This window comes from Sturnus vulgaris, chromosome Z (assembly GCF_052056855.1).
Source record: "Sturnus vulgaris isolate bStuVul1 chromosome Z, bStuVul1.hap1, whole genome shotgun sequence".
Lineage (NCBI taxonomy): Eukaryota > Metazoa > Chordata > Aves > Passeriformes > Sturnidae > Sturnus > Sturnus vulgaris.
In genome coordinates, this window is record NC_142283.1 from 44,987,025 (window position 1) to 45,131,203 (window position 144,179).

Genomic DNA, 144,179 nt, shown 5'->3' on the forward strand with positions numbered 1-144,179 from the left:
ATTCTCGAGTATGAAAACTTGAAAAAATGTAATACACAATCTTAGAACATCTATTGTATTTTTCAAGAAAAGTGATAAAAATGCTTGTGAAGAATAGTAAAATTTCTGCATGTTGCTTGGAAAATAATTCCCGCAAGACTTTTAAAGTTTTTGACTTCTTTTTGCCTTCATCTTGGAAAGAAAATAGAAATTATAGAAATATTTATGAACTGAAAATCTGAAGAAAAGAAAATATGAGGATTTGATCTGCCAGAATATTCAAATTTGTCTCTATTTTTCTGGTTATCCATCCATATGTTATGTGTGCTGTCTTTACCATGGTTTCTATTGAATGATCATTTTCACTTGAAAGTAAGGATATTTCTGAGGAAATTTGTGGTCAATTTTCTATGAAAAATCTTCAGAGTCAAAATGAAAATGCTACAGTGAGGAGGAAAAACCTCTATTTTAATGCAAATTCAATTTTATCCATCAGAGATTTGCAATGGACATTACCTTAATTGTACAATAAAGGCCACTATATCTCACTTGCACCTGCTTGCAAGAAATTATTTTGTGTGAGCACACATTATAAAAGTTATTCAGAGGTTAGTAAAATTCATATAGTTTTAAGCATATCCTGTACCTTCCTTTCAGGGAAGATTCATTAGAAAAACTGAGGCTCACAACTTCCTTGAATACCTGTTTCCAAAACATTACAAACTACAATTTTCTGTAACTAGCTGCTAATTCTATAAACAGGAGTCTATTTTAAATCATCCATGTCAAATGCTGATTTCCTATAGTCTGTAGAAAACAGAGCTAAGGATTTATCTTGAAGTTACTCTTCAGAGAAAAAAAAATCAGACAACTATGAGTACTAATGTTTTTTGTATAACCCTAAATACATATTCTGTTATCTTAAGCTTGTCCTTATGTCTATTGAAATTGTATTAGAGGGGAAGAATGTGGTTTGGAAAAGTTATTTCATTTGTTGCTTTGCAAAAATCAGGAGAGCTAGAGAAATATTAGTAATTAACTTTTTCTGCAGTATATTCATGTATTTAGTGGCTCATAAACTTCTAGACAAGCTGAACTGCAACGGAAACTCCTGGATCTGTTGTAATCTTCCTTTTGTATGTGGAGGGAAAATAAATCAAGTTACTTTCAGTAGGAAGAATTGCTTGCACATTTTTCTGCAAATTTCAATCACTCTGTATGAGGTGGTATTGTGATCCAGTTCATCATCTGGTCTAAACTTTAAATGACTGCAATGTCTTTTTTGATTCCTGAGTGAAAGGAATTATGTGTAAATCAGCCCTCTAAGGAATCCATAGCTATTGTAAAAGTTTTTTGTCCCATTATTCCAATGCAATAACTTCCCTGCTGTTACTTTAGACATTGTAAATAATTTTAGTTCTTTTACAGTAATTGGAAACTTATGCAATTTTCTGGCTTAATATTGCATATGTAAATATAGGCTAATTGAAATTTCCAACTAATAAATGTTCCTAATATAATATTCATAAACCCAGGATATTTCATACAAATATTTGGCTGCATATGAGACATCTGAATTAAATTTTGCTTTGAATTAAAAAAAAAAAATCATTTTATTGAATTAGGCTTAAAATGTCATACTAGACATCAGAAAAGTGAATGAATTCACACAGAAAGACTAAGACAACTATAATATCAGAGGATGCATAATTGTATTGCTATTCCTTAGTCTTATTGACAATTTGTACCATAAAAATTTATGTCTGGATAAGAAATTGCAATGATTGGTGGTGGCAAAACAGAATCATATTTTTCATGTCAATGTTTCTAATTTTGTTTCTGTTTCATGGTTATCTCTTGCGTTCAAAGTTATGTTTTCAGCTTGCTCATATATTGTTGCTCACAGCTTCTAAAAGGCAGCAGGTATGGCATGAGACCAGTAAATTTGCTAATCAAAATAAGAATTATTTAAAAATAGGAACATAACCTCATGAAACTGTAAGTCCGCTGCACTCTTTTGTATACTGCATGCTTAGGAAGAAACCCTGTTTCACGACAACTATCAGGCAGCTCTATCAATAAGCAGAAAAAGCCACTAACACTCTAAACACAAATGAGCCCTATTGCTTAAAACAGCCTTACCACCACTGCCCACAGGCAGTTGGTAACTGCAGGTGTCTTGTCCACACTAACACCCCCAGGTAACAGAGCTCAGACAGTTTCTGCAAAAGAACTAGCTGAAATAATAATTTCAGCTGGGTGAATAAGACATTAACCAGACAGCTGAAATGTTTGAATGGGGTGGAAGAACAAAAACGAGTATAAAGTGGAGTCATATTTGTGTCAATAGTCTTAACTCTAAAGCAAAATGACAACTGTGTCATAGCTTTATGCATGTTTCCCTGTTGTTTCTCATGTCAAATATGTTGAAAGGTGATACAGATCCTAGTATTAATGTAATTATGAAAAATATCTAAAGGGACCTGCCAAGGATCTTGAAAACTCACCTGTGAACCAAGAGCATATGGTTTTATAAAAACTCTCTATATTCTCTGAATGGGTTACAGTATTTGATTAGTAGGTACTTTTAGTGAGCCAGCCTTTGACATCTCACAATATGGTGCAACATGGCCGTCTGTGACTTTGCAGTGGCACAATACCTCTGATCATATACTCACCGGTGTTTCTTCCCCATAGCCACATCAAAAAAAGTGGTGAAGAATTATTTGTATTTTCTCTGAAACACTTTCTATGACTGAATTGTCTCAATTTGATCTGTGCTGGCTCTCAGACCACAGAAAAAAATTAGACTTACATCTGTACAGACATAAGGGTTGTGTCTGTGTACACAGACCTTTTTCACATCCTTCTTCCCAAATAGCCTTTTTTTTCCCCTTAATGCCCATGGCTTTGAGATGTCAACTATCTGCCAAAAGCTGATGACTTGCCCAAGCAGACTTTGGCTAGCAAATTAATCAGCATGTGTTTCTACTATGTATGCTATTGGCTTAATTAGGTTTAATTAACAAGTGCTTATGTCTGTTGTAGGGGACAATGGCTATCTAGTGAAGGTTTATTTATTGGCAACATATGGCATTTTGGTGAATGATTGTTAGAACAACTATAATGAAGCATTTAAAACAACTTGTTCAGTTCAGACTTGGAACACTAAAAAGATTTTTCAGATGTGTGCATAGTTCTTATTTCTTTGAAAATGAGCCTGGTGCTTCTTTCAGCTTGTTGTGACCTAAAGAGATGAGAAGTGGGAAGATACTGTCATAATATTGCATTATTTCAGCAAAATCTTGCATGTAATACAACAGAGTAAAAAAACCTGAAAGCATAATAGTATTATTGAAAAATAACAACATTTTAAAAACTTGCTAAAATTCCTCCTTTGTATCCTAGTGCAGTTATGTATGCCCTAGAGTTTACTATGATAACCAAAGAAAGAGGATCTGAATTTCAAAAGACACAGAAATTTAGCATTAACTTTAGGTAACTTGTAAAGCAGGATACAATTAGAAATACACACTCATGGACTCTATACAAGTACAGACACTAACAATAGTTAAAAAGATTTGCCACAAAAATTTATCTAAGAGAAAAAAAGCAAATCCGACATAATAAAAGATGCTGGGCTAAGCAAACATGGACTTTGTAATATAATGCTTTTTAATAGGATTGGCCAGGAAAAGCACAAATTCAGAACAATAGTTTGCCATTAAAGTTAATCTTCTGATCCAGGGTCGATGCTGACAGTATTTCTGTCTGGATTTTAGCTAGGAGCTCATTGGCAGTTTAACCGCCTCTGAATAAAAATCCTTATTCTTTCATGGAATTATCTTGAATTTTGCTGGAAACAAAGCTCTTTCCTTTTATTACTTCTTTGAATTCTTGTTTTCAGGCCTGTACTTGCAAACCAACAATGGAAAAAAGAGCCACACCAGTCCTGGCACCCCTTTGGCATAAAGTGGCATGCAAACTGAATTTACAAGCTTCTGAGAGGTTGCCGTATAAATGGAAATTTCCAGAACAAAATTTTCATTCTGAATTAGTGTTCTCAGCATCAATCCCATCTCTAATATTACTGAGGAGACTCTACACCATTCTCTTCCTTACCCTTCAGATAAACAATGATAGATCTTTTATTGTCAGGCAGCTTTCATAGCTCATTTTTCCCTGGAGGAGTCAGGACCAGGAAGTTATTCTGCACAACTTCATGTCATTGCCAGGGATGGGGGAAAGGGAATCTCTTCCAGAGAGAAAGGTCTCTCTGATTGAGTAAACATGTCAAAGGGAGCACAGGAGGACCCCACTTCCAAGCAATCACTTGAGAATCGTTCACCTATCCTGTAGATTTCATTATGGATTGTGTTGTTGTTACTGCTCTCTTTCTTATCTCATTGCTGTTTCCAGTAAATTGGTCCTATATCAACCCATGATCTTTATCTTTTGTGTCATCAGCTCTCTTCAGTATGCCACAGGGAGAAGGGGAAAAGGAGAGAGGGGAGAGAGTGAAGGGGAGAGAGACTGAGTGGGGGAGAGATGTAGGAACACCATTTGTAAACTCCTACAGAGACAAATAATGTATATCAATTGTGAAGGACTGCAAGGCAGAGGGCTGTTGTAATAGAACAAATACTCAGCCAATTTAAAGTTGAAATGTGGGAAAAGACAGATCAGAAGTCCTGTGTGATCACTTCTGTGGAAGTGTTTTATCAGTATATAATTTATAAAGAAATGTCACAAAACCTCTAAATTATTGGTATTTAACCAAGACTGGCAGAACCAGATGGCATTTCAGCTTTTTGCTCTAAGAAAATATTATAAAATACTGAGAGTGTGTAAAAGCTCACTAAATTAAGTTTTATAATGCTCGCAATATGCTTCCAAGAGGAAAAAGGAGGAACTATTTTTGACTAATTGAAATGCTATTACTTAAATGCAGCTCATAGGACAAAGTTGATTTAAAACTACCCACAGTCCTTCAGTACCTGAATGATTCACATGAAGTTTGCATATTCGGGGCAAATGCAGCCTTAGTACAACCCCATATAAATTAGTGATATTATATCTCTTACACTGAATTTTATTTCAGTATATACTTCCTTGTTTCAACAAGTAGTCCAATTGCTTGGTTCATACTGCAGTCATGAAAAATATAAACAAGCACATTAAGAAAATTGAACAATTTTTTTTTAGTAGAGTATTTTCAACATTACCTTTGTTATTGGGCCTCCACATGTACTGTTCGTGAAATCCTGGAAGATCTGAGGCACCAGTTTCTATTCAGAAAGTGTGGACATTAGACAGGATTCCTCATCAAAGTTTTATGAGTAGGCTTATAAGAAAATGCCTTCTCAAAATAAAAGTTCACTAATAATATGGTGCACTGGTGCAGCTCACCAGCTCTGATACAACAGTTCATTTGTTAGCCAAGGCCTATGTGAACAAGAAGAGTCTTGTGAAATATATTCTTATTTGTGGAAGGGTAAGATGCACCTTCTGAAAAATGCTGCTGTGGTTATGAAATAGTATTTCATCAGAAGATGCAGAAATACTTATAGAGGTTGGAATGTAGCTAGGATCTTTTTTAATCCACCCCAAGAATGGCAAGGTAGAATGAAATATATATAAGAATTATACTTGAAAGCAACATTATAGTAACATTAGAGTGGAAATTCTGTTTGCCCAAAAAAGTAAAGAAGTGCCAAGTCAAACTTCTCACTGAAAGCATGGTGGTGTCCCTCATTACTTCTGAAATACATGACTGTTTTAATTATTTATGATTTTCTAATATACACACTGAGTGAAGTCTCATAACCTAATGATTGACAAGGAAAAAAAGGTGTTCATTCCTGCCCTATAACCTGTGAACATTGTGTCACACAGACCTTTTGCATATGCTGAAGCAAAGAAGGAAAAAATAAAGTATCCTCACAAATTCTCTATGAGAATAGATTTTAAACTCTGATGACTGGTGCACAACTGAAACAGTGCTATGCTGGAAAAACAGGGAATGAAATTCTATTCTTACTCCCTCCCCTCTATTCCTCCAATGCACTTAAGAGACTCTGGCTTTCCCAGCTGTCTCAGGAAAAGGCTAATGTCCTTAGCTGTGGATTTAGGTAGTCCTTGCAAGAAATATAGCCCCTCAACCCAAAACCTAAGCAGTGGACTGAGGTACAAATTAAGACATCAAACTGTCCTGAAATGTCCCTATGTCCAGGCTAAGGCAGCTGTGTTTTCTCTCTAGGGTTCTCCATAGGCCTTACACTTCGCTTGTGTTGTACCAGTAACTGGAATGCACAACACAAAACTGCATATTCACCAAGTATATGCTATAAGCCCAAGGGCTGTCAAAAGTCCCAAACCCCCACACAAACTGTGGCCTCAGCTCAGGGCCTGGCCATACCCGTACACAATTCAACAAGACATCACACTGCAGCATGAGAACGGCTTTAATTTCAGCTGAAATGGTGGAAAGTGTAACTGAAAAATATTGGAACAATTTTTAAATTCAGAAGACCCTTTAAATCATCCTCCTTCCTACATTCTTCAAAATCCCTGTAACTGTGGTCTTCATCTTAGCACCAAGCCTTACATTGCAGAGCCAAAATTAGCCTTGTCATAGTGAAAAATAACCATCTGGCAGTCCTGGTACAGTGTAACAGTGTTCTGCTCAGAAAGAAACAGTACATTTTAACTATGGACAGCTAGTCTCATATCTAATACCGTTATTCTGTTTTAAAGTAACTTTAATTGTTGCTACTTCCCCTAGGAGGATCAATGACATTTTTCCATGAGAAAGTGGGTGATGACAAAATTGAAGGGGTGTGTGCAATGACATTTAAATTTTGTCCCTCTATTCAAAAGTCTCCTTGCCTACAGAAAATTATAAAAACTATCTATATTTTTTCTAGTATCTGCCAGAAATTCATTCCCAGGTGTCAGCTTTCTGATTCAAAGCAATATTTCCATTTGCCACTCCTCTTCTGAACATGTCATACAGTAAGAAATGCACTACTGCTGACATGACCCTGATAGGCTGACATACAAACAGAAATGAAAATTATGATGTTCAGTCTCCCGTTCATTTCCAGAATGCCCTTATACTGACACTACTCAGACTGGGTGTTTGCTATGGAAAGGAAACAATGGGATTTGCTCTATATGTCTTCCATGGGAGTACCTTCACATTTTCTCTAACATAAAGTGACTTTCAAATGTAGTTTTAAACATGGATGACAATGAGGAAACTACTTTCCTTCTATGCAGTGAGACAAATAAAAATTACACAAGAGAAATCTCCTTAACATTCTTAAACTACTTGTAGGCCAAACAAGGCAAAAACATATGTGTGCAGATAAAAAGTAACTATAGAAAGAGTAATTTATTATATTATCCATCGGATAATATACTATCCATCAGATTTTTGACTGCATAGGCCTTTAATTTCCAACACAACATCTGTTGCAATAAAAGCTGGTGTTAAAAAGCAATGACCTTTAGCCAGGCAGAGCTTTAGGCTCCATTCAGTAGCTGACCAGCTAATGTAAAATCATCAAAAGACAAAGTCAGAATAGACATAAGAATAACTCAGAATTTCTTTTCCTCTCTTAGTTCTTTCCCATTTTAAAATAATTGCACTCCTCTATAAAGTTTAATAAAGATACCCTCCTAATTACCTTATAACAACACACTTTTCCCCCTCTTTTGCCACTGGATTTCATCATAATGGTTGATCTGGATGTCAACAGTCTTGTCAATTCTAGTAGAGCTTACCCAACATTTCTTCATTATGTGCATTGCTGAATTGTCCATGACTGCAGGATATGGAATTTTGGCATGAATTTGGTTTGTGCAGTTTATGGAAAGACACTTAGGGCAAGCCTACCTCCCTATTTTCTTCCCCCACATTGCATCTTTCACACTGATCAGATTTTATTTATTTGTTAAAAGAGACAAAATATTCCAGGAAGAATGAATGTAAAGTCTATTTTCAGACTGCGCGTCTCTGTGAGTCATGGTTTTTCTTTGTGCTGTTATGTTTACCATAAAGAGGTCTCAAGCCTCTCCTCTCCTCTCCTCTCCTCTCCTCTCCTCTCCTCTCCTCTCCTCTCCTCTCCTCTCCTCTCCTCTCCTCTCCTCTCCTCTCCTCTCCTCTCCTCTCCTCTCCTCTCCTCTCCTCTCCTCTCCTCTCCTCTCCTCTCCTCTCCTCTCCTCTCCTCTCCTCTCCTCTCCTCTCCTCTCCTCTCCTCTCCTCTCCTCTCCTCTCCTCTCCTCTCCTCTCCTCTCCTCTCCTCTCCTCTCCTCTCCTCTCCTCTCCTCTCCTCTCCTCTCCTCTCCTCTCCTCTCCTCTCGGATGGATCTTACAACAAATATAAACAGATATTATTACTAATAAAAAGCTTTGAGCAGCAAGGAAGTTAATTCTTTTTTTATGAAGGCATGGTTTTTTAAAAACAGTGTTTACTCACAGAAGCAGATTATTGGAAATGAAAGACAGGTAATTGTTTCTCTCAGTGGTAAACATGAATTACTACTTTGTTTCCAAAGGAGTTTCACACACCCTCTAAAAGCTGAATGGCACATAAGGTGAAATGCAAGATTGAAAAGATAGAAAAGCTCTTTGTTGATTTTAAGCTTAGTTGAGAAGACAAAGAGACAACAGAGCCATGGGTTGACATCAGACATGCATGATGCAGGAACACTAGTCATGTAAACAAGGCATTCTGAAAGAATTAATAGGATAAATTATACCCTAGCTATCCCCATCTGAAAATCTGAAAGAAAATATTCTATTTAAACATCAAATCACACATCCCACAAACAAAGGATAAAAGTTGACAATCTAGATAATAAACCATATTCTTGTAGGTACACTACTGGTTAAAAAGGAATGCAATCCATGCTCCAGGGTTTGCAGTAGCAATGGTCTGCCTCTGCCTACTTCTGGACATTTCTATTTTAATTAAGATATAATCATTTTCCTTGCACTAACAAACAGTTTGGGCCAGAAATTTCAGGTACAAAACCTCCAAATAACCAATTTTTCCTAGTCATAAGACTTATTCTCCAGACCCTTAACCAGCTCCATTGCCCTTCCCTGGACATGCCCCAGTTCTTCCGTGTCTCTTGTCCTGAGGGGGCCAGAAGGGGACACAGGATTCAAGGTGTGCCTCCCCAGTGCCGTGTCCAGGGGGATGAGCCCTCACCTAGTCCTGATGGCCACGCTGTGTTGGGTGCAAGCTGGGAACCTCATATCATGGGCCTCAGGCCATGGATCTATTCCAGCCTAGAGCTTTCCTTCCTGCAGCAGATCAACACTGCCGTCTGACTTGGAGTCATCTGCAAACTGAATGAGAGGCCACTTTGTCACCTTGGTCAGTAGCTGCAATCTGAGAGGTCTACCACAAGAAACCAAGACTGTTTTTCTGCTAGCCATGGGCCTGAGTCTGTACTGCTCCTAAGTATTCTCCAGCACTCTGAGAAATTTATAAATTACTTTTTATTTTGGTACTGGACCTGACATTTTCCTGTTGTATTTCTGCTTTTTGAGGCCTGCCTACACTGTCTCCAGTTTCTCTTTAGGACTTAGCTGTCCTCTCTGCACAAACCCTTCTAAGTCTTCTTAAGAGGTGTTTCCACCTAGCAGGCAAGGCCTACATGCACCTGCCTCACCTTACCTATTCAGCCACCAGCTACCTATGGATTTTGGGGATGTTTTTTATTTTTCATAGCCTTCTTTCTTGACAGCCACTGCTTTGAAATTTTCACAGAGCTCTCTCCCACAGGGGACTGGGAAGTGTGCACTTTGCTCATACCAATGGCCTCGGCCTTGCAGCCTGTGCAGATCCTCGGCAGAGCCTGCTGGCAGATCAACACTCTCCTCTGCAAACTTACTGAAGGTGCCCTTGATCCCCTTGTTCAGGTCGTCAGTAAAGATATTAAACAGAACCGGTTTCAACACCGAGCCCTGGGGAGCCCCACTAGTGACGGGCTGTCAGCTGGACCTGACTCCACTCACCAGCACCCTGGGCCCAGTGTGCGGGCCACCCAGCCAGATTTTATCCAGCAAAGAGTGCACTCATCCAAAACATGGGCTGCCTCCTCTCCAGGAGAATACTGCAGGTCACAGAATCCTTTGAAGGCTTTACTGAAGTCCAGGTAGACTATCTCTACAGCTTTTCCCGCATTTACTAGGCAGGAATATAGCATGCTACAAAAGAAGCATGTTGTGCTTCCTCAGAAATGCCCTACTTTTCTCTTTTGTTGCTTTTTAATGCTTCCTTCCACTCATAATAATAAAAACAAACAAAAAAAAAAAAAAAAGAGAAGAGAAACCTTGAAACCTTCTTTTTCCAGTTTAAAGCAAGTGGATCTTTCAACTAGAAATCTTGAACAATAGCAAAAAAAATCTTAAAGAATGTATGGGAGACACAGAAGTAACCTGTGTTGTCAATCAAAATATTTATTTCCGGAAGACTTAGCCCATGAAATGCTGTAGATTTTCAACAGTTAATGTCCTTCTTGGGCTACTGCAAATCAGACATTGCAGCGTTTCTGTGCTACTATGTCATTCCTGTGTATTTCTTCACATCAATGTCCATCAATGGTTCTCACATGCAATGATAACTCAAGTGAATATAAAAATATCGGAGAAGTTTATCAGACCACTTTAATATAAAAAAAAAAATCCTATAGGAAAAGAGATTTTTTTTAAATAATTTTCCAATTGTAAGTGCTTTCAACTTGATAATGTGCATATCTGCTGGTAGGTATCATGAAAACAGGTCATAAAGAAACAATGACATTACAAAGATGCAGAACTTCAATGTCTCATCAATTTGGATGCACTTGCATTTCTTTAACAAGCCATTGTGTGGGGTTTTGGTGGGGTTTTTATTTGTTTTTTGTTTGATTGGTTGGGATTTTGTTCAGTTGTTTGTAGTTCTTTTGATTTTGTTTTTTTTTTTACTAAAGACACTGAAAGTAGTTGATTTCTGAAAAACAAGGAAGTAAATTTAAGGTAGCAGCAATAATACAGCAGAAAACACAATTAGGATTGTTCAATACTGGAAGCTATGACCATTTGTTGACCAGTCTACTAATTCCAGTCAAGACTACTATATAAAGTGTCAGTACTAAGGAAATATCATATGTGCTTGACAGAGGGAGATTTTTTTGCCCAAAAAGAATCAGACTTTCTTAGGGACAGACTAGGTCCTTGCTTTTCCTCAGTATTTCATTTTCCTCAGTATTTCATTTCATTTCCTCACATTTCAGATGCTAAAAGCTAGATGAATAAGAACACCTGGTAAAGGTTCAAAAGAGTGTCGTGGTAGATAGAGTATTGTCAAAGTGAAAGATAATTTAGTCTGACTTCTACCACATAACAGCAACTCAAAGGAACTTGGTTTTGTTCTGATTTAAGAAAGGCTTATTAATTCTCACTAAGATACATCATAGGTCTAAGAAACCTGAGTCAAGATTTATAAAATGGCTAATATGAAAAAAAAAATTCCAGAAGTTACTGTTGTAAATAATGTAAGACCTGAACTACAGCATAAAGAGAATCACATTAAATGAGTTTTATTATTTCAAGCATATATATATAAATATGTAGAAATGCCTGTGACTTGCTGTTTATGAGAAAGCTCAAGATATATTTGATTTAAAATGTAGATTGATTTTTTCATACTTTCCTTAGTTTTTATTACTTAAATATAGACAAAAAAGAGCTTTTTAATATACAGAAATCAAACCATGCACTCTGCATAGAAATGTTGGCTTATGTTCCCCAAACTGCTATGACTTCTAGCAAAAGATTGTTTTAAGATTGTTTTTGGCTAAAGATTAGGAGAAATTCCACCAGAAAGAAGACGTAGCTTATGACCACACATTATCAGTATAGCATGTGGTGGCTAGCATGATATCTGTTTGCCTGCAGATGTGGCTCCTCCCCTTTGGAGTTACTTCAGTTCTATTAGATTTTGATGTTTAAGAGCACAAAGCTGTGATTTGTGTTGCTTGGTGGTCTTTCTTCTCATATTGGCTTAGTTGCTAAATCTCTGGGTACACCAGATGCTTCTTACTATTTTGCCAGTTGTGCCTCCTTTCTTTATGAAAAGTCATGAAAGTCATGAATTTCTGACTAAAATCTTAATATTTGACAAAAACAAATTACCAAAAGGTATCTTTGTGGTTACATCTGACTACACACCCCAAATTTTTCAAGAAGCAGATGGAATTGGGGCAGTACAGAGGAACATGCACAGAACTGTTCTATGTCAAAAGCACTATTATGCAGACACCAGGTGGAAGTATTTGATAATAGCATTCCCCTTGACACAAGGAGAAAGAAACCACTGGCAGTCCTTTAAGAGAAATGTCAACACTCTTTTCTGAAAAAGCAAGCTTCTCTTCTTGGTGTACCTCTTGGCTATCCCTATATTTTGTAGAAAGCTAAGATGGTGCTCCCAAAGGCTGCTGTTGGTCCTTGCTGATGTTGGCACTTTATCTTTTCATGCTAGTGCCATTTTAGCAGTTTGCATTGATCAATAGAGTATGGTTGCTATTCCTGTACTTCAGCAGTTGTAAATGCCAAATGAAAAATTCAACGGCATGGAAAATTAAAGGTTTTGACAGTTGCTTTTTTCCAGTGGAGGTTTGAGTGTGGTCTTTGAAAATTATATTAATATATCATTAGCATGCAATTATATTTCTTCAGTCCTTCAAGGTTGTTTTGTGGTTATTACAGCAAGTTCCTCATTGCAATGGATTGAACTACTTCACCCTTACTCCAGAAGAGAAGTCAGTATAAAGCAAAACTACAAGCAATCACAGAATACTTTTTCCTTGTAGAAGCACTTCAAGGACCAGTTTGAGCCAAAATACCCAGGACATGGTTGATAATATCTAAATGAGATAGCATGGACACTGGAAGTGACCTAATTGTGTCCACTAATGGCAAAGTGGGTTTGTGCCCCTTTACTGTTTTTTGGCATGCTACCAGTTCCATCTTAAATCCTTTCCACAGCTGGTATGAGCATAGACCTATATATTTTGAAGAAGAATCTTAAATAGGGTTCGTGGAGAACAGTTTGGTCACATGAGTCTTTGCTTTTGCTCCTTAAAAGCACATCTTTGATGACATGAAAAAAAAAATATAAATACGTTCCTACAAAGATCACACCATAATCAGGTAATTGATGCTAAAACCTAGGCACTTTCCAAAATACTCCAAAGCAATTATTTAAAAAGTACTTTAAAAGAAATACTCAGGGCTTTTTAGCCAACATTTTTATTGTATTCTAGTTGAAAGGGATACAGCCCCAAAAATAAATTCTATGAAGTTTCTTTTAGGGGAAAAGAAAAATCAAAAGGGATATACCCCAACCTTGTTATTGTGACTGTTTCCCCCTAATAACCTTCAACATCTATGGAAGCCTGATACTTAATTTACAAACTACAGACTTCTTATTTTCCTTCTGCTAAAAGACTTTCTCTCAAAAGAAGAGAACTTTTAGCAGGGAGCTGTAGCTGGATCTTTAAGTTCTTACTGAACTGGAAAGAATCACTAGACACATAACCAGCCTTATCCTCACTGACAGAACCCATCCATTCCTTAAGATACCCATGGATAAAAGATTGGGTTTACAAATAGCAGAGAAATGACTGGGTCCAACCTACTTGCAACAAAATAATAACTCCATTGGACTAAACCCTTTTTCTTAAAATATCTCTGATACACGAATATTCAGCAGATTTATGTAGAAGATTAGTTTTAAGTGGTAACAAAAAACCAGACACTTCCATCTAGACTGACTAAAACAAAATTTTGAATTAGAATATTTTTAATATAATGAAAAAAGTGATTTGACTAATTTATTCTTTGGTTCACAGAAACATTTGACTTCCTTTTAAATAAATGGGATAGACATCAAGCCAGACTTTTTTGTTTCCCCAGTCTGGAATTACAAGACTGGATGAAACACGACTTCATATTTGTGGCTGTTTTTACCCTGAAACCTGGGAGTGTTACTTGGTATGTTAAAAAAGAAGCCAACCAGTGATTATTTTGTGGGACCAAACCAATACCACTATACACGTGAAGTGGTGTAGGAGTATCTGAATTTATTGACTCCAGAGTTCTTTCATAAAACCTTAGGACCATATCACAGTGGAAGATTTTGGATTCCCCTAGTGAACCACTTGCACTTTCATTTTGTTGTGCATCAGCTGAAGAGCAAGACGTTAACTTCTGAGTATGTCCTGACATGATCTTCTGCAGTCTTGAAAACACATCTTTTCCCCCACCTCACCAATAAGTAGGCAGCAGAGGTAATTCAAATGGGAGAAGAGAAAATGATGTAGGGAAAAGAGTATCATACATTCTAAAAACAGTAATGGAGAGTTTTAAATTGAAATAGAAAATACAGACAAATTACCATCCTATATGATCTCCAACACTATACAAAAATCCTAGTCTGGCATATACAAAATCTTCACTATACAAAAATCTTAGTCTGGTACTGAGTACAGCTTTGCTCTTGGTGACCAGACCCAATGTGAACCACACATAAGATATCTACGTGGTCTCACAGTTTGCCCTTTGTGCCTAGACAAAGGTACAGTCTATTCTCATGCTCTCCTTCAACCAGGATGAATATAAGTTCACAGCTTGTTTGCTTCCAATCTATAAATGTAAAACATCACGTCAGCCTACTCTCTAGTAAACTAAAGGACCAAGTATATATATCAATTAGAAAATCCTTTTCAACTAAACACGACCAAATTTTTTTTTAAAATTTCTTACATTCTACATAAATTGATCACAAATCCCAGTGGCTTCGCATTTCCATACTTATGAAGCATCTTTTGATTTGTGATGCATTTGTTTGTGTGAATGCATGTGAGTGTGCAGATACAGAGGAAAAGTGGAATAACAGTCTCATATTTAAAAACATGAGTGTTAAAACTCACCTGGCTGAATCATATAGCCCCAGGAATGGACAAAGAGTGACTTGTAAGAAAAAATCCACAAAATGTCTAAAGCACAACTTTGAATCAGTTAATATGGTGTCACTTTTACAATTGAGTTTCACTTAATAAAATCAAATTGTTTAATAAAATGAAGCAATATATGTTGCGTTATTTTTGCATAAAACCTTGGGAAAAAAAAGAAAGAGGAACTCAATCTGCAAGAAGAATGTTCCACCATTTCCTTACCATATACTAAAAAGCAGAGGTATTTTTGACTCTTAATTGCAAAATTATCTCCAGGACCTTTTTTCCTCCTAAGAAATCAACGGATACTTATTATTTAATTTAAATTATTCTCCATGTATTGATTTTGTGGTAAAATCTACATTAATATGTCTGTTTCACAGATATACACATTTTCAAACAGATGATCCAAATGAAGGTGATATTCCTTCCAGCAGGCTGTTTGCATTTATCAACGTCATGCCAATACTTTCAGTGTGTTTTAACACTATTTTTCAGGTGCCAGTTGCAGTTTGCCATTCATACTAAAGAACAGAAGATATAAAATGCTGAAAACAGAAGACAACAGCATTTCCTAGTATCTGATGTTCTTAAAAGGAACATCTTTAACCAAACTGTTAACATGCATTTTGAATAATCATTTGGAATGGGAAAAGGAAAAAAAGTGAGGTTACTCTGGCTTGGCTTCAATAGGTCATGGCATAAAGTGAAAGTTTAACACCACTGGATCAGGTTTTCTTCCCAACTTTTCAGGTTCACTGAATGCCCTGCCTGGGAATTAAACAGATCAGTAGTTCTTATCTCATGCTCTTGTATTTGTACATGTCTATGTTTACATGGATGCAATTATATATATGCATAAACAGCTTTCTGATTTACTGAAGAGTAAATATTTTTTCCAAAACAATCAAGAAACAAAATTATATCCTATATCATACAATATTTTATGTCTTATCCAAAATTTTGCCATACTTAATGCCTTAAATAGTACCTGTGAGTTGACCTTTTTTCTCATGCAAAAGAAAGTTGGGAATAGCATTTATACATTTTTCTATTTTTTTGTATGTTCAGGGTATTTATAAAATATACTTTCCCAGAAAATTTGGGAAAGCATTAATATTCACTTTTTTAAAATTTACATTTGAATGATGCATCTTATTCCTAAGTAGGCAACTAATAGTCACATACTAGATAGAAGATAGAGTTCAATCAGAAGCTTAAGGCAGTACAATCTGCCTTCTATAGAGGAAAAATCTTCCTGCATTGGGCCAGATGCTAGTAGCCCAGTTTTCTGTAATAATTTCCCACTCAGTAGGAAAATATCTACCTAGGCCCAAGACATCATGTAATGGTTTCTCAAACGTTTTCAATGACAAAAAAAATAATAATCCAACAAAGCAAATATCTAAAGCAGTGTTTAAAGATAAATTAAACTCCATTTTCGACTCTCTCATGCTTTTCAAATACTTACTATGCCAATAAATGTTTTCCTTATTTTCACTGGAGATTTACTGTAGATGTCTTCCAATGATATATAAAAGTTCAGGGCCCTATCAATATAATCAGTTGATTGATTTGAAGATTTCTATTTTTAAAGTGCTGCTACATTCCCATTAGAAAACTCTGTGGAATACAAAATCCAAACAAATGAACGAGAAACTGAACAAAATCAAACAAAAAAACCCAACCCCCACCCCCCCAAACCCTCCCAAAAACAACCAACCAATACCAACCAACCAACCAACCAAAACAAAACCAACCAAACAAACACAAAAAACAAAACAAAAAAACAACAACAAAACCAAAACAACAACAACAACAAAACCAAAACAACAAAAAACCTCACCTAACAACAACAACAAAAAACCAACAAAAAAATACAACAAAAAAACCCCACCCCAAAACAAACCCCCAGACAAAAAACCTCACCCAAACAAAAGCAAGTGGCAGGATACCTTGAGAAAGAACTGGATTTTTTTGTGAACTCAAGAGCTACTTATAAATATCTTCTAGCACTGTATTTCAGATAAACCATATTCTAGCATTTCTTTGTGCAAGAAAGTAAACCAGTCCCAGATGTTCTTCACAGTCAAAAGAAGAAGATATTAATGCAGACCAGCAAAATTATGAAAGACCTTAAAATAAGAAAGAGTGGACAAAGAGGGGAAAATATTCCCTACAGTAAAATTCTACACCCAGCAATATTTCTGTAATTGCCTAGGTTCCTTGGAAAGAAAGTTGTCCTTGACAATTAGGTTAACATAGGTGATTCTGGATGGTTGCTTTTCTCTCTGAGAGAAAGGCAAATTCTCAGTGTATCTTAGGGCATCCAGTATATTTTACTGAAAATAAAACAAGTCAGATACCTAGGATGAAATCCTACCTCATCTGAAATAAATGGGACCTGTTGAATGCATAGAACCCTGTAATTAGCCCTATACTTCATTCATCGAAAGTCTTTCATGCTTTATGACTCAGGAGATGGGGACACACATCAGCGTGACTTATGCTACTAAACGAGGTAGGATAATATGTGGAGCAGAGAAAGGCAATGAGGTTTATGACTGTGCTGCAGCTGGCAGCCCACATTCAAGGGAAACCATTAGAAGACAACCATCCTGGTGCAATACTCCATAAATGACCTGCTGCACTCCTAGGGCCTTCTGTGAAGTGTCCGACAGCTTGGGATAGAAGTAAATTGGAATAAAAGTAAACATGTTGCTCTGTCCTATTGTTTTCAAAGACAGGGGCAAAATATGCCAGGCTTTGTTGAGCAATTTGCTTGTGGGGAGTTTCACTCAATTGAAAATTCAGAAGTTGTCTTGTGGTTTGGCTGGCTAGTTCAGAGAGAAACAACCAATACTCAAAACTTATTTAAAGACATGTGGGACCTTGTCTGCACCATCTGACCAGATCAGCAGGAGCTCTATGTGAACCACTTTAAGAAAAATCCTTTAGAACACAGTCTCTTCGCTTCCCATAATATCTCAGAGTAAGAGAGACTTAAAGTTCAACAATCTGTGATTTTTACTCCCTACGTTTATTTGCTTTCTTTTTCCTCCCAGTGAAAATGATAGTTTAAGAAAAGAAAATGTATAACCCTCTAATTCAACTAGGTGTGTTTTCAAAATAAAAAATCTACTTACTTAAATGGGGACTTGAGACAGGAATTCAGGTGACTTTATACATTCAGACACATCAGAATTTATAAGAAACACAGGTGAAATCAAGCTCCTAATAAAATAATGCAAATAAAACCAAAATGGACAAAGCTTTACCACATTAATTAAATGAATTAAATACCTCTGCTCTTTTAGAGGAGCTGCATTGAACTAACTGCTCTTCACTGCAGGTAGTACATTTCTCTTGAAAATTAAATGCCATATTCTGAACCGATCTGCAAGACTGTAGAATTTGCCACGCAAAATGCATGAAGGACATACCCTAAATGTTACATCTTCCTTTTGTTAGAGAAGTGTTTCTCATCTTTGTTGAGCTCAAGAAAAATCTAGAGGAAAGAAAATATTGAGGAGAGGAGAGGAGAGGAGAGGAGAGGAGAGGAGAGGAGAGGAGAGGAGAGGAGAGGAGAGGAGAGGAGAGGAGAGGAGAGGAGAGGAGAGGAGAGGAGAGGAGAGGAGAGGAGAGGAGAGGAGAGGAGAGGAGAGGAGAGGAGAGGAGAGGAGAGGAGAGGAGAGGAGAGGAGAGGAGAGGAGAGGAGAGGAGAGGAGAGGAGAGGAGAGATTTCACTTGCAGATGTGAAAAGAATTGATAAAAGTCCTGTTGTATTGTCCCACCACCTTCAGAAGACTAATAATATATCTCCTCTATTAAAGTGAAACACCTTGTTCAAAACCAAAATATGGGCAATATAAGAATACTTACTTCAGTGTATAATAATGCCTTGTGCTGCATGTGCACCTCTATTCCTGTATGCCTTGTGCTGCTTACTCTCTGCTTTTTGGGGTTTACAGGGTGAGAGTTGCAAACTATTTCATTGCAAAATTAATGAAGATATAATGGTTTTACTTATGAGATTCAGTCTGTTCCCAAAGTACAATCTACTGTCAGTTTTAGGGCATAGACATTCTCTTGAGTTATGCTCTAGGGTCATGTTGCATTGAGATTTTCTTCTGCATGGATGCTACTTAACTCGGACAGCTGAGTACCTGGGCATGCATAAGCACATTAACAGACAGTAAAACTACAGCAGAAAACATGAGAGGCTGGGTAGAAAATGTCTTACTACCAACTGTTGAATTATAATAGTAAATTATGAATATGTGCAATACTTTTCCATGCTTTTGAATTCAGGCAGATAGATGGAAAATCCTTCTTGTGCAAAAGACACACACAAACCCAACCAAACAACAAAAAAAAACCCAACAGAAACCAGAAACAGTGAGACACAATCCCTCCCTGCCCCCACCATCCCTTCCACACTCAAGCAATGTTCAACATCCCACCTATACTGTACTTACTAGGTCTCTTGTTTTCAAAAGATATCCTTCCAGTGACTTTGGCTGCTCTCCTCTCAACAAGCAATATCAACTCTTCATCATGCTTTCTTATTCCTAAATATTCAGATATTTGGACTGTTAACCATGATTATTCTACTGCCTGTGTAATCATGATGTGATTTTCCACAATAGAAGGTATATCAGTATTTTAGATGCAGTAATATGCAAGTGGAATTGAACGGAATGGATCTATTTTTCCTTGCCTTTATACCAACTTTTTACTGGATGATGCCAATGGTTATAAGCATGTCAATGTACCAGAATAGATGGATAGTTGCAAGACATGCCTTTTTGATTAGATGCTTCACGTGGATATTCACTGGAGCACTGAGAAGATGATACATGCTAGTGACAAATTTATGTGTGTGTCAAATGGTACAAAATTATTATTTTGTATTTTGGAAAATGGATATCCTCTATTAATAATCATAGTTTTCATTACATGTTAGACCCTCAAGATACAAACTGAGACTCCTGCATTGAATATAGAGGAAGGGCAGTGTAAGTAGGAAAACAGAGAGGTAGACAGTGCTGGATGATGCAGACAGTTAATTTTTTTTTTTTTTTTAATAGTGTGAGCGATCTTGCCTGAAGTTCAATGGTGTTTTACTAAGGAAATTTCGACATTTGTTAAGAACTGCATCACAGTGGTGCTAAAATGTTCCCTCCCGATTTAATTCCTCTCCACAGTTCTCCTCCCTATCACTACCATCACTATCCTTGTGCAGCAACTTCTTTCACATAATTTCTCCACTTCTCATTGGGTCCTAAGGGACATAGTTGTTAATTCTGTTCTCTCAAGAATATGGGAGCCCAGAGCTTTTAGGGCATGGGGGAAGTTGGAAACAGACTTAATGCCTTTTTGCCACCAGTACTAGAAGAGCATCTCCACAGATTTGCAGCCACAGCACACCAGCGCATTACAGCATCTGCATTATGAAGAGACAGCAGGACAGGACAATCTGCTCTCATCTAGGCCCTGCCAGACTGAAATCTGAGGTCTGGACTAGAAAGTTGGTACAAGGGCAGCTCATACAGTGTTTATAACCTCAGCAGGCAAGAACCGCTTCTGAAGGACTGGGAGGCAGAGGTATTACAGGAAACAGCTGCCAAACTCTAACCAACTTTCAGCTGAATCTGCTTCCTATTGGCTGACAGAAAGCCATGGTTCCACACACAATATTTCTGTACCATATCTGTACTTTAATGATTCCTAAAGGCTGATGCTTTCATATGTGGAGAATAGATACTAGGGTAAAGGATAGAGCTTCATGTACCTTAGCAGCAGCAAGTTAGTTGCTGTTCCTAATCCTGAAATGCCAGTGCACTTGGAGCCATCTCTCCCTCTCAGACAAACACTTTCTTTGTACAATGATACTTCCACCAGCCATTACAACAAATGTTTTGAAAGTATCATTTCCACAAGACCACTTGCCTCAATGTTACTTCCCCTATGGCTTTAAGTCTAAGGTGATCTAAGTTTGGTGATCTGTAGACTCTTTCTAATGTTATTGACAACTTAGGGGGCAAAAAACTCCAATTCTGTCAAAAGACACTATATATGGAACCAAAATACGTTGGAAAAGTTTTAGTATTTTGCCAGACAGGGAAAACTAGTATACCACAACTAGTCCACTGAAGTGCAATGATTAACTGTACCCTTGTGGCAACCTTCTGTTTTAGGTAGCTCCCGAAAAGGGGGATAAAACTTCTAGACTTGCATGGCGTCATTGGCAAAAATACATGTGTTTTGCATATGTATGTGACACACAACCTACTATTCTGTATGCATGGGCCTGATCTGGTGAAATCTAACACAAAGACATCTTTTTTCAAGCAAGTATTGTCATGGACTTCAAAGGGACTATTTCCAGGAGTAAAATTTTGTCACGTGTGTGATGACAGGATCAGGGAGCTGGTATGATCATGCGCTCTCATTTACTGTACAAAATACACACACACTACTCCTTTAGTTGTCACCTCCTGCAATGGAGGCCTCATTCTGCTGTGGGCTGAAGTGTGATACTCTGGCAAGTGGTCTTTATTAGAAAGGTCATTGACACTGTCAAGCATCCTTTGAAAGGTGACATTGCACCTAGAAGGTTATCAGGCCAGAGCCATGAAGTCTACAACAATTTCTCTGTCAATATTGTAAACAGGTAATACATCTGACCTCTTTTTGGACTTAACAAAACACAGATGAATAAAGTTCTTCTGTGCCTCTTTTTCACCCTTCTGTCATTCATGTATACACTTTCCCCAAGCTTTGTTTTGAAGTACCCTGCAGAAATACTGAAGTTGAGAAAGAGCTACTTTAATTATAAGCACCACAGTAATGAATTCAAGTACACTCATTTATCATAAAGGGCTTCCCCATCTGTCTCTAAAGTATGCTCAAAAATGCTGTGTATTTAATAACATGAATGCTGAGAATTTAACACATTTTAGTTTTAAGCACTCCATTTTGGCTAGATTTTTGTAAGATTGTACAACTGAATTTTGACTAAAGGAGCAGATTGGGGGCAGAGGGGGGAGAGTGTATGGGGACTCTGTGTGTGTGTGCGTCTGTGTGTGCCTGTACGTGTGTGTGTGGTCTCTTCCTAATTTATTTGCACTTCAACCCACTGGGATCAAGCTGCAATCCCTGTAGGCAAAAGGAGATTAGGGAAAGCGACTGACTGTTTTTTCCCAGACACAGAAGGGAAAGCGACTTCTCAAGTACCGCAAGTTTTTCTGGCCACTGTACAAATTGTTCCTTAGTATGGAGAGTTTCCAAAAGACCTAATTAGCAACTCGCTACAAACATTTCTTTGCATTAGCTAATGATCCGGCTACACTTGTAAGCAAACAGTACCAACATATCTAATCAATGCAGAAAACCAACAGAATGCCTATTAAACATCTGGATGTAATTTTCTAGTTAGACTTAGAACAAAATGAAAACATATGCAGGTTTCTTTGATCTATGCCTCAACAAAGAAATTGTCGATAAAAAAACACACTGGCCAGTCAATGTGTCATTTTCATAAAGCCTGGTCATTTCTTTTCAAATGTTCCCGGTTTAATTTTTTTGGTTTCCTGCAATCTCTAATTTTACCATATTGTGTGAAGCCAAAAGGGATTCTTTGGATCTGATTCCATTTGAGGTTTTACTGCTGCACAATCTGCTACTGACTTGTTTTTTTTTTTTTTAATTCAGCTTGGGGATTTTTTTAAGGGTGAAGGAATAGGGGAAGTGAATACAGTAATGATAGTAAAATGACCTAGTGCAACTTTTTGAACATTCTTGCCTACAAGGAAAGCTACTAATTAAAAAGAAATCAAATTACTAAGAGGGTATGCAATGGCTATTAGCCAAAAGACAGCAAATAATTAGGAATGTAATTGCTTTACCCTGCTCATATCATTTGCACTTCACAAATAAATGAATATTTTAAAAGTGATATTGTTTTGCATGCCCCTATAACAATTATTATTCTTTCAACTGTATAGACAGTCACTACTATACCACATGTACTGTATGATTCAAGGTTTTTTTTTCTATTTCACCTGCACCACACTGGCATTCAAATAAATAAACCAAACAGAACAAACCCCCCATGCCCGTAAAGACACGCATGTTTCTCTCACATCTGAAAATCCAGTGATCTAAAACTTTAAACGCATAAACTCTATTGAATTCTAGAATTGTTTCCTCTATTAACTTGCTCTCACTATACAGAGAGTAGAAGAGTGGGACAAATCACACTGAATTGTTTACTGCCCACCTGCAGCTAACACCTAGTGATCAACATTACCAACATCATTGTTTTATGTGCCAGTTTGCACAAAGTTAAAAAGTATTGCTCGTAAATAGTATTGTGAACAATGAAGGAAAAAATAATAAACAGTGCATTAGACAGAACAACATACAATACATAGCTTCGCTAAAGAATGGATGCTACATCTAAAACCCTTTCAGTATTTTTAACCTATATTTTGGACCCAAGAGTGCTTTTTGTTCACTCAAAGCTCCAACTGCTTCAGCGTGAATTTTCAATACATAGCCAGTTTAGGATTATGAGGTAGGAAGATGACACTAAAATTTTTACAGTAAAAAACAACTGATTTCAAACAACAGAGTAAAATGAATGACTGGACAGAACAGTTGAGGGAGTTAATACTGAAGGAAATATTTTTATTTTTGAAACAAGAGATAGATATTTAAAAATAAGTCTTGTAAATCCAGTTGGAGAACTGTGTAGAGTATATACAGAATTGTGGCAGAATGATCTGGTATAAAATGCTACCTACTTGAATATGACTTGCTTAGCCATATTTTGCTGTCTTTCTATGGTGTAAATAGTGAACATTGCCATGGAATGAGAATGTTCAGTCCCCTGGAATTAATCCATTTTTATACTCATCCATCACAAAGAATTTTTTTTAATGTTTTAATAAGCCAATGATGATGCATTATAAATTAGTTATACATCAGATAATGTTGGTTATAATTCCTGCTATGTAATGTCAGTAGCGCTCATTTGAAAAAACACCCAGCGCATTTGATTCTGCTTCTGCTTGTACAGCTTTTCTATCTCAAATATAATGGATAAGATTCAAAATGCCCTTAAGTGTATGATTCCAGAATCAAAGTAGGTTAAAAGCACTTGCTAATAAGAACCAGGAAAACAGAGCTTTTCTCTTTCTGTTAAAACACGCCTTGGACGTTTTAATGTTGACAAATACAGGTAACAAGACATTTCAACTTTCATGTAGGTGAGCAATTAAGAAAAAAACAAACCCCTTTTGTTTATGTTCCAAAATACAGTGTTGTTTTAATGTCATATCTGTCAATATCTCATTAACAACTTGTGCCAGCAGGTTAAGCAAAGTACAGAGAAAGTTAGGTAAGTGTTACATTATTATAGACTCCATAGCTACTAGGTACACACACAAAGTATATAATCATAGTTTGAATTTTTATGGCACCTTTCATCTGAAGATCTAAGTACTTTAATAAGCATTAAGTAATTAAGCTTCCCATTGCTATGAACAGAGCAGTGAGTTGGCCTGTCCAAGACAAGAGAAGACCTGGGAACAGAATGCTGGATTTTTAGCTTTGCTTATGCAGGTGGAACACCAGACAAGTTTACACTCCCATCCTGGGAACCACAATCTATCAAAGCTCGCTATCAAGGGTATTTTGCCTGATCTCTTACAAACCATTAAAAGCCCACATATTTATTTATGTGCTCCCCAGATTGTATGCACATATGCACCATATACAGTGCAGATATAAATGCAGAGATACACATGTACACAGACATGCACAGAGACATAGATGTATCAGTGCTCGCTGACAATACTCTGCAGTCCTGGAATGAGGTCCAGACTTTTCATTTCTTTTCAGAAGACTGAGAAAGTCTCACACACTTTTGTGTTGAAAGTTTTTAAGTAAAACTGGGAATACTAAATACTCTGGGAATAATAGTGGGAAATTATCACTCTGAACAAACAAAGCTTTACCTTGATATTGCAAAACATTACATTTCCTATCAAATTTAAACATACTGCTCTTTCTTTAGGATACACGATGAAGCACAATACAATACAAGGAAGTAATCTGTATCTACTAAAAGGGTTAGTGGGGAATTATAAGAAAATGCAGATTATAACATTACCATTACCATGTTTAAAAGATGGTATTCAACATTCTAAGACCCCTTTTTAGGTAGCACACAAGTATACACCAACAGCAAAAGTGTGTCTTAAGGCACTGTTATAAGCCCAAAGGTATTTCACACTTCACTGTGGAATTCTGCTATGAATAAGGTGCTTGCTAATAGAGGACACGTTTTGAAGTTTACTTCCCACTGCAAGCTATGTCACCATTTGTCATCTCCTCAGCAAGCACACACAGTTTGCGGTATTTGTTTGACCCTCATCTATCTCAAGTGGGCCTATAAACCAAAGTTATTGACAGCTTTCCTCTATCAAGCCCCTCTTAAAGAGAAGCCACTTTTCCCCAAAGGACAACTTCCGTGTGATCAGAGGGTCATTCCAACCAACACAGCAGTTGGCGTGCCCTGAGCCACGCTAGCACGCGGGAGGGCTTATCCATCCTCTCGGCGTTTTCCGTGGCGCACTGTCAGCAGGTGCGACGGCCCCGCCGCTGTCGCCGGGCCAACGAAGAAGGGCCGTGCCCCGACCCGCCCGCCGCACTGTCAGCGCGCCTCGCCGTGCGGTGCGGGGCAGGCGGTGCGGGGCAGGCGGTGCGGAGCGCTGTGAGGGCAGTGCGGGGCGCTGTGAGGGCAGTGCGGGGCGCGGTGGGGGCAGTGCCGGGCGCGGTGCGGGCAATGCCGGGCGCGGTGCGTGGCCGCTGCCGCGCAGCCCGAACTCGCCTCACGCCCGCGGCTTCGGCGGAGGCAGAGGGGGTGCGCGCGCAGGCGCCGCGAGCCCGCCGCCGCGGCCCCGCCCCCCGCGCGCGAGCCCCACGTTACTTTGATGGACAGCTCGGCCTCCCCGCTCTCCTTCCCGCCGACCTTCCCCGCCCCCCCGCGGCGCCGCGCGCCCCGCGCCCTCCCATTGGCTAGCTCCGAGCGCTCCCGCCGCTCCTCCACAAAAACGCTTCCCAGCGAAAGGCGAGAGGCGGCGCGACTCCGGCTCTCGCCATTGGCCCGCGGGGCCGCGGCGCGTCACGGGCCCACGTTGGCGGCGGGGCCGGCGATTGGGCGTCCGCCCCCCCGCGCGGCGGCGTGGGCGGGGCCGCGCGGCTGGTTAGCCGGCGGAGTGTGAAACCGCGTGCTAATGTAAGCGGCGCGGGCGAGCTCGGCGTGTCCAGCTCGGCCACGGCCGCGCTCAGGTCCCGCCGAACGCCGCCCGCCAGGCCGCCGCCTCAGCTTCCCCTTGCCCTTGGCTGGCGCGGAGGGGACGGGGCAAAGGAAGCCGGTGGTGTTCCCATCCGCTCGGGTTCGGATTTTTCAGCTGGGGAGAACTTTATCCTGGGTCGACGAGGAGCGGCGGGCCATCGCGGAGGAGAGCGAGGATGAGGATGCTGCTGCTGTCGCCGCGATGTGTCGCGTTCGGGGGGTTCTGGTGAGAGGCGCAGCTCCCAGATACGCGCCCGCCTGTAGGAGGCTGTAGCGGTGCCGTTGCACGAAGGAGCTTCCCGTCTGATTTAAACCTCAAACGAACGCTTTTATTTCTATTTTTTTTCTTTAAATTTTCCCCAATAGGGTTTGTCGCTTGGACGCTAAGGCCAGCGAGCATCTTGAGGGGTTTGCTTTCCTTTTGTCCTAGGGACTTCTCTGCAACTAACCGAAGAGTCTGTTCTGCGTGTGTGGTACCCTTTCCTCTGCCCTCCAGCGTTTCGTGCATGTGCTATTGGAGCTGCTCCGATCGGGGACGGCTGTGCAAGAGCCCCCGCCCGCCTCCTTCCTCCTCCTCCTGCCTTGCTCTCTTGTTCATCGCTCTGTGTATTGCCGCTGGTTTGGCCCCTGCGCCGACGCCTGGGAGCAACGCGTCCCTCCCTGGAGACTTTTTTTCGCCCCCTCGGCTTCCGACGGTACCGCCGCGGACACTGCGACCCTCTCCCGCAGGGTGGATTTCTCCCTTTTGACAAGGGGCAGAAGTGGAGAGAGGAGGAATCGCCTCCGTTCGGGGTTTCCGGCCTTACAATCGCATCGACCACTTGCGAGTCAGTGAAAGGGATTATTCGCTCCCGCTGAGGGGCGGCTGTTGCCTCCCCCGTGCCCCGTCGGGTCCTGTCCCACCGCGCCCGGGCGTTGCGGGCGCCGCCCGCCGGTCGAAGCGCCGCCGAAGGAGCGCGGAGTGTGGTGACCGTCCCAAGCGCGGCCCGTCCGTCTTTCCCGGCCACCTTCGGCCCTCCTTGGAACGACAGCAACAAAGGACGCCGCGGCTGGGGGATGTCCCCGCGGCGGGGGCACTGAGCCGCGCCTCGCCCCGCTGCTGCCCGCGGCGGCGGAGGGAAGGCGGCCGCGGGTGTCGCCGCTCCTGTCCCCTTGGCGCACCGGGTGTGAAGCCGGGGCAGGGCGGGGAGTCTCGCCGCGAGAACCGCGCTGCGAGGGAGACCCGCCGCGGCCGGAGCCATGTTCCCCCAGAGCCGGCACCCCGTAAGTACGGCTTGGGCCACCGCTCCGCGGGTCCGGGGCGCGGGGCGAGGGCCGGGCGGTCCGGAGCGCACGTCTGGCTCCCTTGTTCGGCTGGACCTGGGGGAAGGAAGAGGAACGCGTCCTCACAAGTTCGTTCCCTCCCGGGTGGAGCGGCTCATCCTGCCTGCCGCTGCGGCCCCCTCTACTTTTTTGTTGCGTGGGCAACTTATTTGCCTTGGGAAGGACGGCGGGGGGTCGCTGCCGGGCCAGGCAGCATCCGCCGAACACAGCTCCCGGAATGGGGCTGGCTGTGCCTCCGCGGCGGGGGTCGGTGGGGAGGAGCCGGCACGCCCCGCTTTCGTGCAGACGGCGGCGGCAGGAGCGGGTGGGTCGGAGCCGGAGCGCGGTTAACCTCGGCCCCACCGCAGATGAGGGACGGGAAGGTGGGTAACAAGTGCGCAGCGCCCTAGGGCGGGGGCGGACCGGGCTGGGCGCTCTCTCCATCCCTCCCCTCTGGCCCGGCCGCGATGGGCAGCGCCGCCTCCTCTTCCCCACGGGGCGGCCGCGCAGTGTCTGAACGTGCATCTCTCTCCCGTGCCGCCACCGCGCCAGACCCCGCACCAGGCTGCGGGCCAGCCTTTCAAATTCACCATCCCGGAGTCGCTGGACCGCATCAAAGAAGAGTTCCAGTTCCTGCAGGCGCAGTACCACAGGTGAGCGCCGGCGGGCCACCCCGGGACCAGGGACTAGGGCCCGGTTCCCGGCCGGGCTCGGGGGGCTGCACCGAACGGGCGCGTCCAGGCGGTGGCGTGCGGCGTCGCGGCAGAGCCCCGCCGACGGACCCCGACGGGCCGGCGAGCGGAGCGCGGGCAGCCCCGGTCCGCCGCGGGCGGGGCCTTCGGGCGGACGGAGCGCGTACGGGGGAGACTGCCCTGCCCTGCGCGGGCCTGTGCTCCCCGGGCAGCTGCGAAAGCTGGACTGTCGGAACTGGAGCCTTCGGCCCCTCTGTGCGTTTGAAAAAATATAGTGTGTCTTGGGAACCCCTATGTGGAGGGGTCATTTCAGTATATCAAGTGAAGACCTGTGCCAGATCTGTGGCACAGCGCGTAAAGGAGGCTGCTTCTCATGTTTGCTCATTTCTCTGTGGTGTAAATGCAAAAATTAATAAAATGCCAGCGTCCTGTGATAAAGAGCCAGGGAGGACGGTTAAAACACACAAATACTTAGAGTATTAACACAAACTTTACCGTGGAAGTTGTGGAATGCGCTCCTTGTTGCAGCTGTGCCCTTCAAAAGTTCTTTGTGGGTGTGTGTTGCTGCTGGTGTTGCTGCTGAATTCCTTTCAGAGATTTAGGATACAGGTTCTTTCTGACTCTGGGCATCCGGTGTTAAGGAACATTAATCTTCATTGATTTTGTACTTATGTGCACGTGGAATATTTAGAGAGAGGTAAAAGCTTTACAGGTTTCCCAGTCAGAAATCGCTTGATTTTAGTTATGCTTCCTCTTCCTTTACCTATGATACTGTAGTCTTATCAAAAATCATTAACTAGCTTAAGCCATTTATTGCTTAAGAGATATAATGTAAACTCTAAACATCTGGTTTTGTAGTTGTAAGTGAAAAATACTGCTTGCACACTAACTGTTCTATAGGGTGCTCACAAGTATCATTAAAAAAAAATCAATTTGATAGAAAACAAAGGGAACCTTGCGGCTCTCAGTAAAAGTACTTAGAATTATATCACTGCTTGTGATGAGACGTGCAAGTGCCAGGTGCAAGTTATTTTTGTTTACGAAAAGAAAAATGGAAAAGAAACTTGCTGGTAAATGGTAGTCAGAATTACCAGTTTTCAAGCACTGGGCAAGGTAACATTTGCTAGAGTGTATTTAAGGTAGGAATTATACTCAAGTTGTAATTGTAAATGTGAGCGATGTTACTTGGCAGTCATTTACTAAACGCTGTAAAATAGTAAGAAATATCTCTATTTTATCTTTTTTACTCCTGAGACGTACATCAGGGAAATTCAGACCCTATTCTAACTTGTAAGTTGCAGCACTTAATAGCAGCTCTTTGTCAAAGTATGAAGAGTGGGTATGTTTAGGTTCTGTAGATAGTTCAGGCCTCATAGAGCACCCATGAAATGTTAAGCTGCTTCTTTTGGCCTTTTTATTTCAAATATGAATTAAGTCTCCTGTATTGCGAGTTAATTTGAGTTTTTTTAATTAGCAGCTTCTGTCAAAATACAAATAGGGAGGATAGATATAAAAAAAATGACGTGTTACATTAAAACATGATCTATTTTATAGCCTTAAATTGGAATGTGAGAAACTGGCAAGCGAAAAGACGGAAATGCAGAGGCATTATGTGATGGTAAGTATATTTATTTTTTATCTTTTATTTCAATAGATATCTCCTATTAATACAATGTAAGTCAGCATAAGAAAATAATGTATGCTCATTTATTTGCAGTACTATGAAATGTCGTATGGATTAAACATTGAAATGCACAAACAGGTAAGACATTTTGTTTTCTAAGCCACAAAATCTGCAGTCTGTCTGGTGCATTTAAATGTAACTGTGGTGTTTATGCTTAGATGACTGTATTGTGTCTGAATCAATAGCATGATTTGTAGTCTGATTAGTAGACCTTTGCCTACCTCCTGTCAGATGAGGTGTAGATTGGGTTAAGCAGCAATGCCTATTTTGGTATTGGTCCTGAAAGACTTTGACATAAATAGGAAAGGTCTTGTATCTGTGGTTTTAAAAATGCAGTTCAGTATTTTACAAGTTTGGGGGGTTTTGGGTTGTGGGTTTTTTTTGTTCTTTTGTTTTGTTTCTGGTAGAGACTTTGAGATGTGGAGCTGATCCTATGTCTGTGTAGCATATGTAGTCATAGTTACTCAAATCCTTGCCTTATAAAGGTATGAAGAGATTAGTGACTTGGAAAGCTCTAGTTATGACTATGAGTTTGCAAGTTCCCATAAAATTCACACTTATGGCCACTATAATGGTGAATAAAAAGCGTATTGAACTGGAACAAGACACTAAGGACCTCATAGGAGAAGAAAAGCTAAATGATTGCACAGCCCAGAGGACCCTCAATTGAGTAGTCATTGTCTGCCAAATAAAGCATTAATGGCAGGGTGTAAGTATTCTGTAGATATGCTGACATTCACTTTTTCATCAAGATCCTAGTACAATAAGTCTTTCAGAAATCGATGGCCTCTTAAAAAAATTATCATTAGATGAAGTTGCACAGTTGGACACATTTCAAAGTGCAACAATACAATTCTTTCTTGATGTGTATGTGCTATTTCATCTAAAACTCTTGTTTCATTAAATTAAAGAGCATGACTGACCGGCTAGGGCACAGCGAAGAAATTGATTAGTTCAGGCCTCAGATCTTCAGTATATTCAAAGACATTCATTACGCAAGTGAATTACTGAGTTGAATTTTGCTTTTGTAACTCTGAACTCTTTGAATTTTTTTGTTTGTTTGTTTTGTTTTCCCCTAAAAATATCATATTTTGTAAGGTGGCATTGTAATTCCATGATAGTTTCCTATCTGCAAATCTGCGTAGATATTCTTTAGGGTGTTGGAGGTATGCTTGTTTCAATTCAAAATCTCATTAAAAGGAGTTGTATTATGACAACTGTTTTTTTTCTTTTTTTAATAATGTACCAAATAACCAGATGGAACAGCAAGCTTAGTGTTTGACTTAGTTCTGTACTGTAGCTTAACTATTTTTCTTGTGGCTAGTGTTCTAGAAGAATGTCAGCTTTTCTGTGAGGTGGCTTTTCACAGCTTTGTGATTTCGAGACTGCATTTTTTTCTCTTCAGCAACTTCTTAGCATACTGTAATCTGTGAGGAAACCATTATATGTATAGGGAGCTCATTTGCTGCGAAATGGATGTTATTTTTAGGAGGTCTTTGAAGAGAATGTGTGATTTCAGTTAGTGTACTAGGAATTAACTTTAGGTAAAATCAATTAAACCCACAGGATTAAAGTGGGTGAGAACTAAGGTTTCCACTTTGACCTTAACATATGTATAAAGGCTTAATGTTCTGTATGTATGGCAATTAGAATTATGTAGGCAGTGATACTTCGGAAGCTTTTAGGATTTATGACAGACCATTATATCTATGTTAGTTGTAGTTGGGAAGAGTAGCACACACTTGCTCAGTGTGTGCTGTTAAGAAAAGAATAGGCTTTTGAAGGTATAAATACATTTCTCTGGATGTGATCTCAGCTACTATGCTGTTACACGTTAAGTAATTCTAATTTCTGGTAAAAGTAGCACCTTCATGTTAAAGGCTATTGATTTAGATGCCTGCAGTGAGAATGCCAAATGGTGTTGCAGTTCAGTATGTAGGTGGCCTTAGATTACAGGAAGCAAAAAAAAAAGGCTTAACAATGACATTCTTCTGAATTTCTACTGCTAACGATAAGTTCTGAGGAGGCTTTTGACAGATAGTAATCATAATTCTTATTAACTGGTGACGTCTACCCCCAAGGGTGTAGCCAGGCTCAAATTGATGCTTTTTGCTGGCTGATCACCAGCATGGCCTAAGTGCTCATTATGTTGTAGAAAGGGCCTTTGGAGCTCTCATTACGTTTGACAGGAATTCTCTCTAGGGGAAAACTGGGCATTAGCTAGACTCCTGACAGGCTGAAATTATTCCTGCTTTATGGCTTATAACCAAATGCTAGCAAGGCATCATCAGGGGACATGAAAAATTGTCATTTCTGACAACATCTTTGTTACTGGAAAATGCAGTGATGAGGAAACTTGAACAAGCTTTAACATTTTTAAGGTCTTCCTCCTGTTTGGATGCTTGTACTTAATCTGTGTGAAACTCTTCAGACTGCTAGGGCTGCTTTTTGAAAAACAAAATTACACTGCAGCAGAGCTTATTTATGGAGTGTGGTGTGTACATCACTGTTAAGGTACAGTCACTTAGATAAAATGAAGTACTTGCAGTTAGCCTGCATGTAAATGAGTTTGCGTTCTTGTACCTGATGGACTTGTGTCAGCAGTTCTGTCTTAATTTAATTTAGTAATCTGTTACAATTTAACTAAAATAAAGTTAGTCAATACTTGAATGTTGTTATAAACAGACTTAACTGAAGTGAACTTTGCATACACAAACAGCTGTACTGGCAGAGTTTTTCACTTGAATATGTTGCATTTAAGTGCACAAATGGCCATAGAAAGGCTTCCCTCACAAATCTAGCCCTGGCCTTTTGCAGTGTTTAACAGCATGATGTGTGCTTAAATCAAGGTGCTGCTGCGTTTCAACCTGCAGGCTGAATAGTGGTCAGGAAATAATCTTTTTGACAGATTTGTGTCTGGTTTAGATTTGGTTTTGTTTCCTTCTTTTTCTGCATAGGTTTTTCAACTTCTTTAATTTAGAAATTCCAAAGATTTTTTTTTCTTAAGAGCACGTTTTATGTAGACACTTATACCGTATTCTTAGAAATTATTATAGGGTGAATAGTTACGGACCAAATTTTGCATTCCTGAAACAGAAACAACCACCTAAGGATTTGTTTAGGAAGATGTGTGTTGATTTAGATGTTGTTTTCATATGTGTCAAGACAGAATGAATAAGAACATTGTGTGGTCTTCAGTTTCTCTTCTGTTTCTCTTCTGTGTTATACTGTCCAAGTGAGATTTTCCCCAACGTGACATCTGTGTCTGGCAAAGCAGATGAATCAACTGCTAGTGCCAAGATGAAGAGTTGGTTGGGTGTTAAAAATCCTGCTGTACTTAGATTTGCTACCCTTGGCTCCTAGGGCACTGCATCTTTATTTTTGCCAGCTCTGCTTGTCATCTTCTGTCATAAGTCAGAAGATAAGGTTTCCTGTGCGTTTAATGTCTAGATTGGTTAGGTGCAAGATTATCTTTTGTTCATTGGCAGGCAGCCACAGGAAAAAAAAATTCATCAGTGCTGAACGATGTGCTAGACTTATAAACTACTACAGTGTCTGGGTTTCTGCTATCCCAACAGTTATGGTAAGGTTTCCTTCTCTTTGGGTGGGTCTTTTTGATCTCTGACCTGCCTGGAGGCAGACCTGTCATTCAGTAGCTTGCCTGTTGTAGAAAAGTATACTAACTCCAAAGCTGCATTGTGTTAACCAGTTGTACAGGAGTTACATGTCTGCTTTATCCTGGACTGTTCTGTGGAATCATTTCTAATGCTTCATGGCAAAGGACAAAGTCGTCTAATGATATCTCATTAGAACATCAGTCTTCAGGAGAGGGTTAAACAGGAGGGAATTAAGGAGCTTAGTTAGCTCTCTGCAGCTCTCGAGTAGGATGGCTTTGCTGCTGAAAGGGATTTAAAGATAAATTAATTTTCTTCTTTTTTCCTACATTTTAATTATTGGAATGAAAAAGTCCTTAAGGTTTTGGTGGTATGCAATGAATGTTTCAAGAGCATTTTACAGTTGGCACAACCGCAAAAGACATGCAAAAACCATTTTTATTTAAAAGAGAAAATGGTAGGATTGATTGTTGACAGTATTTTTCTCTGAAAAAACTGTACTTATTCTACAAATATTTGGTTTCTAAATGAGTACAGTTATGTCAGCAGCCTAGCCATTTCAACCACAAATAGAGTTGCCAGTTTAAAAGAGGAGAAAAGACTAATTACCTCAACTTTCATGACTTTTGAACCATGTTTCAAGCTCGAGGCCAGCATTATTGTGAAGGAGCTATCTGACAGATTCGGGGCACGGTGAAGTACATCTCCATGTGGCTTTCACATAACCGTGTTGTCAGATACCATCTATTATGTCAGTGCCATACAGAACTTAATTCAAAAGTGTGTCACCATGTAAACACTGTACATATGTTAAATAGTGCCTGATCACCTCTCATTTTAGGCTTTAAGTCTGCCAGATTTCAGGTTCCTCGCAGAGCCGGAGTGAGTAACACTATTCCTACCAGCTACATTGTTACATTTCCCTTGCATTGCTGGAGCTTGCATTGCAAGGTCTGTTGATGTACTTTGCCTATCTGTTCAGTTGGAGGGAAGGAAAAAGAAGTCCTGGTAACTTTCGGGTTAGAGGCAAGAGTGGAGATGCTTCGTGAATGTGCAATATCCTTTTGTCACAACAGATTCTGTGGGGAAAGCTTAATGGTTTTCCTCCTTCTGCTGGTTGTTATATCAAATCAAGCTGAGCATTTGAATAGCCTTTTGTCCCTCTCTACTTAAGTGTTTGCAGCAAAGTGCTAAAATTGCAGTGTCTCCTGTGCAGAATGGAAAATTATGATCCTTTAGACTAGATAGATCACCGTTGGCATACAGTAAAAACCTTTAAAACTAATTTTGGATCAACTGGCGTTATCAGAAGACTGCAAGTACCTACTTTAAAAATAATAACAGCTTTGAATGGAACTAATGAAATTTCTTTTCCACTTGGGGTAAGATTAAGAGATCTACTGGTAATTATGTAGAACACTACTATTGTCACTTTCTGCATCACACTTCTGAGTTGGATTCAAGAGTGGAGGTATTTGAACAATAGTTGCTTACATAGTTCCTCTCAGGGGAGAAGAACAAAGGCAGGGAGAATTCATAATTTTGTCAACATTTAATTGTCAAAACATTTAGTTTAACATATTAGTTCTTACCATTACGTGGAGGCTATGGCTTTTAAAGTTCTTGCAAGATGGTCCCATAGTCAAGCTGAATTTGCAACCTGTGCTCTTGTAAGTATCAAATTTCTACTTAAAACACTTTTCTGGAGGTAATATTGCATGACATGTCGGGGCAACACTTTCTAGTGTTTGACCTGCCCTTATTGTGAAGAATTTTATCCTTCACCAACTGGGAGTTTGCCTTTCCGCACTGGTAACCATTGTGTGCCTTTTATTCTTCTATTGTGCACCTCTGAGAAGGAGCTGACATAGTCCTCTCCATAATCACTTTTTTGTCAACAATGAACTCTCGTCTCCCATTAATCCCCTTCTTCCTGAAGCTGATCAAATCTATTTTCTCCCTGGTATGATGTGTGCTCTGATTGCCTGATCATCTTACTGGTGACACTTAGAGACTTGCTCCAGTTTAGCAGCATCTTTCTTCTTGCCCAACAAGGGGAAGTTGTTTCAGTCAGCCAGTTGGTAACAGTCATTCTCCTGTGTCCTCACATGAGGTGTAGCCTTCATCAGCACGAGTGTGGGGCTGATGCATATTCAAATTGCTCTCCAGAGCCCTCCTGCAAAACTGCTTTCTCAATAGTGTGTTTTCACCATTGCTGTGCTGTTGTGGGGAGAAAGTTGTTCCTGATTTAGGACAACCTTCCACCTTTGTTTGCTTTGAACCTGGTTTCCACTGTCTTTATTTGATGGCCAGTGCTTCTCAGGACAGAAACTGTTGGTGCTGTGTTTTCAATGGAGTTAAAAGGTTAATACCTCTTGCATCCCATCTGTGTTGACTCCTTTCCAGGATGGGCAGTCCCAGCTTAAACAGTTGTGTAGCTTTCTTTGAGCACTTTCCTTGCTTTTCGCTCAACCTTTTTTCATTTTTAACTTAGACTTTTGAAATAAAGAAAGTAGAACTGTATGCAATTCTCAGGATGCTGGTGAACCAGAGATTTGTATTATCATCTTTTTCTGTTTTCTGGATGTTTTTTGTTTGTTTTCTTACTTTTTATTTATTCTCAGAAAAATTTCCAAGTTTTACCTTTTGACTGCCATGAAATGCTGAACTGCTGGAGATTCCTTTCACATTTGAATTCATGCTCATGAATGATAGTTGTAGGCTTAGGAGCCATCATTTTACATGGCTAGTTATGTCTACTCCTAGTGTGTGTAAATTTTGTTTATGTATAATTGTTTCATTTCCCATTTACTCTTGTCAGGTCTCTTTGCAATTCTTTAGCCATTGCTTTTACTTTCTTATGGATAAAATAATGGCTTTTACTTTCTTATGGATAAAATAATGTATTTGTATTTCCTTGCAGCCTTCGTATTTACTTTCTTTCTAATTCTTTTATGGAACAAGTTCTCTTACTTGCTGCTTGCTGTCTTTTCCAGGCTGTGCTGCTGATGATATTAGTAAAATAGATTGCAGCAAAGGCCCCTGTGAAACTCCACCAGTGAACTGTTTCTGGCATAGTGCTGGAGGTGATTGAAAAGTGGATTACAGCCTGCTGAAATTGAGTTTGATCTTAACCAAACTCTAGTTAAATCAGGTTAGACTTAAAAATCAGTTATTTCCCGAGGTTGTCTCTTTTAAGAAAGAAGCTCTAGTGCTGTACAAACAAACAAAAACCTCCAACAAAACAAAAACTTAAAATATTGCTACCCTGTGAAATAATGCTATAAGCCTTTTTTGATTCCAATTTCACTTGCAAGTATTGTGATTATATTTTCAAGTTAGAGATTTTAATATAGTTTCCATAGGTTTATATGAGTCTTGACAGCCTCATGGTGGGCTGTTTGGGTTTTTTGGTTTTGAGTGTTGAGTCTTATTTCAGTTGTTAGCAAGCTTACTTATAAAATACACTTCCAGTATGGGGAAATCAGTTTAGGAAATTAATGTGTTTGGTGAGTGTTCCTGGACTTTTTTTATAATGATAATAATCTGTGTCTAATGAGAAATTGCAGAGTGCATTAGGAGAGCCTAGTCACTAATTTGAGATTGGCTAAGTTGCTCCCACCTTTTCTTTATGTTCTTCAGAACACTTGTTCTTTGTGAACAAATTAGCACTGATGATTAAATTACAGATCAAAGTTCTTTAAGGAGTGTTAGGTAAGCTTTGTGTCAGGGCTGGCTGTCTGAAAGTATTTTGTATTTCTTACATGATCTGATGAGCTAACTAGCCTTTTTGGCAGTGTGGTAAAACAGAAAACTGAGGTTAATTTGTGTTTTGGTTTAATACTTCTAAGTTTGTTTGAGTTTTTGGATTTTTTTTTTGTCCCTCTCCCTCAGCAACATGGATATTCTCGTTTTCCTGTTCGGTCTTTTTTACTTTATCTTGAAGCTTTTTGATGTTTGTGTAAATAGTTGGTCAAAGCAACTTACTTGTAAGGTGACCAGTCACTGTATTGACAAGAACAGACACAATAGAAAACTGCATTAGGAGGCAAGCCGTTGGGATTTGCAGTAAATATATTATAGAACACAAGTGCATTGCCGATACTGCTTGTTTAGCAGTTTGCAAGGGCAATGGTAGTATGGATTTTTGAATTAGAAGGGAAGGACTGATCTTTCTGTGTGCTGGAACATCTAGTTGATGGCTGAGGATAAAATTGATTTAGAGAACAAAATGCTGCCATCTCTATTTGTGCCATTTTAAAGACTTCTATGGATTAGCAAGCAAAAACAAAAGAGCTCTGGAGAATGGGAACAAGAATGGGTATGCTTGCTGAGCTGCATCTTGATAAGATATTAAGTCTATGAGAACCTGCTTTTGTTACCTGAAGAAAAAGGACATCTGAAACTGGGTGGGCTTTATGATCGGTGAAAATCTGCCTATTTATGAATTTGTTTAAGTGTTGTAAACCTCTTGAAATGCCGTGCTCTCTGCTTCAAGACATGATGAGCTCATATTCTTTAAGTATAGAAATCTGAATTGAGCTGGGGAGAAGGGATGAAAACCCTACACTTCCTTGGGAAAAATGACTAAGGGAAAGATAATTCTTTTGTCCTTTTTTCCAACAGTTTCTATTTACAACCAAGTTTTTTGGTTCGTTAAGGTAAAGCATTCATCTTTCTTGAAGGTGTAAGGATATAAGGTCATTCTGAATTGCTATTGTTGTAACTGGTTATAGGATTTCCAGCCTTTTGGACGGTAAACTAGGCTAGCTGTCTGTAGCCTCAAATGGTGACTATGAATTGTCAGTTAAACAAATGCAACATTTTCAACAAGACCTATGGAAAGCTTTTAGGTTGTTTCTTCCAACTGAAATAGGAGCTCTAGGATCATGTCACTAGCAAGGATCTAGTGCCTCCCTGTGTCCTCCTAGCAGGATCAGCTATACCAGTGTCATTTCTGATAGGATGTTTGTTCTATCTGTCAGCAAAGACTTAACAGTACTGCCAACCTTCAAGCTCTTCAGGTAGCAGATTGCTTTTATGTCCTTGCTTTTGAAGTGCTTCTTCAGTTACAATTTCAGTCTTTTCTGTTGTAGCTTCAGCTCTTTACTATGCATTTTCTTCACCCTAAAAAAGGAGAGCAAATCATTCCCCTGCCTTCCAGAACCATGCTGCATACCTTTAAAGTCGAGTGTTCATTGTCTGAATGGTGTTGCCCCACTGAGGTACAGTACTCCAGGGGAGGAAATGCCGTGCTGAGTGGCATAGAAGGTTTGCTCAGAATACGGCTTATTGCGGTGGCAGCCTTTTCTGCAACAGCCTGCTATTGACTTATGTTGAACTTCTGATCCTCTGTGACCACGAGATTCATTCCTAAGGCCCATTATTTCCTTTTCTTTTATGTTCCTGTCTAGGCATGCTATGGGGCTTTATCCCTGTACTTTTTACTTTTCAGTCCATTTTCCCATTCACTGTAAAGTGAGTTCCGAAGCTATTCTCCAGCATATTCTGTCTTTCTCAGCTTGAAACTCTTTGCAAATTGAGGATTAGGGTAAATGAAGAGATCTTTATGCTTGTTAGTGGGAAACACTAAAAAATACTGGACCTATCATGAATGCAGAACTTCTTAGTTTAAAAAAAAACCCCACCTGATTTTATCCATACATGGTTTAATAATCAAGCAGTTTTGTCCTTGTTCCCATGAAGTTTTTTTGTTGTTCCTAATAATGCTATGACTGTCAGATCTTTAGCAAAGATGTTAACATGATCTGCTTCTCTTATCTGTAATTGCTTTACCCATTTGGACTTTGCATAATTCTGATGTTTTCTGCTGAAAAATATTTGAGCTGTGCTTTTTTTTATCCATTTCATTTACATTGTTGTGGATAAGAGGCTTTTTAATGATTAAAATTGAGTAATTAAGCTTTGCTGTTTCATTTGCTGTGTTTTGTTAGGCACTATTCATTTGACTTGTGAGGTTCTGCAAGGTGTCCACTAGCTGCTCTTCACTACTGTGCATTTTGTATTTCATCAGATCTAGTCGATGTGAAGATATTTTGCTTGGAACTCTGCCTCACGTTTCTTTGCTGTTTTGATGCCTTGGAATGGCTACCTAGAATAGAGCTAGACGAGATTAAGAGAATAAAAGTGGGTATTTATTAAAGGCCTTCTATAGGTACACCTTGGGCAGTCAGAAGCCTCCCAGAGGGGCTACACCCCAGATGTACCATGGTCAGGAATTTTTCAGATAGATATAAGTTTAGTCCATTTACATATCAGGGGTTAATTGTCCAATCACAGCTTCAGGTAATGAAGCCATACACCCCCAGTTTGCTCTCCCCCACCCACCCTAACTCACTTTTTTTTATACTTTCCAGGGCCTGAAGGCAGTAGGATGTCCTTGAGTTTCAGGCCTAGAGGAATTGTTTTGTTTGACCAAAATGTGAAGATAATAACTAACACTCCATATAGAGTTTAGAGTTATACACTCAAGCAGTACAGGATTTGAAAAATATAACAGTTAAAATCCTAAGGCTTCAGTTTAAGATGTAATGTTGACCTTGCATGACTAGTAATTTATAATAAATGATTTGTAATGATTCTAATATAGTTAAGATGCATACAAAAATGCATGGATTTTCTGGCTGTCTTGATGTCTCTTGACCGTATCTTCACTTTTCTAAATTTGGTGATCAAACCTGATTATTCCAATCTGTACAGAAGCTTTATATTAGTTGTTTCTTGCTATTGGCATATATGCTCTTGTGCTGTATATGTTTATACAGCCTCACTGGATTTAGTTTCTGCTTCATGAATGCTTTCCTATTGGTGCGAAGTCGATGAAGAATCTGAGATTTAGCCTCGGCACAATTCCATCCTTCCCGTTTTTCTTCTTTCCCTTCCACCTCCATATGTACATCTATTAACTGTCATCCATGTCCTTAATATTGTTTTAAAAATAAAATGTTGTCTCTCCATAATGCTCCCTGATCTCCCATGTTGGTAGCATGTCCTGTAAAGCTGACTGTACTAGTTGGGATGTGCTTTTCTGGAGTTTTACTTGGTTTTCATTTCCTTCCATTCCCAAACATTATAAATTGCAGTGATTTCAGTCTTAATCAAATTTGTTTCTATTGGGGCAGATTCAATGCACTCTTGTCTATTAGAATGCAATGTAGATGGTCTTTTTACTATTGTTTCTATTCTGTAAGCAACAGAATATATAACAAAACAATACAATTTTCTGTCATGTTGCCAAAGTTTTGCTGAATGATTTGTGAACATTTTTCCCTACACAGTGAAAATATTCATTATATTCACCTTCTGTGCAAATCCTATGTAGGAGATAGTTCCGCTAGTTACTATCAAAAGAGTTGTCAATCCTTTTAACTTGTTATTCATTAGTGAGTCACCTGATGGCATCTGAAGCATTGATATGAATATGTGCTTAAATTGTTTTTGTGACTTGATAGATTTTTGAAACTGAGCTGTGAATATTCTAAGCATTTTAAAATGGTGAAACTGCATTTAAAGTAGTGTAGTATACGTGACTTAGTTGGTATACTTAATTTGATAGTTATTTCTGAAGTCTGACTCTAGCATAGTGATTAGTCCCCCCCCTCCCCCCATAATTCAGATCCTTGTCTTAATATTTCTCTTTTGTTAGATGGCATGCTTATTGTTCTAGTAAATAAATTCTAATCCTACTGCTGTTAGTCTTACTTGAATGTTGATAAGGACAGAATCCTGACTGGGAGCTTTGTTATTGACTTGCATGCTGTCAATGTATGTGCTAGGTTTGAGGAATTTAGTGCTCTAATTTTTTTTAAAAACTATTATTCCAGGTTCTTCTTCAGCTTTGTAAGAGCTTTGACTTTCTACTGCTATCCCAATCAAGTGACAAGTACTGAAAAGATATTTGCAGAAATTCCAATGTAGCTTATAGGAATGAGAGCAAAATAGGAAGTAGTTTTAAAATAACATCCTAAACTCAATTAAGAGCCACTGGTGCCCTTTCCTGGTAGGAGTATAGATATACTTCTTATGCTTTTTAATCTTTCTCTTTTCTTTGTCTCCTCGTTGTTACCGTGTAGTGCAGTGTTGCTCTGTTGTCCAGAGTAAATCAAGTTCTTAAACCTTAAAGATAATACTGCAAAGTGTGCTGGATAATTTTGGAGACCATGCTGCTTTTAGAGCACCATAACAACTCTTTAGAGTGTAGTCAGATGATTAGAGGGGAACTCATTGACAGCTTATGTTTCTCCCAAAAAACTCTGCTCCCATCTTGGTTCTTCTGATACTTTGGCCTGTTCTCCTACTGGATGGATGTTCTCCTGAATTCATTTAGCTTCCTGATGTAGTGGTCTACTAAGCTGGCCCTTTCCTGCTTTGTATTACAGAAACGTTTTTTGCCTGACTAGTTGTTGAGATGCTTGACAGGTCTCTAGATGTCTGCAGTATGGTTCAAAGAAATAGTGTCCCTGGAGGCAAAGGTGGCAAAGACCTCTTCTGGATTGGAGTCAGCCTTTGATTTGTTCAGCATCTCTTGGAATCTAAATAAAAGTGGGAACTCTGTGTCCTGGAAAACAGCTTGAAAGTAAAACAAAGCTGTGTGCTCACTTAGGAGATTTAAATACCTCTGTGTGTATTTAAGGTTAGCTTAGGCTTGGAAACTAAACAATGGAACTGAAATTTAGATAAACACACCTTTTGTAGTTGTGAGTGCTTAACCGAGATGGGCTGAAGTTAGATTAAAGGAGAAATGTGGTAACTGCCCTCTTTAGCCAAGTTTAAGAAGAGTCTTGACATAGTGAAGATATGTGAAAGGAGCACTTCGACATCCTGACAACAGAGTCTGTGTTGCCAGATGGCTTTGTTTCAACAGGATTTACAGCTGTAAATGGGATGGGCAGTTGTGTACAGGGCTTCATTGAGAGGTACAGCCTCTCTATTATTATAAAGCATTGAAATTAGACATCTGAAATATATCCAGTCACTTTACACTTGAATGGGATCCAAATCTGTAGTAGATATTTGGCAAGTGTAGCTGTTGTCTGTGTATCATACGTAGCTTATGTTTAAATTAATGTGACCTTTCTGCAGTTTAAACAACGTCTAAGAATTCAGATAAAAGTAGTTTAGGTACTGAATTAAAGCCCTCTAATTTCACTTTGGAAATTATGTTGCATTCTGTGGCTTTATAATTTTGAATTTTTATTCTGTTAATATTTCTGCTGCTTCTTCCTTTCCTCACTCCCACTTACGATATGGTGGTATTTTGTTTTGTTCATTGCTAAAGATTTTTCATCCCAATCTTCTGGGATTTTAATACCATCTTGTGGGTGACTGATCTCACAATTAAAATGAGTAGTACAAATATGGGGCAGAAGGAAATCTGTGTTTATTAATTATATGTCATGCTAAACTGAAGTTTATGCCCAAAACAGAGAGATTATTTCTGTTGCTGAAATGAATGCTACCCATTGCTTCTTGTCAGATTGAATATCAAGTATCTGTTGAGAATAAACCTTTCCATTCCTTCCTATTGGTGAGAGCAGTAGTGATGACAGTGTTTATAATTTAAAATCCAGTTGGAAGGTTGACTTCCGCAGTTTGTCACGGGTTGGTTAATACGGCAGTAAAGGGGAGATGGATGTGGCTACTTGTGCAAGTCTATTACTCAGGAGGCCTGTAAATTTGATTGGCTGCTGCAGTTCTTCCAGAATCATTGGATTTGAGAGCAATAGAAAGATAAGATATCCAATTACCCAAATGATTTGCAGGGTTAGCCAACGTTGTCATGGAAACGCAAGTTGGAACAAATTAAATTTTAAGCAATAAAATAATCTTAAAGCACGTCTGGGAACAAGAAAATTTGGCAGTGGCACTTACCTGAATTGAATCTTAGCTTGACACGCTGTTGTTTGACATTGATATACTATGGGGGCCTAAACTTTTAAATGGCATGTTGCCTTTATTTTTATTTTTTTTATTTTGCAGCTATTGCCAAAATGGAATGTAGTGTATTAATTTTAAATAAAAGGGCATTCATAATATATGCATATCTCTGTGCTCAACCTGGATTCAATAACTCATGAATAGCAAAGTTCACAGAATGCTAGCCTTAATCATTTGAAGCTTTTGAGTGTTTAAGTTTTGAGATTTAATTATAATGCCAACATCGCCTCATCCCCTGAATTCTTAGCAAAAAAATTTTGGAGATGCTAGAGTCTTGCTATAGCAAGTACTAACAAAGCATGCAGAAAGTTAAGCTCAGTGAAATACGTCTTTTTCTGTAATTGTTCTTTGAATGTGTGTACTTTCTGTTGTTTTTGAAGGTCTTGATCACAAAAATAATAAAAGCCTTTGTCATTTAAGTGCACTGCTTGTTTCAGTGATTCTGTTGAAAAAATTAAAACACTAAACGGATATTAAACTTCAGCACAAGACTAAAATAGACAATTTCTTACTGCATTTCACAAGTCTTTGGGTATTAGAATTTCTGGCTTGCAGCAGGGATTTAAAAAAAAATGGTGAAGCATGTCCCATAAAGAGGGCTTTTATTCACATGCCTTACAGACAGATGGAGATGAAAACTGGGCTGAGGTCAAGCCATTTGCAGCATTCTCATAGGCTTCGATTTTCTTCTCATCTCCACCACAGATAATCTCAAATGATTCAGTAATGACCAAAAGTGCAACACTGACCTTTCCTCCCCAGTGGATTACTGTGTTACATGCTGTAAATGGCAGGAAGACCATTTTGTCCTTCCAGGAGGAATTCAGTGTTGTACTTGGCTTTCTAAGTCTTGGAAGTGTAAGCAGAGGCAGAGTGCCTAAGAATTACTTTCTAAAGCTTTTGTGAATGTGTTTTAACAGTATATTCCTTTCTGTGCATTAGAGGCTGATTCTCTGATCCTTTTGCTTGAAGGGAATGAATTAGGACATGCTTCTTTGCTATTATCAGAACTCTGGTGTTTTTTTGCTTTACTTTTAATCATGTTGTTATTAAGCTGTATTCTTCTGAATTTATTGCAAATTTTATTTTCAAAACTTGATCAAAATAATAGCATAAATAAAAATAAAAATGTAATAAATAAGAATATATAAACCTGTCCTTCAGAACTGGTGATAGAGTGCTTTCAGATCTGATCTAACTTTGTGATACTGGGAGTTCAGTGCAGGACAGAATAACAAGCTTCTGACATAAAATGGACCTTTTTAGCTAAGTATTGGTTTGTAAAATAAAATCTGTACAGCTTTGACGAGTCTCAGCAATAATAATGGGACACCTGTTGCAGTGCAAGTGATTGCTAAAACTAATGTGTTGTAAGATTTAATTTTTTTCTTAAATCACCATGGATGCTATAGCTGACGTTACTACTGGGATATGTATTGGTAGATGCTGGTTGGAGCAAACTCAGAATTACTCCTCTCAAAACCTCTGAAGCTGAAAGGGGATTAACTAATTCTCCTCAGAGGAGCTCAGTGTTCTTCACTCAGAAGTTGAACTTCTGGTTCCCATAAGCTAGGGCTTCTTACATTAGAACTAAAATACACGAGTGTTTGTTATGCTGTGAAATAGAATTTGGATACTTGTATTATACTTCCTTTTAATTCCATTGCAAAAATCTGTAGTTTTCAAGAAATTGTGGTGATTTAGGTATGATACCTTAGGTGGAGGTTTGGAAAGTACAGGCTATCAAAATGCAAAATTATCTGGAATAGAATGTTGTAAAGGAAAAGTTTACTTAGATGTGAAAAAATACTTTTTTTTTAACAGTGCAGAAGGAAAACAAAATTCAATTCTACAAACAAGCTTAAGTCCATAGTAAAATGCCTTATTTAAATGAGTATTATATTTAGTAACTAGTCTGGCTGTTTCGTTCTTAGTCATTATGTTAAGAATTCACTTTAACAAGTGAGCAAGACAAACTTAAGTACAAACACTTGAGTTTGGCAATGGTTAGGTCAAAACATTTAAGTCCTTAACTAAATGGAACAGAGGCAAAAAAATTACACAAGTGAAGAGAAAAAAATCCATCAGCTCAACTTAATTTTACAAAATGCAGCTGAATTGCTTCATGTTAATTTTTAATGATACTTCAGAAAGAAGGGTAGCACTTCAGTCAGGGGTCTGACAAGCTAGTCATTTGCAAATAAATCAAAAGACAATCATTACAGCAGCAAGAACCAGTGAATAATGTAGTTTTGTTATTCTTTGATGGGCCTCGCACTCAAGTTCTCTATTAAAAATGAATGCATTCAAGAGGGCTCTGCATTAAGAACACAAACAATTAAGGGCACTTCAAATGCTTTGCTAAGAGCTGCCATAGAGCTCAGAGGACTTTCGTGAGAGGTGCAGGCTTCTGTAGCCTGCTTTACCAAGGAGCCACGAACATGGGCAATTAGTCATGTTTGTCTATGTTTGAGCAGCTTTCTGCGAAGTTTCCTTTGTTATTCATCCTTAGGGCCTCTCTATATGTCTCAAGATTAGCAGTTAGGTAATAGTTATGTTGTATTCCAAGGCCTCTAGAAACAGGAGATAAGTACCTTTATTTTAAGACTTTCAAATTCATGAGCCTCAGGTCTGGGGGCTTACTCTAAAGACTCCAGTTACCGATGTCTAGTCTTGATTAAGGAAGCTGTCCTTGACTCTTTGAGAAAGGGGTTTTGCCTTCCAGAATGGATGTATATACACTCACAGGCACGTGCGCATGCATACTCAAGGGTATTTCACCTTAAGTAGAAAATGTACATTGCCTATTGAACTGTTGCATTTACATTTAAAGTAACAAATGTCTCTTTTCTCTCAATTCTGAAGACAACCTCTTGCAACACTTGATCAGCAAAATTACATTCATTATGCACTACAATCTAACTTTCACAACTTGTTAGACAACAAAAATATTTAATGTGTTTGCAAATGAAAATATTTTTTAATTAATATTAGAGGGCAGCAAACAAGAGGTGTATGAAACTGCATAGTTGGTAAATAATTTCAAGTACTTAAAACGTGTGTGAAAACTCTTAGACAAACTGCCTTTTAAATGCAAGCAGACTTTTTTATGATTAATAGAATAGACATTCCAGTTTTCAGTGTAGATGTCTCTTAACTGCCACTTGTCATAACAGCAAGAAATCTCAAAATAAACTTACTTTATGGCATGTACATTTAAATTTATCTAGCACTGTAATTGAATTAAGGCTACTGTTCACATATGGTCATCAATGATGCCCAGCTTTGGTAAAGACAAACTAAGAGGAATACACTTTTTTTTCTGTTCTGACGCTAAATCAGGTGACACTAACTTTAAAAAAAATTGGTTTGGAAAAGATGAAGGCATAATCAACTTTCCCTTTTAAAAAATAAATTAAAGAAAACATCTAACTGACCTTTATTGGAAGGCAGTTACAACCTGATGGACGTGATAGTGCATTCTTTTATGTTACTGTTTGATGTCATGTATGCTATTTTATTATAGTGAAGCTCAGATATATGGGGCTTGGGGCAGAAAAATCCAATCATATGGACAGCTTACATGTTTTACAGACTCTACTAAAACTAGAGTTGCATTTCATTTCCTTATAGCAACAATAAAGACATTTACTTCAAAACAGGGAGACTTTTGTGTAGACCATACAGGCCAAAGAACTTTTCAGTAGATGGCAAATGGGTTTCTTATTTTATTCTTTCTCTATTCCCCTCTTATCACCTGCTATGATTCATTGTTTCTGCCTGAAAAACAAAGTTAATCCCATTGGTCTAGGGCAATTAAGTCCTTGGATCCTAAACATTTCAGCTAAACATCAGCCAAACAGATGAAACGACTACCTTGCCACTGATTCCAGAGCTGATGTGCTCTGCTTTCTGTTCTGGAGAGATATACTAGGTATATGGAAAAATGCCCATTAGAACATGTGTTTGTTTGTTTGTTTTCCTTTAACAGAGAAATACCAACAGATTTGGTAATAGTTAAGTCTGATAAGCTGGTAACTTCCAAGTATTGTCTTTGCTATTATGTATGTAGCACTAGTACTAAAGAATAAACATGGAATTACAGATATTTTATGGTTGTGGCCCAGACAGAATAGAAAAGACTACTGTGGTACTCTGTGAAATGACAGCTCTTTCAGTTGAGAATAGAGATGTTCACCTTGTTGCGTGGGGTAAAGATTTCTTGTAAAGCAACTGCCACTTCGTTGCCCTTAGTTAAGAGAAACCTTTTAATCCTAGGAAGAAACCATGTCTGAACTTCCTTGGACGCTTCTGCCAAACTTTATAGAATGGGTATGTCAAATATCAGGCTTTGGTCAGGTGGAGTGCTTCATGTCAAGAGAGATGAGGAATTTTACAGGTCTAGATGCCATCATGTATTTTCCCTGTGTCTGTCAGAGGTTGGGAAGGAGGTGTTAAATCTCGCTAATTATACTTAGATCCAAAGCCACCTGTCTCCCGAGACATGAAACTAGAGGGTGGATTTTGTATCCCAATTATTATGTAACTGATGTATAAAGACCAACATATCACAGTGTTGTCTGAAAAAGCCTCAGAATTCTGGGAAGCTTCAGGACAAGGCTTGGCAGAGAGTTAACAGTTTTAGTCTGACTTAAGTGAGTTTATCTTTGTTCAGCTTTAATACCTGTCATTTCATAGAAGGCCTAATGATTCACAGTAGTTACTGCTGTTTTCTTCTATCTTGAAACATTTAAAAAAAAACCCCAACTATCCAAGAAATATCTTTATGGGTTAATTGTAAAACAGAGAATTGTAAAACAGACAGGAGCTTTTCAGTGTCTTTTACATAAGCTGTATTCTTGTCTGATTGCTGATTTTGTTTTTGTGCAACTGTGCTACAGTGACTGAAATAGCTGTTTTTAAAGAAGGCTGAGAAAATTGTATAGGTACCTTGAGAGTTAATTATAATAGTGGTTCTGAATTATGGGCAGATGTATAGGTCTGAAAGGCTGTAAACACAGATAACACTGAGTAATGAGAGGAAAAAGATTCCTTTACCCTATGCGGAATCCTGTTTTAGGTTGACATGCCAAAATAGATACAGAAGTACACGATATGTAAAGCTGTTGAAAAGTGGAACTCAGATTTTTTTGTCCTGCTGTAATCTCTGTTGATTTCACTGAAGGATTGTTTCATTCTTTACTGGTCCCTAACCTTGTTGTCCTGCTGCTCATGGTTTCACAAATTTGCTGTTATAGATTATCACATTTTCTGATCTGATTCTCTTTCCTCGTTTGCATTATTTTAATTCTCTTTCAATATGGATTTTAGAAGTCTGTACTTTTCGTCCCCATTCTTCCTCACTTCTGTTTTAGTATTTCTTTTATACTCCCAATGGTACATTTCTGTCGTTTTACCTTCTAACAGGCAGATAAAATTGATCATGAAAGAAGCATTTTTCTTCTATGCCTGTTGCTTTAATGTTTCGCTGCTTGATAATTTGAGTAATAAGAAATCTACCTTTTAAAAGGCTTTTCCTTGGAGTTAATGGATTTTAAAAAACGCTCTGCTTATTAATGAAGTATATACAAGGACCAGATTTGTGCCTAAATGTGTATACAGATTAGGTGCTTTAGACATGGCAGATGTCCTAGAGTTGCTAACAAAATCTCTTTCCTTGTCTGGGCTTATATGTTTAGTATTTATATTTGCAGTAGTATGAAAAATAGGTAATTCTTTTCTTACTTTCCTCACTGTCTGAACTTAATATAATCCTGTATAGTAGTTAATATATGTCAAACCCCCTAAAATTCAGTTTTTAATCAAAATACTTTTCCTCTGTAGACAGAAATCGCGAAGAGATTGAATACAATTTGTGCACAAGTCATCCCATTTTTGTCTCAGGAAGTAAGTAAAACTGTTCAGCTGTTAAAGTGCAATTATGTTGTTTTTCTGTTTGCAAATTAGCTAGTTTTAAGATGTTAATTTTATCACAATACACAAGTGTAAGGAACATCTGTTATAGCTGAAGTGTGCAAACCCCCTGCTAATTTGATCTAACAAATCTGAGTTCCAACTAGTGACAATGGCTCAGCCTCATTCATTTCCTGAGGAGAGTGGGAGTCTATAAAATATTAGCAATACAAGAAAACGCTTTCATTTCTAATCATGGTGATTGCTTATTGGATATTCAGTTGTCAAGTGTAGAACTAGTGAAATAAGCATGCTTATGTTCTCTGTATAATTTCTATCAAAGGTGAGTGTTTTGTTCATATGTGAAACACTATTTAAGTTTGTAAACCTACATTTGCTCAGAATGACTGTTATTTAATATGTTGTGGGCAGTTGCTGTTACATTTTGAAACTTGTTATTTTCAAATTCTACATTTGTGCAAAGAGTATTTGTAATTCTTGATTTCAGTGGTCAGTTTTCCCTGTTTGAAATTTCATTTGATTTTGCTATGTGGGCACAGTCTATGAATGTTAAAATTGAAACTAAAGTGAAGTTGACATTGTTGTCCTGTCAGCTTAATTAAAAATGATTATTCATTTGCCAGGAAACTAATAATGAAGGGACATAGGGTAAGAGATAAGCTGGCTGCCTTCAGGTCTCTTCCTTCCTTTTGAACAAGTGAAAAATAAGGCATTCTTACCTTTTACCTGCATGAGATGTCTTGCAATGGGTGGTGTGGGCTTCTGCAGACGAACTGGTTATTCAAGTATTTGTGATTCTGGTTTGATATGGTGTGGTAATGCCTTAAAATTAATTCTTCCTTGTACCCCTTCTTCTTTCAACAGCATCAGCAACAAGTGGCCCAAGCTGTAGAACGTGCCAAACAAGTGACCATGGCTGAACTGAATGCCATCATCGGGGTACGTGGCCTTCCAGGTCTACCTCCTACAGTGTGTATAACTTGCTTTCATATCTTACTGCTTTGCTATTTTTAAAATGAATTTAATGTTTTGATGTCTGATGTGTTTTGATGCCCAGTGTTGCTGAAGTGTTTTTGCTTCACGCAGATTTTAGCAGAGATAAAGGTAATAATAGTTTACTTTGTCAGAACATAATTTTGTCCAGCAGTGCTGCATGTAACAGAACTTTTTCTGCAAGAAATATAGTTTTAGGAGAGTTGCTTGTTTATTTATGAGTATTGTATGTCAGTTGAGCTAGATACTTTTTCCTTATGCTTTTTGTGACACTTGAGTTCTTGGAGCTTATACAACTATTCATTCTTCTTTCTTTCCCTTTCTTGTGATTCTTTCATGAATTTTAAATTAGCAAGCTGCTGAATAGAAACTTCACTTGCTTTTGAAGTAGTATTAATTGTCTGACACAGTGTTCTAATAGCCTTTCACCAAGAATGTGCTTTTAAATATGCTAAAAAAAGTTAATACTACTTGCTTGTGACTGGTTGTCAATCACAAGTAATTTGCTTTGTATTAATGAACTTTTTGAACCATACATTCCTTCCACTGTATGAGTTCATTTCCCCTGCCACTAAGTCTGGAATATTTCTCATGTTTTCTGCCCTTCCGACTAAGTGAAAGAAGTAGCCGAAACAAGAACCTGTCCTTTCTGATTTTATTCATATGTGAGCGCCTTGAGCGGATTCAAATTACTCATTTATCAATTTATGTTAATTGCTTGTGAGAAGATGCCCTGCTGGTCTTTATAGTTCCCTCAGACACTTTGTAATGATAATTAGACATGCTGCTATACGGATTAACAGTGCCATAGTCCAATGACGTCTACAGACAATGGAACCAGTTAATCCATCTGTGCTTAAAATTACATCCCAACTGGAGATGGAAAAAAAAAATAGGAGTGAGGGAGGATTAAAAGAATGAGCCTCAGCTTGAAAATGCTCCTTTCATCAGTTTCTCAATTGCAGATCTGCAGTCGGTTTGCCTGTGGTAAGCTATTGGCAGTCAATTAGGTGAAATAAACTGGGAGGGTGACCTTCATTTCCTTTTAATAGCTTTTCCTCCCTGAAATGGGGAGCTTCAGTGGATTTTCAGCTTAAATTTTGTTCAAGCTGCTTTATTACACTTGACAGATTAGCTTTGCATAAACATACCCCCCCTTCAAATCTGTGCTGTTTTTCCTTCGTATCAAATTTTGACTGTTACTTAGTTGATTTGCTAATCACATCTTAGAAACCCACACAATTACATCTGTATTTGTCAGAATCTCCTCTATGCTTTGCTTGTGTAATGAATTAGTTTATGAATACCTGATTCGATCTTTGAAATACGCCACATGTACTTTCGTGGCACTCGATTAGCAAAGATTAGAGAACCGTACTTTCTTGCATTTTTTAAAATGAATTGCTTCTTAAGGATGAAAATGGAATGGAAAAGCGTTCGTTATGAACTAGTTTTAAAGAAGAGTTTATGCAGTAAAAGGAAACATAGTAAAATATATTTTAAAAGATTATTTCTCGCCTTAAAGTAGACAAACCAAATTTTGCTATCTCAAGCCTTGTCATCAGTTTCTTTTTAAAGTCTGCACAATGCAGTCTTAAAAGCCATAGGATCTACAAGTACCACATGCAATTAAGAACTTTTCAGTTTTTGAGGGAGCAGGAAGGGAAATTATTTGGAAGCAGGAATAGTAGTCTCTACCATTTTTGTTTTATAATAATCTCAGATTTACATGAAGAAATGCATTCCTGTGTCTTACGAAAGACTTCTGAATGATGCCATACCATACAAATCCAAAACTGTGAGTGAGGAAATTAACATGCTGAGCACAAAATTTGTTTGACCATGTAGATGCATACATTTACATAATGCCAAAATTAGATGTATGTCCCAGTGATCTTTTACAGTCTTATTAATCAATAGTTACCGTGTGCCGCACAATAAGTTTCATGCTCTGACATATGCTTGGTTTTGTTTGAAAGGGATGGTGTATGTCCTGGAAAATCTGAATAGCATAAAATCAGGCTGACAATTCAGTGGACCTTTGCTCCCCCTCACTGAGCACTCAGGGTGTCAAGCCCTTTCCCCAGAGGGGAGGACACATCAGAAGCCTGTCTGTTCCTACAAGCGGCAGCTGCACCGAGGGTGAGCCCGGCACAGTTTGATAGCAGCTGTCAGTATTGTTCAGGGGCCCGACTTAGTGTAAAGAACAATGGAAGGGCCATGCTGCTAAAGTGCAGTGTCTTTCAAGATAAGAAAAGATATAGTAATTTAACGGTTTAGACACCTATTATGGGCATGAAAGATCATCAAACTTCTTTTCGGGATGCAAATAGGCTGGACCAATCTGTAGCAGCAAAGATGCAATTGAGGGGCTTCTGGTGTCACTACCTAAAATACATGCATGTGATAATTCTTGAGGATAGGAGGGAAGTTTAATTTTGCTAGCTGATACTAACTTGCCTGATTTCTCTTGACTAAATAAAATTTTGCATTTTTACCAGGATTTGCTTTCCCCCCCCCCCCTCCTTTCTGTCCTTAGGGGCAGATTGTTTCCTGACACCAGATGATTCAAGAGTTTCCCAATTGGCTTCCTTCAGTTAGAGAAATTCCTGTTACTCCTGTCAATGTGTGAATTCTGGAAGGGAACAAAGGCTTTTTAATTACTGGGAATAATGTAAAAGAATTATTTTGGACTACATTTATTTTATACTTTGTATTTCTAGTTGAAAAAAGGGAAGCGTATTAGAGGACAGACTATGAGGATAGAGAATTGCAGTCTCACAGGACTGGGATTTTTCAGAGAATTTGCCTACAAAATGGAAAGTCAGGCTTTGGAGTAGGTGTATATTAAGCACATACAAAACGGAATGAATAAATTGACACATTTTTTTAAGAAAGAAATATAGTTGGACTCAGTGAGCTTTCAAGCAGTGCTAATCCTCTGTGTTGATTAAAAATTCTTTCTTCAGGAAAAAACCATGGATGATGTTTGGTTATTAACAATCATACTCCTAGCCTTACACTTCTGCGTGTTCTTGAAGGCTTTTACTTTCAGCCATTGGGTAGCAGTGGGGCTAAACGATCTCCTTTCAATTTTTTTTAAATAGCACCATTTAATATTCTATTAGAGTAGAATGAAGTAGCAATTTTGCTAGATAAATAATGAACAAAGCAGAAACACTAACTAAAAGGATAAGTGCCCCCATTAACTCCTTGGCATTGCTGCAGCTGCAGGCAGTGTCCACTTCTGTGGTTAAGGAACAATCTAGATCATGGTATGAAAGAATTAAGTAAACCATTATGGTTTAACTTGAAAGCTTGTTTTGGCTTCTTTGTGGGTGGTTTGGGGTTTTTTTTTTTGTGTTTTGTTTCATTGTTTTCTTGTAATATGTCTAGAATGTTAGGGAGTATAAGTGACAGATAAATTGGTATGTCTAGGTGTGAACAATACAAGATTAGATTTACTTTCTAATAAATAAACTAGTTTTATGAGTAGAATACGCAGATATCTAAATGAGAAGTACAAGCAGCAAGCTGGAAACTTTCTTTAGCACTGCATTTTTGATGCATGATTTCAGCATACCACTGAGAAGCCAGGTATGTCTTATTTTTCCTGTTGAGGTGGGTTGCTAATGATTTAGTGAAATATGTATCTTTTGGACTGACAGTGCTCCAGAGACAGATTGAGTTGTTGGCCTCCAAGAGGCCTCTCCACTGTTGCATGAGGTGATTGGCTAAAGGATTAGCAAGATGTGGGATTATTTTTTCTCTCTTGGCTGTGGTTGCCAGCTATCTCTGGGATTGTAGTGTGTGAAGCTTAAGAGGATGAGGTTAACCTCTTGAGGGTTTATTCTTATGAGTGTGTAGTTAATCCTTAGAAAGCCTATAAATAACTAGGCTGTATGTTTCATTATAAAATAGAAATACAGACTAGAGCAGAAATGAATGCAGAATTTAGTGCAAGGGAAGAGCTAAGCAGCTGTAGCATTACTTTACATCCTTCTCAGCCATGATCTGCATTATGTGCTGAGGGAGGGGAAATTGCCTAGTTCTTTTAAATTAAATAAAATGAGATCTAGTGAGCACAAGACACTCTCCTCCTCACTTTTAACATAAACTCCGTAACCCCAAGTCTAAATTACTGAACTCTGGCAACAGGAGCTCTATTGTGTAGCGACATACTGGGCTATTCTTCATATTTTAGAACACATAGAAACCTTAATGTTATCCTAGGATTCATGGTAGCAACTTTTAGAATACAAAGGTTCCCGACTTAGTTTACCAGTTTAAAGTAGATAACAAGGGAAGAGGGTATTTGTCAGCATGATAGTCAGTATTCTCAAAATAATGGTCAGATTTTTGCTGTTGGTGCTATTAAGCTTGGAGGAAAAATAAGGAAGTGATATTGATGTGTGCTGGTAGCTTGACCTACTCAAAAGAGAAAATCTGGGAGAAGGTGTGCAAAATATGAAAGAATGGTGTTAACCAAACTTGGTTTCCTCTTAACACCCCAGCCCACATACCCACTCTCTGTGGACTGATGGGAAATGAAGAATCTTGGTGCAGCAATCTAGAGGAAGGTAGTATCTAAACAAGACAGTTTTCTGCAGAAGAAGGTATTCCCACTCATTCTGGAGAGGGCAAAATTACATTCAGAAGTTGCACAGAATTGAATTGCAGGCCAGATCTCCCTTGTCTTGCAAGGCTTCATGTGGATGGAAAAAGCTTTACCTTGGATCTTGCCCAAAAAGAACAACAAAAGAACTTCAGGTGGATCTCACCAAGATCTACTATCTAAACTACAAGTTAAAGGTGAGACCTCTGACAGCTAGAAATATAGTTACAAATCTGTGAAACCTAAGAGCTTTCAAGGAAAGGAGTGCAAGTATGACAGTTGAACAAAAATATTAGTAAATAGTGCTAAAACCTGAAGATATGCAGCTGCAACTGTGAATGCAGAGAGAAGATGGATTCTTATAACATGTGAGCTACCAAATGTGAGTTGGAACCTCTTGCTAGATTCCTTTTTCCTGAGTGGGTGTTGGGGATATAGTGTGTACACTTGGAATGTTGTAGACCATCTATAGATGGTCTGTTTTGTATCAGAGGTGAATGGAAAGTTTGGAAAAACGTTTATGCGATAATAGTGAACAAAAGAAATTCTAATTGGAATGTGATTTCAGGAAGGGTTAGATAGAAGGATTTTATATTGAGGGGTTGATTGATTCATTTTGTGTACTTGGCTCAAAATTATTCTTTTTTTTAGACTGGTTTAGAAAGAATGGTTTTGGTGCAATATAAGGGACTGAAGCTGGATAGAAATGCTGGAATGGTGCAGTTGAAAGCAAGAATTTGCAAAATGTGGTTGGAGCAGTATGTGTGTGTTCATATATGTAATTGGCACAGAGGGCAAGTTATTTAATCCTAGAGGAAAGTATTACTTCCCCTAGAAGGTGATTCAACTCACCTCTCCTGATTCAAGTGTATAGTCAGAATAGCTTACCTTGTTTGAAGATGGTGATAAAGTGGATAATATTCATAAAAACGAAGTTATTAAGTAAAAGGAGACAAAATGAAGAGATGTACATAATTTTTCTCTCACAAATGTTTGCTTTGCTTTCATACTTACTGAGACATGTGGGGGAATTGGAGTAGATAAAGAGTCAGTAGGCTAGAGATAAAATGTGATGTAACCTTCAGTACTTGTCTGGAAAGTACCTAGAAATATGATAGGTTTGGAGGAGGAAGGATTTGGGTGGGAGAGGTGAATTAATTGGTGCAGACAAAAGAAAAATTCAGCTTGGACTGCATATGAGGAGAAATGAAATGTAAAGAAGTTAGTTGAGAAAGGACGAAGGATGGTTATGTTCATGGAGTTGTCTGATCCCAGTGTGAGTAGGAGTGGAGAAAGTTGTTGGAAGTTAGTATGTTGAATGATGCAGAGCTGCAGGTTGGCCTACTTGGCAGTAAAAGTGGTGCAAAGAATGAACCATACAGTTTTTGAGGAGGAAACACTGATAAAGGGAGGTTAACTAATTGCCACTGCTTACATAGGAGTGGTGTGGACTGCACAGGCAAAATGTGCCTCTAACTAGGTGCCAGTGTCACCAGTGGAATCACTGAGAGTAGGAAAGTGCAGAGGAAGATGCAGGTGGAAGAAGATATCGTGGGACACGAGTACTGTAAATATTAAACATGGGAAATGTGCAAGAAAACAGCAACCTACTTGCTGTGCTTTTCATGGAGGAAGAGCAAAACAGACTTGAGATAGCGACTGTTTGGGAGGACTGGACAATAAGCTTGCTTTCCTTACTCTTGCACAGTACATAGTACAGCATATTTTTGTAACTCTTCAATATGCGTGCACGTTTGTTCCAGTTGCAGAATTTGTAATCTAGTAACTGCGCTTTTTGAATTTTTCAGAGTACTTGCTGAGCTGCCAAGGTTGCTATCTTGTACAAGAGTTAATTGCCTGAAATTAGTACTCACCTGTCTGAAACAGTATGTAGTACTATTTGTAAAGGTGCTGGCTAACTGGCTCTTCAGATTGAGTACTTACAAGCAGTGGTAGTGAGGAAGTAAAAGCAAGAATTTGCAGAAGTGCTTAAATGCATGTTCAGAAGTAATTGTTGTTTGGTGTGTCGAAGTCATTACTGAACGTAGAGAAGACATAAAAGATTCTGGTCTTGGCTTGGAATACGAAATAAAGATTGGTGTAGTACTTTTCCTATGACTGTCATATTTTTCATTTTCAGGTGTCTCTGAAGTGTTTTTGTAGTTAGTACTAAGTACCTGGGACAAAAGAGTAGTGAGTATAATTTCAAATCCTCTATTTAACTTCTGTATTTTAATTTACCAAAAGACCTTGTTACTTAATTTCTGTCATGTTCAGCAAGAGTTAAACTTCAGGAGACTAAAAGAGCCTGGAAGGAAAATAAATAGTTTTTAAGATAATCATACGTCAGTAATAAAACCCTCTAGAGTAAGATCTGTAAGTCATTTCCAAATTGGTGCATGCTTGAACTAGTTGTTTTTGGCAGCTGTGCAGTAGGAGCATGCTTTTGAAGTGTTGTTGGATGGTGGTGGTATGCTAACAGTAGCTAAAAAGGCAAATACATAGATTTGAGGTTAGAAGGTGAGTAATAGCAGGAATTTATGGTTGCCGCAGAAATGAAATGTGCTGGCAGTTTCTGCAGAGCAGAAGCAGTGTGTGCTGACAGCTTCATTCTAGAGACTTCAGGCTTGCATCTGAGCCTTCAGAGAAGGCAATATGTACTTGTCTAAAATTAAAGAAAAGCTTTGTTCTTGAACTGACTTAGACTGACAGTGACAGAGGAATGTGAATGGTTTCAGAAAACCAGCCTTTGTCTTGTCTGGACCAGGAGATTTTAATGTCTTCTTCTGTGACTTTCAGACTGTGGTTCTGAATTTGTTACTTTATTTTGGAGTCTGGGAAGTCCTTTGGTGGAGACTTGATCGTTTTCCTGAGCAAGGATAATTTTTTCTGTGGCGGCTCTGACTCTACTCTTCCTGTCCTGTGGCATCTTTTTTTACAAAGGCTTGTCTGGCTCTTCCATTGTGGAGGTCCTTTTCTCCTGGTTGCCTTCAGCTTTGCTGTTTATCCCTTATTTCTTCAGAATTTAGCCTAAGAAAAGAAAAGAAAAAACAACATGATTTTATCTAAGTTAAAAACAAGAAAAATAATTAATACCAGGGCCCTTAAAAACATGGTCTTCTGATTAATTTCTATTTGGCTTTTTTGGTTGTCTTTTTTTTGCTGTGGAGTGTTTGAGACAGGAGTTGGTCTTAAGCGAGCCCTGTAATACAGGTTTTTATATGTACAAACACACTGAAGACTGATACTTTTTACGTAGAAGTATAAACAGTCGATATATGTGTAACATACACAGAACAGTATATGTATGTCATATGTAACGATATATTACTGATATATTAAGATGTAAAATATTGTGTATATATCATATAGAATGTGATGGGCTAGTACATACATGAAAGGTTATACTAGCAAAAGGACTTTAGTTTGTGGGCTGCTTGTTGTGTACTCTTGCTTCAGTGGGTCTGCCCGTGCTACAACCTACAGAGTTTTAGGTTGATTTGCATTGCCTAAAAGCACAGAGGAAGGAAGAAATCCCTTTTCTGTGGACAAAAGCCTTTGTGTGGGTGCAGCTATAGTAGAGGAGTGTTAATGTGCCTTGGGGAGAAGATGTCACCGAACTGGAAGAATTCCATCTGCTGGTGATGCCCTGCATCCTCACTGCAGGGCTCTGCCTGCATGTGGTGGGATGATCCACAGAGGCTCCTCAGTGTGGAGAGGCTGCTAGTGCAGACCTACTCTGGTGAAAATGCCAATCCTACTGGCAGTGCTATGTAATTATTCCCTCTATGACAATGGGAAATCCTGCCATTTAAGAATTATCGCTAAAAATTTGTTAAATAGTTAATTGCTGATCACTTTAGCGGAAAACAGCTGATGGGCTTATTCACTGGGTGCGGTGGCGAATCATTTGGGTGGGGTCACCCACACCTGTCATTTACTGTTTATAAAAGTGATCTGAAGTGTATTATCTCTTATCATTTTAATTCTGCTGCCTGGGCTTGCCCTTGAAGATGCCAAAAGGAAAGGCAGTGAAACTTACCTGTTTACAGTAAGACAGGAGGGCACAGCGAAGAAAGAGTTGCTGCTCAGATTTGTACTAAGGGAAGATAAGAATCCTTTCTTCCTTGGGATGTTCAGTGGTGTAATGTGGAAACTAATCAATGGTTAAGAAGTTATCCTTATATATTATTTTTTAAATGCTTTTTAAATTAAATTGGGAAGCACTGAAGACTTGTTTCTTAGTTCTGTAGGTGTAAAGCTACTGTATTAAAATTTAGGAGTGAGATCTCGTGATTCAGCAAAAGTACTGTGTGTGTAGTGGTACTGGCTATGTAATTAAGAGCAGCCCAAGCCTTTCTGGTGTTGCAAATTCTTTTCTTTTCCTTCACATCGAAAAAATTCAAAATTTCTCATAAAAGTAGGAAATATTTCAGAATGCAGGCCGAAGATTGCATGTACAGAATCGGAATCAAAGAATGGTATGGTTTGAAGACACCACAGGGGGACATCTGGTCCCACCTCCCTGCTCAAGCCAGGTCATCCCAGAGCACACGAGCACATGGCACAGGATTGTGTCCAGATGGTTCTTGAATATCTCCCTTGAGGGAGACTCCAAAACCTTTCTTGGCAACCTGTGCCAGTGCTCGGTCCCCTGCATGGTAAAGAAGTTCTTCCTTATGTCCAGGTGGAGCTTCCTGTGCATCAGTTTGTGCTCACTGCATCTTGTTCCATTGCTCAGCTCCACCAAGGAGAGCCTCCATCATCTTCTCTCCCTTCAGATACTCACACACAATGATGAGCACCCATCTGCCATCTCTTCTAGAGGCTGAACAGGCCCAGGTCTCTCAGCCTTTCCTCTTATGAGAGGTGGTCCATTTCCCTAATCACCATAATAACTTCATTAGGCTTCACTACAACTGAGTAGAGGGGAAGGAGTCCTGCTAGTAGAAGGCTTGCTTTGCTGGTACTGCTCTCACTAATGCACCCCAAAACACACACCCAAAACACCATTGGCTTTCTTGGCCACCAGGACACACTGGTGGCTCATGGGCAGCTTGCTGTCCATCAGGAACCCCAGGTCCTTCTCCATAGACCTGCTTTCTAACACATCAACCTCAGCCTGTGCTGGTGCCTGGGGTTGTTCCTTCCCAGTTCAGGACCCTGCATTTGCCCTTGTTGAATTTCAGTAGGTTCTTGTCTGCCCATCTCTCATCTTTTTGAGGCCCTTCTGAAAGGCTGCACTCTGGGGTACTGGCCACTGCTCCCAGCTTTGTGTCATCAGTGACCTGCTGAGGAGGCACCTGTCTCTTTGAGTCACTGATGAACAAGTTAAGCAATACTGGGGTTATTTTGAACCTTGGTGCAGGCTTCCAGCTAGGCTTCATGTTGTCTTGAAGTAGCTTCATGGATTACTTTGAGCATGTTGCTGGACTTTCAGTATCTTATTTTTTTATTTTAATAGTTAAAGTGATGCAAGGGCTTACTGTCCTTATCACTCTATCAGTGGAGCAGTGAAATAAAACTTTACTGTTTTATTTCAGTTACCTTAGAGCTGAAATTATTTGTGAAAAAAGGACTGTTTGGGGAATGTGTGTGGCAAACTGCCTTTATCCCAGTATAGCATCAGTTGTCTGTTTCATGAGAGGCAACTTATGCAACCCTTTCCTGCTTAAAAATGTTGTTGTGCAATTGATACTTATTAGTGTGGTTTGCATTGTCAGAACAAGCGAAAACAGGAAATGGGAAAACCTTTGAAGAGCTTTCTGTTCAGAAATCTAACAAACTTGAGTTAACTTATCTTCTTGGATATTTGCTTTTTTCTGACATAAATTCTCTTGGCAGTAAAGTTGTGGGGTTTCATTTGCTTTTTGTGGGAGTGAAAAAATCAATGTGAAGACCCAAAGACACTACCCTATACATGTCCTTTAATAAAGCATGAAAAAGAAACAAGATTTTACCCATGAGACAGTCGGGCCTTTAAATAATCATGCCACTGCCACACAAATTCTGTATGTGTGAAATATACGGCTTTGAATAGCTTTTGCCAATGTTGTCCTTTTATGGACTTAAATTTCTGTAGTACAATGACATTTCATGTGGTTTATGGATGGAGGAGACTTGCTAAAGACACTATTCTTTGTTTCTGAAGGGACATTCTCTTCTCACATTGGGAACTGTGGCTTGTTCACATAAGGATAGTTTTCAAACAACTTCTACAAACCCACATTCTTGGCTCATTAGCTAGACATGCAGTGGTGGGCACTTTAAAGTTTGTTTACTGTCGTAGAGTGTGGCTTTCTTCCTGTTAGAATAAAGGATTTAGAAGACGAGGAAACAAGGAAACTAATTTGACCAAAATAAATATTTCAAAGGAAGTAGTTAATTATAGAAGTACCTGACTCATTTTTCTAAAACTTGTTTTAACAGGGAGACAACACTAATCAGTAAGAATTGGCACATGGTCTAGTGGCAGGCCTGTCCCTAGCAGGGGGGCTACAAAGATGATTAAGGAACTGGAGCACTTCACTTATGAGGAAAGGCTTTCAGACTTGGCCTCTTCAGGCTCGAGAGGAGATGGTTGAGAGGAGTCCTCACCAATGTCTATCAGTATCTGAAGGGAGGGTGTCCAGAGGGTGGATCCAGGCTCTGCTTGGTGGAGGCGAGCAATAGGACAAAAGGCAACGAGCACAAAGCAATGCACGGGAAGTTCCATTTGAATATGAGACTGAACTTCTTTACTTTGTGGGTGACCCAGTGCTAGAACAGATTGTCCAGAAAGGTTGTAGAGCCTCCCTCACAGGAGATACTCAAGAAGCATCTGGACACAGTCCTGTGTGCTCTGGGATGACCTGACTTGAGCAGGGAGGTTGGACCAGATGTCCTCCTGTGGTCCCTCAAAGCCTCAGGCATTCTGTGATTCTGCAGTTTGCAAACTATGAAATTGGTAATGTTGGAAGTGACCACTGGAGGTCATCTGATCTACTTGCCCCTGCTCAAACAGAACCACCTAGGGCCAGTTATGCAGGACCATGTCCATACAGCTTTCGGGTCTGTTCAAGGATGGAAACTCCAAAGCTCCCTGGGTAGCTTGTTGTGCAAGGGCTCAGTCAAAAACGAGTGTGTTCGAATGTTCACAACGAACTTCCCATGATTTAGTCTGCACCCATTGCCTCTTGTCTTGTCATTGGGCCATACAGTGATGAACTATAAAGGTAAGGGACTATGGTGTGTCATATGAGGAGGGGCTGAGAGACCTGGGACTATTTAGCCTTCTCTAGACATATTGTTGGATGTTCTCTTTTGTTCATGTCTCTTGTAAGGAGAAACCCAGAACAGGACAGAATAATCCAACTGTAGTTTCAACAGTGCTAAGTAGAGAAGAAGGATACCCTCCCTCGACCTGCTGGCAATACTTTGTCTAATGCAGCCCAGGATGCCATTCACCTGCTTTTCCACAAGGGAACATTGCTGCTGGCTCATGCACAATTTGGTATGGAAGGACCTTTTCTGCAAAGCTGCTTTCTAGCTGTTTGGACCCTAACATTTATGAATTTCTGGGATTGTTCCTCCTGGTGTAGGATATTGCACTTGCCCTTGTTGGATGTCGTGAGATTCCTGTGAGTGCGTTTTTTTTTCCAGCCTGTTGAATTCTCTGTGAATGTTATCATAGCTGTCTGGTGTATCAGCCACTCTGCAGAGTTGTGTACTGTCAGCAAAAGAAAGCAAACTCAGACCTTAAGTTTTGTAAATTTCTGCAGTGGTACTGAAGATTAGGGTTGAAATAGGTCAGAAGGAAGTGTCTTTTGGGAGTTATTAACACACATTGTGTGGTGATATTATCAAGTAAAAAGAAAATGTAGAAGCATCAAGAAGGAAACATGACAGCTGCTGCCAAAGCAAAATTGGGAAATGGAGCAGTAAGCAGTATATATTTGGTATTTAATGAATAAATCTCTTTACCTATGATACAAAGGTTTGGATTGAAAGAAGCATTTAAAGATGAAACCCAACCACTCTGCCATGGGCAGAGACACCATCCACAAGACAGATTGCTCAAAATCCCATCCAGTCTGACTTTGAGCACTTCCAGGGATGGGGCATCCAGTGTCTCATCACCCACAACATAAAAAGTTTTGTCATTGAGTCCAATGTAAATTTTCCATCTTTCAGTGTAAAGCCACAGCCTCCTGCTCTGTAGCTACAGTCCTGGTAAAAAGTCTCTTCATTTTCTTAGAGACTCACTAGGTATATAAAGAGCACAGTAAGGTATCCCTGGAGCCTTCAGGCTGAACAATCCCAACCTTGTATCTTTTAATTAGGAAAGTTGTTTTAACCCTCTCGGATAATTTTTGTGGGTCTTCTCTGAACCTGCAGGTTAATGTCTTTTTTGCACTCTGGACTCCAGAGCAGGGCATGGTACTTCAGTAAGTATCTCATGATGTAGAGAGAAGAAGAGGGACAAATCACTTCCTTTGACCTGCTGGCTAAATTCTTTTAATGCAGCCCATGATGCAGTTGACTTTCTGGGCTGCAGATGAAATAATCCAATGATTTATCTTCTAATACCTGCCAATCCTTTTCAGCAGGGCCATTCCCAAGCCCTTCATCCCCGAGTCTAGGAATTGTCTCAGGTCAGGTGCCAGACATTGCATTTGGCCTTGAAACCTCATGAGATGGTCCCACTTCTCGGACTTGTCAAAGTCCATCTCTGTGTCACCCCTTCCCTTAAGTGAATCAATTGCACTGCACAGCTTGGTGTCATCTGCACACTTGCAGAGGGCACAGTCAGTCACATTACCTGTGTTATTGATGAAGATGTTGAGTAGTGTTTGCACTCCTGAGAGACACCACTCATTAGTTACTGCTCTCCACAAAGGTGTGAAGCCATTGGCTCTTTGGGTTAAGTTTCATTGACTCTTCACATGCATTCATCCATCTAGTTCCTCATCCATGTAATAACCCATCCCTCAATGCACTATTTCTTGGAGTGGCAAGAATTTTGTGAGGGGCCATATCAAAGACATGCCAGAAGTCTTAAATAGATGATATCTTTTATTCTTCCATGGATACAGTCACTTTTGTAGAAGAATGTGAATATATTCTTCCAAGCGATTGTTGTCCTGAAGTTCTTGCCTGTATCTGAAATACTGTTTGGAAAGTAGTTACAGAAATTTAAATGTAAGTATTAATTAACGGCTTAGAGTGTCTACTGAGTCTGCTTCTGCCAAATTTGACTGATGGTACTGTGGGTTTTGCATGCAGGGATTTTGGTTTTTTTAGGATGAGGGAAAAAATGGGATGTGACAGGAGCATAGTCAAGAGTTACTTCCTTTTTTGAAAGGTTGTATTTGCAATACTGCTTTTAAGAATATTTCTAAACACTGAGGGAAAAGGTTATTCCATGATCAACTCCCTGTATGTGCTCAGATAGTGGCCCTCTTGTGTTTGTTGGCCACAGATATTTGATGCACGCTATCACTTCCTTATGAAATTCAAGGAAGCAAATGAAAAACTGGAAGATGTCCCTTTGGAAAGGAAGTGAATGTGATAATGAAACTGAACACAGCAATGTGTGTTTTTGTCTCACGTCTTTCTGTCTGCTTGATTTGAACAAAATTGCATTTCTTCTATTTTACAGAAATTGCCATGAAATACCATCCTTTACATTTTAGGTCTCTAAATGACTTATGTTTTCTAGATATTTCTTCAGAACGCCTCTGTGGAGCTTGGGCATCTGTTCATCATCATCAACAGCTAACTGTTGATAGTATTACTGATGCTAGTACTGATAAGATTTTGGAAAAAAATTTCTGTGTTTATTTAGAAAAGCACAGAAGACAGCTATTGTATTTTGGGACAAAGCATAGCCTTTTTTCCACTGTTCATTTACAATCACATCTGAATTTTTAATTCGGTGCTTTTCAAGAGATACAGAAGAGTGCATCATACATCTATTTAAGAATAGAAGAATGCTCTAAGTGCTTAATGACAAGGATTAAAAATCATATATTTAAGTGAAAAAGGTTTTAAAGTAAAATCAGGTGTTTGATTTTCATCAAAAAACAGAGTTAAATCAACAGAGCTGCTTTAAGGTGAGGAGTGAGGTTGTAAGAGCTTGTTCTCTATCCTTATGAGCAAGGAGCCTAAGGGAGACCTGTCACTGTTTAATTATAGGAACTCTGTTTCACAAAGACATACTAACTCTGTCTTTGGAAGTCTTTGCCAGAGATTGAAAATGTAATTTCACATTTAAAGTCCTGATTAAAGATCTCTTCATAGCTAGACAATGTGGAGATAAAAAGCTGTACTACCTTTAAACATTGTTAGGAGGTTCTTGTTCGGTGATACTAATGCTGTTTTTTATATGCCGAGTTTTAGGTCTTTAGGGTTTGGTTATGGAGACGCTGGGAAAGAAAAATCTGAGGCAATAAAACCCACATCTAAAGAGTATAGTAATATGAGTTTATAATTCCTTTTCTCCCTTTGTGAATATGAAGAACTTCTGGGTTTGCAACAAAATGGTGGGTGAACTACTGGTATTTTTAAAATCAGTGCTGTGGCTAATTATCTTAAGTGCAGTCACTTAAGTATGCATCATTGCACTGTTCTCTACCTTCCCACTTTCCTCTGAAAGTGGACACAGCCTTTGCTCTGCAAGTAATGATAATAATTGGTACTAAGACAGACCTGTTACTCATCCTTTTTTGAACACATTTCTTATGGCAGATGTCTAGATTTTAATTAACTGCTAATGAACATGCCTAGTAGACCATGATACTGCTGCCAACCTACTCCGTTTTATATCTCGCTGCTGCTAAGCTCTTAAAAGGTTACAGAGCAGGCATTAGTGTCTTTGAAGTGATGGGAAAGTGATTATATGCATAACATAATTGTTTGTAGGATCTACTATGGCAAATGTTTAGTTACTAAATGCATCTGGTGAACATTGCTGTTATCCCTCTCCCTGGTCTTTAATTTCTTTCTTTGTGTGCAGCACATATTCCTTTTTTTCCCTCCACAAAGATAATACGATATGCTTTTTAAAATTAAGGTGTTTAAATAAAAAGAATATGAACTTCTGGATAAAATCATTGTTATGGGTGATCGCTTGTCTTTTAGCGAGAACTTGAAACCAATTATGAATAAATAACATTCGAACAATAAATCAGTATATTAAAGTCCTAAACAGCAAAGAACATCAGATAATAAACATGAAATCATGACATAACTTTGGTGGCTTAGAAGACCACGATCAGGATTTCAGTCTCAAGGCAGTTTCACATAGTGCTGTATTTACAGATCTCTGTGTGCCATGCCTGTAAGTAGCCATTTGCAAACCTGCAAAAACGTGCAGAGCAGCTTTGCCATGCACTTGCAGCTCTCACACCACACCCTGCCCATTGCTCCCTGCAATCCGTGTGCAACAGGACACAGCCCTCCCGCTCTGAGCTTCAGAACCTTTTGTAGAGCATTAATCCGTTCCTCATTTCTTAGGCTTTCGTAATGCATGGTATGTAGGCTACAAACCAGAACCAGGGAAATGATTGGTAATGTGCCCCTAATATTTCTTAAAACGTTAACCTATGCTTCCTGAAATCAAGTGGGCTAGCTTGTTTGCTAATTGAACCAAGCAGGAGAGAGATGAGTAAGGGTTATCTTCCTAGACTTACCCAATGGTAAGGACAAGAATGGAAAAAATTTAACTCCTGTTCTCTGTTTTGACTTTCCCCTGGTCACACTGCAAAAGAAGCTAGTTTGAGTTTATTGTTGCAGAAGGCAGAGGGCTTTTCTCCACGAAACCAGTTTGGAAGGAATAAATAGCTTTTTAATCTTAGGCAGTTTCTCACCAAATCTGATAATGTGGGGTGATAGTGCAGCTGGGGACAAGTAAGACCAATGCCAACAGTGCTGCACAGTCCTGCTGATTCATGTTTCCTCAGAGCTAGAGCACAGATGACTGACCTGGCTGAAGTGGTCAGTGAGGAAGGAGATGACTAAATTACCATCTCTGAGAGAGGCTGCCAAAATTCCAGGTTATATGACTTTTTTGAGGAAACATGCTGGAAACTACTAAAGTCTTGTTGAAGTCTGTATGAAGAGGGATGCTTTATTGTTCTTTAGAGACTGGATCCAAAAGAATCCCAAACCCCCCTAAACCTCTGCAGTCCTGTCAGACCTTACAGTGCTCCTTACTGATAGTTCTTCAGTTAAGTAAAGCTTCACTAGCAACAATTGATTGGTATTTTAGAAAGTGGTCTACTGTGTTAACTACTTAAAATCAAAGTAATTCCTAATGCTTCATTCAAAATGTTGCCTTTTGTGTTGCTATAAACACATTAAAATACAATAATAAGAAGTTCTTCTCTTTCACCTTGTATTCTAAACATACTAAAAGGAGTGGTGATCAGGTGTATATGTTTTGAAGCGTAGACCAGCATGGCTTTTTATGCAGCATTCAGAAATAAATTCCTGATACGTGGTGTGAGAAAGATTTGGTAAACGTGTGGCTTTATAGAATTGACTAAACGGATTGTGGTAAATTTAAAGATTGTCTTCTGTATCAAAATATAGGTAAATGGTTGCTACATTACAGTTGGGATAGCAGGAAAGTGGAAGAATTAGCAAGTGCATTCCAGAGATCCTGAATGTCAGCTTCTGTTTCTGCACAATTTTATAAACAGCTCAAGGCATGTCTTGGGATGGGGTTCTGGGAAATAAGTGTAGGAGTTCAGTAGTTATACTGAACATTAATAAAACCACGAAAGTTTTAACTAGAAAATACCTTAATATTTAAACTATGGGGAGGATATTTTAATGTAAAAACTCTGTTTCTGAAATTGCTTACAGATTATTTTAGCAGATTGGTTACAGGGTTTTATGTCCACTCATTATGATTTTGATCTTTCAACTTCCTTTTAAAGCAAGAGGTATTCATTAATACCATGTTTCTTGTTGAGAATTCCATGCTATCTGAAATACCTGGATTTTCAGCTCAAAGCTAGTTCCCAAACAGAGTATTAAGTCATGAATAATTTCCCCTCTTTCCCCTAAAAACCTTGGCTAGAATAAAATGCAAATTAGACTTTACTAAATATGAAATTCAGCATATCTTTTGCATTTTTTTAATGTTCAGGATAGAAATGTGCTTTCTGCTTCCAAATTGGGGTGTAAGAGAGAGAAATGTGAGTTTAAATCAATCTTGCCATTGAAACTTTTTTTTGTAGAGCAGTGATAAGCCTTTGTCTAGAAAGGGAAAGGTGTTTGCCTCTTCTGCTGCTGTTCTTTGTTGCTAGAGATGCTGTGGCTGGCAGTATCTGTCCAAAACAACTTACTCGTTAGGCTGCAAAATAAGTATCCAGCTAGCTTTTTTGGGACATGAGCAGAGGTGTCCTCCACCAGCATGGTATAATGCAGTGTATACAGTATGGTGGGTTAAAGGGGTGGGGCTGGATTAAGAAGAAACAAATGAATGTCAAAATTCACTACAGATTCTCAATAATTAACCAAAATTCTGCCTTATCCTTCCCAAACCATGTGCTACACATTGTTCTTCTGGGGATGATGATACCACTGGGAACAGCAGCAGCAGTTGCAGGCTCAGCATCTCTCCCATGGCCACGGACCTCCAGTGCCTCTAACGCCACATCCATCAGGACTTCAGCCTCCAGGAATCCCTCCACTTGGAAGCAGCGCTGGCCTTCTTGCCCTCTCCAGTGCTTTGGGTGGGCAGTCTCACTTGGCAATAAAAGATGACAAGAAGCATCACGATGCAGACCACCACAGAGGTGAGAGGCATGGCAGGCCTGATTAGGACATTATCAAATTTGCGCATTGCTGCAAATTATGTGCATCTCTAAAGAATTCAAGTTACGTAGAATGAAAAAAAAACTGTTGGCAAACTTTAAAATGTCTGCATATAAATCACTGAAGCAGAATGCAGCTTGGAATTTTTCAATATTTTAAAGGGGATCACTAGGTGTCACCTGCTCTATACTTTGCAGGGCTTTTCGACATCCTGGTAAATGCTTAGTTGTAATAGCAGCAGCCTGCACCAAATGGTGGATAATTGTTAAACTGCATAATGGTGATTTTTTCAAAGAAAGTAATGTTGTTAAATGGGTGGGTGGGAAGGTAGGGGAAACAAGAAGTTAAATTTTTAAGTGAATGTGTTCAGACAAAAGATGTAGGTAATGGCCTCTGTTACTTTAGTTTCATAAGCTTAAATTCTAGTACTTAGTTAAATATTGGGCAAAATTGCACTTGACTAATTTTTGAAAAGAAAATAATTTATTCTGTTATGAAATAAAAATAGGCTTTGTGTATGGTTAAACTGTAAATCATGTTTACAAAATACTGTAATTTTCAGGAAATCACTGTATTAGGAATGTGCAATGACTTATATAAATAAAAGCCATTTTAAAACTGTGTGGCTTGTGTTCTAATTTTTTCCCCCCTTTTTTATTTCTGTTCTTGCCTCTGTGTCTGAACGGGCATGTCTGTCCATTTCTTGGTTACTGCGGGAGCAGACAGAGAGCCAGGCACAGTAAGTACCAACATTCCTGCTAATGTTTCCATTTCCAATAATGTAATAATCTGATGTTGTACTGTTTGTCTGTTTTGTCTTCCTTTTAGTTATTTTCATGATACAAGGTGTATATGTTTTCTGTTAAGATACTTCTTGGTTTATGCAGAACACCAGATCATGTGTTTGATGGACTGTGTGAAGGAGTTTTGTTTCTGAACAGAATGCTTTTAGATAAACTTGAACTTTTGCTCATTGGAGGCAGAAAGGGAGCACGTAGCTGCAAATCAAAAAGAACATTGCAAATACAGCATTTTTAGCCCAGAGTTAAGATTTTTAATCTCTAGGATTTTCAGGAATTAGAGCTGGAGAACAGGTGAGAAATTTAAATGTGAGAATTTTAAATGTGTCATGATGGTCTTTGCCCTAGGAGGTTTTTTAACTGCATCTGTTTAAGCCATACTAATGTCATTACTGCTTATTTTGTGCTTCAGGTATTACTCCTACAGCAATACTTTTTTCCCTGTAGACATAAGCTGTAATACAATTGGCCTTTTCTGAAAAGCCCTCTAAAGAACTACTTGCTGCTTTTCCTGCCGCTTTGTTTTGCGTGATATCGCTGTTTTAATCTGTTAGAGATGGTCACTGCAGCTTAATGTCAATTCAAATAACAAAGTTTATTCTGTTTGTTTATGTCAGAGGTGAATTTAGACTCTTGTTTTGTTCCTTTTCTCAATTAGAAAATGCAAGAAATAGGAAAAGTTATTTGACAGATATCTGTGCAGTTCTAAATTTCTTACTTATTGCTGCTTATTTAATATATATACAAGGCTTGCTTGACAGTTATTTACTGGAGACTACCCCATATCTTTTGCAGCGGTCTTTTGGTTTTAGATTGCTAAGCAATAAGCATTCATTTCAGCTTGCTTAATTTTATTAATGACAGTGTATCTGCAGAAATAATTTTAATCTGGGTTTTTATGAAGTCTCTGACTTATTAAGGACATTTTGCTCTGTGTGGGACATCCTTCTTTGAGTGCTGTTAGTTGACTGCAGGAATCCCTGGCTAATGATGGCTCTGTGTTTTGATTTGGTTGTTATGTTTCCTGTCCTTGCCCTGGTCCCAGCTTCCCCTGCCCTGTCCATGATTGAATTTGGTCAAGGATTTGAGTTTTAAATCAGATGCTTAGTGTTATGAAATTTGGACTCTGAGTTCATCTTGTAGCTGAGAATAGTTCTTGCCTATGGAAGGAGAGCTATCAAAAATTAAACCTGGCTTTTGTGTCGTGGGAGAGAGTTGCAGAATCACTTGCTTAAACTGTGCAAAATTGATGCTGCAGTTGCTTCTGTGTCCATATGTCTAACTGATGATTGCTTGTTTATTACCTGAAGCAGATTGTTTTTATGCTGGGTTTATCAGTAATTAACTTTTAAATAATCTGAGACTTTATATCATAAAGGAATTTTGCCATATGGATATATGGAGTTTTGGATACTACACTCTGATCAGTCTAGTTTCTTTTTGGTCTCAGTGTAGGATAATACTGCATAGCTAACTTAAACTTTAATAGCTGAATACAGGTGAACTTGAACTTAAAATTGCTTAAATACAGTGTTACATCAAAATCATGACTTAACAGTAAAGGACATGTTCAATGAAAGAATAATTCAAGAGATAGTTAAGTTCAACTCTGTGGCTAAAATGATCATCTGGGAATTATGGGCTTATCAAACTTCTCTAATTCTCTTGTATTTTTAAGGCAATTTTTAAAATGCAAAATATTTTTTTAAGGATAATAGGTGATGGGTCTCAAGTACACAAGGAATAGCAGCATGTCTGTTTGGTTATGTGTGGTTGAAATCACTTTATAATTTCTGGGTCATCAAGATAAAATCAATCTGATTTTCAGAATAACATTTTAAAAGTAATGGTGCTGCTAAAAATCCTGACAGGCATGCTTTCATCATCCAAGACACCAAACCCCATGCTGTTTGTAAGTTGCCTAAATTCACCATGATGTTTGGTATTACTGTGCAGTTTTGCAGTATGATTTCCATCAAATATGTCTAGCATGACCTTCGAGCACTATCAGTAGAAGCTAATAGCTTGAAATATTGAAGTTTGAAAAGTTAAAATTTAGTGGTTGTCTACGGGGTTTTAAATTGAGTTTTTGTGACATAACATTGAGTTAAACAACATTATGACAGATTGGAACATATTAATTTTTAAATTAGATTTGGATTTATTTTTTTGACGTCTTCAATAAATAAGCACTCACAGGCTTTTATGTATTGTATGTTTAGAAATACACCGAAATTGTTGAATTTATAAATTAATATAAAGACATGGTTTCATTATTTTTTTATTTTGGTCAGTTTAACTGCTTTTCTAAATAGCAAGGGCTACATTTTTCTTATATATATTAGCTCAAGTTCCAGAAAGTAAAGTGAACAAAAGTTTTTTGTAAATGCATGTTTGTATAATATCTAACATATAAGTTAGTAATAATGATATACTTACTACACGAATGCTAAAACTGTTTTATCAGATTTAAATTGTGTGCCTGTGTGGGTAATGACAGGTGGGTTTTAGCTGGCTCTGACCATCCCAGACTGGGTCGTGTTATTGTGTAAATGCAGGCATCCCTTCTAATATGGCAAATTCTGGCTGCAGGTAGGGAAGCCAGGCAAAGAAAACAAATTTTGCAACCGAAACTGAAAGCTTTGAGACTTATCAATATGAAAGAACTTTGATGTCCTCATTATTTTCTGTAGGAAACATACTTGCAGTATTCTTCAAGCTTGTTGAAGGTGTTCATTTATCACTTGTCTTTCCACTGTTCTAGTACCCCGTTTGGACAGCACAGAAATGCAAATGTTGATGCAGTCTGTTGTGGCAATAGTGATTTTCAGACAGTGAAATCTTACTTCATTGTGTCCTTAGGATTTATATTAGTTGGTGTTTATCTTTTGTCCTCATGAAAAACAAAACACTGAGTTTATTTTCTAAGACTTAGGAAGTATTCATAAATTTTCCTGGACATTTTTTTTGCCTTCATTGTTGAGCATAAATGTTGCTATTGTTTTGTAAAGCAAATGCTCTTTTCCTACAGCAGAAAGCTATTCTGTGCCCTGAGCTCTCTATCCTATTCTTCATCTCCCAGTCTTGCAGAAGGGGGCATGAACAACTGAGTGCTACTTTTTGGAAAATATTATGTGCAAGCTGCTTTTATTTTGTGTTTTTAATTCTTTTGATGGGAGGAGGAAATTCATGAAAGTTGTTCAATGGAAGTTTAGGGCACGGATCAGTATAACACAAGTATGTTCCTTGGACTTTTTGAAAAAAGAATGGCTCCAGACTACTGCAGAGGTTGCTTATATGTAAGAGCTGTGGGTTGCTATGTTGCAATTTGTAGCTGATAGAAGGCAGCATAAGGTTGATGACAAAGGACAATGGGATTGAGGTGGTCTGGTAAAAATTTTTATGGATACCTTGGTTTTAACAAACAGTAGCTCGAAAATACTGAAATCAACGTATTCCTTGTTAATGTCTTCTTATTGTAAAACCAATATAACTTAAAAAGCTGCTTCAAAAGAAGGTGAAGTCAAGTAGCTTTCCATCAGGAGTAATTTTGCACAAAGCCTACTGACTTCACAAGTCAGCTTTTGGATTCTTGACGTGCATGTTTGCAATAAGCATATTGAACAAATTGAAGTTAATGATTCTGGAGTAGAATAGCTTTGAGTGCAATCTTCTTTTGCCTGTCTGGGGGATACTAAAGTCCATCTTCCAGCATCTGCTGTATTCCCGTCAGTGAGTCCTAACAAAGAACAGCTGATGTTTTGGGTGTAGTTGTTAGACTTGATCCTGTTTTGCCTACTCATCAAGGAATTGCACCTGTTCCTGTCTGTTTGTGCATATCTGTGGATAGCACTCGTGTGTACTGCAGCAGCAGGGCAGATGTCCCGTGCACGGCTGGATAAAATAAACACAGAGACTCTACTGAGCAAAGCAGGCAAGCCCAAATTGTGAGCTGTGGTAACTGGCTGTGGTGGCTGTCCTTGGCACGGATGTCCAGTGAGGCAGGGAATGACCAAGCACAGAGCCACGTGTGTGGATATGTGCCTGTCTTTGGGGGACAGGGGAGCGAGAGCGCTAAGGAGCCCAGCACTGGAGAAGATCGTAATTGGGACCAGATGTAGTAGTTGAACCATGTGCACAGCTGTAATGTAAATACTTTTACTTAATTGCTGTAATGATCACCATAAAGTCAGTTGTCAGTTCTGTGTGTACTGCTCTGTATGAATTGTCTGTGCTGTGTTGTAAGTGGGATAATGGGATAAATGAGATCCCGTGTGCTCTCAGCCTGTACCTCTAGCACAGGTAGTTGAGGTTTGGAAGTGGATCCCGTGGGGAGCAGTCAAAGAGGTGCATTTAAATAATGTGCATTGTATTCCTAGTAGGGGACCTACCTTCCTTCTGTGCATCACGACTAAGATTTTGTTTTGCATTTGCCTTCTGGTGGTATCAGTATTTAACTTTTGCTGGCAGAAGAGTTACTTGAGGACCACAAATTGCCTGTTTTACAGCATTTATGCAGGCTGGTAATTCTGACAGGAAGCAGTGTTACAGTAAAGTTTTTATTTTCTATAGGGACTTATTTGAAGAAAAGGGCTTCATGTGTATAAAGCAAATGATCAAAAGAAAAGGAAAACACATAAAACTGATTTTGACCACTTGCTCTGATCTGAGTTTCATGATTTGCAAATGTTGCATTGGCAATCCTTAATAAACTGAACTCTTAAGTATGAAAGGAATATCCTTAGTCATCTAATGTGTTGAAATTAAGACAAAATAAAAATTGGTGCCATGTAGTTTCTCTCTTTAGGATGTAAACTATGCAGGTATATATCTTTTTGCCATTTTTGCATAAGCTGATTGTTATTGAAGATTTATCTCAAATGAAAATTTCTCTAGAATTATTTTTAAAAATGTAGCTAAAATAAAAATTCACATCTTGTTTTTGAAAATAAATCAGTTGTTAGCAGACCTAGTTAGGAGAACTAAATAAATTACTCTTCTAAAGAGAAGATAATGAGACTCTAATATTGTGAAGCTATTGCTTCTGTCTTCTGACTGGCCCTGTTTGATAGTAGACATACAGCAAGTATAAACTCTGCCAGAGCTGAAATGAGGAAAGATGGCTTTTAGTATGCTATCCTCACTGTTCCATGAATCTTAAAATTATGAGAGAGAGAGATATCAATAGCCCAAAGCTTACGTTATCATCTCTTTACCAGTTCTTGTTTGTATTTTTATTTATTTAGTTTCTTCTTCAGTGTTCTGGATTTGCCACTTGCACTACTTTAAAAGATTAATATTTTCACATTGTTGTATGATATCTCACATATTTGGTCTCAAGCTGTTTTTTCTTTGCCTGATTTTAGTCACAGTTAGAATTTTCTTTGGGAAATAAAACAGAGACTTTGTATTTTTGAGTTTACTGATAGATTTTTGCCATAGAAAGAACATAATCTTATTTGCAATTTCTGATGCAACTCTTGGGAAATGAGCTGCTTTACAACAGCTTCTAGCATGGATGCTCTGATCACAGAGAACAGTGGTTTAAATTAATGTGGTAAGTTATAGAAAGGTGATGTAAATATGACCATACATTGCAGGATAGGCTTGTGATATAATTGCATGTTTGTGTGAGAAACCATCAGTCTTTTGGAGCAAAAACAAATCTAATAATCTTTGTTTGGTGTTTAGGACACAGTGGGAGCTAGGATTTCCTACATTATGTTTCACAGTTCTGAAAGTCTACAAAACAAACAGTATAAAATATTGTTTTGTATTGTCTGGGTAGACTAAATTTTAAAAGAAAAAAAACCAGCTATTGTAGTTACGCCTATAAGTTGTCAAGTTTTGCAAGCTGTAACTGCAAATAATATGTTTGCTAATTTTTTCCAGACGTTGCATCTTTGCCTTCTTTCTGGTAATCAGACTTTTTTTTTAGAAAATTGAAGCAAGGAGCTGACTTTATACTCTTTACTGCATTTGCTTTAATTGTTTTAATCTAAACACTTCAGTAGTAAAATACTTTCCATACTAAAAATACTTAAAAAAATACGTATCTCTTAACTAGAAGACTTTCTTCCTTAAGAGGAAAACATCTTTGGTGTAGTTTGAATTGACACCTTGCTTTCTGAAGGTGTTTCTACGGCTTCTTAAGATGTTCCTACTGCTACAAACATGATGGATTCAACGTTAAAATGTTGAAAATGAGTTTTAATGGTTTTCATACTAGTGAATCCCTGAATTTGTGTGCATCTGGGAGGAGATAAGAGGTTAAATTCCGAATGTATTTGTCAAGGCAATTAGTTCAATGATCCAACAAGCCCACCTTTTAGCTACAAAACATTTCGGTAAAGACTTTATTTTGAGCTTCTTTATACTGAATTTCAATAGACCCTCCTATATGCTTTATGTAAGCCCTTTGGCATTTGTTTAGCTTGAATAGTCATGAATAAAAGAGCTCAGAGTTGGCTTTAAAGTGCAGCTTCTGAATTAGGAAAAAGAGGATTCAGATTGCCTTATGTACCCTGTTTCCTTGTCCTTCTCCATAGGGCTAAACATTTGTGTCTGAGCAAAACTACCTTGGATGTCTCCAGGTTTTAAAAGGGAAGCTATTCAGTGCACAGTTCACTGGCTATTTGTATATGTTTATGATATATTGCAAGTAAATATCTCTGTCTCTTGGGTAGATCTAAATACGTCCTTTGAGGGCTTACACTGAAGTACGTGTTGGTATTAGACTTCTCTCTTGAGAGAGATAGTGTATGGACGTAAATGCATGTTTGCTTATATATTTATGTGAGCCTATATTTATTTATCTAAGCATGTACTTGGCTTTTAGGATCTAGGCTTACCAGGTCTTTGTGAAAGGAGATTTTTTTCTCAACCCATTCAGTATTGTTCACAGCATTAACACATCAGTGAACAAATTGCCCTCTTGCATATGCTAATCCTGCACTTAAAAGAACTCATTGTAACACATTTTAATGCTTTAGCTGGAACTGAGATGGAGATGGGAATCAGGAATCACAGGCATATCAAATTGTCATGTGACTGAAAAATGTCTAAAATGCTCTTTGGGTCAACAGTTTGTACTTAGCATAACTTAGCATGAATGAAAGCAGTCCATGTAGTTTGAGGAAAAGATTAGTCTTTTCTTTTGTCTTTGTGTGTGTGTGTTGGCCTCAGTTTTTCAGATCAAGTCTGATTAAGCAACACTTCAGCCTTAATTTCACACTAGTGGTGAATGCTATGCTGGAAGTAAAAATATTTGATCTTTGTTTGCAATGCATTTGTTGAAGGAATCCAATTGGAGTTTGCTCCACCTAACAATTGATTACTGCATAACAGTATTCAGCAAATATGTGTTATTTTAGGCATTAAAGGCAGGCTGCTATTTATCTGTCCATACCTGCAGGTGTACATACCAAAACCTCATCAATTTATGATGTTCTAAAAGTGGCTGATCAATCAGATTGTGTAGTAAATATCTTTTATTACATGGAATCTGAATATTAAAAAAAAAAAAAAAAATCACTGTTACTTGCTCATGAATAAACTGCAAGCCTGCTTCTTCTCCTAAGCAATAAAATCAGTTGAATTAATTTGTTAAATAAATGGTGACTGACAAGTGAACTAAACTTTTGATAAGTTCAACAATGAAAAGCCAAGCTTCTTAGAATAATGCATGAACCTGTACATGTGTGCCCGGAGGACTTTGTTTTGAATTAAATTGAATTAAAGACTAAGTAGATATCATATTTCTAAAGCATCTACTACATCAGTTTGAATCTTTAAGAATATATGAAGGAATCTTAAAAAGCTTTTTTAATTGACCTTGTTTTTTGTCTTTGCAGAGTAATTCTCTGTTGGTCCCCGACAGTCTACGAAGCACAGATAAACGCAGGAATGGCCCTGAATATGCCAATGACATCAAAAAGAGAAAGGTGGATGATAAGGATTCCAGCCACTATGTAAGCAAATCTGTGTCAAGGAAATGATTAATTTATTTGCACATACTGTGCTTGTAAGGAGTAAAAGAGCTGTGAAGCACAAGGCAACTTTCTTCTGGCTGAAGTAGTGCATGAATATATATGCAGAGAGGAACAAGATTCAAACAGTGGGAAGAGAAGTGACTCAGTAGTTTGGGATATGGGGAAGTAATAGTCCTCAGTAGGAGTAGCTGTTTGGGATTCACACGTGCTCTGGGGCATTTTTCAGAGTCTGAGTGACATTCTTTCTGGACTGCTCTAGAAACTGCATGTTTGTTTGAAATGGAGGATTTTGTTACTGAGAAGGGTTTGGTAAATTTTAATGATAAGTATCTATTACAGTGCTGAGGTTGAATTACCATTACAAATTACATATGCTGTCATGCTGTACCAACTTACTGAAGTTTAGTTTTGGCTGATACGGCAATTTCAGCAGAAAGCAAATTGAAATGTTGAAAGTTCAGAGTTTTGCGTTCTGCGTTTTTTACTAGCTTGCTTGTTTCTTTATTCCAAAGAGACACTTCAGTACAACAATGGATGTGAACATCAGAAAGTTCATATAGGCTTTCGACTTCAAGTCTAAATGCTCAGCCAAAACACAGGATAGTACTTGTACAGGCCTAAGAGACTAGGACTGGTGTGAGAGAGTACTGAAAAGCAAAATTTAAATCTAATAGGACATACTGTACTTTGACATAGCAGTAATGTGGCAGATTGTCTGGTTTATGGGATTCAGTTCACTAATTAGTTCTTTGTTACTGAAACCCAAGAGAAAATTAGGGGCCTTTTTATTTTCTCAGTATTTGGAGGGTAATTTTAATTTCTTTCCACTTGGATAATATATTTGAGCAGCTGTTAGATATTTCAGTGCTATTAAGGTTTTACAAGTTGTATTTCCACCACTTTCTAATAATAATGTTTTGATTACAAAAAGATTTGCCAAACTTCTCCATGTTACTCCCTTAACTTTGAGTTTGATTCTCTATTGGCATTTTTCATTTTAAATATTTGGAGATTAAGCATTCTTAAGCTACACTTTATATAAAACGGAAGAAAAAGCTTAACTTACCTGGTTTTCTTGTGTTTCTACCGTAAAGAAATGTAAAGGATACTATTGAACAGTAGAAGCAGTTTTTAATCCACATTTTAAATATGTTCCTATTGCTGTTTGTTTGAAATGGATTTTCCAGCTAAAGGCAGCATCAAATTAAGCAATGGAGCAAAGCAAGGATATTTGAAGTTCCAGATTTATTCTAATCTTGAAGATTTTTTTTTTCTTATGGTCCACCAATTAAGCAAATACAGAGCTGCTGATTTTGAGATCATTTTAGATGAATCCCTTTTAGGGACAAGGAAATACTGCTTTTGTCAGAAGGGGAATAAATGCATTGTAGGACTTGTAGCTTTTGGAAAAAGTATGACAAGTGAAATTTTTTTCCCTTTTAAACTTTTGACTAATTTTCATATTAATACCTATGTAGTTTCAGTGTGTGACTTTATTAGAAAGGAGAATCTTCTGATATTAGTAGAAGCTACAGAAGATGCCTTTGATAATCCCAGGAAATTTCTATTTGTTAAGATGACAAAGTCAGTGGAGTTCACTTAAACATTGCTTTGCAACTAATTTTGCCCTCCTCCAGAGGGGCGTTTTTGTCAAACAGATGTCCCATCTGCCACACCCTGCCACACCCTGCCACACCCTGCCACACCCTGCCACACCCTGCCACACCCTGCCACACCCTGCCACACCCTGCCACACCCTGCCACACCCTGCCACACCCTGCCACACCCTGCCACACCCTGCCACACCCTGCCACACCCTGCCACACCCTGCCACCTGTTCTAGCACTCTGGGTGTTTCGTGTTTCATGCTTCTCAGGAGGTGGCAGATAACTGGAGCTAAAGCTTTCATGTCCTTCGTTTGCACCTGTTGGTTGGATAGCTTCCTGAGCAGCAAACAGAGTGACCATTCTGTGTCCAGTGGCACTCTTGGATCCCTAACATGTTTGTGGTATTTCTTGGAGCGAGATTCACCTGTTAACAGAAGGGAAGAGTTGAACCTACCCATTGGTTAGGGGTTTTTTTCTGTTGGATTTTTGGGGTTGGTTGGTTGGTTGGATTGGGGTTTTTTGTTTGGTTAGTTTTGGGTGGATTGGCTTCGTTTTGGTTTTTTTAAAGCATTGTGGCCTAAAGTGAGAGGAAGGATCTAGTGTTACGTGTGAAGGTTTAGATACTTTGGAAGCAAGAGATGGAGGACAGTTGAGCAATCTTGTATGTCTGGTTTGTTTGTGTAGAAGCTTTTTAACTGAAACTACTTTTTATTGGAAATGTCAAACTTGTTCCCACAAAAATTTAAAGTTTTGACGTTCACTTAATTTCTTTATTTGATTTTGAGTAAAGACTTACCTTCTGATTGAAATACTCTGTGTGCTTTGTGGTACTGTGGAAATCACTAGACCTCTGTGTATCAGAATGTGTCTGCTGGGGCATCCTGGCCTCTGTTGGAGAGAGGGACCAGGAGGCACTACAGTAACAGCAATCATTAGGAGGCAGCTCAGGTGAACATGGATCCAAGTGAAATGGTCAAAATGCAGCTTGACGAGCTGCAGTAGAACATTTCTGTTTAGGAACGTCCAAGTATTTTGCTTTTCTTGGGCAGAAATGTTGAAATGCCTTGGCATTTCTCTTCCCAGAACTTTTGATTTCAAAACTTGCCTTTCTGAAAAAAAGGGGGGAAATCTATCATATCTATCAATAATCTATCTATTAAGGAAGAGGATTCCTCAAACATGTCAAAAAGTTCCATTTTCCTGAGATCTGTTTTTTGGTGTTTTTCCAGGTTTGCACAATTAGTACTTTCTCTAAATTAACGCAAAATTAGTGTGTGAACAGAGTACCTTTCTCTTTTAAGAGTAATGATAACAATATTTTTGATGGTAATAAGGAGAGGTTTTGGACCATCTTGCACTTGATGGTGAGATCCCCATCTTTCAACTAGTTCTACCTTACTTGGGTTTTACTGTTGTAACAGACAAAAGGTGTTGTGTTTCTGTTTTAATTGTTCTCCCTATTGCTAATAACTTAATGAAAGGCTGCTTGCTTCTTGTTTGGGAAAAACAAAAAATGTTTGAGTAGATGCGTAGTCTTTCTGTCTGGGTCTTACTGCACTAATTGAAATGAACACTATATTTATTTATTTTTAATAGGACAGTGATGGGGACAAGAGTGACGATAACTTGGTTGTAGATGTATCCAATGAGGTAATTTTTTTCATTTTTGTAGTCTTGACTTTTGCCCAAAGGTGAAAGGAAAAGTACATTTAGGTGTTAGAAGAAAAGTAATCCTCTGTGTGGATATGTTAAAATATTCACAACTTCTCCTTTTTATTAGTACTGTGTTATCTGGTTGTCTTCTCAGTTTTTCCTTCTGCTGCTTTTTCCAGGTCTATTCTCTCCACAGTTAACATTCTGACACTTCACAGCTGCTCTGTAGTGTAGAGGGTTGTGGTGAAGTGCATGTGGAAGGCTGAGGTTTTCAAACTATTGTCTTTGAACGAAAAAGGACAGCATTATCTAATGTTGTATCTCATAGTGGGATTATTATTTAAAAATTACCATAGAAATTGCTTGTATTTTAATCTCCTGTGTTAAAGACATTTTCCAGAAATGTTGGTTGGTTTTTTTTTAGAATTAAGTTAGTTTACAAAATTTTCTAGAGATTGTAGACAATTTTTTTCTCCAGGGCTGAGATTTGGTATTGGCATCAAAAAGGGATGGGTGCTTCCTTTTCTTTATCTTTTATTTCATATAAGACACAGTTTTAGGAAGCCTGAATATGGTAGTGAGGTTCTTCACAGAAAATGACAGGGAAGCGATTTTCTTCACTGAAAATCACAGGGAGAGAAGCTGGTAGAGAGGTGCCCTCAGTAGCTCGAGGTGCCCAAACGATGTCAGCCAAGTAGAAAAATGGGTGTCCAACTAGTGATTTTAGTAATCTTTTCAGAAGGTCGGCTTACAATGAAACTGCTCAATAATCAGTCAGTGAACTTATTGCCCTTTTGTGAGGTGTGATTTCTCCCTGGTGCTATTCTTATGAGCCAAAGGAGCGTGGAGAACCTGCAGAGCTCTGATAGCATTCTAACTCATGGGGCTGGCTATTTCAAGTTAGAGTAAATGCAGAGAGTGCCTCTGGAACAGAGAAAAATAATCACCTGAGAGGTGATTTCAATTTTCCTCTAGATGTAAGTGGCAAGGCAATTACAGATGATGTTTAGCAAAAATGTGACAGCTATTATGGCATATAAAGATCCCAGTATGGGCCATTCCACTTAAGAGTTGGACTCGATGATCCTTGTGGGTCTCTTCCAACTCAAAATGCTCTGTGAAATCTATGAAGGCATGCATCTACCTCTTCTTCTGAAGGCAGAGATGAGCAAGGTCTTTATCACTTAAAAGAGGTTATTGAATGTTTGTCGCAACTAGCAGAGCCTGGAGAATGTACATGCTAAAAACAGGGTTAGGATACTGCGATTTCTGTTGGTCTTCCTTGCTCTTACCACGTTTTCCACACTTGCTTTAGTTTGTACTGAGGTATGCTTTGCAAGCTCTGTGCTTGAAAACAATTTATGATTACATGCAGTGTAAAATAAAAACAGATTGTTTCTTATATGACTTTACTTACTTCTCTAGGCTGATGAAGGGATTTCAGCTTTTTTCTACAAAGATAGCAAAGCATCTTGTCATTTGCACTTACTGCTTAAATTCTTCTAGTTTGTTTTGTTTTTTTCCCATAGACTCCTTAGTGGTGTCTGTGTACCAGTTTATGATATGGTTCTACGCTGTTCTTCCCTTCCCATTGTTTTAGGATCCCTCTTCCCCAAGAGCAAGTCCCACTCATTCACCACGTGAAAACGGTATAGATAAAACCCGCCTACTGAAGAAGGATGCCTCCAGCAGCCCAGCATCTACAGCCTCTTCAGGAAGTTCCACTTCCCTCAAATCCAAAGAAATGGGTCTGGTAGGTAGCAGTCTGTGGCCCAGATAATCTTCTTTCTTGTAAGATCTAACTCTCATCCTTCTCCGACAACTTGTGGCACAAACCTGGCATTAAACTGGCACTACCTGGCATTAAACATTTGAGACTGAAATAGGCTACTGTTTTTCCAGATCTTTAAAGTATTATTGAGCCTTCCTCCTCAGCAATATTTTTTGCCTTATTTTGGTTTCTTGTATTTCCTACATTTCTGTCAAATGAGTTGGAAATTTGTTACAATGAACAAGAGTTGCTTAAGCATTGGTTTGGTTTTTTTGGGGAGCAATAACTTATGATTTAACATGGCTTGTATATAGTCACTAAGAAGTTCTTCAGGCTTTTGTTAAACTCTTCTAAAGAAGCTGTTAATCCATGGAGATTTTTTAAGGTAGTATCACTAATAATTTGATCTGATTTTCTGTAACTTCTGTGTCATGTTTTTTGATACTATCAACTCTGATGGTATTTTGTTTTTATAGTTGGATTTTCTGTGTCAAATAATAATTAAGATATTAATGATTTCAAACTAAAATAGTTTGGTAATGCATACTGTATTTTCCTGAAGAAAAAAGTGAGCTAAGGCATTCTTTTTTATGTCAGTAGAAGAGGAAAAATAACTTTCTAAGTTTCTTATTTTAATTTTGGCAGCAGTCAAAAAGGTCAACATTTCTCTCTCACGAGTTAATGTTGTCAGCATTGTGGGGATTTATGAAAATTGGCTGAGGGACTAGGTAGTAGGTGCCCAGCATCCCAGCTGCTGTTGTGATAAATTGTATAATATGGCCTGGATTAAAAATAATACTCATTTAATTTGTTTAATGATACCAGCATGAAAAAGCCAGCACGCCTGTTCTGAAATCCAGCACACCAACTCCTCGAGGTGATGTGCCAACCCCAGGCACTAGTGCAACTCCAGGACTCCGTCCAGGCCTTGGCAAACCTCCAACAATGGACCCTCTGGTTAACCAAGCTGGTAAATGCATTACCTCATGTGTTTTTATGGTTCCAAAATTAATCTTTTTTTACACATGTGACTGTTAACTAAATATATTGTTTTGTTCTTGGTATCAAGAGAGGGCTTGATGAGAAGCAGATGTTTGGATTATCAGGAGTTTGAATATCTTTCTGTCTCTTAGTCTTCTTTGTTTACTTTTGTCTTTATCTTTTTTTGCAAATAATCCAGAGACTGAATGCAATATAAAAAGACTTCTCAGAAGTTTCTGGTACTTATTCTGCATGCAATCTCTTCCACAGTCTTTGTCTGAGTCTACTAATATTTGCTGCAGTGCACAGCTTGACAAATGCCGAGGGAAGTTTACTTTTGCTATTCAGGCTGGTACACACAGTTGCTTCAGACATGAGCTGTGTAAACCATGTCTGTCAGCTTTACTGCTTAATTTGGCAAAGAAGAGATTAATGTAAACAGGGGAATATTACAGAAATGGAAATTGGTAATGCTAGAAGAGATTGCTAGAAGTAATCAGCAAGTTCAGACTTCGGTAGATTTTATTTACACTGAAAAGAGCTGGTGGTACTGACAGATTATGGCAATGTTTCTTGACAATGTGTGAGAGGGGAAGGTGAGGTATTTTAGGGGAGAGAAAAAAGGGCTTCTTTCCTGTGTGCAGGAGTACATAAATAAACCCACTTAATTTCATTATTCTGTAGCTGCAGGTTTGCGGACGCCGTTGGCAGTACCAGGACCGTACCCTGCTCCATTTGGAATGGTACCTCATGCTGGCATGAATGGAGAGTTAACCAGTCCAGGGGCAGCCTATGCCAGTCTGCACAATATGTCACCCCAGATGAGTGCTGCTGCTGCTGCAGCTGCCGTGGTTGCCTATGGAAGGTCTCCTATGGTAGGTCATACGTTGCATGCAGTCTCAGTCCTGTGAGTTGTGGTTCACTGAGAAAAGCTACATGCTTCATTTAGCACTGCAGAATCCCCAACTCATAACAGTGCCAGAGGCCTGACAGCTTCACTGCGTGCTTCACTGCATGCTTCACTTTGCTGTGTGGCTGAAGAAACAAATTTGCACCTTAAAAACAAAGAATCTCAGTGTGTTAATGTATGTTTTCTTATTGTCCTTCACCCTCATCAGGGCTGTAACTGATGGATGAATAAGTGCCAAAAAATTATTTTGTGCTGCTGTAAACGAAGAATTTTCGATAGACACAAAGTAATTCACTGTAGCTGTGGACATCTGCTTTTTTGTTGCTGAGGCACATTTCTGTTCCATATAGACATAACAAATTAATCTTGAAGCATGTAAACGTCTTTTTATCTGGGTCTCTGTCCCTGTATTTTGTTGGTGCTTTTTTGTGGAAATCAACCTGAGAAGTTGGTCGGTACCTATTTTGGAGCTCTGAGATCAGGTGTGTTAAGAATAGCGGCTGTTGTGGGTGTAGTAAGTAGATGGAACCTGATAGTTATAGTGGCTGTCACACAAAATAACTTGGGGGCCTGATTCTGCAAGTGTGAGCTTGATGGCAGCTTTATGCATAGACAAACTTAACAACTTGTAAATTTGAAAAATTGGATTTATGCTTGTCAACTTCTTATTATTGTTTGTGTGACCACTTTTTTCAAACTCGTAAACAGGGCTTTTATGTGAAAATGTGCAAATTTTAAATAGCGTACACCTTCCTTTTAATGCAACAACAATATTTATTCTAGTATAATGTTCAGAAGAAAAACTAAGTCTTTTTGGTCCAAAATTTCTTCTTGGATTATTTGATAAGCTTACTCAAGATATAAAAATTCAGTGGAATTGCAGTATGTAAAGAGAATGAAGTTTTTTTTAAACTGTGGGCAAGTTTGTTTGCACCCCACAGTGTGTCTCTGTGAGAGATCTCTCAGAATGCTGTGGAGGCAGTGAGATCCTAGCTGGGGTCCAGAGCTACTTTCACACACTGTGCCAGCCTGAGTATGTGCTAGCTCTCTCAGGAGTAAACAGCTTGGCTTGGTGCTGACATGGACTCTTAATTCCAGGGCTAGCACAGGACTCTCTCTGCTAGCCAGGTCTGCTGGGTTATGCTCAGTGGTGTGAAAGCATGATACCTTATTTTCTGCTTTCATATGAGTGCTTCTATCACAAGTATGCTCAGGGAAAAGGTCTGGGTTTTGCCCCCCAGTGGAGGGTCATGCAGTTATCTGATATTGTGAGTAAAAGCCACCTTTCTGTTAAACGCATGATATCTTGGGAGTGGAGAAAATAGAGTTGCTGAAAAATGGATGAGAAATTCCAAGTGTGAGATTAATTCACTTTTTGTTGTCAGGTTGGGTTTGATCCTCCTCCTCACATGAGAGTACCTGGAATCCCTCCAAATCTAGCAGGGATTCCTGGGGGAAAACCGTAAGTAACTTTTAACATTTTGGTAACATCTACAATGTTTAGAGGGAATGGAGTTATATTTGTCATTGAACAGGGATTTCAAAGGTGATAGTGTCTGTTTGTTTCTAAGAGGGTGTTTTAGACTTTTCCAGGTTAGACTTCTCTAAACCTGCAGCATAAAATCTCTCAAATGGTAGCTGTCATATTGCAAAACAGGTGTGAATATACCTATTCCCCAGGAAAAGTTGTTGAAGTTATACTTTAAGGGTTTATTTTTAGTTTCATTCTTTCTAGGGGAAGTTAAGGGGACTACAAACTAAATGGTAAATAGTGGTAAAATGTGTTAGATAAAGATACATAGAAACTAAAATTTGCACTACACTAAGGGTAAATGTGTGTTGCAAACTTGCAGACTCCTTGTCTGGCACTTGTTTTATCAGGCATGGGAGTCTGCAACTGATGATAGTGGGTATCTCGAGCATTTACTTTAGCAACAGATTGCACACACCTTGCATAATGGAGCAAGCTATTTAGGACTTTGGTGTGAGTGCAGCTGGAGAGCAAAGGGATGATGAAGCAGTTGTGGAGCAGGTAGTGCATAGATGTCGAAGATTTTCCATAATAAGTTATTTTTATTTAAAAGTTTTAATTATTGGTGAAGCACTTATTAAATAAAATGCTTCTGTGACGCTGTGACTTCTTGATGTTTCAGTAAAATAAATTCAGCAGCATACATGAAGTGTTTCAGTATTTGGGTTTGGTAGACCATTGACCCTAAACTTAACCAGTGCAGCAGACTCATGAGCGTGTATGACCTCGAAAATATGCAATTCATGTTTAGGTATTTCTGGACAAGTAGACTATGCCGGTACTAACAGAGCAAATTTAACTCAGCTGTTTTTCTGGAGTGAACTCTTAACAGTTTTTTCAACACTGTCTTAGAACCTGTTCTTTATTCACACTTGGCAGTCAGTCCTGAATTCTCTTTCAAATGGGAATTTGCAGTTAGAATAGTTTTTCTCTACCTAGGTACTTACATGATTTTGAAACATTTTTTAACGTTTCACTTTCTGTGCGGGATGTTCATGTTACATAATGTCTATGTACCAATCAAAATTTAATTTTTCCTTTTGCAGTTTCAGGAAACATTTAGAAACTATTACTTTTAGGATGTTAAGTTGTCAGGCTGTGGTGAAACTTATATACTCATGTATTTCTGTTTGCTTTGATTTTGGACTCCTGTTAGTTACTAGTGATACCTTGTAATGTCAGTCTTGCAAATATCCTTGAAAGGGTACCAGATTACAGGCAAAAAAGTGTGTATTTTCTTCTGATCTTTTCCTATAACAATAGGAAAGCAGCAGACTTAGTTTGGAAAGCCGTTCTGAATGTGTTTTTGTGGTTATCCACCATGCTTCTGGGAACAGGTTTAGCTATCTGTTGACAGTGTGAGAAACCTGTTAAATCTTGGTTGTACTTGAAGTTGGTGGTGTGTTGACAAGATTAGTGAAGTGAGGGCTCAATGAGTTGGTGTTGTGTATCAAATGTTGTATATTTAAATTTAGTGCAGTAGGGATCAGGCTGTGTAAGTCAAAACTCACACATTCTTGCTGACTTTCATAGAATTTGGCATACGTAGATAAAATGCTTTTAAAAATCGCATAATTGAGTGGCTCTAAATTTTTATTTCTAAACACGTTATTCATAAACTTTCAATGACTTATTTCATTATTAATGTCTTGCATTAATATCGTAATCTAGCAAAACCTATTTTTGTTCAATCAGAAATTTTCTGTGGCTGAATTCTAGTTGTTACACTGTTTAAGACAAAATGACAGCCTATGTACACTGATTACTTTGTGTCCTGGTAATTTAGCTAAATTACTGTTGGGGGAAGCTGTGTGGGGTTTGCTCGGGTTTTTTAATGTTTTTACAAGTTTATTCACACTGCTTCATATACTGCTTACTTTGATACATTCTCCCTAGCCTCCACTGTATTTAATGTGTTCTTCAATGTTTGGGGTTTTTTGTGGTCCTGTTACTCATACATTTTTTTCTAAAATTACTTCTTCGTTTATCTTAGTGAAATAAGCCTAAAATTCCATAAATTCAGGGAACTGTCTTTCCATTGACAGCCATAAAACAATCTCATGTTTTAATCTTGATTGGCTAGATGCTGTCTGCTACCTGCAGCGTTTACGAGTATTGCACGTGCTTTGTGTTTTAATCCTGTGTTGTCTGTACAGAGCAGATACAATCGTGCAAACTGGTGGAGTACACCTTGTTTACTTTCAAAGTCAGCCCTTTTCTTGAGTGCAGATATGGTGATACTGAATTTGTTTTATTAGATGTGAAGTTTTAGTAAGTCTTGTTGCAAGTGGTACCGAGAATTTTCAAATTGAACTATTGAATCCCCACTCATATGTGAATGCTTTAGGCTGCACATTTTTTATCAACAGTTATGCTTGCACTGTTTTTTCACCCAAGAGAAAATTATGTTCCCTTCTTTCTAAAGGACAGACACTTCTGAGAGCAACCAGGCTTTTTTAACGATTGTATGTTCTGAGATCTGTTAATGATCTGCTTGTTAGAAAAATGTGTGGCCTGTTAAAACTCTGCTTGGACATGTATCTGAGTCCTGAACTCTTTCATTTTGATGCATTTAAATATGCTCTGGACTGTAAGTTTTTGATGTGTTGCTCTAATAATTGTTTTTTACATAGTTTTTCTAGCAAATACTTAGCTTTTAGTATTTTATAGCTGATAAATTAACATTCTTATGGATTTCTGGTTTATGTCTTCTAATACTAAATACAGAGTTTCAAGATTAGTGGTAAGATTTATGCCCACAGTGGTGAGATCTATGCTTCCCTGGTGTCTAAAATTCTGAATTAATGGTAGTATTGAGGACAAATGTATTTCTCAGCATGTTTTCCTGGACAGTGAAAAGAGCTGAAAATATATGTTTTGCATTTTGGTAGGAAAGGGAAGTTTTACGTGGTAAATGTTAAATCTTTCTCCTTCTACTTATAAGCTGACTTTTCATTGTGGTTTTGCAGAGTTGTAGTATACTCTTTTGGAATTGCTTGATTTCAATTCTATTCTGTTCTTCAGATCTTCATACTTTTGCAGTGAATGTGCAATGAGAGATATTGTAAAGGAAGGCTAATTTTACTGTATTATAGGAGATTAAGGGCTGTGTGCATCCCTGCCTTTTATCTCTAAATAGAATTATTTGGTGACATATATGAAGATGAAAATTCAGTCATTTCTGTACAAATACCTCTATCCTTATTTCTTGGCATTTTGTTCTATGTGATGGAACAACACACTCAGATACTCACCGTTTCTTATGATAACTACAATTAAAAATGAGCTGGAATGCAAAGGAAAGCTGAATGAAAATGCAGCCATGAGTGGAAGGAACTTTTTGCTTTCGTGCTTTGCTGTTGGGGGTATTGTGCTAGTCAAAAAAGTCTGCTTGAATTGAAGAGATGACTTGGAAGTTTTTGAGGGATTTTTTTTTTAAAGCATGGTACTTCAGTAGGCAGGAATTGTACAGATTGCCTTTGTACATCAATCTGAATACTGAGAGCAGCTGGCAGGTAGTTTAGTTCATTTGCTATATTCTTGGGTAGTGAATTAATTATCCTTAACTCAGGATGTCAGATGACACTTACTTTGCTGTATACTTACTTTGAGAGTTAAGCTGGGAAACTGGTTTGTATTAGTATCACTTAACCATGTTGCTGTGCATAGGAACTCTGCAGGTTCTCAGCTGTGACACACATGAGAGATGTCTCTGGATGCAGTAATTCAGAAGACTATTCCATTATTCAGAAATAATATAAGTGACACTATACTATTTCTCAGAACTCTTCTAAGTAAAAGGCACAGAAGTTTGTCTTGTAATTGTTCTTGTCAAAATATTCAGTTAATTAAAAGTGTATATTTAGGTATTGCTTGATATGTACTTAGCTTATTATATTAAATTTAATTGCATTTTTATACGATAATTTTCTTTGTTTGTTGTTAGCCCAACTAAAGGAATGACTCTCCTTTGACCAAAAAGGGATAATCACGGAATCCATGATAGGATAGCCATCTTTTGTACAGTCAGAATGCTCTGAGACAGAAAACTGTGCTAGACATGAGACTAAACAGCAGTTTCTGGCATACATAGTCAGTTCTAAAAGAAAAATGGGTGGTCAAGTGGTGCTTGTTAAGAAATCCTAAGCTTTTGGGAACTTTTGAAGTTAGATAATGAAAATTCTTGTCATTTTTGAGAATTGAGGCCTGTGCATATGTCTAGTACATTAAAAATTAAATCTTCTGTAGGTATAGAACTGTAAGTACAGTCCTTCCCAGAAGCAGCAGGATCTCTCTCATGGTAACCTGATGAAGAGGAGGCCAAGGGCTGCAGCGACTGAGCTGCAAATAGCCATTTGCACTGCTGTCTCCAGTCCTGTGTTCAGTAGGAGACAGACACTTTCCTTATCCAGGGAGTGTCAGGAGTGTCCGTCTGGCAAACAATGCGAGCCTTTTCAAGGTTAAAAGGGATTGTGTAACAAAAGTTATACCATAATACAATATCTTGTAGCAGATACAAGTCACTAGACTACCATACCATAAGTGTGCTGGCAGTGGTGATGCTAGCATTACATGCCACATATCTTCAAGCAAACAGGAACATTTACTGTTTTGCGTATTGTCCTGGCAGAGGGATTTGGCAAAATGTAACCATTTCTTTCTGCAGTGGATTGCAGATAACTTGCACTGTAGAAAAAGCTGTCTTGACTTGTAAGAAACTATCACTGATCTGTTTGTTCGGCCATCAAACTCAGTCGTCCTGCATCCTAATCAACTAGTCTTAGAAGCAAATGGTAAAAAAAAGTGACTGCTTCTATGATTAGTATTGCCCTACTTAAACACAGATGTACTGGTAAAATTCTACATAATTAAAAAATACACTGGATAGTATTCTAATGTTTCAAAGCATAAGAGTTATTACAATTCTATAGTAAATAGGAGGTGCTTGAAAAATGTTTCTATTGTCTTCCTCACACCTCATCTCAGCAAGAACTGAAGAGATCTGTATATGCACCTAAGCACTTCAAAACACTAATTATTTAAGTATTTTGAATTGAACACAGCGTTTAAGCTGTAGCCTTCAAATTAAAAAAAAAGTCATGAACAAGTAGATTATTCATCTTGGACATGCCGGAAAAAATTGCCTAATACATGCTTAATTGTTTTGCTTCAGCCCATGATAAAAGCAAGGGCGGGCTGAAACTTCAAAGTTGTACAGTTGTACAGTTCTGTGTACTCTTACTGCTAACAAATACTCTGCAACTGACTTTGATCTGGAGCCCAGGATGGGGCCAAGCTTTTCAGTGTCTTAAATGCTATGACTCTTATGCTGGATTCTGTTGATGAACCTGAGCAGTTCAGCCTTGTCTTGTTGCAATTCCTGTTCTGCTTCCTCTCCTCTCCTGTTTAGTGAATAGCTACTTTGGGACAGTTTTGTTTCTATTCTGCTTCACAGAAAGGAATGGGTTTCTAGTTAAGCCTTTATCATTGCTGTAATTCTTCATACAAAGAGCCAGAAATGGTTCCATGGGACAAAATACATTTGTTAAACTGTGTTTCTTGTGTACAAGTAAGGGAGTGAACATTGCATTTCCTTTCCTGTGTTGCGTTTCCCATTCCTGACATTTCTGTGACAAAAAAGATGGCATCTTTTGCACTTGTTCGTCGTCTATTTCTGTGTACTCTCTGAGCAAACCCCACGACTCCTCCTCCTCCCCCCCCCCCCCCCACCGGGTTCCGGAAGAATTTCCTTGGAGAAGAGTGGGAGAAAAAACCTGTTTATTTAACAAGCAAGACACTCCCCAGCACAGGGAAGAAAAAGGCAACACCAGCTGACAAAAAAACCTCTTTCACCGTTCTGAAGGGATGACAAGTTCAGTCTCTCTGGCGAGTGGTCGCTCAGTTATCAGTCTCTGGCGCTGGGGAATGACTGCTGCAGGTGACAGAATGCAGACTCCCGGTGTTTCTTGGGGTTTCCCAGGTCCCCGTCAGTTCAGATGGTATCCAGGAGAGGGAGGGGACGGGGTGGAAGAGAAAACAGTCCAGGGAAAAGGTTGGACTGCCTAGCTGAACTAACTAATAAGCAAAAAGCAAGGGCAAAGCGAAGGAAAGAAAAAGAGGCAGAAGCGAGCAAGCAGACAAGCAAGCAAGCCGAGCTAAAACCTCTCCTAAACATAGACCATGGGGGAGGTGAGCCGGCTGATAATAAGACAAAACAAAGCTTCACTCTCAGAGTCAGTCCTGGAAGCACAGGACATAATACCAAACATAATCAGAGCACACGATTGGAGATACAAACACCATAACATCACCCTAGGACACCAGTTTTTACCTTTTACATAAGAAAAAACTGTGATATTGCATGGGTTGACTGTTTCCAGTCTTACTTTCTGTATGAAAGAGCTGTAGAGTTCTTTCATCTCTCGTCATGGTTTTTCATAGGAATACCTTATGCCTGGGTGCAGTGCAGATTCAGTTGCTTTGTGAGTTGTGTTCCAGAACCGGACAGCTTTCTTCATTTCAGATTGTATGACACTGGTAACACATAATAAGATACCTTGAAAATACCAACTTATTATTCAGAACAGAAGACTTAATAGAAATATCTATTGTTGGGTTCTTGGAAGATGGATGTGATACTAATAGTTAACTAATAGCTAAGCTAGTGATTGAAGATTTCGGAGGCAGAAAGTAGATTTGGAAAAGAAAGTAAAGTTGTGAACAAAAGAATATATTAATAAAATAAATGTTTTGGTAGGGAGATGGCAGCTCATCTCACCATTTTTTATCCTCTTTATTTTGGCCTCTTGGAAGATGCTGTTGATGTAACAACAGCATCAAAAGCATGAGCAATGGATACACTTACAACAGAAGTTACAGAAAAGGAGCTCACTAGTTAGCCAAAACAAGCCTTTTACAATATTTACATTATTAGTTACAATAAGCAAACAAAGAACCCCTCCATGCACCTAAACCTTTATTAGTTGGTGTTTGTGCCCTTGTCCTTGAGTAGAGCTGACTTTAAACTTTTCAGTGATCAGTAAAAAATAATTTCATGTACTTTCCCTGAGGAGTGTTTTTATTCAGTGCTAGAATGTCACTTCAGTTCCCATAAACTTGAAATCATTCAATGAATACAAATTTAAGAAATTTATTTAAAAGGTATTTCTGAAGTGACAAAAGTACATGGAAAACTGAGCCTTTCAGGTTTTTCAATGTACTTATTCAAGAAAACATAATTAAGAGAAGATGATATCAGCTTTCTGATGAAATCTGTCTGCAGCCACTCTGTGTTTATATTTTCTGTCCAAAGCACTACTTACCAGCTAGAAAAGGGGATATATAAGTACAGCCAGTGGTGATGCTATAGATGAGGTGCAGGAATCCAGCCAAACTTTGGCTTGTGGTAGTGCAAGAGAAACAGGTGCAAGCCTCATGGAAGGATGAGAGTAGTGCCTGGTTGAGGGATTGCTGCTGTAGGACTTGTGGTGATGAGACTTGGAACTGCTGCCTAGAAACCAGGGGCTGAAAGGTCTTTAAGATCTAAGTGGCTGATAGCCACTATGGGATAGCAGCCATGACCTTGGTCTGTAGAGTTAAGGGTGGAATTTAACCTGCTTCCTGTTACACAAATACTTCAGCTGAGGCAAGCTGAAGATTTCTTTCATGAATCCTTGTCTCTTCCTGAGGGTTTCATCTGCCTGTATTACTTGGCATTTAACTCTGATTTTCATAAAATGATTGGCAAAGAACTAAGATTAAAAATACTGTGCTTTCCTTGCATTGTAGTTCTGTAATGGCTGATTTTTAAAATTGTTTTGTCTTCTCTCTTTCCCTTCCCCTCAGAGCCTACTCATTTCATGTTACTGCAGATGGCCAGATGCAGCCAGTTCCTTTCCCTCCTGATGCCCTCATCGGTCCAGGAATCCCTCGCCATGCCCGTCAGATCAACACCCTGAACCACGGGGAAGTTGTGTGTGCAGTTACCATCAGCAACCCCACGAGACACGTGTACACGGGTGGGAAGGGGTGTGTCAAGGTTTGGGACATCAGCCAGCCTGGCAACAAGAGCCCTGTCTCTCAGCTGGACTGCCTGGTAGGTGAACAGGAATTTATGCACAAGGGTAGGTTCTCCTTAGAGACTCAAAAAAAATTAAATAGCTTGTCCTTGTTTGGATTTTGTTCGTATTAGAAGGAAATAGCAATCATATCTGTTTCCTGATGTCCTTTTTTTTTTTTAATACATAACGGTGTTAAGAGAATAGTGCTGGTTTGTTTAGTGATAATTATCACTAAGGGTCAAATAACAGATTAGATCAGATTTCTGAATAGAACGTGTACGTCATGTTTTGAATAAAACATTATTTTTTTTCCCCTTTCTAGTTAGACTGATGGGTTTTGTGCATGAGTTTAAAAGGAAGGTAGCTTGTCTTATGCAGGGCTGCAAAGAACCTTCCTAGGTCTTTCACTCACACAAGGAGCGAAAAACCTCAGTTTTGTGACGTGATAGCAGCCACATACTGAAATAATGTGAAACGGTGCCAAAGGTTACTCTTAAGTTTTGCTACGATTTTTGTTCATGATCCACTAGTTACACATATAGGTTGGTTATTTTCACATGTACAGAGTACGAAAGGAACTGGGTGCAATAGTATAGGTAGCTGAAAAGCTAACTCGAAAATGGTAATAGCTCTATAAGAGATGCTTCTCACTAGAAGCAGCATTGAGGTTTGTGCAGTGTTAACTGACAACTTGACATGTTGTCAAGCACAGTAATATGTATTGTAAATGAAAATTCTAGCTTCAATGTAGATCCAATTAAATGTGATGAGGGTGTTTTGGGTTTTTTACCCTTTATCCTTTCTTTACTGCTATCATTTTGTAATTGCCTGGTAGTAATAACGACGTTGAATAGGTATTCTGTTCTGACAGGTGTATGTCTGGATGCAGAGCCTTCATTTGTTATGGAGCAGTAATGACTGGTGAACTCAACATTTTCACTGCCCTACTTACTGCTCCTTTGCTGCAAATTAAAAAAATAATCATAGTAGGAACACAGTTAAATAATTCTTGCAGTGTTTCTTCCTATATCTTGAGTTACAGATCTTAATGATCAATTTTGTAAAAAACTGTTGCCACTCAAGCAAGGTTGTAGTAAGGAAAGGTAGAAATGTCTTCTGTCACTAACTCCTCCACAGTATCTCTCAAATCAATAGTATCACAAATGAGAGTTCAATATGTACTATAAGAAACATGTTGAAAAACAAAGAACCAGCATAAATATAGGAGCAATACAGGAATCCTTAATCTTTCAACTTTAATACTGTGAATGCAAAATAGTATTTGAAAGAAAAATTCAAAAATCTGAAGGGCATGAGACTAGAATGACATTTTCATATAGGGCTGTTAAATGCCAAATGAAAGGTCATTTGCTGTAATATTTCTATTGTTGGTGACCTTCACTGATGGAGTACATTTGCAAAAAAGCAAGCTTACTTTGGCTCTGTTTTTGTGTAATGAGATAGAAAACTTGCCATTCGTCACGTTTGAAACAGAGAAGACTGTGGAAACAGGAGTCTGCAGTTTTAATTTCTGCAGCTGCAGTTTCTAAGTAGTGATGAGAAGTAGGTGTTTCCAACCTTTTAGGATCTGCTGGCTCTTCTACAGTACTTTGGTAATGGAAAATGTACCAAGCTGTTTGAAACTTTGATGCAGTCAGAATTATATTAGTGGTCATTACAGACAGGCACGTAACTGAGGTGATTTGTGTTACACAGAACAGAGATAACTACATCCGCTCCTGTAAATTGCTGCCCGATGGATGCACCCTCATTGTTGGTGGGGAAGCCAGCACATTATCCATTTGGGACCTGGCAGCTCCAACTCCTCGTATAAAAGCTGAGCTGACATCCTCAGCGCCTGCCTGCTATGCTCTAGCTATCAGCCCTGATTCCAAGGTGTGCTTTTCCTGCTGCAGTGATGGGAACATTGCAGTGTGGGATCTGCACAATCAGACATTGGTCAGGTGAGTCGTTGTTTACAGAAAATTTTAATAGAAATTACTCTTTGGACAGCTACATAAATATTTATCTCCCTGGAGAGGTTTTATGACAGCAAAGTAAATAGTGTCTCTTATTCAAAGGAGTGATTTACACCCAAGTTGGGCAGAAACTAGTTTCCTAGTCTTGGAAGCTGTGCTTTCAGGGTCAGTCCATAACCTACTGTAGTCAATGTAAAAGCTCCTGCAGGTCTCTATTATTTGGGATTGGTCTGCAGCTTTCTACAAGCAGCATTCTTGCTGGCTTGTTACTGGTATGGACTGAACACGCCTTTTAGGGAATGCTTTGAGGTTTGTTGTTTTCCTTTGTCATAAGCCTTGTTAAGTAAAAAAGAGTACTTTCAATTCTTATTTAGCGAAGGTAAGTAGTAAAATTAATCTTACAAAAGTGGTTGATAGGATGGATCCTCTCAATTCTTTAGGAAAGCGTAGGGGCTTACTATAAGATAAATTTAGTTTATGCTTACACAGGTCGTGGTGGCTTACAGTATTTTGAGAAGAGTCTAATTTGGGAAAGGCCATTATACATCGAAATTTCTGAACACTAAACCATAAAGAAACATGAAAAAAACATAAAGAATATGCTTAGTCTGCTGGGTTTCACTTAAACTTCCTGTATATCCATAATTAGCTGAAAATTACATGCAGAGAGTTGTGTTAATGAATTACGTGCAGAGAGTTGTGTTAATGTGCATGCAAATTTTACTTTAGGTCAATAAATACAATTTTAGTTCTATAAAGTTTTCACTTTGTCATGTACATGCTTAGAGTGTAAAGATACACTCTGTGATATCAATACACATCTATGAATGCCTTGCTTTTTAAATGTTTGCTGTATGTGTTCCCACCACTTGCACACTGATCTTGCTGGTTGATAACACATGGAATTTTGAGACCAGAGCTAAACAAAATGTGCCGTGTGACCTTTTTGTGGTAGCTCTTGGTGATTCATACCCTTCGTTCCCAAGCTAGTTGTCTTTTCCCCACCCACCCTCCACCTTCCACGCTGAAGCCTAGGACTTTGCTGAAGCTAATTGCTGATGAAAAATGCAGGAGCCTCAAAATGCTTTTGCCAAAGGATTAAGAAAATCTTGAGATGACCTTCTGGCTGCTGAAAGCTGAGAGTTGCTAATGAGAAGGTTATAAAACAAACTGCACCATTTAGATTTTTTTCTAATCTCCTGCCACAGAGAATGCAACTTTGTGACTCAGCAATGCTTGTGTTTAACTATCTGGATCTTTATCTGGATCCCTTTCTATTAGTATATCTGCTTGTTATTTATCTTCTTGACTTGCAGCCAAAGAAAAATACAGAAGCTATTTTCTGAAATTGGAGGTTTTATTCTCTGGCCACTTTGATTTAATCAGAGTTATCCTTAGTGGTTTTAACTAGTTACTGTGCTTTAATATTCTCACAAGTGGTTTGGGTTTTGGAGGGGTTTTTGTTGTTTTGGTTTTTTTTTTCAAAACCTGATAGGAAATACTTGATTTTATTCAGCTAGCCATGATGCAGTTCATTCCTCTAGCACCTGGAAAAAGTTTTTGTAATACTGGTATTTAATGCTCAGTGAGAGGCAGAGGCTGATTCTTGCTCATCGTCAGACACAGAACAGATGACACATGTACAGAGTCCAAAACTAACACCACAACAGTGTTTACCTTGAGCTCTGGCAGGAAATCATTATTCAATCTGGTTTGTTTTATCAGGCAGTTCCAGGGCCACACAGATGGAGCCAGCTGTATTGACATTTCTAATGATGGTACCAAGCTCTGGACAGGAGGTTTGGATAACACTGTCAGATCCTGGGACTTGAGAGAAGGGAGGCAGCTACAACAGCATGACTTCACATCACAGGTAACTAGATTTTCCTGCAGCTTGTGGCAATGTGTGGAGTGGGAAGGAAACACTTAGGATCAAAGTTAAGACTGAACCCAGTAGAACTGGCAGATTGTTCTCTCTCTTCCTTTTGGCTGCTCACAACACAGTATTTTGAAACTTTCTTACGTGCTTAGATTGCAGAAGAAAATTATAGCCTGACACTACTCTTTTCCTATTTTTCTAAGTTAATATATAAAAACAGGGGTTATTTAGTTACTTGAATGTTGAACTGCAGTTTTGCTATTGAACTATGTGAATTTGCCCTTATCTCTCTCTCTCCCTCTCCCAAAATATTTCAACTGCATAAAAAAATTATAGGAAAAAAATTAAAAGGTGTAAACATGGTTTAATTTTCAGATATTTTCCCTTGGTTATTGTCCTACTGGTGAATGGCTAGCTGTGGGAATGGAGAGCAGCAATGTTGAAGTGCTACATGTAAATAAACCAGACAAGTATCAACTGCACCTTCATGAGAGCTGTGTATTGTCACTCAAGTTTGCTTACTGTGGTAAGTTGCTCTGAACATAGACCTGGAGGTCAGGGCTGTTAATTTTGCTGATTAGTTATTTCATAGTCATTAGTTATTACATCTCAGTTTTTTAAGTAATGCATAAATACCTCTGTTTTATGAATTCAAATACGCTTATCTACAAACAACCATCTGTTTGTCTCGAGGCTGCTGTGAGGATTGATTCGTGTATCAAAAGCTATTTCTCTTTGAAGAGTTTAGGGATTTCCTAGTATGCAACACAATGCAAACGCACTGAGCATCCACACTGATTATAAGCAAAAGTACTGCATTGATTAGTAGTAAGAGCTTTTATAAGGGTAATTAGTTAACAGATTTCATTGATGTGAATTGAAAATCCAAAATTTGTCAGATGTCTCTTCCATGTTTTTGTAATCCTTCTGGTTTATATTCTAGGTAAATGGTTTGTGAGTACTGGGAAAGATAACCTCCTTAATGCATGGAGAACTCCTTATGGAGCTAGTATCTTCCAGGTGAGGATGATATTGCTTTTAATGAAAAATAATAAAACATGCAGAGTTCCGAGTGGATTTAAGTATCTTCACATATGTGATCTACCTAAAATGACATGATGAAATGAGGATAAACAGACTTCTTTTTAATGATGCAATATATTTCTATTTTTTCTTCTAGTCCAAAGAGTCTTCATCAGTGCTTAGCTGTGACATTTCTGTGGATGATAAGTACATAGTCACTGGCTCTGGAGACAAAAAGGCTACAGTCTATGAAGTTATCTACTGAAAAATATGATGGGGATATTCTTTTAGAGGTTGAACTGGGCCAAAATTGTTTGTAGAAGTAGAAAGCGTTTGAATTTTTGAAAGGAACAAATGTGTTGAGGTTCCAGACCTTGCCATGAATCTACTCTGATTTTTCAAAATAGAAGGCAACATCCAGCAACTAAGTCCTGGCGACGTGGACCAGACGGAACACAGAGGCAAGACGGACTAATGTAGCCTAGGTTTTTGACATAATTTTTAAAAGCCAAGTCTACTGAACAATGTTGGAGCCTTGTATTTTTTTTCATTTTTGCGACCTCATGCAAATTTTTCTCATTGCCTGAATATGGGGGATAAATACCTTTCTGTTCCTTGCAGTTCAAGTTGCATTCTGTCCTGTGTAGAGCAGCAGTGTCTCAGATGAACTTGTTTCCTGATTTTGCATCTTGTGATATGTTTTTGTATTTTTGTTGAAGTCAAACATTTGTATAAATTGTAAATATGTTTAGTTTACTACAGTAAAGGCTTTAGTACCAAGAACTAGTCTTCCCCCTTGTCCCCTCCCTGCTCACCCTGCTTATTTAAAATTAAAAACCTCTTGGGGATATAAGTACCTTTTTAGAAGCAAAAGCAAACACTATGTATAGTTTGAAAATGGTGTCTTATTCTTTATAACTTCTTAGATTCCTTTATCATACTTCAAAGTAGTTGATTTGACTTACTAGGGTATCAAATCCAGTAGATATTGTCTTGTTCTACAGAAAACTTAAAGGCAGTTTTGTACTAATTATAGTGTAAATATAAAAATTGAACATTACATCAAGCTGTGCAGTTTAAGTTTATTTACCCATGTATATGTTCTTTGGCAGATACAGTAATATGTGCCTGATCATAACTCATTTGGTCATTTCTTTAGAAGAGGAGGTGACTTCCCTGTCCTTTTTCCCCCAGCTGAAAAGAATTCATGTGAGACTGCATTTCTACTAAGTACATCAGAGCTTTTATTTGTTATATAAGGATGTCTGTGATTAGATAAGCTAGATACGTTGCATCCTTCATGTTTTACAGAGAAATGGTAGTTAATCACCATTTCCTTTTTAAAGTCTTGTCTATACTCAGATACTCAGGTAAATTTAACTAAATTACCAAAAGTGTGAGTTTTACAGGGGATTGCTTAAAGATGTTAAATTCTTGCAGGGTTGCAAGTGAAGTGAATTAACCTAAACTAAGTTAAACTTGCTTCTTAATTTCTTGTGAAAATATTGACAAAGGAATATTTTGATTTTTAACTAATCCACTCTACAAATTAATTAGAATTAATTTTCCTGAGTGTCCCATGTTATGCAGGCCTGTAGGCTCTATGTATTCATGCTGAGCAATCGTTGAGTTCTTTCCATTGTCACATCACTGTGTGACATCTGTGAAGAGCCATGATAAGCAGCCAGTTACCAAAGCTATGCATCTTCTTTTCTTGGTGTACTCAAGAGCAATGGATGAGGAGAGAATGTGTTCATTTTATTTAACTATTATTTTTTCAGTCTAATGTGTTCTATCACTGTGTGCTAGACAGCAGACTTTGCTGTTGCACTGGTGAGAGCCATACGTTTACATACATACATACATACATTCTGTAATTCGGTTAGAATTTCTGTTGCTAACGGAGAGTACAAATGAACCGAAGGGTATCTTTGAACAACTAATTTAGATTACACAAACTGGCAGACAGAAGAAGAGCTGCTTTCTCATTTTGCTAGCATTTGACAATGGCCTATGTCCCTGCTCTTTCAAGGACACATAGCTAGAAAGAAACAAGCTTGACTGACAGATGCATTGATTGGATAAGGAATTTTTCATCTGGGGGCAAATTTTATCTAAGTTTCTAGTCTGAAGAGACACAGGTTTTCTTTTCAATTTACATGACCATTCTACTGAAACCATTTTATAGCATCTAGAACTGTAATAGCCTTAATGTATTAACATTGCATTCGGAATGTAAAATGTTACCCATTCAGGATAATCTGGTCTCCTAGACATAATATTAGCATTCTATCAGTATGTATCCATATATATATTTGTTGATTGCTCTAATTGTTAATTTGTATCTGTATGAAAATGACAGACCAGTTTAGATGCTGGTCATGTTGCTTTCAGACATAGTGAGGCAAAAAGCAGATTCATCAGACTTTTCAAAGAATTAACTATATTTGCTACATTGATGTGCTGGGAAGTGCTATGCCATTTTTAGAAGGGAAAGTTTTAAAACAAGAGTATTTATGAAATTACTTGATTTTTACACTTTTCATATTGAAATTTCTCTGAACATCTGGCTCTGGCGGTTATGATTGACTTTAGCAGCACTGGCAAAGCTGCTTTAGTTAGGACCTTTTGGATTTTTGCCAAACTGCTATCACCTTGTCTTTTAGTTTATAGATATCCTTTTGCTGTTCTCTGAAGTTAATATCAGAGGAACCAAGAATGCAAGTATTCTTACATCCATACATTCTTACATCCATATAAACTTAAAAAAATCCCAAAATATGAGTGTAATTGGTCTGCTATACGTTGTGACATAGTGCTTGCTAGTAACGTCACATTCTTGTCAATAAGGAGGTTCAAAAGCATAGTGTCAGGAAAGTCATAAAATACCTTGTTTTCTTGACTTCTAGAACATACAGTATGTCAGAGCAGTTATGGAATCAGAAATTTATGCATGTGAATTACTTTAATCAAATTTGTACCATATATTTCTTGATTGTAATTAAGAAATTAATTTTTTTTTCCCCCCATCATATCTACTTTAAGCCTTGGGTCTAAAAATCAGTGGATGCATCTGAAAGCTTCTGGATTCATCATCCGTACTTTGTGGATGAATAGTTCTCTCCATTTCTTGTTTCAGATTTCACTTAATGTTTATAAAACATTGTGAGTTTTTTCATTTGTCAGACAGTAAAGCATATTCTACTTGCAGATGTAATGTTTAATGAAAAGATAGATTTGCTGAACTCCTAGCATGTCTGTTTATGCAATTACCTAAAAGATGTAAAATTTGTGAAGCTTAAAACTTCTGTAAGTTCTTGTAGCCTTGTGTAAAGTAGTGGGTGGAAATAATTGCATATTGAATGAGGAAACAGATCAACCAAGATCAGCAGTAACAGAAAAGGCACTGGAAAAACCATATAGGAAGAAAAAGTGCACCAGTAACTATTGTGTAGGTAATTAACTTTTTTTTGGGGGGGGGGGGGTCAATTTAATTACAGTCCTAAAAGATTCCTTTGGTTAGCCCCTTATTGGGACAGTCTTTGTGTGCCGGGTGGCTTTCGGTATTCAGAGATGTCTGAATGCCACTCTGGCAAATGCTAGGGCTGGATAGAAGCAGGGAGTCCTTACAAAAGACACTTTGGATGTCAGTGCAAACAATAACTGATGAAGAGGGGATTTATGGTAATACCAATTCAACTGAACAAAATCCTTTGCTGGCTTTAATATGTATATTTTGTATATGTGCACTTGGCATAACCCTTCATAAATCAATTGTGCAGAAAGTATGATATCATTCCACATAATGTGTTTGTCAGTGTGTCAGACTTTCTTTTTGATTATAATTCCAAGCAACAGTAGTTCCTCATATTAGTCCACAAGCCACTGATACCTGAGAGAGAATTTTCATCTACATTAGTTCTTTCTAACTCATTTGGCATTTCAAAGATTTTGGTCCTTTAAAGGAAAGTGGGAGCACTAAATGAGCATGATTTTCATAGGCTGTTATAACAAGTGTTATTTTTCTATATAAATATCAATGTGGAATCTGCCATCTCGTACATAGTTCTGTGTCTGAATGATTGACCACAATTTTTGGGTCACTTTTTTGCATTTGCATTCTACAAGTAGAATTTCAGAAACTTCTAAGTTACTCAAGTAACTTTAACTCAGATTGACAAACTGATTTTTGGTTTTGGTGTTTAATTCTTGATAGGTTTTTTTTTTTGTTTGTAATTTTGTGGAATGACTGGCCTATTTAGGAGTCCGTGGGATTATGTAGTCTAGTTAGTTTAGTCTTTCATATTTTCTATTATATTGGTGCAATTTTGAGTAGATGGGGAAATGCCACCATTCTGTTAATTAAGAAAGGTGGATTTTGAAGTTTTTGGGCTAAGGAGGAGTACTGACTTCTGATTTCGCACTACTGATAAAGTGTTTACCCCTTAAATCACTTCACTGGATAATCTGGACTTCCTCCAACTCTGCTGTCTCCTTGAAGAGTTCTGTTTTTTTCTCCTACCACAAGTACACAGAAGAAATTTGAGAATGTAAGTCTATCTAAGATTTCAGTCAATTCATTCTGTCCTGCCAGACAGACATACTTTATTATGTAATGGGGAAGGTGAAGCAACTCAGAGTTGAATGTGACAAACACCAGAATGCAAGAGAGTTCATTGCAGGAAATTCATGGACAGAATCACTTTGCTTAGAAAAGCCCTCCAAGATTATCTAGTCCAACCTTTGACTGAACATCACATGTAAACTAAACCATAGCATTATGTGCTGCATCCAGTCACTTCTTGAAGACCTGCGGGATGGGTGACTACCACCTCCCTGGGCAGCCTGCTCCAATGCTTGACAACTTTATCCATGAGAAAATTCTTCTGACATCCAACTAGAACCTCCCCTGGCTCAGCTTGAAGCTGTGTCCTCTTGTCCTGTGGCTGAGAGGAGAGTGAGGCCAAGTGACACCCAACTTGCTACAACCTCATTTCAGGGAGTTGTAGAGTGATGAAGTATCCCCTGAGCCTTTTCTCCAGGCTAAACAATCCCAGCTCCCTCAGTCACTCCTTAAAAGAATTGTGCTCCTTCACCAGCTCCTTTGCCCTTCTCTGAACATCTCAGCGTCCCTGTTGTGAGTGGCCTGAAACTGAACACAGGATCTGAAGTGCAGCCTTTCCAGTGACAAGGACAGGGAAAATCCAGGCCCTAGTCCTGCTGTCCACGTTATTGCTGCCACAAGCCAGGATGCCTTTGGCTGCCAAGGCACACTGCAGGACAAGGGAAAATGAGAACATAGAAACACATACATTTTAGGTGCAATTTAACATGCAATCTACACAATTCACCTAGAATGAGATTTTGGTGTGCAGTTTCACTGACTTCTGTTTCTCTGTAAAGTTTTTCAAATGTTCCTGCATAGTTATTCAAGGACACTTGAGTTGTGTGGACTGGAATGCCCACCGGAAGTGGACATTTCTTTGATATCCAAAAATATCAAATCTAATAAACTCATCCTAAGAGGAAAGGAAGTTAACTCACAGCTAGTTCTCAACATTTACCATTACCTTTTATTTCTGTAGCTCGAGATCTTCCAAGCAATTGATAATCACATTCTCAGCAACATGCTCCCAAATGTCCCATTGCAGCTTAAGTGCTTAGTGCAGCATGGTAGATTTCGCTAGGGAAACCAGACATGTAAGAACTGGGTGCTTGAAAAATCTGCCCTATGAGTCTATCTTACTGGCATTTCTGAGAAATTTACTAGAATTTCTGCTCAGCTATATAGGAGAGCTCAAACACCCACTAAAACATTTTCTAAATCAACAAAAAAGTGTGTTTTGAACACATTTTAAGCACATGGGTGGGTTTGGGTTTTTTTGTTTGGCTTACGGTTTTTTACTATTTTATGTTGATTTATTTCTTTTTTTCTCTTCTGATATAACTTTAAAAAGTATAAATTGAATACAAGAAAACACGAAAGGAAATCAGAAGAATGAATAATAGTCTTCAGAGGGCAGAATGTTGTTGCAGATGCTGTATCTCAAAGCAAAGAGTATGATGCATTAGTTCTTGAGAGAGCTGGTTTTCTATTTCCTTGAGGCTCAAGTTCTGCTCAGAAAACTGAATACCAATTTCTGTTATGGGGACAAAAGTTAGTTATAATTTTCAAATCTGAGCGGAATTTTTTGTGGGTTTTGGGTTGTTTGGGGATTTTTTCCCCACATTTCTTAGATCAGGGTCTCACAGTTCACTCTGAGAAGCTGAACAACAGTCCATGTCCTTTCTGGCTCTATGCTCTACTATGCATTAGTAAGAATTTAGTTGCCTGTTAGTGATGCATAATATACAGGAAAATCTGATTGAATATTTTAGTGGATAGCTGCATAATTCTATTGGGCAGTGTCTGCTATAATGATTTCCCTTACTAAAGCAAGCACTCAGATATAAGATAGCTGTATTATTCTATACTCGTATTGTTCATGGAATTCCTGGTTTGGCATAGTTGACTCTTCCTAGAAAAATTCTGTGGTGGCTTCTGATGTAAAACGTAAAATTTTGAGATTTTTTTTTCCCTGTCTTGTAATTTCACATGTGATTTTGCCCATATTTTTGTAAGGTTATGTTGATTCATAGAAGAGATGCTGCAAGGAACACTAGATATATGTATTGTGTACAGCTTGGCAAGGATTGCCTTTGCCATGTTCACAGCACAAAGGTATCTCTCAAACCCTGTTTCTATCTGTTTTCTGCCAAAAATGAGTTTGAGGTGAAGATAACACATAGTCTGGAGACTAAGTAATCAAACATACTGTTATCATTATCCCTTTTGTATACTCTGTCATTAACATAGAAAATGGAGATGATAGCCTGTAACTGCAAACAATAAATGCTGTTTTTCCTTCGAGCACTGATTTTAATGGCAGTTTAAAGAAGTTAACAAGCAGAATGAAGGGGTCATAAATGAGAGTTAACCCATAGCAGTTGGAAACTGAGAAATCCTTGTTGCTTTCCTGGTAGTGAGCCTAATTTGTTTAAAATAAAATCCATCTGCTCATTTCACAGTCTTTTTCACACTTCATTCAGCGATCCACAGTGGATTACCCCCTTACTTTAAAAACTGTCTGCAATTATAAGCTAATGACTCTTATTTTGTGGTTTGCTGTAGCGCAAAATTTTGCAGACCAACGAAGATGCCCTTTATTCTTAAAAAATAGTCAGCTATTGTTTTTTTTGCAGTTGGACACGGTTTTTTAAAAATTAGATTTCAAATACATATACAATCTGATGGTTTTGCAAATTCAAAGTATTTTCTAATTACTGATGAATCAGCCAAACACTGCTGTTAAGTATGTAAATGTCCTTAATGTCAGCCTGGTATTTGTTTAGCATGCCATGCATGCAACAAAACTTTGGAGTGATTCAGCTTTTATAGCCACATTAAATTTACTTACTGGAATAAGTTTCCTTTTTCATACAGAAATCAGTTTAATGCCGTGCTCCTTTGTGTTTCCTCCTGAATATACATTAGATCTCTAGAGATGTTTTAATGAGTTATACATACGTAATGCTACTAATTTTTCTCTTTCTGATTGTTAATTATGTGAGATGTGTATTTCTGACAGCAGTTGAGTGAATATTCACAAATAGATGATATAATTGAATTTTTGAATGTGTACTTCAAGAAATTTATAGACTTGTATAGATAAATCATTGATTTTCATTTGTCAAATTCAAGATTTTCAAATCCTGATACTCTTGTATTTTTATCAGTGAATCTGTTAAAGCAAATACTTCTGGATTTTGAATTGTTTTCCTAGTTTTTTTAATTTGTTTATGTAGATACTCTTCTTTGTTGAGTACAAGTTATTGACCTGGTATTCTATTTATAATTCTTCCTGGTTCTTCAGTATTTTATCTAGCTGTAACTTATTAAAAACCACAAATATGAAATGGGGATATTAATGACAAGTGGTTTAAATGTGCAAGTTTCAAAATGCATGTTAGAATATTTCAACACTTCATTCACTGTAATTTTGCATTTTTTCATTACTTAAGTAATTAAAAAAAATCCTTAGGGTTGAATTATAGTAAAATTTTATACATCTCAGTACTAATTTTGTCTCCCAGTGGACAGCAATAATTTAGATGGGATTGTTTTTACTCTACCTAATTTATTCTTTGGCAGGGGGGAAGGGAAAAAATATTAACCTTACAAATTTTGCTAATTATAATAATTTCATTACTATTGCTAATTGTTTTTAGTAACCTCCATGTCTTCAGATATTTGTTCTTCTATATTTTGAAGAAAACATACAGATATACAGGGTTCTGTAATAGAATGTGTTTACAGTATTTATCCCCTGGGTTAGTTATAACAGTAAGGGGAAGTACAGTGACAGATACCACTTGCAATAGTTGCTAGTGCTATGTGCCTTTGAATCATTTTCTTCAGTTATTAAATTTTTTTGTAATCTTAGGTGAGGTAAGCAGCTTTAAATCAGTTTCATTTCTGTCAAAATGGATATGATAATATATTCTTAGAGCTTTACTAGTATTACTAATTTTAAATCTGCAAGGTAAATGGTTGCATGGATGGTTTTGAACTGATTTGACTGTTCAGGTTGACTTCTGAGATTTCAAAATCTGCTATTGAGGGAAAAAATGCCAGTTGTATTTGGGAGTTTTTATTGCTTTCATTTTGTATTATATATCAGTTGGACTTTCTTACCACGGTAGGTGTGCTCACAGTTTTAATGTTCCCATAGTTTGCTGTGTCTGTTTCATTTGAATTTAGCTTACAAATTAGTCCCTTTCCATAGGTGTCTGCTTTGTACCTTAACAAGTATGAAAATAATCAAAATATTGCTGTTTGACAGAGACACCGTATATTTCTCTGTTTCTGATGTAGATATCATTTAGCAGGGCCTGTTTAGTTAAAAGGGCAGTTAAAACAGTAATCACACATGATCTGTGCCTAACTGTTGTTTGTAGAAAAAGTGCAACAAAGTGATATGTGCTGATAACAATTCGGAAGGAAAAGAATATGAAATTCAGATAGCAGCTTGAACGATTTACTGTTAGCATGGGGCCCAATAACGCTACAAAGCTATAAACTCTGTCTTTCTAGATTGCCCAGTTAGGTGGCAGAGATGCAATTTGTCTTTTCTGAAGCCGCCTGCTGCTTGCTAGCTCCATCTCCTGTCACAGCCTATTAGCTCCCCAAGAAAATTGGTGGGAAATTGCCTGCAGATTGTAGGAAATTGCATCTCCAGGCCCTGGAAAAAATGTAGGATAGCACAACACTGATCCTCCCAGAGCAGCTATTAATACAGCAAAAGCTGACCTTTGGCATGGTGTGAAACGACTTTGCTGAATAAAGACTGTATTATGTGTGGTTGAAGGAGGGAAGGAATTATTATCCTAGCTATGCTTGTAGTCAGCCTGTTCCAGGAAGCTTAAGCATTAGCGGTAGGTTTTGCTGCCCCTCAGCTCATCCCAATTGGAAGGTGGGAGAAAACATGTTAAAGCCTTATACAAAAATTTTGTTGTACAGATGGGCAAAAACCCATTATGTATTTAAATTATATTAGTACATATCAAATTCAAAGGTTTAGTGACAAAGCTGAAAATGAAAATGAAGCTAATTGCAAAAGAATTAATAGGTGCCTCTGCACAGTCAAGTCTTGGTCAGACGAGGAACAACTTTTTGGCTATTTCATTCTATTTGTACATACGTATTATACATTTCATTTTGGAGCAGTTACAGTGAAAAGGAGTTTGTTCTGTAACTGTGAACTGTAAAAAGTAATGGGATACACATTATTTATCAGATTTTAGCATTAAATTCCTTGCTGCTAGGAAGCTTACTTCTGTCATGTTTAAACTGATTCCCATGTGTTATTTATGATGTGATATACAGTGAGTTTCATCGTCTGTCATTTCTACTACATCTACCTTTCTAATTTTGTACTTTACCTCTGGTTTATAGGGCCTTTCAATAAAAGACTTAACTTTTCTGTGAATTCTGAGAGAGGGGGTATGTAGAATTAGTTTGCAATATAAGAATAAATGCCAGCCTTTTCTTTGAGCTTGCAATTGTACTTAGGTGATTAAAAGCCTCCTGAGGAAGATGTGATTGTGAATCAGAATGGTGTATTGATCAGAAGCAAGTATACGAGGGTGGCAGCAGCAGGTAAAAAGTCATTTTGCAATCAAGAGCATTGCTGTTTTCAAACTCAGATGAGATCTCTTGGTAACTGGCAGCTGCCCAGGGATCTAAGTGAAACCAATAGGTTCATTTCCTGTTGTATTAATGTCCACTGTTGTAAATGAGCTAACAGGGCTTACAAACACTCACACTGCTGATTACAGAAAATTAGTGTCCTGCCTTATGGAGCTGAGGCAGAGGCAGCAGGGCAAAAAAGGTATTGCACATACTTCAAAGCACAGCTGAAGGGGATCAAGAGAACTTCACCTTGTGGGACTCTCTGGATCACTGTCTTGAATTCTTGTGATCATGAGTGCAGACATATGTCAGTCTGAAATGCTAATTCGTTGAGGCATTGTTTTTCTAAATTAGTTACAGCACCTTTTATAGAAGTTATGCAGTTTAGTGCTGTGTGTCTTTTCTTGTAAAACACTAATACAGGAACAGAAGAGCTGTGGTGCTTTTATTCTGTATTTACAATAGCTGTTTATCTTCCAAAGTATTACATATTAATTGCATTCTCAAAATAAACCTTGCCATTTAGTAATAAACTGGTTTTTTTGTATAGTTCAATATATATATTGGATGAGCAAAGAACATTTAGAAGACACAGAAAATCTTCCCTATTTTAAGGATACAGAAAATCTGCCCTGGCTAATCACTGAATTTACCTTCTCTTGTAAGAGACAGACAAACTAAATTGGGTATGTTGTGTTCAGAATTTCATTTCTTCTGGCTGATGGCACTATGCACACAGTTACATGCCTGCATACTCTGGAGGCCAAGCCTATTACTCTACACAGAGCAGGGAGATAACAAATCATTCTATATGAAAAGCAGAAGCTTTCTTTTCATAAATACAAAGCTGCAAGTTCTTGCTTTCTTATGAAAAGAACCAAAATTCAGACTGGGCTGTGAGGAATTTGGAGTGCACCAAAAGCTGCTCTGGACAGTTGGTTGGTTTGAAAGAGGATTGGCAGGAGGGAAAAAACAACTCCTGACAAACCAGTTCTTGGCCAGCTCTTAATGACTGGTAAAGATGTGCAAATCATAAATAGCGCCCTTTACCCTGTAACAGTTGATGAGCTCCAGCAAAAGACAGCACACTAAACTATGCTTACTTCCTTTTTCTGTAGCGAGTTCAAAGAGACTTTGTTGTCAATCTAAGTTCTGGTCAATCCAACAGTGGTCAGACTACGTTTTTCCTAATGCATACTTACAGTCAGCAACACATCAGAAAAACAAAATCCAAGTTCTTTAATCAGCATGATTTTATTTTTTAATTATGCCTTCCTTGGTAACGCTTCTCACTTGCCACACTAGGAAAATGCAACTTCAAATTCCATGAAATGGTTCTAATTTACTGCAGTATGCTGGTGAACATTAATTTTTTGGCTAGCATCACTTTTTCTAGCCCCAGCAATTTATTTTTTTTTCAGCTATTCATTGTACCCGGAATCATATTCATGGTCATTCATTGAAACAATTCACAACTTTTTCCAAGTTCTTCATCAACGGCATTTACTGGGTGTTTAATTTTTATGAAAAAAATTGTATCTGAGTATTACTGAACTCTATGATAATATCCTTTCTCCTACACCATACCTTTGTGAAACTCTAGCTGAGAGTAAACTAGTCCCCAGCATTTTCTCTTAATATTCTGGCACTGTGAAAAAAAAAACCAAAATTACTTGGTCCATTTAGCAAAACAGCTTTTATTTCTGTGAACTCTCCCAACATTTTTATTTTATGATCTATGAAAGATACATTTTTATGCTATAAAAAGACACTAAGAAGGCATGTAGCATGACTAGAGCCCTTCTAAAGGCTTTTCATGCTGGGATGGTGTGGGAGTAGGTTGAAATAGGGTGAAGGGAATGAAGATGCCTCCGTTTTGAACCAGTTGGTCCATAAGCTGGGAGAGACCAATCGCCTCCAAGACAAGGCTAGCAAAGGTTTAGAGGAGCACAGGTCTCATGTTCTGGTGGACTCCTAATGAAGATGGGCATGGGGAAATGTAAGCAGCAGTGCACACACGGTGCTAGCTGTAGCTTGGTCTCAATCTTGCCCAGGCAGCCCCAGTGCTGCTGGGGATAGGGCTGGGGCAAGGAGCTCAGGGATGGGGAGGAGAGGGACCAATATTTAAGGCCTGCTGGAAGAAATTCAGGGGAAGAGAGTGTCAGCAGTGGAAAACTGGGATCAAAACACTGTGCATAACTTTCTTGTGGATGAGGATAAGCCCCAAAATTTTTAAATAAAAAATTTACAGCCCTGTCACCAAGTAGTTTTGGGAGTCTGGGCTTGTCCAAAATGGTCCAGGGACAAGGGAAGAAAAGAAAAACAGGAGTGAATGGCTTTGTAAGATGACACCGAGTCTTGGGCAGGTTATGGCTGCTTCCACTTGGGGGATGTCTGCTAATTTAATAGTGAACTTCTCATCTCCCTCACCTCCCTGCAGCAGGCTGCTCTGCAGTGGATTCAAAACACCTGAGGGGAATGAATTGCACAGCTTGTCTCTGCTACCTTTCTCCAGCCAAGGCGAAGGACTTATGTGGGGCTTGTTTACTGGAAAAGAAGGTAACTGTGGAATGGCTTGGAAAAGAACATTGCTTTTCTGCTAGCAGGGAAGACTTTTCCATTTACAGAAGAAATGGAGATAACATTACAAATAGCACACTTGAGCAACAATGAAGATGAAACATCGAAAAGGTAAGCCAAGACTCTTTACTTGATTGAAGATATTTGGGTGGAATATTACATTTGTGTTGAACCAAATACGGCAAAGCTGGAAAACAGTTGGTTTTTCTCAGTTTTTTCTTAAAACCCTCAGGAAAGAAGGCAGTGGAAGAGGAAATAACCAAGCAAATGTTTATCTGTGTGTTTGATAAGTTCCTGAGAAATGGTCTTATCCAACTAGTCAATGGCTACCAACCAGGTTAAAGTATAATGTGCTTTTGGCAGAGATTTCATCATTCCTGTGTGCAACAGCTTACTTGCAATTGTTCTAATGAAAACAAGCTGTATCTAAGTACCATCAGAGGTCCTCTCTGATCCCAGGAAAACTTCTTACTTGTAAGGAATTTCACCTTCCTGTTCAGGAACACAATATCGAGAAAAGACTAAAAACACCCAGTGCAAATATGTTGATTATTAACTCTTGATCAGTCAAGCTGGTGACTTTGAAACCTGGATATAGAGCAAGAAACAGATGAGGTATTTGCCCAAATGAAGGCTCTGCCTTTTTTTAGCATGACATAACTATAATATGACATTACAAGCTTCTGTTTTGATGCCATATAGACCCACATCACAAAACGCTGAAAATTATATGGCATTTACCTCCAAAAGAAAAAACTTTGGTAATCTTACTGAAAATTCTTTGCTCTATATTTTTTTGAAGTCTTACAAATAATACAGAAAATCATAGGTATTTTTCAAAATAATTTAGCTTTTCTAAGCTTGCTACCCTAGAAATCCTTGAAAGTAGGTTTTATATTTATATTTATGTGTGTTGTTATGCTCATGTGTAGTGACAGAATAATGTTCTGCCATGTTGCTTTGAAATGTCCCACAATATGTACTATAGGAGTGTCTTCCTCACTACACTGCTTTTAAAAGTCAAAGACTTATAATAGCAATTTCCCATGCTTTCATCCAAAGCCTGAAAATATGCCTTGAGCAAGACATTCAATCAAAAGGAAAACATTGCCAGCTATTTGACTGTCTGTCCAGCTCCTTGGGAGGTAGCTTGCTGCTACGCCAATGTGAAGAAATTCATATTACAACAGCAAAATGAAACAAAACAGAAATTAAACAATAAGAGCAGCTTCAGCTCTCAGCAATTGTCTGAGTATCCCACAGCAATCAACTTTTCCCTTCTAGAAGAACAGTTTTAATTTGATCTTACTTTCGCTGATTTATTTTCTTCTTCAGTTTTGAACTTTCACTAATTTATTTTCTGCTTCAGTTTTGAGCTTTTTAAAGGACGCGTTTCCTTTTTCCAGTGTCTCTAATTAGAGATTTGAAGGACGTCTCTAACATCTGTAACTCTTCTATTCCTTTTTCCTTCTTGATGTTTGTTTGTCTTGGAGTTACACATAAGCAAAATATCCAATTCTGAGGAATCTGTGTGGTGAGTGTTGGCCTCCTGGACTATTTTGCTTGAATAGGTAGATTAGGACTAATCTCTTTAGATGAAACTAGTCAAAAATGGTTTTAAATCTCAATCTGCTGGGTGTTGGCAGCTTAGGAGGCCACAGTGGGTAGTATCTGGTTGTACTGGCAGAAGGAGCTTTTTTTGTCATTTCTGCTAGCTTTGCAGTGAATGTCATTTTGTGCAATCAATATGTGCTTGATTTCCTGCTGCGGGTGGAGGGGGGTCGTCTCATAACTACCAATTCAAGCATCCAGCAGGAAATTTATTGGGAAAAAAAACCACAACAAAACCACCACAACCAAACCAAACAACTGACTGGAAAAAAGCCTTTCTCTTTAGACCTACTTGCTCCACCAAGGGGAGGATGACATATTAACAGCCACTGTAGGTCTCCTCTATTACACATCTATGCCAGTCTTGGCTAAAATCTAGTTAATTTTCAGCCAATTCTCTTGTATTTGTCCCATCAAACTACCTCATTTATTTAGTATAGGCCCCTATCTCCATATATTGTTCTTGCTCCCTAGTGTCTACTCATTACTTCAATAAAATCAAGGAGGAAACATAATCCTTATGCTGCTGTTTATCTTAAAGGCTTCTCACCTCCTGCCAGCTCCTTTTCAATGCTGGGTTGCTTAAGACTTGCCCAGTTGGATTTTGCTTAACTCTGAGACTAAAGATACTAAATGTTTTCCGGACAACATATTTCAGTGCCTAGATATTCCCATTATGGCTTCTCTGGTTTTGGGGGGGGGGGGGGGTTGCTTGGGTTTTTTTGGTTTTTTTTCATAATGCTGTTGGAATAAGGATAGCTGCCTCTTTTCCATTTTCTGTACAGACCAGAGAGATGTGCCTTGTCCTGTCCGGCAGAAATAGTTTGATGGGAAAAATGATTTGTGGGCCACTCTCTCTCCTGAGTAGGGGGGAAAAAATGATAATTTTAACTCCTCCATGGTTATGACTCAGTCTTGAGTGGGCTGTAAAATCTTGTCATGTTTTTTTCCCCTTTCATTGTATGAAGAAGGAGTTTTTATCTTAAAAATACCATTGTGGTTTCCATCCTTGAGAACTGTTGAAACTCTTCTGTTTATAAATCACTCCCTCCCATGCAGCAGCTGAGATGACTTAACTTCAAACACAGCACTTGCATGCCGCATTGACTTTATGGAGAATGACTTGTTCTTGGGTGAACTGCAAACAAACTAGAAAGCTCGTATTGTGCTCAAGTTGTCCTAAAAGGTCTTTGTATAACTTGAGTAGTCACAGGAACACTGAAATGAACTTGGAACACTGGAATGTGCTTGGCTAGTGATAATAATGCAAAGTGTGGATTCAAAAGGATGGCAGTCTTTTCATAGTCATCTTCCTCTGGGCATGCTTAATGGAGAAGACCTGGGAGTACTCAGCACTCCTGTTGGTGCTGTCAGGTACGCACACGTGTCCAAGACACAGTATGATGGACCAGAGGAGATCCTAAGAGAGCTTATTTTCTGCTTATTATTCAGCTATTGTTAAATCCATAGTGTTCTTGTCCAATTAGACACCATGTACTCTAGAACGGTGTTAAGATTACGTTTGCTAGTTGTCAAGTGTAAGTTAAAGTTCCTGTGATGCAGAAACGCTGTTTTGCCAGTATAATAAGCATAGAACAAAAAATATTGAGGGTATTGGTGGTAATGTAAAATGTGGCCTACCAGATAAAACACAGTGAAGAACATGGCTTGCAGACACAGGTGAACAAATTGCTCCAAGAGATTCAAGGTTCACTGCAGTGCAAACAGAAATCATGGGAGATCTGCTCTGTGTTCTCAAGACATAGTAAATACATTCTTGCTACTGCTTACCTTTTGCTGGGTCAGGTATTTTAATACACTATGGGATTCCCTCTTTGGGAAAAACTCCAAGTCTCAACTTCCTGTCTTTTGAACAGGATTTCATTTTGTTATCCTTAAAAATTTTAATTTAAGTGTGTTTGAAACTTCAATCTTTGTTTAAGAAAATGGTTCTAAAATTCTTGTGTGTAGCAGCTGGCAAATTAATCTCCAAATTTCAGGGCAAAAAGTTTAAAAGTTTTTAGAGAGATGAGCCTGACCTGGGTATCAGTTGTATATAATTTTGTTGTTCTTTGTGCTGAATGAAGAACTGGGCTACTTCAGTAGCTGTTAAACACTTTCTTCTAATTCAGGATTTCTTATGTGCTGTCCATACACTTTTATTTGTTGGTTTCTGCTTTGTTGTTTGCTAATCTTAATATAACAAGCATATCTAGTCTGTTCCTCCTTTTGGTTGAGTAGGGACATTCATCAACCAGGAGGAGAATGGAGAAAGAGTGATAAATTCTAAGAAGTTATTCTGAACTAGGCATATTTTGCACTCCTAGGAGCTCCTGAATAATACAGATCTTATGGGCAGGATACTAATTGTGTGTGTATGTGTGTGTGTACGCAAAATACTAATTTTAGACACTAATGGCCTGATACATTGACTGGATGTCTATAGATGCTACTTGCCGAGTATATGTCCTGACATCAGGAAAAGAAAGAGCAATAAAGCTGTCTGAAGGAAAGGAAGCTACCAAATGAGGCTTTCCTTGTTTGTCATTTGTCATGATGATTACCATTCAATTACACAATTTTGGAGCAGGTACCAGCAGGCTTTCAAAAGAGCCGTGGAGCCTATCACAGATTACTGCTGTGCCAAATATGATGTTGCTAGTCATATACGTGGGACTGGAGGAAGAAAAATACTCAGCAATCTGCCATAACTTAATCCAGATGGTCAAGTTTATGTTTTCTTTAAAATGCAAACTGTCTCCAGTGAATTCATTAGAACCATATTGTAGCCTTCTTTTCTAGTATAATTTTAGCAATCAGGTTTAAAAAGCCATGGTCTGCCAAACTAATCTCAAGTCCCTGATTATTTTATTTTGATTATTTTATTTTAAACTGTTCAACTAATCTTTTTCTTCCCCCTCCCCTTTTTCTAGTCTAGTTTTTCTTTCCCTTTTCTATTTTTTAAAAGTACACCAGTGTACAGCACTGAATTATTGGCTTAGGGTATCTAGAGATAGCTAATACATTGTGTTTTTTCTGGGATTAATCTAGATGTTTGAATAATATGGAGCTGTAATTGTAATGTATTCAGCCAACGTTGCTGCCTTGTTCCTACCGTGGCTGGATCAGTTTATTGAATAAGAAACATTAGTCCTAAATAACACAGATGTCTTTACCCATGTTTCCAGACCATTTCTTCCTACACTTTTTAGTTATTTTGGAGTTCCTTCTTAACTTATTTCAAAGATCTATCCCAAAAATTTGGGACAGAGGTTCTTATTCAATTCTTTAATCAAAGTAGGCTGCAGCTGAAGTAATTCTGAGAAACTAAATAAAATATTTTTATGTTTATTTATTCTGGCAGAATTAAATCTTTAAAGACACTCTAATAGTTACTACTAGTGGAGGAAAAATATTCCATTTGAATTAAAGACCCTAAGAAAACACTAAACTACTAGTACTGATGCATGAGTATGCCTGCGTTTTTTTATCATATGTATTAGGCGATTATTAAGTGATGCCTTTTCTATTTTCTAAGATGCTTCCATCTCTGCAGTGAACTTCAACTTTAACGGTCAGAAACTAGTGTTTTCACATGAGTCAGTGAGATGCAATCAACCATAGCAATGTTTGGACAGTGTTTGCTGTACCTGGAACAATGGGCTTACTTATTTTGCTGACATGTTGCTTTTGGTATTGAAGCAGTATCCAGTAGGAATCAGCATTTCATTAGGCTTCCCTCTTTGAAACAAGCAAACCAAAAAGGCATCTTGTGCAAAAGACTATAGGATCTGCTTTGGAGTAAAATAAGCAAACTGGCAGAAAGGTGGAGTGGTAGACCAGGTTAAGCACTGTTAAGATTTTTTTTTAATTGGCAAACAAAAGAAATAAATGGAAAGGGTAGCTTTTTATAACACAAGAGAAACAAGCACTGATGCTTGCAATGTGGTTTTTTTTGTGAAGTAGCAAAACATTCAGTGGAACATGCCAGTGTTGGTCAGACACAACACAAAGAGAGTATTGCACAATGTAAAGATATTCATATCCAGCCAGGCAAATTTTTTCTTGTGTGAGAAAGCACCAAGAGTTAGAGGTTAGAATCAACCAATGCTTAGAATTCCAATGCCCAGGAAATTGTCACCTGTTCCAAAATCTTTATAAATGCATTTCAGGTATCATGAGATAAAAAGCTCTGAGATGCTGCCAGGAGCTCTAAGACCACAAGACAGACACCTGGTACAGGTTGCTGGAATCATTACAGTAAGACACATTCCCAGAAGCATGTGGGATTCAGACTTCAGACTCACGATGGAAAGGTGGAGGGGGTTTTTGGTAAGCTTTTGAAAATGCAGACATTCAAACTTGCAGAAATGCTGCCATTGACTGCAGTAAATCTGTAATTTTATTACATTTTTCTATGCCACATTTCTAAAAGCCATGTCTGCCTGACAAAAGAGATGTATCTATTTTATTTTCAGTATTTCTTCAGGGGTCTGTTGAAGACCTACTGGAAATATTCATAATTGCATTTCAGAATAGTGTAAAAACACGAGAGACTTTCTTCTTTTGTTGGATTTCTTTTTGTTTGTTTGTTTGTCAGAAAAAGATAATGCTTTGTGATGATTAATTACCTGAGGTGGTTTAAGCCTGTTGGAGCTCTTGTCAACTCACCCACCTAAACTTTCAGTGGCCCTTTTTTGCTGGGGATGCCAGTATTTCCCAAGTCTCCTGGGAAACCTGAATGAGAAAACAAGCTTATTTCCTCTAGACACTACTTTTAATTTCAACAAATCACTATTTAAATGCAGTTTTTGGACACAATTTCCAAAAACCAGTATGTCTTTTGGTGAAGGATTTTTCTGAGAAAACCCAAGGAGTCTTCCTCTAGAACAGCTGCTGCTTTTAGAGACTGTCACCAAAAAAGAAGCTGAGTAAATACTAGGTTTAGTGCATGCCAGGGGATGGCCCTAGGCAGCATGAGTGCTTTTCCTCAGTTAATGATCTTCAGTTTTCTGCAATTTTGTTGTGAAACAACAGTATAACAAAGACCATGACAGCACAGCTAGCGCTTTTAACTTACAACTGTACACCATAAAACTTCATCCTTCTGCTCTTTTTCTCTTCTGACAAGAAGAAAAACTTGAATAGCCAGAATTAGCGCTCCTTTACTCCCAATTCACTTGCCTAGCAATTTTATTCAGAAAACAGATGACTCAGTTATGTGAAAGAGGACTGGTAGGGACCTCTGTGTGAGGTTCTTGGAAGGGCAATCTCATTCCAAAAATCTAGGTGGCTGGAATTCCCTCTCTGTCCCCTTTAATACAAATCCTTAAGTGTTAAGTCAGGCAGAAAATTAGTCTAGTCCACATTTATTTTACTGAATGGCAGTCAACTCCCGCCTAATCTTTCAACATATATTTGTTCAATGGATCAACAGATTGTGTAAGCAGCATGACGGATGGGTTTAGAAATGTGTCTGCTTATGTTTGGTTTGTACTGAACCACTGACCATTTTGTGTGTGAATTCATCATAAATTACATCTCCAGGTTACTCAGTACGAGTGAGGAGGGGAAGCCCTTGTTCTCACTTTGTTGAAAGGCATCTTACACAGCTGTCAGCCTCCAGAATGGAAGCTGAATAACATCAGTACAACTTCAGCTCTGTTTTCCCAAAGCTGAAGGGGTATGACTCTGCTTTCACAAGATTTTGTTAATTGCGACTCTACTGCTCTTTGAAGATAACATAAGGCTAAAGGCAAGAGCTGTTATTGTGAATTAAATGTGTGATAACTGGGGAACAAGGATATGATAGGGAATGTGTGTGTTATTTTAGGTGCATTTGACAAAACCAAGGCTAAGTAACTCCAAAAATATATAAGCTTTATAAATAATGAAAATACTAAAATACTAAAATTTCATTGTTACAACAAATGCACAAATGACCTGATGAGTTGTATTTACTAATATGTTAAAGCCAGCTAGGAGGGTGCCACTCCAAGCATCAACAGGAGTGTGGATTGTGTAAATACTTTGATTAACTCTTCCTAATCGGAAAATTGTTTTTAATATACTCATTAAGTGATTACTGCTACAGTGGGAGATGAAGGAACAGGAGGAAGTTCCAGGATCTAGAAACTGCTCTTTGGCAAATAGGAAGATCTTCCCTGAAAATGGCCAAGGATTAGGGGACATGGAAATTACCAGAGTCCTGCTGAGCACCCCTTGCCAGTGGCCAGAAAGCCAAAATACACCATCTTTCACTTTTGGTGATTGCATTGGCTTTCAGCCACTGCCTAACCAGAGAGCATAGGCATGTGGCACAAAGCTTCCTTACCCATATGCATCCCTTCATAGGGTTGGGTAAGGGCTTAAAAAGGGAGAAAATATGAATAAAGGGTCCCCCCTATGGTTGCAACCCATCCTCATTTCCATCTAAAAGGTATGGCTTCGAAAATAATTTTGAAGATGAAAGAGGCTTGCTTTATCCTATCTATGTTTCTGGAGATAGTGAGCCCCAGATGTGACTCCCTGCAGCCTGCCCCAAGCTTTGGTTAAACAGGTTTGAGCTAGAACTGAATGGCTTTGGAAAAGAAAGACAATGGGAAGAATGCCAAAGAAGAAAGACACAGAAGAAAGAAGAAGAAAAGCAGAGGACTAGGTTTCTTTATGCAGGCAATGAGGAGAAACTGAAGAAGAGTGATGTTGGCCACTTTGCTTTTTTAGATGATTTTGTTCTCATGACAGCAAGTATTTCATTCATGTGGGGTTTTTGTGGAATTTGTATTATTCTCTTTTCTTAGTCTCTTAGGCATTGAAACTTTTTAGTCTCTTGGGCATTGAAACTCTTTAGTCTCTTGTGCACTGAGAATTATTAGGATTGGTAGGAAATAACTGAATTTTTTTATTGTTTGAAAGGCTAGACTTCAACAGAAAGCATGTACTGAATGTTTTTTTAAAGCAAGCACAGGGAAAAAGTTTTTTTTTGCAAACAAAGTGCACATAATCATGTTTTAATTATGTTTTAATTTGATTTTTTTTAATTTTGTGGTGAAGAATAAATTTATAATTTCTCTATAGAATAATGTTTCCAACTTTCAGCTCAACAGAAAAATAATTTTGTTCTGATCATCTCTAATAATATCTGAAGAACCTGATAAGTAAGAAAAAATGAGAAGGAGGAAAGCAGCCTTGATATTATGAAGAAGAAACTAGGAATGAAAAATTGAGCACATCTACAGAACAAGATTTAGGGCACAGAAATGAAAATGTAGCTTGTAACTGAGAGAGTAGCATGAATGCTACGCTGTGAGCTTGAAACCACTTTTTCTTAACCACCATCCTCTAAGAAAAGAAATCTAACATCTATTCAGTATAGTAATCCCTGGAGTATCATTTTAGTAATTTTACTTACTCTATTTCTTTTATATAGGCCATAATAATGACTGAAATTTCCCTACCCTCTTCTGTCTTGCTAAGATGTAGGCAGCTTTAGAAACTGCTTCTAGAATACAGTGTTTTCCAAATATTGGCTCAGGGAATAAGATGGCTGTGAATGCCCGTATTTGCTGAAATAAATAATCCCATACTGTCCTTGTGAATACTTTTGTTGTTTTTTCCATTCCCTTAAAAAAAAAATAAAGTTGAGTGGGATGGTTTGAGTACCCTCTTGCTTTTATCTTTTGTTTATTTTTCAGCTCTTCCTCTAAACAATGCAGAGTTCCTTTCTTACCAAAAACTATGGTATTATTGCCAGTTTCTTAATTTTGAAAAAAAAAAAAATTACATTATTAAATCAAAACAAAAAGCCCTTCACCCAGGAACAAATGCATAAACTTACTAATGCATAGATAGAAATATCAATAGATATCTTTACTACTTTTTTACAGCTACTTCTTAATATAACACAGTGAATACCCTGTCTTATAAGTGTGATTTAGTGAATGATTCCACTTCATCCATGCCCTTTCATGTATATACACTATATACACTAAAGATTGTGACAGAATTGCTTGGACATTAAAATTCATAATTTTCTCTCAATGTGCATTATTTGTCAGGCCAGCAAACTGAAAATTGTAGTACAATAAATACATTAATCAGCTCATTTGAAAAGTAATTCCTTTAGAAGTGTGTATTATTTCTATATCATTATCTAACTAGATAATTTGTTGTTGTAATGATTAATTACAGAAATTCAGTTAGAATATCTGCTGCCCTATTACCAGTAAAAAGAGGGTTACTGTTTGTAACTAAGGCTAATTGAAAATCTTATTTCTTTTCAAGAATCATGTCATCTTTTCCAAAGAAAATCTATTTTTGTTGCTGAAAATATAATTCCTTCTGTTCTCAGATGCTGCAGTCTTCTGTGCCCCAGGTTCCTCTTTTTCCTGGTGCTCAAAATTCCTGACTGGGTTTCATTGTGGGTATGCAGGAGGGAATACAGCCACTCTAAATACAAGCAGTGCATCACAAGATAACATGGTCTAATTGGGCAGATTTATCTACGAGAAGAATATGGACATGAAATCTTCAAACTAGAAGCCCCATGTAATATGATTATGAAATATATTTTTAAAACTTTGGTTTTGTCCCTTGGAAGTTTATCTCCACTTTGCCCCTTTCTTCATAATACTTTGAGTAATTTTAAATGGGAAATGTAAGTCCTCTTTTAAAGCCCAAAGTTGCCTTGCAAATCCAACAATTCAAAAGTAGGTGTCAAAGTGTTTTTCATTGAGTGCTGTACTCACAGTATGCAAATTGAAATTTATTCTCATTCTAGTTACCTTTAAGCCATATAATATAGCTGAAGTAGCATGAATCCACTCTTCAGTGTTGAAAAAGATTTAGAGAGGATAAACAACAGAAAACTTATGGTGTGTCACATTGATCCCTTCACCAGCATTGGCAAATGCTTAGTTGAAGATGCGGTACTGAGGCACACACGGGTGTAAACAGTTTTAGTGCTGCAGTCCTCTCTGAAAAGCCTTCTGAATAGTCTTATAACATGTCAGACACAAAGAGATTCAGAGACGCTTAAGCATGGTCCTCTGTATGTGTTACACGTTTGCTTCCCTCTGCAAGTAACCTAAAAATCAGGATTGGGTATTCAGATTTCTATTTCTTGAACGATGTAGTTGGAATTTTGTTTATTCAAGCCAAAGACTTCTCCCATGGTAGTTTTAAAATAAGTATTTTTGAAAACTTTTGGCTTTAAAAAAGTAGGAGTTTGCTATTTTTGCCACCTAGTTTCTAAACTGCTACAAATTACCTTTGTTTTATTCTATAAAAAGGATGTTTGAACAAGTTTGGGTTTTTTTTTTTTTGTCTGCTGCTTAACCTGCTTTTTATCAATGTTAGAGACTGTGGGATTAGTAAAAAAAGCTGTGTTCTTTACTGAAGGAAGATACAGTACAGCACAGCAGAATAGAGTGGCTGGCTAAGAGCCAGCTTGGTTTTTAATCATCTGCTAAAGAAATACATTGCAATTTTAGATGGTTACTGACATTTTCATATGGAAGCATGTTTTGATTAGAATCTTTGCTTTTCAAGTATAAATTGGGAAGGTTTCAAGTGGTTTCAGCAGTAGGATCTGGTTTGAATAGAGTCTCAAAATACGGCACTGGAGTGTGCTAGAACAGAAAAAGCATTCCTGGTAAAAAAGCAACTGAGAATACATTTTAGGAGAAGGCAGACTGTGGAAGTGAAGTCTTGCAAGGTACCTTGTGCTTTGCCCTTACTCTTTTCCAGCATCAAGGTTCAAGATCCATAGCATGGCATGGAAACCTTACTCTTTGGTCCCATGTCTCCAGTTGTTTCTGTGCTGGGAGGCAGAAAGTGTTTCTGTGCTGGGAGGCATAGGATGTTACTGGCCCCTGTTTAACTGTCAGGAATGGCTTTCCTGAGCAAGCTCTTGCAAGCTTTTTAACCACACTCTCTCACTCTTATTTGTCTGCTTAATGACATGTTGCTTACCATCTTCCGTATTGTGCTTCAGATTCACATCTAAAATGCCATGTAAAAGCTAGGTAGCACTAATCTATAGTGGCAGCTTGTTAAAATGTTGTGGTTTCAGTGATGTATTCGTAACCACTCTAACATAAGATAAATGTGACAAGTGCTAATTCCAAACACCCACAATACCGAAACTGAGAACAGCTTAGCTAAAGCACTTTGAATTTCCTAAGGACATCTGAGGTCTATGGTTGCAACATCTCAGTCTGCTTTTACCTGAGCATCTCAGGATGCTTTTACCTGAAAAATGAAATCATTACATTAAAGATTCAAGATTAAGTGATGAATGCTTGTTTTAAAAGAGGTTAGGGCAGCAATGGTATGCATTTGTTTGAAATTTGCAAACATTTGTTATTCTCCAGACAAACTGAAGGAAATTGTAGGTAAGAATAGGTTGATCTCCTCATGGGAAAAGAAATAAACTAATACCCAAGAACCTAGACCTATGCATTAGCACAGCTTCATTTGTGAGCATCCCTTTTCATGAGATTTTCCTGACGGGTCTGTGTCATGGTCACAAGAGATCCTGATGGGTCTGTGTCGTAGTCACAAGAGATCCTAATGTGAAGAGGAAGCCAATCTTGGGGAGGAAGAGAAAACTGTTCTTCAGATGACATGTTGTGAGAATTATGCTCTTTTTTTGGTTGGACTGGAAAGTGGAAAGTACACAAGTGTTGTAAGGTGGCCCCATCAGTGCCCAGTGAGAGCAAGGACAATTGCAGGGATTTGGAAATTTTCATTTAAAAATAAAAGGGACAGAAAAAGTAAAACTGCATCATCTTCAAATTACTTTTGCCTATGGGATTTCTATGTGGAAGATGTTAAAATAATGAAAAGCCTGATATCAAATTAGAAGAAAGTGCAAGATATCAATCACGACCTGAGCAATCAGTGAACAAAGAAGTACCTTGCTAGTAGTACTAGTGACCCCAAGAAGGTGAAAAACCCTTGCATGGCAGACAATAAAAGGTGCTTGGGGTGGTGGTAATATAGTGCAGCTGCAGAACAAGAATGGGATGGTGAGAAAAAAAGAGAAAGACAAGAGGTGTGTGAGCAGTCTGCAAATCACAAAGCAGGGTCGCAGCTATACTTCGTGGGGTTTGGAGATTAAAACATGGTTTGCGCCTAACTGCTGAAATGCTCTTTCACACAACAAAGGAAGGAAGCCTATAATGGGGATGTGTATGTTATAACGTGGGACTTGTTTGGAACAGTGGAACTGTGCAAAAGAGGGATTCCTTTCCCATCATAAATCTCATACACTGATATCTTTCATCTCTCAGCAAGAACAATATAAGAAGCTTCCCTAAAAGGACAGTGATTATGGTATCTTTTCCATTGTTCTTTCTTGGTTATTCTATTGTGAATTATTTTTCCAGAAACAGTTGTTCTCTGTAGATATTAAGACATAGGAAAAGGTTTCTGGGTTCCAGATCACAAAAAAATTAAAAGTTGTCTAAGTAGAGAATAACTACAAAGAAGCAGGGAGAGAGATAATGAACCTCTATCCTATTTGCCAAAATTTCACTTAGGCTTGAAATAGACTATTTATCTCTCTCTTTTCTTCCTATTCCTCTTCTCTTTTCTTTCTTTTCCTCTTTTTTATTTTTTTTCTAACTCTTAACTCCTGAAAATATGCTAAAAATGGTCAGGTTTTTTAATAGAGAAAAGTATTTATCCTTTGCTGTTTTTTTTTCCTCTGACATATGTGATGCAGTTATTTTGTATACTTAGAGCTATTTTCCCCTGACATTCCAGCTACATCTTCCTTTGGTTTTTGCTCCTTTGTGTGAGATATGGTTTCCTTATGAAGTTATAATGAACTTATCTACATGAATCACTAGAGATCAGCCAGGCTAAACTCTCTGCATTAAAGTTCACCCAACAGTGACACTATTCACTGTAATCCAAAGTCTAAATGAAATATCTCCTTATTATATAAACCAAGCGCAATAATAAGTACGTAAAAATGACAGATCTACCAGTGTACTTATTTTTATCATAGAATCATAGAATATCTTAGGTTGGAAGAGACCTTAAAGATCTTCTAGTTCCACACCCCCTGTACAGACACATGGGTACAGATACTTTCCACCAGACCAGGTTGTTCAAAGCTCCACCCCGTCTGGCCTTAAACATTTCCAGGGATGAAATATTCAAAGCTACTTTGGGAAACTTGTTCCAGTGCCTCACCACCCTTAGGGTAAAGTATTTGCTCCTAATATCTGATTTAAACCAACTCACTTTTTGTGTGAAGCCATTCCTCCTTGTCCTGTTCATTATATGCTCTTGCAAAAAGCCCGTGTCCAGCCTCCTTGGCAATGGAAGGCCACATTAAGTGGCATTAAAGTATTCTTTTCTCCAGGCTGAACAATCCCAGTTGTCTCACCCTTTCCTCATAGGCAACGTGCTCCATCCCTCTAATCATCTTGGTGGCCTCCTCTGGACCCATTCCAATAGATCCATGTCATTCCATTGCTAGGGATCCCAGAGCTAGATGCAGCACTTCAGGTGGGATCTCACCAGAGTAGAGTAGAGCGGCAGAAAGAATTTATAAATGGTTAAAAGACTGTATTCTTCTATCATGTAGCTTTGCAACTATTAAAAACAGCACAAATTTTTAAAAATATTCTAAAGTACTTGTTCAATTGAAACAAAGCAGAAGTTTAGCCCCTTTAAAAAAAGAGAAAATTATTTGGATTTTAAAAATCTATATGCAGTATAAGGCAGGAAAAGAGCATTGTAACTCTTCTGCTTACCTTGCACTTTGAAATTATGTAGCTCCTTCTCATTTTACCTGGTTTCTAATTGTAAAAATGAATGGGAGGAAGTGTTTTTCCTTGGATGTGGTATAACAGCAGAAGTCTTCAAGTCAGGTCATGTATATCTGGAAAAGTGACTTTCTGGCTTAATTTTTATGCCTTTCTCTTTAAGAAATACCTTCTTCAGGGTTAAGATTCTGTTTGGAAACTAGATGTCTTAGTGCTTAAATTATCTCTTTTAAGAGGGAAGTTATACAATGAGTTGGCATCTTGTTCTTCTGATCTCCAAAATGTCTTATAGAACTACATGTACTGTCAAGGGCAGGAGTGAGATGTGGAGAAATTTGAAGCAATGGTAATACACTTGCTTTTAAAGGCTAGCAGAGCATTTAGACTCCCCCTAGGAGGCTCTGTCCAGGGTGACCAAAATCTCTCAGGAAGATTCCCAGTTCCAGGGTGACCAAAATCTCTCAGGAAGATTCCCAGTGGAAATTTCTAAATAAATTTATTTGTAGTTCTTTGACCATAGCTGTATTTTTGAAGTATTTTACATTTGTACTAGGCTGGTTTCCGTTCTGCTTTAATGTATACAATGTGGTACTTGTTTGTACAATCCCCTGAGACTTTATTGTGCAATTAATCTGCATGTTGTTCTTAAGCTTAAGGATAAACCTGTCCCTCCCTTCTTTTATTCTATTATTTGCAAATCTGAGAAATGGTCATTGAGTTTAGAAAGCAGTGGAACACCATCGTGCTTGGAAACTCCATCGTGTAGCATCAGAATAATCAAGGAGACAGATGATGGATGACTGTATTTTCAAGTTGTGGGATTTTAAGTTTTATGACTTTGGCTGTGGAATCCGCTGCTGACTGTGGGCAAACAGCTTAATCACTCTGTGTCTCTATAAAATGGTTATAATAATTCCTTGTTGCATCAATGTTATGATGAAAATGAAGCAATGTTTCTTAGTGGTGGGTAGTGCAACTGTAAGGTCAGGCAGTGAAAGCTAATCCGATTGCCTCCCTATTTGCTGACAAAAAGTTATTTAGCAGTAGTCCTTGAATTTCTATGCACTATATGCCTGTCTGTGTGGAGGGAAAGTGATATAGCTGTAAATCCATGTAAGTGAGGGACAGGAAGGGAAACTCTGGGGCAGCTCCTCAGGCTGCACAGAGAGAGAAGTGCTGATGAGTCATGTCTAGGCAAGGATGAAAAGTGCATTTCCCTCCTCAAACATGGATTTATTTTTATTGTTTGGGCTTTGCAATAATCTTGATCTCTCTCCTTCTGGCATGGCTTGTGCCTCTGAGTAATGCCCATCACAGACATATGATCATAAACACCAAAATTATCTTATGACTGAATCTAGTTAGCCATGAATCTTCTCATCTCCCCACTCATGTCCACCAGTGGATGTAAATCAGCTTTGTGCTGGTTGGCAGCTGTCTTGTCCCCTCTTGGATGTACAATGGACAGCAGCAGTGGAGCAGCATAATGCTTTTCTTTTGCAGAAAATAAACTGGGACTCAAGTATGTCACTGCTGTCTCTGCCTCACAGCAAGGTGACCCTATGCATGAGGTGACTGCTGCCAAAAAGGCCCCTTCTCAAGGTTAGTGTACTGATTGCATCAGATTTTTGTGAGCAGCTGTGGAAAGCCTTGAGGAAGAATGCCCTCTGTTTCCCTATGGGGAAATCAGTAGTACGGCAAGATGAGCTAGATATTTCCTTCTTCTGAGAGCTGAGTTGTGCAAATCATCTGCAGTTCCCCCTGGTTGTGGTGGTGCTGCTGGCAGACCCAGTGCTGGCTGCCTGAGCTACAGCTGATTCTGCTGCTGCTGCTGGCCTTGCTTGAGCCAACTTGCCTGGACAAAACCTAGCTCTGCATTTGCACTTGGGTGACAGGTCAATAGGTCCCAGCTCCCCCTTGTATCAGCTGCTTTCACCATTCAGGAAGCCTTTAGAAGGAAGTAAAGAATATGGCAAGGGTGTGGTCTGATCACTACGTTAAAATTCTTATGTTGAGACCACCAAATGGACCCATAGGAGAATATAGGAAAGTGAATTGCACAGAAAATACTCTTCCATGCTGTTCCTTTTCTTATGATAATGATTTGTCTACTTCAGGCATAAGATGGTAGAGTTAAAATTCCATCTTTCTGAAACAAGAAGTAGAAATTCCAAACTTTCCTTTGAAAGGAAAAGTAAGTATCTTCATGTTGGGGGCTAGGCTTTTCTTTTTTTTTCTTTCTCTCGGGGAATTTTTTTCCCATTTGTTGCCCTGGAGATGATGGACAGTATTAAGAGACAAAAAACATGGCTAGGCATCTTCAAGTTCCACTGAGATGATCCTAGGGGAGGAGGTGGGAAGGGGTTTGGCTGCAGCAGTCTCTTAGCTGGGGAGTGAGCTCTCTGGCTGGGGGGTTTCTCTTGGGAAGTGCAGCGATACCATGAGGTGTCGGGGTCTAACTGAGACTTGGCTGAGGATCAAGGGCTGGGCTCAGCCCTTTCTCCTGTCCGCCGTCAGAGGGGAGAGCAGCCTCGTGTGGTGCCTTTCCCTTGATGGGGCTGAGTTGTGGTTTGCTCCCCGGGTGTGTCTGTTTCTTTTTTCCATTTCTACCGGCTGCTGACATCAACTGCTGCTTGACTGGACGCGCCTGCCTGCACCATTGCTGCTGGTTGCCAGCAAGTGACACCAAGGTCCCTTGTTGCCCAATTGGACCTGCCTGTCCCCGCTGTTTCCTGCCACTGCTCTGGGGTCTTTTGCTGCACTTAGCTCAACTTCCCCCTGCATCTGGGCCCGCGGTTTCCTGCTGCTGCACCAAGGTTTTCATTTTTGGTTCAAATCCCCCCTAGGAGTCCACCTGGCCACTGTTCCTGCTGCTGTGCTGGCGTTACTGCTACACTTTGATTTGCTGCCCCCAGGTCTGTTCACCTCTGCTGTTCCAGCCCATTGCTCCAAGTTTCCTGCTACAGTCCAGCTCATCACCCAGAGCGGCACGGAGAGCAGCTGCTCCTCGTGAGTTTCACAAGGGAAGCTATCTCCCCTCGCCCGTCCGCCATGAGGGCGAGGGAGCCGCGGGCGGCCCCGCGCCACAGCGCCCCCTGCAGGCGCGGGGGAGCCACGGCCCGCCCTGCCCGCCGGGAGCCAGCAGCGCCCCCTGGCGGCGGCGGCCGTCACCGCAGCAGCGGGGAGAGGCCTTGGAGAGCGGGAAGAGCCTGCCCTGGGATGGCGGCTCCGCTTGGCCGCGGCCGGCGCTGGCCTGGCTCCTGTGTCTGCTGCTACATGCACACATGGAAAGGACTCGTACTCCTTTTCCCACAGCTTTGCCTGAAAGGCCCTAATATCAGAGTTATAATAATTTGGACCAAAGAGGATAATATTTTTCCATTCCAGGAAGAAAGGTTCTGGTCAATAGAATCAGTGAGAATTCAGGGCGTGTTAAGGCTGGGAGCTCTAGTCTCCAGTCCTTTGGGTGGATATTGAGAAACATTCAGAAATGATCATCAGTTTAAGTAAGTGGCAAGAAAACTTTCAGGTCTTTCGGTGGTTTATGGTGCAGAAAATTAATCATGAAATTTCTGAACTAGACCTAACATACAGTCTTCATTCAGAAATGATCCCAAACAGTGCAGATGCTCCTGAAAAATAATGTACAGTAATGTGATGAATACTAGACATAAAGACATATGGCATGTTACATTTTTTGGAGAAGATTTAGGCCTGTCCCTGATATGCAAATTCTGAGCAGGATTAGAATTAGAATTAATTACACTTATTTTAAATTGTGATAATGCACCCTTGGGGACAGTAATGTCAGAGAATTAAACCTCACTTCTTATCTGAGCTTTGTTATCCTTATTTATGCTTCTTCACTTCAACTGAAGTACTTGAAAATAACTCATGTAGTGAGGTGTAGCCATTGTGTTTGGTTGCAGCACAGGGTGAACAGCTTTTACAGGATGCCATGCAGAAATACCATGCCAATACCATGTCAGTGAGTAGAGATGGGGTAAAAGGTTAAGGCTTGTAAGGCTTTCTTTGCCTCGGTCTGCAATAGTTAGGGTACCCAGCTTCTTGAGCTGGAAAACAGGATAGGGAGCAAAATGAAGGCCCCATGGTCCAGGAGGAAATGCTCAGCAATCTGCTTGCCCACTATACACTCCCAAATCTATGGGGCCAGAATAGAGCCATCTGAGGGTACTAAGGGAGCTGGTGGAAGCATTCACTGAGCCATACTCATGTGGATGTGTCTACATGGACTTCAGTAAAGTCATCAATACAGTTTCCCACAGCACTGTCCTGGAAAACTGGCTCCTCATGGCTTAGACCAGACTCTTTATTGAGTTAGAAACCCCCTGGCCCAGAGAGGCTTGGTGAATGGTGCTGCATCCTGTTGGTGGCCAGTCACCAGTGGGGTTTCTGAGAACCCAGTGTTGGGGCCAGTTCTGTTTAATATCTGTATCAACAGCCTGGATTAGTACCCCTCAAATCAGCTTGCAGGTGGCACCAAGCTGGGTCAGAGTGTTGATCTGCTGTAGTGCAGAAAGGCCCTGCAGAGGGATCTGGTCTGAGGCTGAGAACAGCACTAGGAGGTTCAACAAGGCGAGTGTGTCCTGCACTAGAGTCACAACAGCCCCAGGCAGCCCTGCAGACTGGAGGCAGAGTGGCTGAGAAACTGCCCAGGAGAAAATGACTTGGGGGTGCTTGTTGATAGCAGTTGAACATGATCCAGCGTGTGCCTGGGTGGCCAAGGAGGTCAGTGGTATCCTGGTTTCTATTTATGTATTATGTGGCTAGCAGGACAAGGGAAAGAATTGTCACTCTGTACTCAGCACTGGTGAAACACCTTGAATCCTGTGTCCAGTTTAGAGCCTCTCCTGCCAAGGCAGACATTGAGGTGGTGAAGTGTGTTCAGACCAGAACAACCAAGCTGGTGAAGGGTCTGGAGCACAAGTCCTATGAGGAGTGTCTGAGGGAGCTGGGATTGTTTACTCTGGAGAAAAGGAGATCGACATGAGATCTTATCACTCTTTGAAACTACCTGAAAAGAAGGTGTAGTGAGGTGGGGGTTGGTCTCTAGTCCCAAGTAGGAAGCAACTAGATGAAAGATAATGGAGCCAAGTTGCTCCAGGGAAGTTTTAAATTGGGTATCAGGAAAAATTCCTTCACAGAAAGGGTTGTCAAGCAATGGAACAGGCTGCCCAGTTAGGTGGCTGAGTCACCACCCCTGGAGGCATTTAAAAGACTTATATACATGGTGCTTAGGGACATGGTTTACTGGTGGACTTGGTAGTGCTGGTGTAATAGTTGAACATGATAACCTTAAAGGCTTTTCTAATCTGGATAATTCTATGTTTTATATATGTACTGGTGGATATTTCTGAGCAACACAAGAAGGGTTGGGTCTTGAAGTATTGTTGAATCATCTGAAGCAATGAGAATTAATTATAACATTGAAATTATATTTACATTTTGCTGAGGGCATTCTGAGAAAAAATAATATTTATAAATAGTTGATCATAAAACCATGAAAGCTACAGACAAAAAGGTAATAAGAATATACATAGTCCATATTCCTATTGCTACAGAATTATCTATTTCCTTTGGGAGATGTGTCTGACTAGTCCCTCTTTTCCCAAAACCAGTAAGTATTACATTCAGCTACCATGTGAGGACTAAACCAAGTAATAAAAATATATGTTTGAGATGAGTTTTTGGAAGTAAATTAAGTGTCCCTATCTTACCCACCATACACAAGTACAGTTATAATTCATATTGTGAGGCATTGTCTCTGAATTACATGATTCTGTTATTCTGTGATATAGTGATCTTTTATTGTAAATGGTGATTGAATTTATAATCCGGTGGATTCTTATTAATGGGCTATAGGTACCTGAGATGACAGCTTTCTTTAGTTAGGAGTACTAGTTGTTTTTGTTGTTTTACTGAATTTCATGCCAGTTTCATAATCAGGAGAATGAAGTAGATGGAGGGATAATATTCATTATGGATTAAAAAACTCACACAAAGCCAAGAGTGAATCTGAGTGATGCTGATATTTTTACTCTATGGAAAAGAAGCTGTAAGAATGATGGAGACAAAAAGAACAGTCAGACATCTTATGCATTCATTCACACTTGCTGATATTTGTTGTTAAATCCTATAAAGAATATCAGGTGTCATTTTGCTGGAGGCACCAGATCTGCCTGAGCATATTTAAATTCTGAGATTCAGATTTTAAATCTTTTCTTCAGTGACTAAAATATGAATGATTTTGTACCTGAGGTTGCAATTTTTAATGAGTAGGACGAACAAGAATTTTGCACATGTTGCTGATGTTGCAAGAATAGTTATTTTCAAAAATTCACAGCTCTATATATCCTCCATTTACACACACAATTATTTAATCTGCAAAAAATAATGGCAACCATGAAGCCATAGTCAAGTACATAATGATACACAAAAAAAGCAAAATAGTAACCTTTATCCTCCTATAAGCAATGCAACTGTAATATCTGTTGTGAGTAGACATTTAATAATGCAAACGAATATTTCTGGCCTGGCAGATATTTTTGATTGCTCACCTTTCTAGTCACCACCACATCTTGGATAGCCAGAAGATCTAGTTCTCTCACTAGAGATTAACACCTGAAATCCAGTCTTGACAAGCTGTTGTGATGCCTAGTTCTGTCTGATCCCTCTTTCCCATCTCTCATCCCAGGAGACCTCTCAGCTGCGCAAGCCATTGCAGTGTACTGGAGCCAGAGGAGTTTCTGCAGGTTCCAACAGATTATCTGTTAGTGTCTGTCTAGTTACAGTTATCTATTTTATGCTATTCTGTCTTGCATTCCCTCAGGTTTTTCTGCCCTAGGAGGACTCTATTAGTATTTCTATTTGCATTCAAGTGAGAAGAACTGTTGGTCTGCTTTTTGCAGTTTAACTTTCAGTAATGGAGTATGCATGGATGAGAACTTAAGACCTATTTAAATTGTAGTGAAAGAAAAGAACATTATGGATGACTTAAATCTTAAAATTTCTCTTACTAGTTTTCTTTTTTTTTTTAAATTAGCAGAAATGGTCTTTTGTGTAGGGCAAAAGCAAATTTAATTTTCTAAATGGAGCCTTAGACCTTTTTAAAATAACAGGATTCTTGTACTTATCTTCCTGGTGAGGTTCATTATCTTTCCTACAAAAGACTGAAAGAGAGCTATTCACATTAGATAAGAACGCATGATAGCTTAAGCCAAAAACCTTTTTGCACTGAGAACTATGGATAAAGTGGCAGCATTACCTACAGGTGATTCTGTAATTTTTTATAATCTTCTCCTTCTCACTAACAGATATAGGAACCAATGCTGGTTTTAGTTCCTTCTGAATCTAGATTTGTATTCTGATGTGTGATATAACACCTTAGAGGTGAAAAAAAAGTTATTGTTTTGGGATTTGATGGCTAGTGGACCTAGGAAAACAAATAAGAGTATCTGCTAGAGCAGACTCTCAAGTCCTTCAGCAGAGAGCTTTTAACAAGCCTTTACTGCTCATTCGGCATTGAATAATCTTGTTTTTCCACCCACTTGGACTTTTATCACTCCACTTTGCAGAAAAATGATATATGCTGAAACAATCCCTTGTAATACCACAGTACCTGTAGAGAAGGAGAAAATGGTGAAGGTGAGATATTATTGCATGCTTTTTCTCTTCTCTATAAACTCGGCTATTTAACAGATGCACGCCCTATCTAGCAAACATGAGTCAGACATACTTGGCCTGAGGAAGGTGAGGATGGTCACAAAAAAAAAAATGTGCTTGTATCTATGTATCTTATTCTTTGTATGTCCAACTGAGCAGTGAACTGATTGTGGGAACATGCTTAGTACCTCTGTGATTTAAGGCAGAAGGAAGACTCATCACTTTAGTACTTTTCAGGATGGCTTGTAAATTTCCTCTGGCAATCACTCAAGTGGATGTGTCTGGAAAAACGGGCATTTACTGTCACTTAAGAGATTTTAAGGAAGTCTACCAACATGATGATAATCAGCAGGAGCATGCTGTCCCTCAGATCTGTGCCATGCAAACTGCCTTCTCCTAGGAAAGTCTGTTCTAAAGAGGCACATCAGAAACCTGTGGATAAAAAGATCACTGAACTTTCTTATGGTACAAATGGTTGATAGTTATTTAATCTCTGTTATACTGTGCCAGATCAACTAGGAGAGAATTTGGACTGAGAGAAAGATTTTATTTTATGCAAGGAGACTTTTTGCTATGACACATTGCAGGAATTGCTATAGAAGGGTGAAGAGGATTCTTCTTTCTCACTTTTGCTGTGATGAACATCCTACATTTTATAGGACCAGATTTGCGTAGTACAGAGGTGAAATATGTTATCACACTTTTTTTTGGTTACTGTTGCCAGAGAGTGAGATAAATCACAGACTGAAACTATTTTTTTGCTAGAAGAGTCATCTGAATATGTGAAGCTACTCCTTCTAATCCCTTTTCAGAAATTTGATAGATGGACAGTAATGCACTGTCAGGAATCCTTGGTAATTCATATAAAGGAATAAACCCCTCTACTTTATTTGCTAATGTTAGGACTTGCAATGTTTTATAATAATGCTTTACAATATTTAGAGTAGCTGCCTACATACAGCATATACTGTGTAAGTTGTTTCCAAGATCAAAACTGGAATTCTTGGCAAAATCTGAAATGTAAAAGTTCATATATTTTAATGCAAGAAGGAAGTGTTAAGTCATATATTTTAATAGGCACCAAATGGGACATTGGTGTTTTCAACTTTTTCTATATTTTGTATTAGAAGTTTAGAAGGGCAAGAAGATAAATGATCATGAGTTGATGTTTTTTTATAAAAGCAGTACAGCAATATTTTCTTGAAGGGATACTGCTAACATTTAAGTCTGTCTGTAGCTGTAAATGGATGTGAATTTATGTTGACTGTAAATAAATATTAGCAGAATAATGACCTACTGAGACAGCTTTATATTATTCAGTAAATTATTGTACATGTAAGTTGTCTGATATAGCAGCTGAAACAGGTGCAACACCAAATCACATCCTTAAGAAATCTCTTAATATATTAATATTTAAATTACTAAAAATCTACTGTTGTTTTTATTTTTTTTACTATGGGAACATACTTTTGTTGGTTACACTTATCTAATTGTCATGCAAATCTAGGAAAAGAAGTTTCAAATGGAGGCATGTGACAGAATAGAACTTAGATATATTGCACAAAGGTGTACACAGATGAGAGTGGAACTTTTTGCTTCTCTATTAAAAAACACATTATCTATCCCATGTGATATGATGCTACTTGCAGAAAGTATCATATGGGCTGCAAGAACTAATAAAAATTTCTGTTTTCCCTGACTTAAAATGAATCTAATTTCAATGCCATTATTATGTGCTAAGTTATGAGTTAATACCAGCTCTCAATCCCCTACATTCCTTCCTGTTTTAAAATCAAAGCTACTGAAGTGAGATCAGACTGTGCTTTCTGCAAACATATGTTGCTTTTGTTGGTCCTGCTATATTTAGTAGAAAACTAAAACCCTCACTTTAATTCTGGCAGTTGGTTGATTCTGATCTTATATTAGAGTGTCTGGTAATTTCACTAGTGTTAATATGCTTACCATGTAGTGGGTGGATGAGAATCCATCCATGTCTGTTCTTATATTGCTCTTGAGAAGACAAGGTGCCTAATAAATGCCTACAACAAACCTTTGTTCTCAGAAGTGTTATAGTGTTTTAAATGGACAACTTATGCAACACAGGGTGTGCTCTGGAATTTATGAATGGCTATGTAAGTTAAGATATAAGAGACTCTAGTCCTTTTCCAGCTATATTGATGGTTAGGTAAAATATAGATCTTTTTCCTCCACACCATAAACTGCAAACACAGCTGCATAATATACACAGTCAAATGCCAAGGACCTAATAAGATTTTGCTTTCCAGAAATATAAATAATTTAATCAGATTAATGACATTGTTCTACCTGAGGGATTCTATAATTAGTAGATTATTGAAGCAGCACACAAGTTATCTACCATTAGCACCTGGAGGAATTTCTGTTGTCTTAAAAAGTGGAATCAAATTATATGAATATTCCTGTCATGCAATCTGTAAAGATAATAAGCCTCTGGCATTTTGTAAGCTATATAAATCCATGGATTTCACATTAAATATTTAAAGCACAGGAGGTGTTATTTGTTAGAATACTGATAAAAATAGTTCAGCCATTACAGCTGCCTTTTCCATTTGGTAAATCCCTCTTTGTTTGATTTGCTTTCAAGCCTTTTTAATTTGTTGGGGGTTTTTTTCAGTTGTTTGGGGTTTTTTGCTTTGTTGGTTCAGATTTGGGCTTTTTTGGTTGGTGGTTGTTGTTGTTGTTTGGGTCTTTTTTTAATTGTTACATTTTTCCTGTTCCTCTGGAGGTGTGTTTTGGACTTTGTATGATAAACATTCAAAATATTTACAGACATTTTACCCTTTTGATACAGAGAGCATATTCAAACCAGGGGTATAAACGGATGTGAAGCAGGAAGATCTTTTTTGAACACCAAAGAAATATTGCTTAAAATACATTGAAAAAAGGTGTCTTTCTTCTGAATATATTTACAAAGCAGGAGCTTATTCTTTGCTCCATTTTAAAAGTTTGTTTGGGATAATACTGAAGATGGAACTCATCAAGGTCAAATATACATTTACATATCATAATGAGGGTGTTGAATAATTCTTGAATAATAGAGGCCATGGGGAAGATGGCTGGTGTCTTAAGAGACTGCAGAATTGAACAGAGGATTTTAAAGATGATAAAAATACGACGACTATTTGTCTGAAAGTGACCTCTTAACAGTTTCAGTCATCTGGCAATTTAAAGTGAAAAACTTTGTTGGTAAAAGTCTCTCTGTTTTTAATGGATTGCCATGTCAGGCTGGAGCTGCAGTCAGGATAACTGATGACCTTTGAAGTCCTTAGAATAAATTATGATTTGTGTGCAAGAGATGATAATGCAGTTAAAAAGATTTATGTAATAGTTCTTCAAAGAGCTTGAGAAATTAACACAGGGTCATAAATTAGTAGGATTTACAAGTAAGAATTACTTTACTGGGAGAGCCCTTTTCATCCCATATGGTTTTGCCTCCAGGCACTTGCTGATGTTTAAATGAAGAGATACCTGATGAAGCCTCCAGGCAGCTGTGAAATTACCGGGGCAGCTGTGTTGTTAACAATCATTCTAGCTTTAACAGCAGCCAGGTACTTCCCCTGTAGAGCAGTGAGCTTCTACTTGTAGGACATGTGTCATAACCTTGTCACAAAGTATTTTTAGACCTCAGGCTAAATGACAAGCTAAAAGCTACTTTTACCCTTTTTTGCTTTATGGGTGGCCTAAGTAAATCCTTTCTAGCTGTTCTAAAGTGTATTAGCACTCCACAGGACTTGTCCCTATCAACACGTAGATATTTCTTCAGTCTGCAAAAAAAATCCCATAGAAGGTTTTAATAGTGCTGTTCAGGAGATGCTTGACACCTATGCAAGAAATGCTTGATAATTTTTGATATTACCACTAGTGATGGTAGATATTTTTCAGTATTTAACTATAAAGATACAGACCTTCAAGGACAGGAAAGAAAGGGGCTTCAGTAATGACATCTGAACAGCATTGCTTCTTTGGCGAGAAGAATTACATCCATCTCCTCAGCACAGTCTCACGAAAAAGAAAAATTAAAGAAGGGATGTGTCTTTCCCTTCTGCCCCTCACCCCAGCACGTTTTAGCTGGAAACATCCCTACCATCATTCCACAGATTCTTTAAGGACTCTGTCTTAGAGTATGCCCTGATTTTCTAATGAGCAGAGTCACATTAAAACCTTAAACCTTAACTGTCCTGAAGTCTGAGAATTATGGCTTGGGTTTTCTTAGCAGACAAGAGAAACAGCAATTATTTCAGAGGTTTGGATTGATATGCCCTATGAATTGTGTTTTCTAACATACCTCAAAACATGCTGGATTAAGATCTATTCTACTTTTTTTCCCTTATCCTACCTATTTAAGAATAATATTGTGCACAACCCTACCTATCACCCTCCTGCCTAAGGAACTACTATCAAAACTACTATAATCTCTAAACTAAACTTTATTCACCTTTTCATGTATTTACAGACTATTGGTAAAGAAAATGGAGTGAAAAACATTACCTTTTGCTTTCATAAGCAATCATTTACTTCACCTGAGTCAGCAGAATGTTTAATGCAAATGTGGAGTAGTGTGAGGACCATGACTCCTGATGATTTTGGTTGCTGATAATATACAACTTGTTTCTTGCACAAAGCCTGAAATTTTGCATCTAGAAAAAGAAAAATTGAAAGTTAATTAAAAGGAATCTATGCATCTCATTAAAATTTATTTCAAACCTGACACAGAGAGGATGAAGTTTGGGGAAATGCCGGGTATTTAAACAGGGTAAATTAGACACCACTATTTTATCGATGCTTTTCATTGTAATTGAATAAGCTTTGGAAGCATCGATGCAATGGGCTCTGATTGTCTGTCTTAGCTCATTCCTCCACTACTTGGGCTTATTTTCTTACTGGTTAGATAAGCCATTCTTGTTACATCTACAGCTTGCATGCAATTACTGGTTTTCTTTTCCTTCAGTTAGCCGAAGATTGTGATAAGGTATTTTACTATGTTCTCTTACTCTGATTTCTAAAACTTCTGATTCTCATTTAAGACTTTCCAAACTTTATATCAGAAGGTGAATTAATTATTTACACATTGCCTTTTTTCCTAAATTTTATCTGAACAAGTATGAAAGTTTGATTATTGAAAAAGGGACCAGGTTGTCATCTGGCTTTATTGGAATATCTGTTTTTATAGCAAGAAGTTTGTTGATAACACTATCCTCAAAAGTTGTTGTGTACCTGTAACTTTTCTGTGCTCCAATCTCCAGTCATCTGGCATCCCATTTCCTGTCAGTAGTGGATGGTCTCTGTCACCCTGCCAAAGATACAAGGATACAGCACCACATGCATGTGATACGTGTAGTGAACTATGTTATCAGGCTGATTCAGGGCTGTGGGGGTGTCCTGGGCTGAGTAAACTGTAATGCCACTTTCAGACATTAGCTTGTACCCCGTCACTTAGCTGTGATGCAATAGTTTTCAATTTATTTGAGTCTGGACTGCTGCTTTGGCCTGAGCTCAGTGCTAGCTGGAGTCTGTCAGAAATTGTTGGGTGAGAGAGAGCTGATGCTTTTCAGCAGCACAGTCGCATGTGTGGCCATCCCACATAGTTAGTTGCTGGGCATTAAAGTGGTGTCTGTATTTTTTCTTCAGCTGTTGAACGGCTGAAGCCTGTTGTTGATCCAAGTCCCTGGCATCTGTTCCTGACCTTTGACTTGTATCTTGGCTCTGGCTCACAACCCTTGGATCATATCCTGGCTCTGGGTCCTGCCTCTTGGCAGCTTGTTTCGTTCCTGTCTTTGGCTTCAGCCTTGGCTTGTATTCTAACCCTGGCTCCAGACCCTTGGCTGTTAGGTGAGTTCCAGAATTTCAGTGTTTATCCTTGTTCCAGGCTTTGGTCTGAATTGGCTGTGCCCTTGTCTCCTGCAGTGAATGGTCTGCAAACATTTAATAACACTAGGATTGTGTACAAGGGAAGAAAATGTAATTGTTGAGGAAACTTGTCTCTGGATGTCCATGTTGCATCATTTGTCCCTGATATTCACCAGAATGAGGTCTTGCAAGGAAAGAAATGCTCTTCTTAGTTAAATTGAAACTTGACAAATATTTTTCCCCTGTTTTTTGAAGCATGCCAACACGCCCAGTCTAAATGCTGGTTTACATATATAGGAAAGGTTTGTGTATGTAGGAAAGGTGAAAATTAGTACTTTTGGTGTCCTGGAATATATACTTGGACTGTAAGCATTTTATACAACAGAGATATTAAAAAAGGAACAACCAACCAAAAAAGCCCCAAAAATAATTTTCAAAACACCAAAAAACAGAGGGGAAAAATAAGTTCTTACCTGTAACATTCATTCTCAAATTGTCCAAGTTTCTTAACTTTTTGATCCAGAAGACAGTAAGTGAAACAGTCAAGGGAAGAAGGTTTTTGATAGAGAGAACAACCTCTGTATCTCAACAGGTTTTAATTTTTTTCTTTTTAATTAGTGGGATGTGATATTTGACCCTAGAAGACTAGATCTCGTGGACCTGGATCTTAATCTGACCTGAGTCCAAAGGAAAGATAAGCTATGACAGAATGCTGGTCTTCAGGGAATAGACTTGCACTCTAATGTGTTGCCAGCTAGGAGCCAAGGACATGCAATAGCAAAACCCAAATATTTAAGGAAAACTGACAATACTGACAAAAACCTACCTACTGGAGTTTTTTCAATGCCTGTCTGCAGAGTAAGGTCTGATTTTGATTTCTTTTTGTAAATTGGCATGACCTCACATTCTGAGAGCACCTAAATCAGGAATAGCCTCGTCAGTCAAAATGTTGGGTTCTAGACCACTCATTTTCACACATACAATACATAACTGATAATTATGTTGGAGTCCTTTCTCAAAAGACCAAAACAAATAATCAAAATTAAAACACCACAACCCCTACCAAAATGCAAAGACTTTTGACCAAGTTGTGGATGGAACAGTAGTAGAAAGAAGGAAAGGAAGAATTTGGTGAGTGGCAGATGTGAGAGAGGCTATAACTTCCTGAGAGTGTACTAAGCCTGGCAAATCTTTCAGGAGGGCAGCAGACAAAGGGCATAAGAGATGGAAGACGGCACAGGAATGATCTGGAGGATTAGAACAACAGGAGACACTAGGCTTGCATGTAAACATTAGAAAGAAGACAGTTTTCTCACAGGAAGAAATTAGTGCATGGATTTAATTACAGTTCAGGAAGGCACTGAGAGTCTAAGTTGTGTTAGATAGAAAAATTAGTCAAAAAGGGGGCTGATTTGTAGGATAGATGTTACTTCTTCCCATGCCAAAAATTAATTCCATTAAGCTCAAACCTCTCTAGAATACAGAAAATTTATTTTCTTTTCCTTGTCTTTAACTGAGGCCAAGCTAGAGCCTGTTTTTTAACAGGAGTTACTATTAAGCACTTAAATCTAGACTGATTGTGTTTGTTTTCTCTGTCATTCCTGTCATACTTATTGACCACATAAGAGGCAAGCTGCTTTCAAGTCTGATTCTTGTAACAACACTCTCTCCTAATATAAGCATTTTCCAACCTGCTTTTTACTGTACATATTCTTTTTGCTCAATTCCAACTTCCAGTCTCTGTAGATTTCCCTGTAGTTCTCCAACCTCTTAGTAACAGGATTTGTTGTCTTGTGATGAATGTCTTGATGGTTTAAGTCTTCTTTATTGGATTTTTTAAAGAGTGATATCCTTGTATCAGTCTACTAAGCAGAACACTGGTAGATGCCTGAATATATGTTTTGGCAAAAGCAGGCAAGAGCAAGTGCATTGTTGTACGTCTTTTTGGATAGAGGTACTCAAGCATCTCTCTCCAAGTGGAGATCCTAGACTTGCAACTCAGGGTGTTAGAACTCAGATGATGAGCTGTACGTAGTTCTTACTTGTCTAATAAAGTACATTCCTGCTTAATTCAAAGTCACATTCCAGATTACACAATTGTGCCCTTATGTAACCTCTGATAAATATCCAACACAGCAAGTCATCTTGCACTCATTGTGTGGCAGTAAAGTATTGTCCTCTTCATAGCTGCAGACTTAGCCTGTCTGTCTCAGCTTCTCAGTCATTGTAGCCAACCTTCTCTAGAGGAAGATACACGGGGAAAAATAGCAGTAATGGGCCTTATTTCAGTCTTGTCACTCTTGTTGGGAATTATGTAATTGCCTAGACATAAGGCCTGGCTGGAATTAGGACTACATACAGTAGCCTTCTGGCTGGTTCCACGTTGAGCTGCTTTGCTTTTTATTTATTTTTATTTTTCTGTTGCGTATGTTAATGGTTTAGGATATAGCAGTGGAATAATTAAAAGACTAAAGCCCTTTGAATCATTGATTGCATTTGGAGAAACCAATTTAGTGGTTTTACAACTGGATCTGACTTTTAGTTTCTTTCAGGCCATGAGATTCAAGTCCTTTTCCAGCTCTGTTAGGTCCAATAATATTTCTTAGGATGCTCATAAATCTTACTCAAATCACCTCTGTACCCTTGTTTGTGCTTTCCTCTCTTCATCCTGTCCCATGGATGCAATGTATTTCATCAAGTCTCTATCAAATCTACCAGTCTCTGCTCCTTAGCCATTGTTGCCTACTGTTTTCCCTCTTGTTTTTACACACATGGTCCTTTTCTCACCAAAATCCAAGCACTTCCCAGTAAAGAGACATAGGATATTGTGCTCTTGTAAGTAGGACAATGCTTCCAGGGCCAGTGTAAAAGAATGATATCTGAAGTTCATATAGTTCAAACCCCCTACTCAAAGCAGAAGAGTCCTTTCCCCAGCTGAGATTAATCCTCCAGATCAGTCTGTTATCTGTGCCTGACAGGTACCAGGTTTGCCCACCTATAACCCACAAAATTTACCATTTATCTCCAAGAGGTTCATATTTCTAAGACTAAAATCTTACAGTATGGGGCTTGTATTTGGCTTAGCAGCATTTTTGTATCAAATTGTGCTGACCATTATCAATCCTACTTATCCTCAAAAATCAACTTGGCTAAATTGTTATGCTTAACAGTATCTCTTAGCTCAGCAGAATTTTTTTATCTTCCTGTTATGTCTCATAAAATCACGTTTTCTGCTCTTTCTGGTTTATGTTTACTTGTTTTCGCAAGGAACCTCAAAAAATCTAATTGTTTTACAAGAAAAGCTATGCATTTGAAAATATTTATTGCTTCGGTATTGCTGCAAATTATGTTATCATACCAAGATTTGCAGTCCACACAACAGTGAAGCACGTGCTTGGGGAGAGTCTGTGGTCAACCATTAGGTTGTTATTTTTTCATAAAATAGTTTTTCCTGGGAGAGTAACATCCTGTGAGTCTTTGGTTTTAAACAATTTACTGGAAGAAATGCAACCAGCATATCATCTATTTATGTATACATTAGCACCAGCTGCCTTTGTAATTTGAACTGCCTGGATTAATCAAGCAGCTACCTGATTAAAAATTGGACTACAAATGAGTGAGTAAATACTTAGCTGTTTTGAACAAGTCAGAGTTTGGGGGGTTTGTGTCAGCACTCTTGCTGGTTTTTTTGGCAGCTATATTAACGAGCAGCTTTTCTTTCGTTGTTCAAATAAAAGCAAAACAGCCTTTGAATTTTGTACTCAGAAATTCCACTCATCTGCCTAATGTTCTTTTTTTAATTAGAAGGATACACATATGACTTAATTAATCAAGCCTGTCTTAGGGAGTTATGCATTTATTAATGGTTTCTGCACTCAAACACATTATTAAGGGATTTGTGCTAAGTACCTGACATAAAACAGCCTAATTTTGCTTGCTTTGCCTAATGTATTGAGAAACAGCTTGTTGATCAGATTTCAAAACATTCATGCTAAGAGCTAATGTCCTATTTAGAATGTTTAAAAATGCAGCAATTTGGCAACTGAGTACACTACTGGGTTGTATTTAAAATGAAGTCGGTGCCAGACAGAAATGAAAAGGGTGGAACTTTTTTGACCATAGCGAAGATAGAAGAAATTAAAATAAGAAAGATTGCTTTGCTCTGGGTTTTTTTCCTTCCTTTTTTTTTTTTCTTTTTTAAGTAGAAATTAAGTGGAATAAAAATATACTTTTATCTATTCATCAAGAAGTGGAATCTGTGA

At 38.4% G+C, this 144,179-nt stretch overlaps 1 protein-coding gene across 5 annotated transcripts; it reads left to right on the forward strand.

The window, feature by feature from the left end:
• Positions 1–26,383: 26,383 nt before the first annotated feature.
• Positions 26,384–109,908, forward strand: LOC106860820 (transducin-like enhancer protein 1). Of its 5 annotated transcripts, none has more exons than XM_088157396.1 (20): positions 26,385–27,625; positions 28,217–28,317; positions 29,911–29,974; positions 30,074–30,118; positions 49,456–49,518; positions 50,410–50,514; positions 68,736–68,940; positions 69,682–69,698; positions 77,613–77,729; positions 80,954–81,007; positions 82,611–82,763; positions 83,607–83,751; positions 84,447–84,637; positions 86,058–86,134; positions 94,049–94,298; positions 95,980–96,227; positions 97,968–98,115; positions 98,497–98,647; positions 99,065–99,141; positions 99,302–109,908. In XM_088157396.1, exons 1-20 carry the CDS (start codon positions 27,602–27,604, stop codon positions 99,407–99,409), a joined length of 2,343 nt encoding a protein of 780 aa, XP_088013522.1. In that variant the 5' UTR covers positions 26,385–27,601; the 3' UTR covers positions 99,410–109,908. The 5 variants fall into 5 exon arrangements, with proteins under 5 accessions (XP_088013526.1, XP_088013522.1, XP_088013523.1 ...); XM_088157397.1 differs by having other exon boundaries at positions 68,739–68,940; XM_088157399.1 differs by having other exon boundaries at positions 50,410–50,484; positions 68,739–68,940.
• The last annotated feature ends 34,271 nt before the right edge of the window (positions 109,909–144,179 follow it).

Excerpts from the sequence above, each read along its gene's own strand:
- LOC106860820 (XM_088157396.1), top strand. The coding sequence starts at position 27,602 with ATGTTCCCCCAGAGCCGGCACCCC. Across the intron at positions 29,975-30,073 it reads TGCAGAGGCATTATGTGATG|TACTATGAAATGTCGTATGG; the intron begins GTAAGTATATTT and ends ATTTATTTGCAG. Across the intron at positions 98,648-99,064 it reads ACTCAAGTTTGCTTACTGTG|GTAAATGGTTTGTGAGTACT; the intron begins GTAAGTTGCTCT and ends TTTATATTCTAG.